At 32.0% G+C, this 144179-nt stretch overlaps 4 protein-coding genes across 4 annotated transcripts; all 4 read left to right on the forward strand.

Moving 5' to 3' along the window:
* The first annotated feature begins 4713 nt into the window (after window positions 1-4713).
* LOC127732853 (uncharacterized) lies at window positions 4714-13080 on the forward strand. The gene is made up of 7 exons (XM_052242037.1): window positions 4714-4766; window positions 5598-5683; window positions 6220-6360; window positions 7655-7765; window positions 8855-9056; window positions 10568-10685; window positions 11600-13080. The coding sequence occupies exons 2-7, from the start codon at window positions 5618-5620 to the stop codon at window positions 11748-11750; spliced, it is 789 nt and encodes a 262-aa protein (XP_052097997.1). The 5' UTR covers window positions 4714-4766; window positions 5598-5617; the 3' UTR covers window positions 11751-13080.
* A 9045-nt stretch (window positions 13081-22125) lies between these two features.
* On the forward strand, window positions 22126-52290 carry LOC127732854 (serine/threonine-protein phosphatase 6 regulatory ankyrin repeat subunit C-like). The gene is made up of 11 exons (XM_052242038.1): window positions 22126-22318; window positions 26938-26983; window positions 27534-27632; window positions 29557-29655; window positions 32221-32319; window positions 33345-33443; window positions 35971-36069; window positions 36651-36749; window positions 41329-41427; window positions 50212-50265; window positions 51737-52290. Exons 2-11 carry the CDS (start codon window positions 26969-26971, stop codon window positions 51776-51778), a joined length of 804 nt encoding a protein of 267 aa, XP_052097998.1. The 5' UTR covers window positions 22126-22318; window positions 26938-26968; the 3' UTR covers window positions 51779-52290.
* On the forward strand, window positions 42246-43840 carry LOC127732855 (uncharacterized). Its single transcript, XM_052242039.1, has one exon. The coding sequence runs from the start codon at window positions 42502-42504 to the stop codon at window positions 43264-43266; it is 765 nt and encodes a 254-aa protein (XP_052097999.1). The 5' UTR covers window positions 42246-42501; the 3' UTR covers window positions 43267-43840.
* Window positions 52291-53769: 1479 nt separating the features above from the next.
* Window positions 53770-63632, forward strand: LOC127732856 (uncharacterized). The gene is made up of 8 exons (XM_052242040.1): window positions 53770-55665; window positions 56099-56752; window positions 57593-57702; window positions 57921-59213; window positions 59477-59510; window positions 60896-61173; window positions 62185-62215; window positions 63235-63632. Exons 1-8 carry the CDS (start codon window positions 55626-55628, stop codon window positions 63525-63527), a joined length of 2733 nt encoding a protein of 910 aa, XP_052098000.1. The 5' UTR covers window positions 53770-55625; the 3' UTR covers window positions 63528-63632.
* Window positions 63633-144179: the final 80547 nt, after the last annotated feature.

Below are 144179 nucleotides of genomic sequence, written 5' to 3' on the forward strand. Positions count from 1 at the left end.
TTACATTGGTAAATATTGAAGGATTTAGTGGTGAAATTATATTGAAAAGAACGATAAACGTTTTATACTTTCAAGTGTATAACTTTATTTCTAAATGATTGATAATTGAATCCTTAGTTTCTGAAGGATTTGTCAGTGTATGAACGGAATTTATGACGTGTATGTCATAATCGGTTTCGATCTGATGCAAATAAATACAAAAATAATACAGATTTGCAATTATTTATTTTAAGCATTACAGCACAATGTATTTTGTATTGGTACAACCTTTATTTTCTAGACACTGACATAATATCATCAAGTACAAAGTATATGGGTTTTTCTCATTGTTGAAGGCCGTACGGTTGTCTATAATTGCTAACAAGCATATCATTTGAACTTTGGTGGATACATGTCTCATTGGAATTGAACCACATCATCTTCTTTTTATATTAATTATAAGGACCAATTATAGAAAAAACAAATGGGTTGAAAATTAAATCATATATATTTGTATCTCCTACTGTCAATCGCGCATTTTTTTGTCAATGAACTTTTACGTTGATCTGCTGAGCATATGTATTTTTTTTTTATTTTAAAAGAACAATTTTGATAATTATGATAATCTGCATGATCTACATGCTATTGTATTATATTCAAATCATATATATATATTTTAATTGTTCGAAATTGAAAATTGAAACATGAAAAAGGGAGGGGGTATGTGCTTAAAAATCTCTACTACAGTGTATCTTTAATTATAAATGGTAAAAACCAGGAAAAAAGATTAATGTTTAAGGTAAATAAGTAAAAGTAAAACAAAGTTTACAGCCATTATGATAATGTTGATAATGTTTTGAAACCAATTTTACGTTAATCTTTTTGATATTCAGCAACATTAAAACAAAATCAAATATTAACATCATTAGTTTTCTCGTTTGAATTGTTTTATATTTGTCATTTCGTTTTTTTTTATAGCTGACTATGCAGTATGGGCTTTGCTCATTGTTGAAGGCCGAACGGTGACCTAAAGTTGTTAATTTCTGTGTCATTTGGTTTCTTGTGAAGAGTTGTCACATTGGCAATCATACCATGTCTTCTTTTTTTATATGAAACTTTTTAAAATTTTATGAATACTTTACTTGCAAATGAAATGAGAAATAAACATTATTTAATTTTGTGTAACAATGCAACTCATCTACAAATGACAATAAATTATTGTGTATGTCTAGGTCGTTCGCCAGATTCACTTTCATCAGGAACGACAAGGATAAGACTAAACACTCGAAAAGCAACATGTACATGTATTTGACAAAAGAGACTTACAAAAACAGCCAATTGATATAGGGTCAACTTTGCCTGAAGATTGATTGATTGATTGTTGGTTGCTTAACGTCCAGTGGCAAATATTTCATGTATATTCAGGACGAGAACAAATTAACAATAAATACAATAGGTAGGTTCTGTAATAGGTGCGCCCGGGATTAAAGTCGGAGAAATTTAGACTGCCACGGAAAATGAGGGTATATTGGATAGGGACAGAAATTTAGCCTTGCAACAGGTCACCTACGGACCCCTCAAAGAGTTGTTGCGAGGGTTCTTAACGTGCAAAGAGCGTAGCACTCTCTATACACGAGGCATCGGATTTAACGTCCCCATGCTGACCGGACGTGGCTGCAAATTTGTACATCCCGCACAGCCAAACGGACGCCCCACTTTAGCAAGGGTCTTACTGCCGGTCGGAGGAAGACCAATTGTGACCATACTTCTATTCCCCAGTCACCCTTGGGGGGTCTTTGCCTGAAGAAGGTTGAACCTTAGTTTCTAAATATTTTTTGAATTTATCAACAGAAAATTCAAGACGAGTTTGTAAAATATCATGTCAGTAGCAACGCATGAACTACTAAGTTGATGATATCATAAGCAGTAATATCGACCCATTGTAAGTAAATGAAAATAAGATGGAAAGGAAAGTATGTAGGAGAAAACATTTCCGAAACTTGTAATATTGAGCCTTGTATAAAGAAGATTCACTTCAGATTTTTAATTCCTGGTATACACCGGGTTGTCATGTCGATAAAGATCGCACTTAATATAAAGGAAAGTAAGTAGGAGAATATATTTCCCAAATCTGTCATTTTAACCCTTGAATGAATTACGTACACATCCGAAATTCAATTCCTGGTATTTGCCGGGGTTTCATGTCGATCAAGATCGCACGTCATAGAAAAGAAATTCAGTAGGAGAAGACATTTACAAAACCTGTCGTACTGACCCGTGTATGAAATCATTTTTTGTATAAACTAGGCGTTCATGTCAATCAAGATGGCAAATCAAAAAAGAATAAAGTAATCCATTTTAAGATTAAACCGGAACAACTATGCAGTACGTGGCAAAGAAAGTCAGTAGGAGAAAACATCTCTAAAACCTGTCATATTGATCCGTATATGCAGCTATTCCTGGTAAAACTAGGCTGTCGTGTCGATCAAGATGATTAAACCAGAACACTAAAATACTCCATTTTCAAGATTGAACTGGAACAAATATGTAGTACTCAGAAAAGAAAGTCAGTACGAAAAAACATTTCCGAAACTTGGGATGTTGCCCCTATTTTGAAGTAGGAACACTTCAAAAATATAGTTCCTTGTATAAATCGGGATTTATTACATGAATGACCAAACTTTTAATACAAGAACGGAACAAATATGTAGTACGTAGAAAATAAAATAAACAGAAGAATCCAGTCGTATTGACCCTTGTATAAAGTGGGTACTCTTCAAAAGTCGAGTGTAAACTTTAAAGAATAATTAATTCAAACTATATAATATACACAACTTTACATAAATAAAATTGAGAATGGGAATGGGGAATGTGCCAAAGAGACAACAACCCGACCAAAAATTATAAATACATGTATAATTGAATAATTATAAGTATCAGGAAAACAATAACATTAACGGTTCCAAATTTGCTACAGCGGATGTGCATTTCGCCAAAATATTTAAAAATACAAACTTATACAAAATATGAAGAGCTTGTAAACCAAAAGGGACTTGTTGAATTGTTAATTGATAAAATGTATCTTATCTAATGTTTAAAAAATTTACAGTTATTTTATAGTCATATATCATTATTAACGTTTATCAAGGGATGTTTATCACTGTTGTAATAAACGCTTGAAACAATTTAAGTCTGAAGTGTAAAAAAGGGCAGAGCTTGTTTATATGTGCACTATATATCTTCATGTCGAACAAGATCGAAGACCGATAGACTAAAATTTATCATTTTACAACATAAGACAGGAACAAAAAGTGCACACCACAACAACGAGTACATCGCAGTAAAATCAAGTTCGTATGAAGAATTATAAACTTATCTTCAATATTATCGACGAAAAAGTAAGTCTCTTGATTAGAGGTTTGAAATTTACCCTTACCCAGATGCGGATATTGAAGAACTGTCTGTAAATTTCAAAACTTTTGAAGTTCAAAACTTGAATACCATTTGTTTTAGATAAGGCGGTATGTACAGAGGATTCTTTTATTGCATGACATTACTCAGACTGTAAACCTCAAACATACAAAAAAATTTTATTAAGACCGTTACGTAGAACATTTAAAAAGCTAGCAATTAACAATAATAAGGTGAAACAAACATTCCGAAATCACAAGAAATCTTTAAACCACACCAGCGTATTTCGATGATAAAAGAAAAGGGGTTTGTCATAATAATGGTAGACATACACAAAAATAAAAAGAATAAACTCAATTTAAAAATAAACATTGATTTAAGAAGAAAAAATTACCCTACAAGTAAACTTATAGCAATATCTCCTGAATATTTTACGGATAAAGAGACGGATTGTTTGTTAAGTTTGAGGTAAAGACTAGTATTTTTGTCAGCCTTGCTTTTAATTTATGAATGAATGGCAATTCAATTTCACTTTTCGATGACTGAAATTTCTATTGCGTCGAATCTCTGTTCGTAATTCTCAAAATCAGACGACTTTTCTCTGTAAGTGATATGGTGTACTCAATATGGGGGTCATTTGTTGATTGATATGTTTACTCTATAATAGTGACTTCAATAGAAACATTGGAAAGGTTAAACATGTTAAAGTGTGTATATTCATCCCATGATCAGGGAATATTCAAACTGGATTTTGCAAATGAGGGATAGTTTGAAACACATTAGGATTAATCTGGTTTCAAATCTTTTTCCTTTTTGGTTGAATGTACGAACTATTTCTATTGCAAAACCAAATATTATTATCAGAAAGTCCTTTGAACAAATATGGTGTTTGAAAGTTAATTGTAATGTGACAATTTTTTTCATTTTCTACTGTTTTAAACAAAAGAAACTGGCCTATCGGATGAGTTATATCATTTTTGCAAACCATAGTTGTAATAAGACAAGGATTATTACAGCGGTAATAGTTGAATGTTAATTGTGGATACAAAAGACAGGTGTTACAATTTAAGACTCGTGTTAAGCTTTATACTTTATTTTTAGCTTTTTATTTCAAGACTCGTGTTTAGCTTTATATTTCCACACTATTGTTTTTTCATTAAAGGTGAAAAATGTACAGCTTTATGATGCAGTTTGGTCGTATTTAAAAAAAAAAAAAGATATTGTATGTATCAATATGTCCTTGAGGCATCATCCAGTTGAGTACTTGTAACGTTTAAATTGGTTTATTCATATTTGTCACCCACACTTACACCTAAGTATAAATAAAGATTTCCAACGAGAGTTTGTATTGTAAAGAGGTCATCACATTTCCTAAGGTAAGTGATTTGACATAAAAAAATGTTCAGTTTATTTATAATTATTTACAAGCAATAGTAGTTTATCGCTGTATACATATTGTAAATCCATATTTTTATGATACTTCTGAAAGATTCAGAAGGCAAGTAATACATGGTTGACTGATATATTTCAATATTAAGATTGCTTTAGAAACAAAAAGGCATGTGCCAGTTATGATAGTTAAGACATGTTTAATCATAATACAGCGAAGTCTTTAACAAATTTTTGTCAAGCCTGATAAATTTATTTGGCGAAAGCAAGACATACCAATCCTAGATTCCGTCGTCGGCGTTCAATTTGGACAGAACCTTTTTTATGACCACAAGACAGTATCTATAGCGAAATTTTGGAAATATTTATTCAAATTTTTCCGTATTTTACTGATAAATGGACTTAGTGTTTTTACAGTTAATGAAAAACTTGTTCATGACCAACATACAGTATCCAGAGCAAACGTTTGAAAATGAAAGTATATATTCTTATTTTTCCGTATTTTACCAAGAAATAGCATCCAAGGAAAGGAAGTTTGATTTTTTCCTTTAAAATTATATATTTTACAGATAAATGGACTCCCTTTTTAAGTCAACATTACACTTTTACACTGACAACAGCAATCGCAGGAGAGACACAGGGTTCCACCGAATTCCTTACGACTTTTTTTTGTATGATGAGTAAGATATCAAGGACCAAATTTGACATACTGACATGAAATATTTTTATGCATTCAAACACCTATATTTATATTATTTTTGCGATCGATCTCATTCATCAAAATTAAAATTAAAGCATTGCTATTATATATGTTATAGATATCAACTCCAACGTTAAAATGAGATGGATAATTATGATTCTTACCAATATTCTCTGCTTGTTAGTTGTCACAGCTTATGAAATGGTATGTACATTCTTTGTCGAAGAAATGGTCACTAGCCAATTTGTTTAAAGCGTTGCGTAAAGTGCGTCCAATAAAGTTAGAAAATCACATGAAAGAAAAAAGATATATGACTATCTTAAATTTATATACAATATATTATTTTGACTTATGTAATCGAATGTATTGGTCATTCTATCTGGTTTTCTTTATAACACACGTGCGTTAATGTAAATTGTCATGTATAATATACCTTTTTTTTCTGACACCAAATACATTGATGGTGACTAATTTTCTCACTTTAAATATTTTCTAAGTTATTTGTTATTTGAATAGCTGTCTTGTCTTATTGAGTAAACATTTACCCCAATTTCCTTAAAGTTATATGCATGGGAAGTCGGGTATACATGTTTCTGCTGTACAAACAATCAGTGAAGCGGAAGTCCGCGATTAGAATTATAAAATGGCAGCCTTATACTTTTATTTGATTGTGTTCATAAACAAGCTAAATGGATACAATGTAATTAATTCTTATTTTGGAAAACTGATATTCGTTTCAGAAATTGGGTTATCAAATAAAAGACGGAAATGTCATTTATGAGAAAGAGTTGGAAACGAATCGAGAAATGAATGTGTTAAAGATTCATATTCTTGCACACAATGAAGTTATGGAATCGTATTCGATGCAAGATTTTCAAAAGGTTTGTAACATCAAAGTTTTTGACAGAGATATTTTTACTCAAAACTTTAATAACACACCAAACCAATTGATACAAAAGTTGTTTACAAATATTCTAGACGGGGAATACCCTGACATTCATCTTGAAATTATGTCGTTTTACAAAAGACTAAATAGAAAACTGTTTATTGTGTCACTATATTACTTTTTTTTAAAGAATTGTCTTGTATGATAAAAAAACAACAGAGATACCAGGCTAATAATTGGGTACTTCAAGATTGTTTTCCATCTACAAAAGACTCACCAATAACGTTTGAACAAAAAATTGTATAAAGCCAAAAAAAGTAAGACGTTGAAGAGCTTTAAGGGCTAACATTCCAAAAGGATTTACCAAATACATGTATGGTTATATATTCATCGAGTAAAAATGTTTGGTATTTCAAATAATTTCAAGTTTTACACACAGTTACAACTCTGGTGTTTAGCTTTTATACAACGAGATGAATCAAGGTGAAAATCCATAGGCAATCACTATCGAGATGAATTAAGGTGAAAATCTATGGGCAATCACTATCGAGATGAATCAAGTGAAAATCCATGGGCAATCACTATCGAGATGTATCAAGGTGAAAATCCATAAGCAATCACTATCGAGATGTATCAAGGTGAAAATCCATGGACAATCACTATAGAGATGAATCAAGGTGAAAATCCATGGGCAATCACTATCGAGATGAATCAAGGTGAAAATCCAAGGCAATCACAATCGATATGAAAATAATTACTAAATCTAAACAATTGTGTGTTGTTGTGTCATTGACTGATACCCCAAATTTCATTTTATTCAACAAACAAGAAGACGGTTACATATTATAATACTTTCTGTAACACATTTTCTTTGATAATTTTTATTTCACAATTTGAATTCTATATGTTGGCAGAGTTAGAATAAGCTTTTTTCGGGAATATCATTCGGTTGAATTGTACTCCCTACAGCTTAGTTAAAAGTAAATGATATGCTCATGTAGGAAGAGTAGCTATCAAAATTGTTGCCTGTATCACCAAAGTCCTTTATAAAAGGATGTATGTACTTGCAGACGAGTACAATCCACTGTATACATTTAACCGTTATCGTCTGTGTTTAAATAAATCTGTCGCCTGACGCCTCTAAGAACATTATTTGGTTTCAGTCCATCGCACAACTAGTGCATATATTTGGATTCTTTTCATATTAGTTTTGTTAAAAGAAAATGACAGAACACGGAAAAATGAAGAAAATATATTATTTCTACATGAATTTCACGTTTGTGTTACAGGGACAGCAGATCACATGCATTCCATCATTACATCAATGTAGGTTTCGGGAGATCAAAACAGAAAATAATGCAGGTGCTAGCCTGATTATGGAAACATTTATTCAAAGCTTGGTAAGAAATATGAAAATGTGAGCATGTAATCATGTTTATTCTATTCTTATCAATTTGAATATACTTTTGCAATAATCCGCTATTGTACGAAAAGTTCAGATCGACCAAGTATTTTTATCGAAAGGCTGAATATAAATATACCTGACCAATTGAAGTTATTCAATGAATAGATCCGATAGATGGTAGTAGTCAAGAAAACAGTGAGAAGCAGAGGGGTAATTAATATTTTTCAGTGCAGACACTTCCATAGCAAAAGATTTATTTTGTAATAACTCGTAACCAACTGTTTACTTTCCATCAGGTAGTTATAATGACAGATTCAATCAAAATTATTGATATTCGTCAATAGGAGCAATGATCACATATGCATAGGACATATTGGCAAGTTCATTGAAAGGGAAAGGTTTTGTTTAATTCTTGCATCTGTTTTCTTTCCTATGAATCCTATCAGGAATATGTAAACAGTTCCAGCGTATTCTAGTCAGCTAACTTCATATCAAACATGCTATAAACAATGTTATGGCTCAATGCATGAGTTGCGCTTAATATACTTGTTGTCTAATAGTTAACGTATTATGTATAACACAGTGCGGTGATTTTGTGGTAAATGCAACGAAAACCAGTAAGGAATTTAGATATATTGAACATTCGCACGGATTTTTCTGTCAAAAAAATCATATTGTATTCTTCTATATATATATCAATAAAACGTTGAATGATTTTACAAATTATCGATAAATATGTTGAATAATTTTGAACATGTTAGAAACGTAAATTATTTCTTGGTGAAAACTGATTAGTTTAATGTCCTGAACATCAATTTAGTTCATTTGACCCTACACTCTAAAAATGGTACTAATTGATATATTCGTTATTACTGAAAGTTTAATAAAAGTATTTATAGATTGAAGGCGAAACATTGAAAAAAAAATTAACTCAGGGTACACATTTAAGTATATCTGACGTTCCTGTAGATAGCATGAGATTTATTAAGTAGCTTATACTTCGAACTTCATATTGTAAAACGAGCATGTTTGGTAAATAAACATTAAGAACATGTGACAAGTATATTCAAATATCAATTTTTAGTTCAATAAAGGTTACAGTAAACCGGAAGCGCACACTACAATTGGGAGAGAGTTGTTTCATATGGATAAAAATGAAATGGTTGACCAATATATACTTGAAGAAGATTTGAGAGAGTTTTACCACGGCTTTGGATTCCCTCTGTATAAGGAAAAGAAAATACTCAATGACGCTAAGATATTTAATATCACCCGGTTTAAAGCAGGTACGTCTTTTTGACTTTAAAATGACATTCAGGCAGTGCATTTTGATCATACATAATCTATGAATCATAATGGAAAATTTGATTTTTTTTTTTTTTTCAATAAAATATATGTTAATCATTGAATTAACCGATGAGGCACTAGCAGGTACATATTTTTCAGGGATTTTACGTTTCCTCTTGTGTTTTCAGAGGTAAATAGCAAATATTTCGCACCATCTTTCTACAATAATGCTAATCATTCTGCCAAACAAATTTGGAAAATATTCATTTATTTTGTATGTTCGGTTTATTTGACTAAATAATCATTTACTTATTGTTCATCAACTTCAAGTTTTCCTATATAATTTTTTTTTCACATATTAACCTCTTGTTAAACTTTCGTCACATTTTCTCAATAGCAACTAAACAAAACAAATAACTAAAACTTGAATTCTTCAAGTATTCAAATATTTATGCATCCTTTGCTTTCACATTATTTGGGTTTGAACGTTCATGACGCAGATTAATCCAAATAACGCTTTGAAAACATCACTATTTAACAAATGGTTTGTTCATCATGAGTCGTCATTTGTAAACGGTTTAGTAATTTGAATTCATCAACGCAAAACATAATCAAAAATAAAACAATAGGGCATCGTGCGACCTTCTACAGTAAGCAAAAACAATACCACATAGTATTGCATAAATGGAACCGACATGACAAAATAGTAATACTTGAACAAATGTAAAGCAATGCAGAAGAGAAAATAGTAGCCAATGACAAATACTCCTTGCTTTGAAAGACATAAAGGGAATGTGTGAGCGCTTAACATTACCCTAAACCTGGAACATATCAACAAACAGTGAAATTGAGTTGAAAAGTATTTGATCACACTGGCAAGCAGCAACATAAGAAATATCAAGCACAAAGAGAAGGTTTGGGGGAATCAAAATCCTCTACAACTCAAAGTTCTGACTAATTAACAAACCGTTTTTTCCAGATTGAAATACCAATAGGTACAACACAAATGGGTTTACTTTCAAGACGTCATAACAGTTTTGAAGCAGCATGGTCTTGTGCAAACTTAAACTATAATATTCATTCTTAAAATGGGTGGTAAACAAGGTAATATTAAATGTCATGGTCAAACTTTTGAACATGCAAACTTAAAGTAAAACACATTTACCCATATATAAAAAGCTATACGGTAACCAAGGATTACTAATGATCCCACAACAAACATCCAGTTTTAAAACTAGACAATAAAGAGGAGCAACAACGTTACGCGACTACTAAGAATTGTAATATTTAGACGTTGACATGCTTTCACATACTTCAGTTGGTTAAATGCAAATTTCATTGAAAAAAATATGCAGTTAAAAGGTACAGGCTTTCTCATCTTTGCAAATGTTTTGAGACTGACTTCAATTGCTATCAACTTATAACAAAACGGTTGTGTTTTTCTCTGTTGAGCAATATGATGCAACTTATCCATTTTTAACAGCAGATTAAGTCAAACATTTTTTTCCAGGAAGGCGTGTAAAACGAAGTTTTACAAGACTTGAAGTTGATTGCTATGGACAGTACCCAACAGTGAAGTATGGTGTAATTTCAGGAACATCTTCCAATCGAATTAAAATATGCAACGGGTAAGATACATTTTACACAAACATAAAAAGAACATTGCTGTTTGCTGTTTTTTTTTCCAATTTTGCGATTTTTGTAGTTATATATATGCTGTTTGATACTATTCATTGAGAAAAAAGGGCAAACAGAGGAAAAAAGTCCATCGCAATTTGAAAATTTGCCCTTGTCCTTTTTCTACGACCGACTGTGATCACGTAATTGTATAAGAGGTGTCAAATAACATAGAGTCATAGTTATGCTTTTATTGGTATTTTTATATGAAACTAAATGATATCTTGAATATTTTAATAATCTTCTTGTCTACAATTTATTAAATTTACCTTATGTTTCTTTCGCTTTGAGTATGCCAAATAATGATATTTTTCTTTTTAGTTTAAAATAATGTTAAACATGTCATATATAAGATATGCTTTTTTTTTCAATTTCACGTCCCATTCTCAAGTCTGTTATCTTTCATATCTTAGAAAATATATATGTTTAAGGTGTTTGGTTAAAACACGATTTAAAACCGTGTCATTTAAACGATATTTGAAATGCCTGAATTTGTTTGGTTTTTTTTTTCTCTTTTTTGTTGAAGTGGTCTGTTGATCAAATAAAGGAGTATGATCTTTCATATTCAAGTTTTAAGCGGATAGCTGATAAAAGATACTAATGTTAATGCAATACAATGATGCATCCATCATCTGAATTTATATGTAAGTAATGTTTTTTTCCGTAATTTCTTCTGTAAGTTTTTTTCAGACAAGTGCTTAAGTCTCCACGTTTATTGGAGAAGCAAGGGTATGACGGAGTGAGGTAAAATGATATGTTTGTGTTCACAGTTTTGATCGTGTTGATGTCTAAAAAAGCACATTGAGATGCTTTTAATGCATTTTTGTTTAATTTTACATTCAAAAGTTATTTGTTTATTTTATAGAGCTGCACGAATTAATGGACAAATGGTGTTCCCAGATTGCGATAATGTTTCCATAACTTCATCTCTTGTTCGCATGTGTGTTTGCTGCCCTTATGTCACATACATCGATCTGACAAGAGATGATTGTGCATGCACAGAAATGGGGTTTTGACTTGGAAGGTACCATGAGATGGAACGAGCGAAAATTATATCATAATCAACAAATAAAAAATATTACTTGTTATTCATGTATTATTTGCATGTTGTTTTGTTGAACAAATGAGGTATTCAATTGGTATATCTGTAGAAAAAGTTAAACATAGATACTAGAACTTTGAATAATAAATTATCTGATGCTGTTAACGGATATTTTACCATTTGAAGATGAATCTAAATATATATAAAATTGTGATCTTTTTATAACTTGATAACAATCCGAGATCATACCCTTCAATGTAGCAAAAAGCTGCGTTTAATCTTTAAAATTGTTTCATATTTTCATATTTTGACTTCGTGTATGCCTTCTTTTATTTCAAGAAATCAGCCTCGATACCGTATCATCTTGGATTCTACTACATTGCATTTGAAAATGACAATTATACTTTTTTACAAAGCTGCCTTACTTTCAAATCTTTCAAGTAATTTGCATAAACAATGATACCATAAGATATACGGGACTAAGTTTGAACTACTAAGAGAAAACTATACAGCCAAATCAACCAGCGATCATATAAATACCAGTTATCTGTTATTTCCAGCGTAAAAAAATGTTCTCTCTTTGATAATTAACTGAAAAAACTATACAAAACAATAGCCGTATACATTGCATACAACACAATGGAAAGACATCAAAAAAGTTAGAATACCACTTGATTTGATCTTTACTTCAACAACCTCTGGCATGTCAAAGACTAAACCTTGTGCTGTCAAATTTTGGAGTGTTCTGCTCTCTCTACTTATTTAATATCCGACTTTGAGGAATGAATCAGTAAATCTTATCAAAGGAATAAATTACTTATAGAGAGGATCTAATCAATTTATCTAAACCAAAGATAAAATGCTCTTATTCATCTGTATGTATTTTCTTTACGTTTTGAAAAAAGTAAAAAATAGGTTGGTCAACAGAGCAATGCCTTTGAAAACTACAAAGTATCGTACTTTTTAACATTTTAAACAAACCAATCTAGTTGTATTCAAGAACGATGCTTGTCCTTGCTAAGGTTGTGTATAATTTGCCAACCGGGTTACATTTTCTTCATATGATATTGAAATATTAAGTGCATATAAGTGAATTGATTGTATTTCTTAATACTATCTATCACTCAATTTGAAAAAAAAGTTGATTAAAATTTTGTAGATTCATCATTGAGTTAATGTGACATGTTGGATATAAGTCACGTTTGTTAAAGAAAACATAGAATTACTAGCAGTGCTGAATTCAATTGTTTACTCTTATTGTCTGTTTCACATATTGGAATTAAATAAACTGGTAATAAACTGATTTTATCAACTTTTATTACAAAACATACTAGTCGAAACAAGATAATGGTCCTTTTACATCTAACTTTCTGAAGTTGTGAACCAGCTTAGTTGAGTATCTGCTAAATTAAATCAATTGTAGTAAATAAATCAAAATAAACAAACTGCAGGAAACTTAAAAAGTATTGACACCGTTTGCGTTTCTTGTAATACATGCATTACTTTTCATGCAAATCCAAATTCCGTTGTTGTTTTGTACAGGTAAATTGCATTAAATGAAAAAGGCGAATAAAGCATAACAAACAAACAAAAAAGAAGCTAAAGGTACCAAATAGAATATTGAAACTCATCATTCCTACCGAAATAGACTACAAGCAGTTTGTATGAACAGAACCAAATTTACAGCAGCGAAAAGGTCTTAAAATGAACTGAAAGACTGAACATGACTTAAAAATGTATTACTAAGGTTTTAAATTCATAAAATAATGAATTGTCTTTTTAATTATGTATCAACAACATTACATCATTATAACTTCAAAACCTAACGCTGACCTTTTGCAAATAACCTATTACATGAAGCGAGTTGTTGTAAAAAAGTTAAATTGAGGTTGAATTACTGCTGAAATAGCGCATGCATCATGTTTATTGCCAAATCGTACCAAATAAACAATTTCATGAACTGTTGTAACAGTACAATTACAACAAAGTACTGTGATAACATATAACAAACGGTCGCAGATACATTTGTATTTATCTATTTCCCATTTGTGTTGACATCCCGCAGAATAGGGATCTAAGTCGATAGATTATTTTTTAATCATTTGCCAAATGTGTCAAAATGTAGTTCATGTAATGTTTTTAACATAAAATATCACAAGTATTCAACACATAGCTTTTGTAAAAAAGTAGAATAAAAGAAATCCGAACTGCAAGGGAAATTCAAAACGGAAAGTCCTTTATAAAATGGCAAGATCAAAAGCTTAAAAACATCTACCGAATGGAAAACAACTGTCATATTCCTGACTTGGTACAGGCATTTCCTTATGTAGAAAATGGTGAATTAGACCTGGTTTTATAGCTAGCTAAACCTCTCACTTGTATGACAGTCGCATTGAACTCAATTATATTGACAACAATGTGTGAGCAAAACAAACAGATATAATAGGAAAAACGTCAAAAATTGGGGTACAACAGTCAAAATTGTAATATAATCCTAATCACTATAAAAACAAATAACAGTTCAAACAAAGAAACACAAAATGGCTTAAAGTACATATTAAGCAAAAATGAAAGACAAGAATTCAAAATAGGACAATTACACAATGACGGGATGTATAAGTACCGAGCCACGTCATATGTATATAATCAAAAATGGACTAAAAAGTGTAGGTTAAAAATATACAAGGGCAAACCAAGGAAACTTATACACGTAATTAAGATGATAAACAATGTCAGTACCAACAATCTATACTTCAAGACCATCATGTATACGGAATATTCATCAACAAGGTCTTGGTATCTTCCAATGAACTTTTTTAGAAAAAGGATGAGAGGTTCTTTGACATAACGCAGACTCTGGTGACATTTTATAAAGTCTTAGTAGCAGCTGCAAGCTCTTGCATACCGAATGAGTTGGGAAATGTATATCCCATATGCAGGTGAAGTTTGTATATTGCTGCTAAGGTTGGGAAAATTTATAATTTCAAAATTAAAATCGTCTTGCTTGTCATATATTCTGGTATTGAGATGACTGCTTATTTCAAATTCGAGGTATAAGTTTAAAAATGAGGAATGCCGACAACTTGTTGAAAAAGTCTACCTCCAAATTCAACAAATATGTTGTCAATGTGAAACTCCAGCATACTGATCACTTGTTCCTCTGTGTAGCATGTTTTACCTTTTTGTTCACTCTTAACAAAATATGCCGTATGGTATCCCAAAGCAATAAATTTATACCGTATGCTGCAATTTTTTTTATTGAAAAGCAGTGTGGATTATTTTTTTTAGACGATTTATCAATTTCACATGGGGAATGGTGGTATACAGGTTGAAAAATCAAACGTTTTGATAAAATTAATTTCAGAGAACGATCCAGATTTAAAATTATCAAGAGTTTTTTAGAGTTTTTTAGAATCTACATATGGTTAATACCACTACGCGAGTAAACAGTTTCAGTATTTCGGAAGACCCTCTTTCACAGCGAATAGAATTTCTGTCAATCTGATGAACAATGCCTTTGTAGAACATGCAGATGAGCCGGCAATGTACAAGTTACAGGCTTTGCAAAATTATCAGATTTTTTTTATCGATTATACATGGAAAAACCAATTAAGTTTGATAGAAAGACAACTTAACAATATGACTTTAAGATTAAATAATAAGAAAAAAATAATTCTTATTATATGCTTTCAGACAATAAAAATACGTTTCCATACAGCAGACAAAATAGGTTAATACCCTACATATTTCTTTATAACAGTAAGGTTATTTGAGTTAGATCCCTTTATATGGCAAGATTGACAAATATAAAATCATACAAGACATTATCTGTATTAAAAAAAAAATAGTATTAATAATAAGATAAACCACATAAAGTTCGTCATTTAGATGAAAAATCTTACAAATAAATTACACTCTTAAAATCTGTATTTTTTATCAAAGATCTAGATCGATCGAGTTCTGTTATTTAAATGTATTTTTCCAATTTTTGAAAGAATATTGTCTGTAATCTATCACTGTATGGTGTATTTCCATGCATACATTTGAGTCCAATTATAACTGGATAAATTGACCACAGAGTCAGGTTATTTAGAAAAAAAAATCTTAATATTACTACTTCTAGTAGTGCCCACATACATGTAATAACCTAATTTCAAACGCCAGTCAACGATGGAATTTCTATTGCACGCTTTTTCTGTGTGATAATGAGTCTGATTGAAAATATGGCGATATTTCAAACGTATTTTAAATTATATATTGATGTAATTAAAGTCAGCGCAACATCCAGAATCAATCTAATATTAAATCGAATATGAGTTTCATTGTTTAACTTCCTGCTATGTATTTGATTTAAAAAAAATCTACATTGAAGTTTTCGAGTTTTCAATTGTTGTTCATCTGTATTTCAATTACCTTTTTAAATAGTTGACTTCGAATAATTAAACACGGATTAGTAGTGGAGCAGATGTCCCTGTAACTTTATTGAATGACGATAATACAAAGTTATAGGTATTTATAAAATCAAAGCAAACATACATTGCTCCGTAAACACATTTTTCTTATGTTTTTTCAAAGACATAATTTAACTGTGTAAAATGGGAGATAACTGCAAATATATTTTCAGATATGACTTCAGAGACGACTTCTAATTAATACTGTTATTGAAATCAACAGATTGGTATAAAATCAGACAATATATTTGTAAACATTCCCCATTTCCATTCTCAATTTTATTGTAAATGTGTTATCTCTTTGTCGAATCATCCAGTTTTGATTATCTGCCATCTTGTTATGTGTTTGCCGATTTTGTTGTTCAGTGATAGTGTTGTACCTCCGTCGCACAATGTTTAAGACTTTGTACAACTGGGTCACCTATTCTTTACAAAAAAAATGAAAATTCTTGTGTTTGTTTATTGCCTTTATTTGTTGAATAAGACCGGCGTTATTATACATTGTATGATGTGTAGTGGCATGTTGATAAAATAATGTGTATTTGTCTGTCGTAAACACGGTGTAAAGGATGAAAATACTTATGTCTTTAATTATTTCCTTGATAGAGGGTTGGTGTTCGCCTACAAGAAATTTATTGAACATATGGTTTGTATTTGTAGCATTCGAAATGAAAAAGACTTCATCATGGTAGGCCTTTAATAAACATCTGGGTCATAATCAAACATGGATATGTTCAAATTGCTGGTACCACAATCCGGTCTTCTCTTCATTGATTATGACGTCACTGAATACGGCTATTATTATACACCGAGGTTTCAATTGTTATAACCAACAAGACTGGTGTCATAAGTGAGGAAAGATCTGTTTACCCTCCGGGAAAACAATTGCCGAAGAAATGAAAATTAAATAAACACGCAACGTCAACAAATGAGGAAGTAAGCGATATACTTTTATAATCACAAACAAACTTGAGGTGGATCATTGGTATATTTTACTTAAGATTGAATTTTCTTATACTTTGCCAATATGTAGATTTTTTCTTGCTTTTTTCAAAAATATAATAAAAAGTATGGGTCACTGTGCTATTTTTCAAGCTACAAGTCGTCGAAAATTGTCCAAATTTGCAGAGATTGTTCATGAAAAAAACACTTTTTTTTAATAAAAAGAAATCTATGAGATAACATTTTGAAATAAAATATGAGAAGATAGGTTTTAGAATATGCTTTAAGAAAGGAAAAAGTAAAAAATGGTGTCACCGACCTCGTTCTTGCTAAAAGTAAACATTGAAAATTTCTCTATTATTCCTTTATAAAGTATTTCACTTTTGATTTATCTCCCCTAAAATGTCTAAGCTGACAATTTGATTCGAACAAACACAAATATTTGGTATTTGATATATCAGTCTAAATAATGCAATAAATCAACTATGTTTTATACCAATAAACAGTATAACCCATTAATTGCCAATCTATCTCAAAATACAGTCAGTAGTTGTATATTTCAGGACAGTTTGTATATTATAACAAAACCTATTTGACTGCATCATCCAACACCGACCATATTTGTACTTTATATTGAAAAGAATGAGACGGTATGATCGGGGAATAGAACACTGACTGAATGTCAGTATATCATGTCGGTTGATTTATCGATTGTTGGTTACTAAACGTCCTGGGGCAAATATTTCACTCATTTTCAGGACGATGTTATTATGTCGGACGACCCACATATCCTTTATAATCGGTAAAAATGAATCTGCCGAAATTGACGAGACTATAACTATATTAAATACTAAACTATACGACACCTTATATATCCGGATACTATACAACTTTCGTTTGAACATTTTGTCTGAAATAAAATTTTAAATCAAAGGCAAACAAAGAGAATTACGATTAAAAATCCTTGTAATGCGTAGAATTATATTGAGGAGACTGAAAAAACTTGGAAACAAAGCAACATAAAAAATAATGTTTATAAACCATCATATAAAAAAAAACTTCCAATGTGTTGGGTAACTTTTTTATCCGCCTTCACATTAGAAAAAAACTTTCCCTTCTTTCATGATATCTGCATAGTTATAATTATTTCTATCAACAATTTTGAAAATACAAACCATTATTTTATGTATACGAGAATAAAGAATGAAAGGTTGTTAATGTGTATAGGAAATCTTTTCAAAAACGGACTGGTTTGAAAAGTCTGTGACTTGCAATATCCGAGATGATAACTGTTAGTATGTATTAGTTATGAAAAGGGATTTCTAAAGGTGATCTCCAAACATAAGTTGAACAGAGAATGAAGTTTGAAAGGGTGATGAATAAACCTTCGTACAAATGTGATGAATTTCTAACGGTTTTTGTTTCAATAGCAGGAGGTCATTAATAGAGACAACTTGTAGGTAGGGGATGTATAATGACCATGACTGCGTCTACGTCGAAAATTAGAGTGGAACATGTTCATCACATTCACCGAGATACAGGAAGAACTAGATAGAGTACCTATACCATCAATGTTGTCATTGTAACAATATGGTGTCGCAGTTCCCAATTTTGGAATCCAGATAGTCTTCATTTGTATATAGAGAGGTCATTTAAGATGATGGATTTTGTTTTCGATGATGCGAACTTTCATAGAAAGGTTTTAACGATCAGACTGATTAAAATGCTGGTAAACAATATCGCTTGCATTGTTGCTGATGTCTAATCTATGACCGAATAAACGTTTATTAAGCATACCCTTCATTCACTGACATATACCAATCCGCAAAGGTTACACTGTAAGATTTGTTGATTTACAATCATCGCTTCTGGAAAAGTATTTTTTTTTATTCAAGTTAATTGAAAATTAAGTATCTGTTATTAAAATTTTACTGGTTTCGCAGTTTTTTTGGTTTCACAATTAGAAATGAGAAAGTGCTCTGTAGAGTCATTTAAGTCCAAAATATCTTATAGAAGAGCTGAACACGGCTGTGTACGAATATTTTTACATAATTGTCATTAATGTGATGATCTTAATGTGTCATATTTGAGGTTTTTGTCATGTCTGTTGATAAGGGCACACCTGCTATTTCAGACGACACCGTGTGTAAATCTAAGAATGTAGTTTGTTATCCATATCAAATGCAATTTTCGTAACAATGCAAAAAATGTAGACGGTAACATTTATCTCACATATTTTTCAATTGGGTCAAGAATTAAAATAGTGTAAAAGTAGATAGTAATATAGATAAGAGCAATCGGTCAGTAATGTAATTGTGCTTTACCTGTATTTTATTATCGTCTCGTTTATCTTTCCCCGTGAATAAGTATTGAATTGTTGGTTCTGAATTTCAAGTTAGACATGAATAAATTATTCAGTGTTAATTGAGAAGTAACGAAATTACCTTATAGACAGCTAGTATTGGTCTATCATTAAAAAAATGCTCAACTTAAACATGATTTATGAATGTGCTTGAACATAAATAATTGAACTAATTTGTTTTATAATCTGTTCCATCATAGGGTAGAATATGGAAAAAAATATCAACCGTTAAAATTATAAAAGTCATTATATTTTAGATAATCAAAACTTTATACACAGTATTTCTGAATAGATGACAGTCACATTTTCATTGTTATCATATACTTTTGAAGAACGGATTCAAAATATTGCTTTGTTAGTTTAATATGACGAAAAATGTTGGAACTGATCAAAGCTCCCATTTCTTCCAACCGTATAGTTCAATCGTCACATTCTATTTGTCAAAACATATTGAAATTGTATTAACCTGATAACAATTACATATTCGAACATTAAACACACAATGACATGAGAAGAGTACTTAAATTCATTTGATAAACAAGCACATGCTTAGCTCTTCGTATGAGTCGTGGTTAATTACTAGGTAAATCATTCACACAATAATATATATACCGTAACTTCCAACATTGGCATGGCGAACGATTAGAATACACAAACACCGTAGGATAGGCACAATGTAACATTACCTACTATCCAAAACAGGAAAATTAACCATTAGGAACGAAAAATCGTATAAAGGCACTAGTGTACAAAATAAGTATCTGAAAACGACCGAAATTGTTTTTTTGTTTTTGTTTTTGGACAGGGTCAATTGGCTAGACCATCATAAAATTCATTTTACATGTATTATGTATGCGTTTCTCTAAACATTTCAACCTCATAGAAACACAATTCTTATAACTTGAACCAAACCGAAGTGTGGTACAAATAAGTATGACAAACGGAATAGCGATTTTTAAACACACTAATTTTGAAAGATGTAAAGATGTTTCTGTGGTTTTTTTCAATTACCATCTTGTATGTCCAACATTTTTGTACCACACTTTGGTTTGGTTCAAAATAGAAGATGTATCGGACTTTAAGCCTTTCAAGCTATATTACAGGACATTGAGAGCGAACAATGTGAGGTTTATATGAAACAGGTATTGTATTACGGGCATTGACCTTGAATATTTGTGGATATCAATGTGAATTCTTGTTGAAAACAAGTGTTGCTGAAAAAAAACTGCATTGCGCCTTATAGCACAATTGGGAAAAATACTGAATCAAGAAGACAAATGTCAATTAATGGCAGTTGAAATCTAGTTGGGAATGCGGCTTCTAAAGTGCTTATTATTCATGAACTTGTGGTACATTTCCACAAAAGAAAAGCATTAGATTAGAATCGCAATATCGGCATATTAAACCAATAGGTAGTGCAATCGATAAAATCTTAAATAAACTGCCCAACAGTGATAATGCACGTGATATACATACGAAGGTGATATCATGTATCGATTCAACCATTTTTAAACATTTGATTAAGTGGTTTTGCGCAATGAAAAAAAAATATATAAAAAGGTGTTTCATACAATTTCATTTACGAAATGAGTGGGGCGTTAGAAGATTTTATGAACGGGAAAATTCACAACCCGCAAAAAAAAAACCAAATGATAATTGATCCATAATGTATTACTAGTATAACTAAACAAAATAAAAACCTTAGGCTGTGTCAGATTTTTTCAGTTTGTGAAACTGTCAAAAAGCTGAGGTAAACTATGTACAGTAAAAGTGCTTATATATTTCGCAGTTCGTCTACCATTCATTGCAATTTGAGAATTCTTTTTAATTAGTGGGATACCAATATTCATAGATTTCTTGGGTAAAATGTTTATAATCGAAATACACATTTATTTAAGGCGTGTGTGCAAACATTTGTAAGACCAGATTGCATATACACTTTAACGCCAGGAATGTGAACTGCTGAATTTGAAAAAGAAATAATCCAGTCTAACCATTGAATAACAAATCCTTGTTTTGGATCCTTTTTTTATTGGAAATGTCGTCACTTGTTAATTGAAATCTGTTGGTCAACTAATTTGCTTTCCACTAGGTTTGCTAATGAAATGAATTTGTCCCGCGGATAGCTTGTTCAAAAACCGTCCTGTCAAAAATCTTGTTTTAAATTTCGATCAATGCACATTTCTCGAAAAGAAAACTGTCGGAATGGGTAACATGTAATGAACTTGTATCGCTAAACTGTGCAAATGCTGTAAAAATATTTCACAAATTAACTAATTAGAATATTTTGAATATTGAACATGCCTTGAAAAAGATGTGAATTTCAAAACCGTTGTCAGTTCGACCCATTGCGAATAAAAAACAAAGAATAAAAAAAATTCAGCATGTAAAATACAATTCAATATAAGAAATACTAATTCAATAAAAAAATTCAAAGTTTATCTACATTGGACATTGTTCAAATGCTACTGGGTAACCTTCATATCGATTTTTTAATATTAAGAAAATTAACGTGTCGTATTGATCTGTGTATTGCTTATACTCATTTCAAATATAATTAGATGTTACGATAAAACTTCGACGGATACATTTACATTAATATAGATGTAAGCTTGTTGATTCATGATATAAAACGATATACATTTAAATATAGATCATTCAAATGATGTTTAAGCTTTTCTACCGAACAAACATCAATTGTATTAGAAAAATCATCAAAATAATTTAGCAACCTGTCAATGGAAACACAATTTGGAAAAATGTAAACAAAGCTGTTTGTTACTGAAGGTAAGAATTTTGTTTTATTTTATCGAAAGCATGTTTTCAAATGTACGAAAGCAATTCGACTTGACACGGTTTAATGTAGTGCTCTTAATTCTGATTAATCAATGTTTTACATTGAAAAAATTATCAAAATAATAATATTTAGTGTATACTATTTCAGCGAAATTACACAATGTCTATTTCTTTAGATAAATGTTTATATTCTTTTAGCCTTTTTCATTTAAAGTTTTCATTATATTTTGTATACGGTCTTACTCCCCTCCCTTTTCCCCACTTTTCTGGATTTACTTTCACCAGGAACGCTCAAGGCCGAATATTTGAAAGCCAAGGATGTATATGAGCCAAAACATTTGAACAAATTATAATGTGGGAGTCGTGTATCCTAAATTTATCCTAATCGGCGTTCTTTTTTTTTGGTGGGGGATATTAGATGAAATGAAATAGTCTAGTTTGAATAGATAATTTACTTTGTTCATCAATTCCTGTTCGTAATCAAAACTGTCAGACAACTTTCTTAAAATGTTAAATTCTCTAAATAAGAATGACTAATAAATATCAACTTATAAGCCATAAGACGGATGTAACTAGTAGAGCAGAATCTATTTCCGAAGCACCTAAAATCTATCCATGTTTTTCTTAAGTTCGTGTTCCTTAGTCCTTAGTGTTGTATGTATTTTTTTTTGGAGGCGGGGGGAGGGGGAGGTTATCTCGTCTGTCTTTTAGTCATTTTATTAGTGTTTTTTGTCATTTGTTTCTAAATGGACTTATCCTATGAAATAATGCTTCAAATTTTGTTTCCAATTATAATTTAACACTATGATCATACCAAACAACAAATTAAAAAACCCAGCCTACAATATACACTTCAAAAGAATGAATATATAATCAATCAAGGGACTCACAAGTTTATTTATTTTTGCTATTGTTCATTGTCATACCAAATTGACATTTGAAATATTATCGTCCCGTTTTGATGTACTGTTTGCATACATTTAAACATGGCTTTTATAATTCTAACACACCATATCATTTTAAGGTAATGAATAAATGTTAATAAATAAATCTATATTGAGATTACCGACCGTGCAAGACCCTCATGGGTAGTCAAGGTCGATTAAAAACCACCCTCGTTGTAGATTGAGATAGATTTATGATCGTTAATTAATAATATAAAACGATATACAATCAAATACAAATTATCGAAATGAATATTACCTTAAATCAACTATCACAAAATCAAGAATTTGATGATCAAATTAAAGATACTTTGCAAACTTGTTAAAGGGGCATTAGCTACGAGATATGAACAATACATTCACAAAACGAATTTAGAGAAAATCTTGCATTTTGCATGTATTATAATCAACAAGTCTTACTTTTCGAGCAGATTTCTACCCCCATCCCCCCTCAACCCCCCAAAAAAAAATTGCACAAAATAGCACTAAATGGTAAAACATGGTCAAATGTATACATGATCTCAATGTTTAAGGTATATTCACTGTATATCCTCATTTGGAATTGTACAATAGCAGTACAAAATCGGCTGTTGTCTGTTGTCTGCTCTTTGGTCGGGTCGTTGTCTCTTTGACACATTCCCCATTTCCAATCTCAATTTTACTAGTTCTTTGCCTAATTTTGAAAATTTTGAAACAGATTTGCAATTTATGTGTAAGACCATTTATTTGTATAAAGAAACATAAGTGATTCATTGCATTATCCAACATGTTTAAACACATACTAAATATTTGTCTTTTTCAAATCTATTTTTCAACTTAGCCATTTAAGGGGAGATAACTCTAATAGTAAAAGATTTATACTGTAATGATAGTGAAATTTTTTTTTTTTACTTGTAGCAAGAAAACAAGTTCGGTGACATCCTTTATTCTTTTTATTTTCTGAAAGCATTTTATAAAACCTATCTTCTAATATTTTTTTTCAAAATTATATCTCATAGATTTCTTTTTATTCACAAACCTGTGTTTTTTAATGAAGACTCAATGCAAAATTGTACAATTTTAGACGACTTGTAGCTGGAAAAATAGCTTGGTGACCCATACTTTTTATCATATTTTTGGAAAAAGCATACTAGTAAAATCTTATTTTTAGAAAAGTACAAGAAAATTCTATGTGAGGAAATATATACCGAAGATCCACCTTAAATATAGTTTGATTTTAATAGATATATAATAAAGTTCATATTCTTTAAAAGAATTATGCGATAAATATCTTCAAATGTGTAATCAGAAGGTATAAGAAAGTAAAAACCTGGTCATGAATTTTCAAATATACAGTTACATGTACATTTAGAAAGCTTTATTCCGACTAGGCACAGCCTTTTGCACGTCTATTTGCAGTATTGTTTAACTTCATATTTGATTTTTCTCTGTTTGCTGTTCTGGATCATGTGTGAATGGTTTGTCTTAGGTAGACAAACGGCATATTTGTGCAATTCTAACCAATTATTGTTTGTGAGTTTAAGCAGAGATTGATCAATTTAAATGTTAATGAACGCGTCATACCCGAACAAAACCAACACCTTAACAGTCGCAAAAAGTTCGTGATAAAAAAAAACAATTTTGTCTTACATATCCACTATTCTTATATAAACAGTTATAAAGAAATAGTATTAATTAATGGCAATGATACATGTATCCCCATGAGACCGAATAGTATGACAGGATGCATCCTGTGTATCTGCTTCTTCTTTCAGAGCACCAAAGAATTGTTTTCACTATGACCAACACGACGGGTGTCACTAGTTCAGCAGGATCTGCGTACACTACCAGGTCACATGCAATAACTTTCGCTTTAGTTCATGTTGCTTAGTCCTTGGTTTTCTGTGTAGTGTTTTGGAAACTCTTATATCTTTTCTTACTCTTTTGTTGGTTTTTGCAATGCTATGTCATGTCCTATCGACCTACATGTATGTGTTTGAATGTCCCCTTATATTACTATCTCTTTTTCTGCCTTCTACCTCGGTAAGAAAATTTCATAGGCGGACGCGGGTCTCGTTCAATTTAAACTCCATATTACTGACATACATAATCTAAAAGTAGTTATTCAATACCTAATGATTGTTGGGACCCAGTGTCAAGGAGTCCATAACTTACCTCAGGATCCTTTTTTGAAAATCACGATGCAGATTTAATTTTTTTCGAAAGAAGTGCATATATCAAATGTAAGCATGGTAATTACGCTGTATTCTAATTTGACTAAATTTATGAAAACATAGATCAAGTTAAAAGTAGATAAAATTTATAAGAAGCAATCGTTTTCTAAATGCGCTAATTAACATCCACAGGACTATCACATATCAATTGAACATGTTGAATGTGGGGCAAATGCTTTTTGTTCGTTTTGATTCAAAAATGCCATTAACAAGATGATTAGTTTTGAAGAGACGAGGTTCTAACGTATAGAATTATTTGTACGGTATCTTTGATGATGTTTTTTGATGCCAAACCAGTTAATTTTAATAATCCTGTAGTTTTTTTTTTTTGATACGCATTTGCTTAATTTTGTCGACAGCATTTATCATGACATTTTATATTATGAGTTTTGATATTTCTTGCGTATTATTTTATAAAGAAATAATGTTGACAACCCTTCCGGTAGGAATTGCATCAGTATTCACACATTAATTTAAAATTACTCAGTTAATTTAAACCTTTTCATAACTAGTTATCTGAGACCTGTTAACTAAATAATATTGTAACATTTTTTTGCTTTTGAATTTTCTTAGCTGACAACTATGCCTGAGGCATGCATAAATGAAGATGTTTACAATTTTGACACACACGATATAAGAATAAGGAGATAAGTGGCTTGATTGCCTATTAGACAACTCATCATCGGAGTTTCATTGGCGTGGATATAAGCAATGATAGGTCGCCATACGTCCTTTAACAATTTGAAAGACCCACACGGTATAGTCAGATATAAAAAGTCCCGACATGAAAATTGTAAAAGAATTCAAACGAGAAAAATATACTCGGGACATGCACTTTAAGAATATGACGTGGTTAAACATGTTTGTGGGCGCTCAACCCTCCACGTAATCCGTGACTGTGGTGTAACAGGACAACACAAGAACGAACTCTAAGTATCATTTAAAAAGTATGATAAAGATAATCAGAATTAAGACAGTTCTGAATCTTTCTGAAAACTATACAAGTTTTGTGCAAAAGCCGTTTCTTGAATATTTATAGACATATATATTGGATTTGTAATGTTATTCCTAGATAAACGGCTTCTTCATTATCATGAATTGAATACTTGGTATGTCTCCTGTTTCTAACTTACTTAACAAAGGATAAAATCAACTTATATCCTCTTTTTCAGTTAATACATGAAAATCTTCAAAAGATTCAAATATAATCGAATATATTAGTCTTGTTGAACTTGGCAGCATACCATATCAGGGTATTTGAAGGTCATTGTTATGTCCATTTCCGAAGAATATCAGAATTTAAACATGCAACGTAACAAAGATACTCTAATACATTCGAATTATTTTACAAAAAATTATATATCAATATTTTAGAATTGCATTATATAATTATGTTATTAGGTAAAACTAGTTTTAATAGATGCATAATGTTGTTGTTAATTTTTTTCAACAGAGATCCATACAACTTCATTGCGCAGTTGAAAATGAACAAGAGCAAGGTAAATTTGTTATCTAGCGGAAGTTCAGCACGTCTACACATGAATGTGAGACTTTTAATTATATTAAAATAGTTGCCGAACAGATTATTCGTGTTATTGTTCGTACAATCAAATGAAATACAAACCAATGCCTATTAATGTATAAGTACTACGGACATTAAAAAGTTAGTATTTTTTTAATCATGAAAATAGAAATAGATTCACTACTGTTTGTTTGTTTTTTTGTTTGTTTTTTTTTTTTTGTTTTTTTTTTTTGGAGGATTGGGGTGTTAACAAAATGATACAAAAACGCATTTTTATAAGCCATATCCCAAATGAATGAAATCAAATTTGTCATACTTCTATATAGAGATCATGACAACAACCGTGTTTCGAATTGACTACAGAACCAACATAATATTAATTTCATTATCATTTAAGAGCAATGAATTAAAATACCATTTCAGAAGAAAAGGACATTACCTATACAAAATATTGATTTGCAATCGGATTATTTTACATAAATGCCACTGACTATATATCTGTAATGGTAACATACAAATCTTTACAGTCAGAACTTCAACTTCACCATGCAGTCAAGTTCGAATCGTTAGAAGCAGTTTCTGCATTTATTAACAGCGGATCAGAACTAAATAAAGCAGATATATATGTAAGTATTGCAGACGGATAAAAACATCAATATTATAGTCTTAACATTACTAAATAGAAGTGGTTTATCGAATGATTACTTCTTTCAATTTTTTAACGAAAATTTAACACAACAAAGAAACCTAAAGACTATGGAACACGAACCCACTCAAAAAGTTGGATGAATCTCTGGTGGGACACCCGTTTGTGAATATATGAGATGTATCTTCGTTAAAGTTCGACGGAATAGCTTATTTAGTTCATCATAGTCACAACATTTGAGTTATATAGTATGAGGACAACATCTATATTGCGGAACGTAAATTCAAATAACAATGGTAGTTTCTTTTAATTCGTCCTGTATAAAAGAGAGGCGAGAGATACCAAAGGGACATTCAAACTCATAAGTCGAAAATAAACTGACAACGTCATGGCTAAAAAAGAAAAAGACAAACAGACAAACAATAATACATAACACACAACAAGAACCCCACCAAAAACTGGGGTGATCTCAGGTGCTCCGGAAGGGTAAGTAGATCCTGCTCTGCATGTGGCACCATGCTAAAGTGTGCCAATACGAGTTTATACGTATCAAGTACATCCTTGGTCAAAGTTATATTACATGTATATGTGTATTTTTATGTTTTAAACACTTCATTTAGTACTCAGAAAAAAAGAACACATGTTAAAGCTAAATACAATTTTTATATGATGACTACACGACATTTAGTTCAATTGATGACCGACCTAATGGTTTTGAGATGATACACATTTTTTGTGAAGTTTGTGTTGCTAAGCATCTCGAGTAAAACTGTTAAACGTATGTAGTGTCGATTTTAGTCGTTCTTCCTTATAACTCTGTTCGAACAGTTTTTGTGGAGGATATATGAGATACAAACACAAATATTGAGTGGCAGGACATCAGTAATATATCTGAACGTGATATGAAAGAGCTTTTACGACGTATTTTTGTTTTGTCTATTATGATATTTTGTTTGAATTCTGAGTTATATCAAGTGTTCACAATTAGTTCCTATTGGAATAAATAACAATAAAAAAAACTCAAAGAATATGTTCTTGATAAAAAAAATGCCCGTCATTGACGCATGAAATTTATAAATAAAGGCAATAGTAGTACATGCATACCGCTGTTCAATAGTAGTATACCGCTGTTCAATAGTCATCAATCGATTTAACAGAAACAAATTCGAGTCACGAACCAAAACTGAGGGAAACACATCAACTATAGGAGGAAACAAAACAGAACAACAGAATCACCGAACTGCTACAAAAACAAACGCCAACATACATAGAAACGAACTATGTGATATAACGAGTTGTTTTCATTTTTTTAATATATTTTTATGTATACTATCAAATGAAGAACAGTTTAAATATTTACTATGTCAACATCCGAGAAAAACTGCTAAATACCTATTGCAAGCTTTCTGTAAGAGAAAAAACTTTTTATATGAAAATTTTCGATAAAATTTATGTATTTTGTTCGTCATACCATTGACATTAATGTTTAAAGTGACTTATAGACCCAAAGGGTCGGGTGTTCTAATTATTGTTTTTTTTTTTATTTCACTATATTATAGTTTGTGAAAAACACGTGTCACTATAATAAATAATTTACTTACTTACTTACTTATAGCATTATCTTCTTCTCAAAGTTAGATTGTTCTCATCCCTCAAAATGTTTACGAATCCACATCTATCACAAATATTTCTATCTATATTGTACTGTAAAAGTAAACCTTTAAAATAAAATCGGACACAAATGTTAACATGTCCCGTTTTCCTTCAGTTTCTATATATTCTACACATCAGAATCATCGCAGGTTCGCATTACAATAAATCCTATTTTAGTATTAAATGGAGCAGATCCATTGGCCTAATTTGAAATAAATTCATACAATGTCATATGATTTTTTTTCAAATAGGGATTAACACCGCTCCATTATGCAGTTATACATAAAAGAGGAAACATCACTTCTGAATTACTTATTAAAGGAGCAGATCCAAGTGTGGTTGATAAAAACGTGAGTAAAATGTTTTGCAAATATGTTAAAAAACTGTAAATACCAATAACGAAAATGATTAATGTAGTAGTACATGAAGGTACAATATTCTATTTAACATTGTCGTTTTTAACACAAAGAATGATATAATCGATATGTCTATTGATAGTCGATAAAATTCAGAATTTTAGTGTGTCTCAGTTATGTATTTAATGGTCCTTCCTTTCTTGGTGTCGTTTTGTTAATTTATAGTGTATTCCCCATTCATAACTTTGAGCATAATAGTTCCACTGAAATGCACAAAACAAGTATGACAATATCTTGTATGAGGGAAAACGGCAATCAATTATAATAACTAATTCATAGAAAAAAAATAAAAAAAGACAATTCCGTTAAAACTGATAAAACCAAACGCTCGACTATATCAACCAACTGAACAAAACGAAAATAACAGGCATATTTCTGACTCGAGACAGGTGCAAAATGGTAGGTTAAACCCGGTTAATAGCTAACTAAACCTCCAATTTTCATGACAGTTTATTATAGTTCCTTTTCATTGACAAAAAAATATGAACAACTTTTTATTGCGCCCCTATGATAGCAGACTTGTTCTTGTATTGTTAGATTCCATGTAAAATCCTTGATTCCTTGAATAAACTTACTTTTATTAACTAAAAGTACTCTCATAGCGATGTTTTCATGTTAGTTGGTTTTTTGTTTTGTGTCGTACCGATAGATGAAGTTTAGCCATTTGCAATTGATTTGGACCGTTTGTTGTTAAGCTGTGTTGTTACACCAGTGACCCGGATAAGGGGGAGAGGGTATGTTGAGCGCCCATGAACATGTTTAAACCCGCCACATTCTTTATGTGACTGTCCTAAGTCTGAAACATGTAATTCAGTGTAGTCCTTAGTTTATGTATGTCGTATTTGTTTTCAGTATATTGAATGTTACAAATAAAGTCGTTAGTTTTCTCTTTTGAATTGTTTCACATTTTTCATATCGAGGCCTTTTAATGGTAACTATATGGAATTGTTTATAACTTCTTATTGCTTACATTCACGTTGCTAGATGGATGATTGTCTCTTTTGCAATCAAATTACATTTCCTTATTTTTATATTAAACGACATAATTGTTTGACGTGCTAATAATTGAGAACAATCAGCCAAAATAGTGAAAGCATCCATTATAGTTGTTTTACATAACTGAATGAAATAATAAATAAAACAATCAAAAATCAATAGTCAATGACTGCATATCAACCAAGGTCAACGTTTTACGTATACAACAGTTACACTTTATTTTGTTTCTACTATTCCGGTTAAGCCTACCTTGCGTTAGTTTACCACTCGTTGCCTTTTCCTAATCGTGACATTTTGAAAAAAATTTGACTTTGATTGGATAATGGATAGCAGAGTGTAAGAGCTCACATTATCTACTTCATAGTTTTTCTGTGTTTGTATTCGGATTTTAACAACTTTGGATTTCATTTATACGTAGCCTTTGTAAACAGAAATGTGCGTACAGTACTACGTTATGTTTATAACTTGTCTTGTATTATGTATAGTCCTCAACATGATATCATGCTTGTACTGTTGTCTGATATCTCTCATGTTGTCAAATACAGAAAAGTGTCCATACGAACGAAATTTTCAGTGTGTTTTTTGTTCATTTCATCTACCCGTATCAAAATAACTCTAAATTAATTTTTGAATAAATTTTAAATTTTTTACTATTTTGGCCTGGAGCATCACTGAAGAAACAGTAAGTGTTCGAATGCGCATCTGGTGCATTACAATTGGTACTATTAATATTATTATACGTTTCACGAAATTAACTCTTATCTTTTGCAAAATCTATGTTTAACTTATTAAATCGACTTTTTAAAAAAAAAAGGTCTTTATATTGTATATAGTTAAAGTAAACGATCTTTTCTTGTTTGTTACTAGACATAGATATAAGAAGATGTGGTATGAAAGCCAATGAGACAACTCTCCATCCAAGTCACAATTTGTAAAAGTAAACCATTATGGATCAAAGTACGGCCTTCAACACGGAGCCTTAGTTCAAACCGAACAGCAAGCTATAAAGGGCCCCAAAAATGACTAGTGTACAACCATTCAAACAGGAAAACCAACATATATATATATGTACATGAGTAAATTTACTGTATCAGCATGATCAGGGGCAACACGATATTAAGTGATATTTTCACAATACCATCTTTGTTAATGTCGAAAATGAAACTAAAACATTTTGATATAATAAATGATATAATTAGACTGAACAAACATCAGTAACCACAAGAGCTACACACCTGATATTTAATAAATAAGTTCAATCCTTTTCCTGGTCATCTAACCGATTTAAACACGTACTATCATCTTGCAAATACGGCATAATAAATTAACTATATCATACGAGGGGCCTTCTCAAAATAATTGAAATTGCATGGACAATTTATGAAACAAGTTAACACAGTGACTGACCAACATCTTAAGTAAAAATGGAGTCGTATAGGCCTAGTATATACCCACAGTGTCACTATCCACCAGTTTATAATATTGATATCATATTCTTTACAGGGACTAACGCCACTCCACTATGCAGCTGAATATGGATCTCAACATATAGTGTCTGAATTAATTACCAAAGGATCAGGTTCAAACATAGCAGATAGCAAAGTTTGTATTTTTACAAGATATTAATGATAGTTTTATATTTATCTTTGTTATACAGGCTAACAATATATGCTAAATGTATAACTATTAGATGGAATTTTATTATTTTACCATACATTAGTGTCTTTGTAATAATATTCTTAGCAAACTTATTAATGGATGTATAATTATAACATGTATAACTTGACATGTTGTCAATTCTTTAGTTTATCTATAGTCATGACAGTGACATCAAACATACAAGCGCACCTTTTCATTTAGATTAACAAAATTTAGGTTGGTATAAAGAAATAAAATTTAGAAAACTTTTATGAAAATTTATATAATAATAAAATATCAAATTTACAAAAAATAGAAAACTCCAACTTAATAAAAAGTTCAAAAGTAGCTTTGAAACATACCTACCTTCAAAACACTTTGAATATGGACAAAAAATTTGTACATTTCGAAAAAGTGACCACAGTTTATTAATAGAAATCTAGTAGGTACAGGAAAATTCGTAGAGATTTAAGACTATGTACACATTGAGATGTATTAGATGAATATTAGATGTAAGATGTATACGTATGTTTATTTTCATTGTTTGATAAAGAATTATATCATGTATGCAAATTGTGCGATACATATTACATATGGAGCTCGTAAAGCAATAGCGATTTTAGATATAAAAGAAAAAACAGCTGGCTTTGACAGATATTTATTAAATATGTAAGATAGTGCCACTTAATACAAATGTTAAAATGCTGATTATGGTTCGTGTTGGTATGTTTCCCCGGGCAGTGTTATGAGAACAATAGGAAAGAACGAAGGGGTAATTATGCTGTTGTTTTCTAAGATTCATAATTTGAATTGCCAAATTCGGTATGCCTTTACACATGCATTTATAATTGTTATAGATAAGTTTTTACAAAAATCAATATATTTTTACTTGAATTATTTGAAATTGATGTACAGAAATATGAATAAATTCTAAAAATAAAACATATCAATATTCGACACGAAACAAACACATAGTCTTTTCGAAATAGGGCCAGACACCACTTCACCTCGCAGCTATAAACACGAATGAAGACGTTTTGTTGGAATTATTAAACAGAGGATCAGATCCAGATGTGGTAGATAAAAAAGTGAGTTTATTAGTTTGACAAATACCTTTGCATCGTTATATCAAATGTTATTCTAATCGTTTGCACTACAAGCATGAGTGCTCAATAGTACATAGTTCGATGGTATTAGATTATATGTAAGATAACTTAGTTCGATGTGCAATTTAAAAGTATCCCATAGGCCATAGCCCTTTCAGAATCTCACCGCTGATCATGTATTTTGCCGGATAAATGACAGTCACGAATCTTTTAACCAATCGATTAATAAACGTATGAATAAATACCTCAAAATTATTCATAAGGACAAGCACAATAATCCTCAACGATCTAAGTAAACGTACTTCTATAACAATATTGATCAACGAGAACTGTTGCCAAAAAAACCCCCAAAACAATGGACATTCTGACTAAGAGATTATATTCTAGGAATAAATGCGATATATCACATATGATATAATACAAGTACAAACGTATTACCTGAAAATATGTTACTTTTAAAGTGTGTTTAATAAATACTCATCAAGGATACCGGTTAAGAATTTTGTACACCAGACGGTCGTTTCGTAAACGACACATTAGAAAATGAAATCATTACACTGTAACTGACTATCAGTAATACAGAAAAAGGATGCCTAGAATTACCAAATGTAAACGGTAATAGAAACCATACCAACCAATCACATCCGAATAGTCCGAGAAAAATAGACATGAAAACAGACATAACCACTGAAAGATACATAGCCAGACTTTGTAAATTACAATATTTGGTAATATTTAGCTAGTTTTACGTGTGCAAAAATCTCCCCGCTAGCTTATCGAACGCATTGTTATCAATAAATAACCTGTACTATGCAGCTATTACCACGATGACCACCAATTTACAAATGAACATGACAGTAAATAATGTAGAAAGTATGATCAAATGATTGTGCTGCCTACAAAAACAAGCCTTGGTAGCAAATGCTTGTTGTTGAATACTGTCGCACACAGGACCACTTGAACAAAACTCATACACACATGTAATAAGTTTAATGAAGTATCATCATACAATTTTAAATATAACAAACAACATTTGTTATTAAATATCAATATTGATTATATCATTGGGGACTAAACGCTACTTAAAGTTAATATGTCACAACTGGGTCAATATCCATAATGCGCCTCTTATTGAGGAAAACAAAAGTTGTGAGAAAACAAAAAAATCTCTGTGTAGTGATATTGGACATGTTTCAAATGTTAACAAGTTACTCAGCTTAATTATTTATGCTGATTTGAAGAGTCGAGGACCAAAGAAAAAATGTGTACAAACTATGGAGTCATTAAATGTATGAAAAGAACTAAATTTTCAAAGAACTTATTGTGTGAATAAGGGGATTTTTTACCTCTAGGAGGCGTGTCACGAAAGGGTTATCGGGGTGTGCTAAATTATTGAAAAATTAATCTCATTTCGTACCCCGAAAATTTAACCACATATTTGAAAATGTCTCAACTTCGAAACGAGCCATCATACATATCCAAGTTTACGATATGAGCAGACGAATTGAGGAAAAGGCTACCATTACCGCCTACCTGAAATGTATTGCGCATCTGTGCCCAACTATTGCCATTGATATCATATAATTAAGATCATATCTGAGTTTTAAAATATAATAGTGTAATGTTCAGGTTCCGTTGAGTTAAATAGGTGGCCTGATTTAAATGAAAACGATGTAATTTTTAAATACTCTAATACTTTAAAAAAAAAAAAACAATTATATTATTTTGTGTCTATAAGCATCTTTATAACCTAAATGTTGTGCAAAATTATACGTTGAAAAAAAGGTTTTCCTGAATAGAGAATGATGATAACGCTTTTTTAAATGTGCAACGATATAATTTTCAAATAAAACATGAAAAGATGGCTCTTATATACATTCAAATCAAAGATAGAACATATTGGAAAATCGTGCTCGTTGTCTAATACATAACAAAATATGTATATTTACTATTCAAATCTATTTTGAAATACAATTATCTAAGAAATATACCTCTATATGATTAAGGTGCAAAAAGGACCAAAAAATATGCACTTATATAAAACAGTCAATATAATTTGATACTAAACATCGTCTCATCATTCAAATGAGAAGTCTTTCCGGAGCACCTGATATCAACCCTGATTTGTGGTGGGGTTCTTTTTTCGTTTTTTTTCCATGTATTATTGTTTTGACCTGCTTGTTTTTTTCTTTTTTTTTTTTGCATTATCAGTTTCTCTTCGACTAAGGATTTTGAATTTTCTTTTTGTATCTTCCGCCTTTTTGTAAAACTGAATTGCATTCCTGACTTTCAAATTTCATATTGCAATCTAGATATAGGTTGAGTGTGTTTTGTTCTTTGAGATTTCAAGATAGCAGATTACCCCAATAAACCAATACGACATACAAATAAAGTATAGAATGCGAATTACCGATTAGTATATATTGTATCTACATCAGTTGTTTATATTGACTTATATGTTCAGTGTAAATTTCTGTTTCTTTTTTATATTATGATTTTATTGTTACAGGGGAAAACACCATTGCATTACGCAGCTGAGTATGGACATACGCACATAGTTTCTGAATTACTCAACCGAGGATCTGACCCAAATACTGCAGATAATAATGTGAGTATTTTAGTCTAGTAAAGTCAGATATGATGTGTAAAGCTTAAGTTTATCGTAAAAGCAACCAATATACATTTTATTGAACTTTCTCATATATTCTTTATATTTTTCTAGACCGCCTATTTCAAGTTTTATTCACCAATTTCGTATGACCTGGCAAGTGTTTTCCATAGATGAACTATACACATTTAACTTAAAGGCTTACACGTAGATAAACAATTGTAAATTGGAATGATCACAATGGTGAGATAAACAGTTTGAAAATTTGACTTTTAAGATTCATAAATGTTGGTATAACCAAAAACATAATATATGTCTAAACGCAGTATTCTTTTTCTATCATTCATTAGGTTCGCTATTCAAGTTAATTGACAGCATATCATGAGGAAGAGCATAAAAATCGGAATAACCGAACAATAAGACAAGCATACTACTAATATGCGTGAATGTAAAAAAGTTATAATTTTTATCGAAAGATAAAGATGTGAATTGTTACTTATCAAAACCTAGCAGTTCGTTGTTTAAACATTTCTGCCACTTTGTCAAGGAATTCTATCTCAATAAATTATATATATTTTTAGGGATCGACACCACTGCATGATGCTCTTAGTACAAAATCTGAGACGACAATTGCTGAATTGATTAATAGAGGATCAGATCCAAATAAGGCGGATAAAAGTGTGGGTATTATAATCAAATCTTTATATAAAACAGTGACTGGTACCTGTATACATTATTCTCATAAACGTAAATATTATACGGTTAAGTTCTTAACTTTTTTTTTATTTTTATATTTTGACAATCAAAGTCTTATCATCACGAGTTTTATTTCGTCAAATACTCCCCCAATTCCATTTCAAAAGTAAATAGTTCACACAATTGTTTACACAGCTATATGTTTACACGATCTTCAATATTATCACGTTATGAGATACATTACGAAATACGTTAAAATTCATAAAACAAAGCCCTGGACACTTGATAAAATCAATCGTATCTTGACAAAAAGGGCCACCACAACATCTTATGCTTTATATATATTGATATGTTAAATTTCAGACTTCAAAGCAAAATAAAGCAGTAAATATAAGCTAAATAATCCAAACAAACCTTCTTCAAAAAATTTTAACACAAAACTCACGGCTTTGGAACAACTGAAGGGAAACCAAATTAAGATCGGATAAGTAAAACAGATAGTCCGACAATATATGTGACTGGGAAAATAGCAGCTATGTATGGCCTTCCAAAATTAGCACAACCAAACTGCATAGCAAGTCATAAAAGGCCCGACATGATAAATGTAATAACGATTCAAACGAGAAAACTTACGACCTGATTCTTGTACGAAACAATACACGAAAAAAAGTTTAATATACAGCAACAAACGACAATCACTGGATCCTAATTTGGAAAAGGCACATACATAACGTTACGACATTAAAACATGTGAAGTGGCGAAACAGCACAATATAAGAACAAATTATATAAATCAGTTGAAAAGGGTTTAATATGCTATATACACTTATTGATTAGATGTTCAGAGCTTTAAATTTTCTCATCGACAACATCTTTGTACGTAGCGGCGATACGGCTTTAATCGGTAGGTTAATTAAATAATCAATAATTTTCTAAATATACCGTCCACATTTACTCAAAGGAACTTACATTTTATTTTAAACAAATTGAATTAATCAAATATAAACAACTATAACAGTCATCCTTCATCAATTAAAATATTTCAGTTTTACACGAAAAACTATAAACAAGAATGTACGACAGAGGGAAAGTAGTTTTTTCTTTGGACGATAATGTTCCTCTGGTCCTAGCTTACGATGTACCAAATCGTTCGTGTATGAATTGACGTGTTGGATATCGTTTATCGTAATACATGTGTTACTGGTAAATTATCAAGTCAAGGACTTCGTTACGACAAATTACCTAAAACCTTTATCAAATTACTTCAAAGATACAAATATTTTGTTTGGAAATTTGACTGTAAAAACTTATTAAAAAAAAGATAGCACATCCTAATTGTTACGGTCACCGTGATGTTGTTTATTCATCCCGTAAATTCACATACCATCTTGGTTAAACTTATCGACCCTTTAAATAAACTAATATTGAAAGGCAAGAAATTAAATACTGTAATTAGTTCTTTGATAAATGTTGTTTTTTTTTTATCGCTTATCGATTTTAATATCAAAAAATAACAGTGATATACCTATGAACCTTCACGGTCCTACATTTGGTCGATACTTATATTTTGGCATTGTACAAGATCATGTTTTGGACGTCTTTTTACAAAATCCATTGTATGTTGGATGTTTACTGATGGATATTTTAGTCTTAGAAACATAACTTTTTATCAGTTGTTATTAGTTTTAAAAAAGATACGAAAGATACCAAAGGGATATTATAACTCATAAGTGGAAAACAAATTGCCAATGCTAAGGCAAAACACGAAAAACGACGAAAAGACAAACAACTATACACAAAACACAACAAAGCAAACTAAATACTGAGCACCTTCAACCCCACCAAAAAACCAAGGGTAATTACAGGGGCTTCAGATTGGTAGACAGATCTAGCACCACATGTTGCACCCGTCGTGTTGCTCATGAAGGTATTAACCCGATAAAAAGTCTTATTTATTGATTAACTTTCGAGGAAAGGAGGACTGGATTGTAATTACAACAATTTAAACTTTTTTTTTCAGTAATTGCGTGTACTATCATACATGTGCGTCTACTTTGTGTTTTAAGTGTTGTTGTTAGTTATTTCCGTGTCATAATAACATGGCCATAGGGATTATATCTTCCATTCGATGATTCTCAGTCTTACATTGAAAGAGAATTATTTTATACTGACGTCTGATGTTACTGTGGTATACTTAAAATAAGTTGTTACTGGATGTTTTGTTTGTAATCGAAATGATAGGAAGTTTAATGTTATCAGAATAAAGATAAACATAATCAATACTCTTGTTAATATATTTAAAATGCCGTTTATGATGTTCAAGTAGATCTATACATTGGAACAGACGATGGTGAAAAAAGCAGTAATTATACGCAAACATTCATTGCGTTGGCTGAAAACCGAAAATGTCGTGTATTTAACTAAGTGGTCATAAATCAAGTGCGCATAATAAATGATGCCTTCTACTGTTTTATCTTTAAATATAGATAAGCAATCGTCAAGTCCATAACTGAGTCGATTTTTAATTTGTAGATTTTTATTGATAAGTTTGCCATAAGACCTGTGCTTACGTTTTTTATCAACACTATTCATGATATCAAATGATAAAGTCCGATTATATAGTCGTTAAGACCGTAGTGATATGCTTTTTTCATTTCTTGATCGTTTCCATTGTTGGGAATTTTATATCTTTAATATTTTGTTTTTCCAATACGTTGGTAAATCAAACTTTTATATTTATTTTTAAGAAAGTTCCGTTCATATTACAAATTATAACCACAATTTCGCTTGATTCCAGTAATCATATCAATAAGGCTTTTAGTTTTTTTCAAGTAATGTCACAAGAAAAAGAGAGCGAAAAAGCTCTCCTGTTCATCATTGACCTAACAGTTCTATAAGAAGATAATTTAGAGCAGGTTTTTCATTTGCTGGCATTCTATGGGAATATTTGGGGATATCAATGCGCATTGTTGTTGTAACAGTCTTGAAGCACAGGCATTGCCACTTTTGAGACAATCGTAGAAGGTGTTGAATTAGGAACGGAAATTCGATGGATGACTGTTACATTTATGTTAGGAATGCTGGTTTATGAGCGCATGGAAATTTGGGAATTGTCAAATATTTAGTGTTCTTTCAATTCCTTACACTTATTGTCGTTAAATGGGTATAGAGAAAATTAAATTAGACCGAAAGTCAATACAGTGAATAAAAATAACCATTACGGTATATTAACAAAAGATAGAACAGTCGAAGAACTCTTATACAAACTTAAACAAGTCGACAGAAAGACATTAGTAAAACATAATGAATATATAACAATTATTGGGCAAATTCAGAATGATATAAGAAGTAAGTTAAGCCAAAGCAGGGGCAAGAATAATACACGATAATAAATATAAAGAAAACATGGACAATGAACATGCATATGATAGAAGATAAGAACAGCTCTCTCACAAGCATACACACCTTAACTGTAAAAAAAGAGCATACATCGCAGCCACTGGAACATTTCCTACTGCATTCATGCAGCACGAAAAGTAAATCCGGCAGTCAATTTTAAAAATAAGAAGATGTGGTATTATTACTAATGCACAACTCTCAACCAGCAACCACGTAGACGTTAGTTACTAAAGAGCACCATACGGCCTGCAACATTGAGAAAAACTTATACCACAGAGCAAGCTTTGAAAGTCCCCGAAATGAAAACTGTAAAACTAACAGCTTAAAACATGTTCGAAACAATAACGAGAACACATGTTATATAAAGCAAATTACATGTTTCCGACTTTACTTGTCATTACTGGATTTGGCCATTTCTTATTATTCATAACAAAACAGGAACAAGTCTGCTATTGAAGAAGCGCGTTTAGTGTCCAATAGGACTGCCTACAACTTGTCTCTACATGTTATTGCCGAAACGTACATAGATGCTGTCAAGGAGAATATTTTAATTGTAATAATATCATCAAACTTCCAGTAAGCAAATCCAAAAGAAAGCTGTATACAAGTTACAGCAAGTAAATTGGAATCAGCTTTTGTAAACGACTATTTTAGCAAAAAGGACAGCTTTGGTGTTGGAAGTGTAGTGTACAGAGTCGTAAAGACAAAATTGCCATCCGAATTAAGGATCATTAAATGTACTTGAACATTTAAAAGAAATAATTGCAATTCATGAATGAACGCAAGCACCACAAATCATTAAACAAAATATTACTAATAAAATGTATGCATGACAAACGATTGTAAAGACACTAAAGTTCTCATCAATACTCTTATCTATGGAAACTGACGACAAGGTTTGTTTCACAGGGACCTACCAAAATTCTAATAGAAAAACAAAGGATATGGTACGAAATCAGTACATGCACAGCAAAAAACACACACAAATCAAAGGAACAACGCTTTTTATTATTGTTCTTCGTCTCATTGTCTTAACGAGATCTTCAATTCCTTTTGTAGTCACGTTATAAAATAGAGTAAACGTTTATTTTTTAAATATCACCATACTCGTTAATGCAATTTTTCCAGGGAATGTGATTAAACTATTACCTTTGTTTACAACAGGGACAGACACCTCTTCATTATGCAGCTCGTAATGGATTAAAATACATGATATCAGTTTTGATGAACAAAGGATCAGACCCTAATAAGTCAGATATTAGTGTAAGTACTGTGATCGGCTAATAACATAATTATTATCCGTAAAGTGTTGTATAGACCATGTAGAATTTCTGCGATTTCCGTATCGACCAATGGTAGTAGATTGGAATTGATTCTTTTATCTGTTTTGCCATCTGCTTATATAGACGACATTCCATAAAGTGCATAAATCATTAATATAGTTGAGGTGTCTTGAAATTAATTGGGCGAAGGAGAAGAAAAAAAAAGAATTCCAAAACTCATAATATATAACCGTTTAATTATACATCCATTTTAAGTAAAAACCTCAAAAAGGTTGAATATTACATATTTAGTTTAACTTATTTCTCTTTAATTATATGTTCGATGATTTCATAGATAGACAAAACCATTATAAAGACACGTGTCATGTTCATATATAGGCTGTACAAAATTGTAATCCCTTAATGATGAATATAATATCAAAAGGATAGAATTAAAATAGTACGCAAAATTTAGGGGTAAATGACGGATTTTTTCTCATGTGAATCTTATATATGAATTTGCCCTTTTCGTATTCTAATTTTGATTGAAACAGGTTTGAAGAATTAAATAAATGTTGAACGAAATCACCCTGGATTAGTAGCCAGTATCATCCATGATCATCAGTCACCGAGGTCCCCATCTCTTATAGCGTACTGTATCTTGCAAATGTAAAGATATTTCCATGCACTCTTTGTTCTTTTTTACAATACTAAAACTGGTTTTAACTTGAAAGATAATATTTATTTTTAAGTTTTTCCTGTCGTACAATAATGTATAACATACAGAGGAGGGTCATATTTATATATTTATCAAAGGTATTGGTCACATGACGTAGTTACGGTCAAGTGATTGTTTACTATAAACACGTGTGTGTGTGTTTACATCAAGCACATGGTGTGTGTTTATGTTCTATTTGATTGGATGGCATATACCCGCAATGCGGTTTTTACGGGTATATGCGCTCATGAGATTCGTGAAAAGCATGATTAAGTATTACTTAAGGGGTTCGTTTGAGAAAATAAAGTTATTCGAAGTTTGCCTATAGTTAACGTAGCAGCAGTTCGTTATTGTGGTATGTCTGACTCCGAGAAACTTCTAGATTCTGACCATGAATCTTTGCCTGGTCCTAGTGTACATTCGTTGCCTGATGGTAGTTCTGCACATCATACTGGTAATAACGACTTGGTGGATACATTCTCGCTGTTTAAAACCTATCTTGACGGGAAGATCGCTACTCTTCACAAAGACTTGGCCGTTGGCAATGAGAACTTCGCTACCAAACTCAAGCAAGAAGTGTCAGTTAAACTTAAAGGTGAGGATAACCAGATACAGTTCAATTTCAATTGTGAAATTATGGCCGACCTTGTTAAGCTTCAGAAGCGTATTCCTGATGAAGATGCAGCATGTCTTAAATTGGTATCTGGTGCTATCCTCAAAGTTAAGAAGCGTAATAAACTCATCCGCATTGCAGACAAATCTCCCGCAGGCTGGAAAACCGTCCGCGAATATGAGAGTGACGACCTTGCCTCCGACTCAGAAGATAAGAAACGCATTCGTTCTGCAGAAAGCCGTGCCATTAGGAGTATCAAGGAAAAGAAAATACCTCATCCTTATAGAACCGTTACAGCTACTGTTTCTGCTCCTCCTGCTCCAATGCCCAATCAACACAATGTTCGACAAAACAATTATCAACAGCCGCCCTTTCGGACCAGCAGACGGAGGGAACCCTCATCTCATGACATCTGTTACAACTGCAACCAGCTTGGTCACTGGCGAACTCAGTGCCCCCTTTTCAGTACAAAACCAGCTGTCCCAGGGACATCAAGGCAACAGAGTTAATGATAAGTATTTTGATACTACTTTTTTAGATGAAAGCAATCTTTACGGACAGTTTGAACTGTTTCTGTCACATGCTAAATATTTTGATAATATTGATATTTCATCTGTTGCAAAAGGGGTAAAATATAGTTTACGCAAGCATATACAATTCTGGAAACATATAGGTGCAAATGAATTTGTTATCAATACTATCCAACATGGTTACGTTATTCCATTTTTGCAGACTCCTACATCTATGTCATTTAAGAATAACAAATCTGCAAATGTCCATTCTAAATTTGTAAATGAAGCAATTTCAGAATTACTGAATATCGGATGTGTTATTGAAACTCCATTTCAACCGTTTGTTGTAAATCCGCTAAGTGTTGCAGTTCAAAGTTCGGGCAAAAAACGTCTGATTTTAGATTTAAGTGAACTGAATGTTTTTATTAAAAAAGAAAGAATAAAATTTGAGGACTGGAAAGTGGCTTTAAATTATTTCACAAAAGATTGCTATCAATTTAAATTTGATCTTAAGTCTGGATATTTTCATTATGACGTATGTACTAAACAACAAACATATTTAGGATTTTGCTGGAACGAAAAATTATACTGTTTTACAGTGTTAGCCTTTTGGTCTATCATCTGCTCCATATCTATTCACAAAATGTCTACGACCAATCGTAAAATATTGGCGAGAAAATGGCGTAGATATTGTACTTTACTTAGATGATGGACTTGGAATGGGTAAAAATAAACAAGAAGCTTCCGAATGTTCATCTTTCGTGAAAACCTCCTTGTTAGAAGCAGGGTTTTTAATTAACATGGATAAATCTATTTTTGAGCCAGTACAATGTTTAGAGTGGTTAGGTTTAGTTTGGGATTCGTCTGATTTTTCAATTAGTATATCAGATAGACGGATTGATAATACACTTACATCATTGGTTGATATTTTGAATAACTTTCCTAATTTCACAGCACGTAAATTGGCTCAGGTAACGGGAAAGGTAATTTCTATGTGTCCAGTCATGGGTAACATAACAAGTTTAATGACCCGTTATTTACACTGGGCAATTGAATACAGAGTAAAGTGGGATTTAAAGTTAATATTGGAATGTCCTGATTGTGTATTTAATGAGCTCACATTTTGGCTGAATAACATTAAAAGATTGAACAGAAAACATTTAGCAGGTTATTCTTTTCCTCACGTGCTTGTATATTCTGATGCCAGTAACGTAGCTGCTGGTGCTTACTCGATAGATATTGACTCTAATATTTTTCATCAGATGTGGACTTTACAAGAGTCCCTAAAGAGTTCTACATGGAGAGAACTTCAAGCTATTTTGTTGGCTTTGATGTCGTTTAAGAACCGTTTAAGAAATAAATGTGTTAAATGGCATACAGATAATAATAACTGTGTTTCCATTGTTCAGAAAGGAAGTGCAAAAGTACATTTACAAGAGATAGCTATTAATATTTTTAAGTTGTGTTCTGAATTGAATATTACTTTAGATGTTGTTTGGATCCCGAGATCTAAGAATACAAAAGCTGATTATATTTCTAAAATGATTGATATAGAAGACTGGGGAACAAATAAAGAATTTTTTAAATTAGTAGATAATATGTGGGGTCCGCATACTGTGGACAGGTTTGCGAGTAATTTTAATAAAAAATTACCAAGATTTAATTCCAAATTCTGGAATCCAGGTGTTGAAGCAGTTGATGCGTTCACGCAAAATTGGAAAAATGAAGTAAATTGGATTGTTCCTCCTATTTCCGTTGTCTGTAGAGCAATCAAACATTTGATTTTATGTAAGGCTAGAGGCACTTTGATAGTTCCAAAGTGGCCTTCCTCGTCATATTGGACAATGATTTTTAAAAAAGGTTCGTATTTGCAACCCTATGTAACTGATGTTTTAGAATTTCAACCAAATCAGAACATTTTTATTCATGGTATGAATAATAAGTCCTTGTTGGGATCTTCTGAATTCGTTTCTAGTGTTTTAGCTATTAGATTGAACGCTCAGTTCATGTAAGAATTTACGACAAGGCTGTTGAGCAAGGTCGTATGGTAAAGACAAGGCCAATCTAATGGCAAGGTCGTATGCTGATGACAAGGCCAAATTAAATAGGCAAGGTCTCACCTGACATGGCCAGTGTGAAAAATAAATCTGGCAAGGTCATTTAAATATATTGTAAGCTAGTAGTAGTATAGTAGATTATATTTCTATTTGATATGCACGTTTTTCAGATATTTTTTCATGTGGAGTCTGGAAATCCTTGCCTAAGCCAGTTGACCAAGATTTATCATCTTTATCTAACTGCCTACCTGAGTTCTGTCTCCATTCGAAAGCCGAGAATACCAAAAGAAAATACTCTTATGCATTTAATAATTTCTGTAAGTGTTGTAATAACTATTCTTATGTTAAACCTTTACCAGCTTCAGATTTTTATGTTTCATTGTACTTAATACACATATCAAAGACATTTAACTCGTATGCTAAGGTTGAAGAAGCATACTATTCAATAAGCTGGGCTCACAAACTAGCTGGCTTTTCTAATCCGTGTAATTCACAGTTGTGTATATCGGTTAAAGAAGGAGCTCATAGAAAGATTGGACCTATTATTGTAAATAAAAAAGAACCAATTACGCCAGATATTTTAAAGAAAATTGTTAATAAATATGGTAAAGAATGTAACAATCTTATAGAAATTAGAATTTGTTGTATGTGTCTTATTAGTTACGCAGGGTTTTTAAGATTTTCTGAAATGGTAAATTTAAAAAGATCTGATTTAAAATTTGCTGATACACATGTCTCTTTGCTCATACAGAAAAGCAAAACTGATCGTTATAGAGAAGGCACACACGTTTTAATTGCTAGAACAGATACACAAACATGCCCTGTTAATATGTTGGAGAAATATTTGTTATTATCCAATATAGATGCATCATCTTCAGATTATATATTTAGATCCATGTATTTATGTAAAAAATCTAGATCTTATAGACTGAGAGGTTTTAAACCTTTGTCATATACTAGAGTTAGAGAAATTATATTATCAGCTCTGGAATCTATCGGTTTAGATAAGTCAAAATTTGGATTACATAGCTTGAGATCAGGTGGAGCTACTGCAGCTGCATCAGCTGGCATTCATGATAGATTATTTAAGAAGCATGGTAGATGGGCTTCAGATAAAGCAAAAGATGGCTATGTAAGAGAAAATGTTAAAGAAAAACTGACAGTGTCTAAAAGTTTGGGAATTTAATTTTTATAGATATACTATATATGTGTATTATTCTTTGCTCAGATCTGCTTGGCTTTCTTTGTCTTTCGAAAGGCTGCTACACCTGTAGGCACACTTATCCTATTTATGTGTTGTTTTATTTATTAAATAATTTATATTCGTTTGAGCTGGCGAATTAGAATATAAATATATTTATTAAAGGTATTGGTCACATGACGTAGTTACGGTCAAGTGATTGTTTACTATAAACACGTGTGTGTGTGTTTACATCAAGCACATGGTGTGTGTTTATGTTCTATTTGATTGGATGGCATATACCCGCAATGCGGTTTTTACGGGTATATGCGCTCATGAGATTCGTGAAAAGCATGATTAAGTATTACTTAAGGGGTTCGTTTGAGAAAATAAAGTTATTCGAAGTTTGCCTATAGTTAACGTAGCAGCAGTTCGTTATATGTTTACCCACCCACCCACCCCTTTTATGAGTTGGTTATTGTTAACGTGGGCATATACATATATTACACTATATTAATATGAATTTTTCCTCTTTTGTAGATAGTTTTTGATTGTGTTACTGTATATTCTATTATATGATTGGATTGGAAGTGTGCTTGTCTGAATTATAGTGAATGACTTTTGTTTGAAGAATTGTGAATGTAAATAATATTAAAGGCTGCTACACCTGTAGGCACACTTATCCTATTTATGTGTTGTTTTATTTATTAAATAATTTATATTCGTTTGAGCTGGCGAATTAGAATATAAGTTCAAATAAATGTCCGACCCGAGGAAGATTTTTCTTTTGGCAATCTTGACAACCCAGGGTGTGTTATATGACAAGAAAAGCTTTCGAAAGTGTATTTTGTATTTAGGTCAACAAGAATTAATATTATTTTCTGCAAAGATTCGATCATATCAAAGTTGGATTTTCTTGTTTGATGCTTATAGGAATAGAAACTCCCAACGGCTAAGTTTTAAGCTGAAATAAGTCTATGAATCTAGATATAAACGTTATTTATTTCTCACCAGTTAACTTAAGAAATTACTGCGATTACATAAAGCAATAAGCAAACCAATTGTATCGAAACATTTTTTTTTTTTTTTTTTGGGGGGGGGTATTTTTTATTTAGGGGGGGGGGGGTCAATACATTTTAACCGCGGAAAAGCAAATTATTTTTTTAACAATTTAAAAGGAATTTCTTCAGAATTATTGTTTTTTTTCTCTTTTGTCTGGAAATACATTTTTCCTGCAAAACTTGAAAATCAGATAATGCCCCTCTTTTAATGCAGATCTAAGAGAAGTTCACATTATTTGTGTTGATAATCAAACTGCGATTTAAAACGTTTTGTAAGCTTAAGTAAGTCAATCTAATAAATGAAATGAAATTGAGAATGGAAATGGGGAATGTGTCAAAGAGACAACAACCCGACCATAGAGCAGACAACTGTTTCTATCCAAAACGTTTAACGAATATTCAAGATGAAAAGGTGTACAGATAACCCCCAGTTAGTTTGCAATTTCACGATTTTCTCATCTTCAACATTAAATGTACCTGTACTATTGTTTCCAAAGGACCAATTGTAAAGTCCTTAAGTGTAAGGTACCTACTTGTGGTGAGATATAAATCAATTATGTTAATACTTCTGGAGTCATACCTTCTAATGATAAATACAAAATATAGAGGTAAAGCCCTGCAGTGATGTACTGTTTATGGAAAAATATAAATCAATTCTCTAAAATTATTGGGTGTCATACTTAGTTTTTTTTATAAGCACAATAAAACACAATTTGATTACAATACAGATAATGTGTCCAAACTTCGCTTACCATATTTTGACTATTTTATTTATAATGTCTGTTTTGTTCACGCATCGATGTAAATATAACGGCATTTGATAAGACTGTCGTACAAGTGAGAGGTTTAGCGCTATAAAACCAGGTTCAATCCACCATTTTCTACATTTGAAAATGCCTGTACCAAGTCAGGAATATGACAGTTGTTGTCCATTCGTTTGATGTGTTTTGTCATTTGATTTTGCCATGTGATTACGGACTTTCCTATTGAATTTTCCTCGGAGTTCAGTATTTTTGTGATTTTACTTTTTACAAGGATTTGACATCACTCCATTCTCCTTTCTGTTCTCGTAATCATTACATCAGCCACTCACATTTCAGCATTCAAATTTTTAAAGGTTAGTATCATTAGGACAAAACCAGAGGATTCCAAAAGATTTCTAAAACATAGAATAGGACGGAGCGTTGTCCGATCATTTTGAGCGAAGCTTGGACACATACTATGTATTGTAATTAGATTGGGTATAACATTTCATTAGAATGAGATAAATCCTGAGGTTATCCTGATAACATATAGAATGAAGTTCTATAATCTTCATTATGTTTATATTGTTAAACACTGATTTGTTTTACGTGTTGCTGTTATATGTCATAACAACGTATTTCCAAAAGTATTCATGTATCGTACATATATTAACGATATATAGTTATATGGCCAGTTAGTTAAATGTTCGACTACATGTTTATCTAAAGATCTTACTGCCATTATTTCAAAAGTAAAAGATGATCCTTCGACACATTAAAATGAGGTATATTAAACCAATGGTGTCAATCAATTGCGGTTTTCAAAATCATTAAATGATCAACTCCGATTTCTTGAACTAAAATTTTACAATTGTGAAGTAATAATACGCTATTTCCGATGCTTATTTGAAAGATCGACTACATCATCTCATAAAGCATAGTTTTTTTGTACTTATATGACGCAGGATTTATGCAGAGAATATGGAAGGACAAATACAAAGCATCCTGAAGTTATTTCATTTCAAGTCTAGATAGTTGTGACGATGATTTATAACTCAATAATTGTCAGTGACTGCATGTATCTCATATAACATAGTGGACTTTAGATTAAGTATACTACCGAAACTAAATGGTATATATCATCTCTTGATCTTTTCCTCGATATTGACACAGATGAACCACTTCAAAGAATCGAATTGTCAGCTTCCAATTTACCAGCAGTATAACACAAGTTGCTCTATTGTATGACGTTTATATATCTCAAATAATACGCTACACTCGTGTCATGTTCAAACTATACGCAGTACTTAAACAGGACTGAACTCCTGATAACAGATCTGCCGGAACATAGTTATAAGCCTTGTCACCTTCGTCAATATCGAGGAAAAAATCAAGACATGACGCAAACCGTCAGATTTGGTACAACAAAATATTCTAAGGTCATATTTAAGAGCATAGCAAGACACTTTTTCTTGTTTAATACGAAAATATTCTGCATAATCTCTTTAGAATCCTTAGATCATCAGAAAGTCTTATAAGCTTATATATGCCGTGTTCAAAATATATATACAGAAATGTTTTAGGACTTTGTTCCTGTCAGTTTTAGGACCTTGTCCCTATGAGTTTTTCTGACTCATTTTAAAAACTATGTATTAATTAAGCTTTCTTTTAGAATAAAATACTTATTACATTTATTTGTTTACTTCTGATCCACATATGTGTACGTAATGCAGTTCATAATGCTATACAATAACCTGAATTTAAACAAGTTATGACCTATCTTACGAGCAAATAAACTGAAGTATAACAAAAAACATCCGCTGAAATCTTTATGCCTTATAACATGCGAGGTTAAATCATTTGATTTTGTTGTTATAATGTTTTATTTATAATTATTTTAGGGCAAAACCGTCTTTGATTTAGCAAGAACACCAAGCGTTAGAAGAATAATACAGGTAATACAAAACATTTCTACTCAAAATTAGAACCTTATCAAAAACAAAAAGAGAAGATCTTTAATTTCATTTTCATATATATTGGTGATTTTCTGTCACGCATAAACCCGCTTTCAATGAGTGCTTACATCTTTTATATCCCATTGAACTTGAAATTAAGATAACAACCGAAAGTAGAAGGTCTGCTTTATACTAGTGTCTTGATTTATTTCCTCTGTAATGCCAGATTTGACTTCAAACTAGAATCTAAGACAAATGTGATGATTTCAAATTCTTCGGCGTCACTTTAAATCAGTTGTTTTCATATCTCAGGATCTCACAACTATTTGACCCCATCATCCAAAACTGCCCATATGTGTACTTTATTATGAAAATTATATGAGGGAATAAATTAAAATAAAGGATAGATTGTATAATACAAAGAACAACTATATTGGTACGCTATGACTACAAAATGTGTACGTATCAATTATACAGCAGACATGTGCACATATGTGGTCTGGAGCAGACCTGTCCTCGTGACTGCAGGTCTGCAGCAGTCTTAAAAAGCAGACCTAGGTCTGGTCTATCGCCAATGAAGTTTACTTGTTTTTCTGCTTCAAATTACGTAAGTTGACTTGGAAAGCAGTCAACAAGTCTGCTCCATGTTGACTGTACAAATTAGGACTGCACCCATTTGTATATAACATATGTTTTTAGGATGTTGAAATTTCAAAATGCACGTGCACAAATTTATTCTAAAATGACACAAACATGGTAACAACAACTTCTAGAGTGTTTAACGGCATCGTTGTAAGTTTCATGAAATGAATAGATAAGGCCAGTTTGCATGGACTGCTGTTATGCAATGAAAAAGTCGAATGAAAAACGGACGGATGATGCTCTACCAAAAAAAAAAAATAGATCCCATAGTAAAATTAAGTTTTGTTTAGCTTTCAAGTTCAGAGTGATTGCTAACATAGCCCCGTTGTAAGGATTAGCAAGTTTAGTAATTATGTAATCAAAACATGTTTTTAGTAATTCAGTTAATATGTTATAATTTTTCCTTTTGTGTGTGCATGGATTGTCTATCATATACCTTTATAAAAGGATAAATAAACTCATCATAAATACCAAGATTAAAATTGTGGACGCCCGACGCGCGTTTCGTCTATAAAAGAGTCATCAGTGACGCTCGAATAAAAAAAAGTAAAAAAGGCAAAAAAAGGACGAAGTTGAATGGCATTGGGGACCCAAAATTCCTAAAAGTTTGGCCAAATACAGCAAAGGTAATCTCAAAAGCGTGTTTTGAAACCGACTTTTATACTTTCTGCGATTCTTGTTATTCCCGCTGTTCTTAGATACGGGAATATGAAGTTTGAGATCTAAGAACAAATGTAGTCGACTTATAAGTAAATCTGTCAAATCGTCTATTTTGTAAATGTCATATATACAGTACTTGGATTCCAAGTTTTGTTTTATATTTCTTTAGGAACTGAACAACTCAGGTGAGCTTAGAATCGTTGATATATAACAAGTACATATGAAACTCTGTGATTGCTAATCATGCTAATGTTGTTCATGTAATTTGACGTAGATGGAACAGCTTGTTGAATTTTTAAAAAATTCAGCTATTCTACTTTGTCTTTTAAATGTAGCGAATAAAAAGAGTTTCAAGCTTAACAAAGAAAGGTGCAAAAACGGAACAACCAAAACTCATTTATTTTGGAATCGTAAAGATTCCAATAGAAAACTGAAATAGCATTCGTTAAATGCAATTGACAGCATCTTTGATACAAGAAACATAATAAGAAAAAATCCAACATCAATTATCAAAAAAATACCACACATAAAATGGGAACAGAACAATACGGTAAGCAGATCTTAGTCATCAAGTGACACCATAGTATTATGGCAAACAAAGATTATCTGGCATTATAATCGGGCAAAGATAGACGAAATTATTGCTGATACAAAAACAAAATTAAACTCATTTTGGAAATGATTATTTATTGACGGTCAAACGAATCATGCCATGAAAAACCGTATAAAGCATAAAAGAGTATAACAAAAATTTCGAACTCCAAGGCAAATTCAAAAAGGGGAACTCCATAAAAACGGACAAATTCAAACGCTATCGACCAACGGAATCTACGAAAAAGAACTGCCATATTTATGGCTTGGTAGAGACTTTTTTCGAAGAAAATGGTTGGTTAATATAGATAATAGGAAGATGTGGTATGAGTACCAATGAGACAACTCTCCATCCAAGTCACAATGTATAAAAAGTTAACAATTATAAATCAAAGTACGGCCTTCAACACGGAGCCTTGGCTCACACCGAACAGCAAGCTATAAAGGGTCCCAAAATTACTAGTGTAAAACAATTCAAACAGAAAAACCAACGATATAATCTATACAAAAAACAAGAAACGAGAAACACATATGAACCACACCAACAAACGACAACCACTGAACAACAGGCTCCTGACTTAGGACAGGTGCATACAAATGCAGCGGATTTTAACGTTTAAACAGGCGCCAACCTTCACCCTAATCTGAGACAGTAGTGTAACATTACAACATAAAAAGACACACCATAAAATATCAATTGAAATGGCTTAACTCGATCAAAAAGACATTTAAACAAAAACAAATAAACATACACTTAACGAAACTTGTTTAAATACCTAGCTTAACCTCCCTCTTGTATGACAGTTGTCAATAGTTCTGTTAAGTTGATACAATAAGGTAAGCAACTCAAACATACATAATAGGTTAGCATGACAATAATTGGGATCCATCAGCCTAAACTGTGTAAACATGCATCACAGACATACAACACAACTGACTAAAACATTCAAACAAACACACAAAAAACAAAGAGGCCGACAAAAAAGTGTAGTAAATTTGACAATGACGTCAATAAAAAAAGTTTGTGACATTGATAGTACATACCGTATATAGTTTACACTTTCTCGATAAAGTAAAAATGAACTTGCTGTAAATACAAGGGTTAACAAAACAAAAACAACACTGTAAACACCCTTTGTGTCCGAATCGCACCTCATGACCCACCTCCACCAGGAAGCCCGTATGTTAAGGTTTAACACTAATATCTTTATTGTTGAAAACACATTGCCTTTATTTTATTTTGTGTCAAGTTGAGAATCAATTAGTCAGTAGATGTATAAAGTTATTTGATCGTCTGCTGTGAATTTCTAATTAATTTAATTTCAGCAAGAAACGTGAAATGAAAAATCTTCCAACAAAGAATTAACATAAGTACCGAACTCAGTGGTTAATTCTTAAAGAGGAAAGATTATGAATCTTACAAATTATAACGCTCGACTATATCAACCAACGGTCTGATTGGAAAACAACTGTCATATTCCTGTCTTGGTATAGGCATTTTCCGGAAATACTGATTGGTTAAATCTGGTTTTATAGCTATCTCACTTCCAATTTGCATGACAGTTGTTTATAGTGGCATTACCATTTCAATAGCATCGTTCAAAGCCTTAAAACTAGAAGCAAAATGATATCTATGTCATGTTTTAAAGAGCTGATTAAACTATGTACGAACATCCAAGCCTAAATGGATATGCTTACCATATACACCCTAAATTCTTTTCATTCATGCATGTATTTAGTGTTATTATATCCCAGAGAACGTTAATTTGGCAAAAAATATAATTAATTGATACAGCAAGTACACAACTACTACATACCTTTTATGAATCATCAAACATTAAGAAGCAGGAAAACCATAAGTAGGAGGTATTATATACCTTTGTGTCGCTTGAATTGCACAATATTTAATAGTTGATGCTTTACAAAACATGTTAATCTTATTGATAAATGAACAAGCTGATAAACTATAACTTTTCTGTGAATTACGGTCACGCATGATGTCACAATGACGTCAGAAACGATTCGTTGTTGTAGTTTGTCATCTTAAAAGTCCATTTTCACATTTAGATATGCATGTAAAGCTTTGTTTATGTCTTAGTATAAATAACAAGACTTTGTTGAGCAGCTTTCCTGCTTTCCATGTAAGAAGTTATACGCTAAGATGGAAATATGCAATAGTAGGGTCAAATTTAAAGTTCATACCCGCTCTTGTTGATGTTCTTACTCATTAGTTTAATAAAACAGATACTTCCATTATCCCCAAAAAATGATAAAAGACAATTCTAAAATGACATTTTACACACAATTCATTGAGCAAACCGAACAAAACCGACCTTTAAAAACTCATGGTCTTTGAAAGGTTCAACATTTCCTTGAATCTTATCTTTCTTTATATCAAGGTTGTGTTTTGGTGACCAGTTTTCTTTGTTGAATATTGTAGTAAGTTTTGAATGAAGAAATCAGTAGTGTCTTTTTCATGGTGTTAGGGATTGTTTGCAATTGACTTATTACAGTTCGACATAAATGCAGTCCATTATGTGTTGTAATGTTTCAACGAGTAATTCGAATCATCCATAATTTTATATTTCTTGCGGCATTTACTTATTTGTAATGCATATTAACGTTTTATTTTTTGAAAAACAAATGATTGTAAATTTATTGCAGACTCTGTCATGCTGAAATGAACTCAGTGTTATCATTCAAAGTGTATTCTGGGATTAATATATTGAAAAATGGATGGATAGATAAATAAATATAGACTTTTTTCGTTTATAATTGTGTACACAAATCAGAACACTGGCTTCTCGTTTAAATTGTATTTCGTTATTTTTCATGTCGGGGCCTTTTATAACTTGTTTTGTCGTGTGGGTTTTGCTCAGTGTTGAAAGCCACTACGGTGACCAATTATCGCATACATTTTATAGACACTTGGCTTTCAAATATATGGCTTTGAGCGTTCCTGATGAAGGTAAACCCAGCAAATGCGTCTGACGCACAAAATCTATATAGAGTTGTTTTTATTTTTTATCGTCGTCAGTTGGTCTCTTGTGGACAGTTGTCTCATTGGCAACCATACCACATTTCATAATGTTGAAAATGAATATACCGTACCTTTTATATCATTTAATTCAACCATTACATAAATATGTATCGTCACTGGTTTTTCTCCAGTATGCACACTTCTTTGTAGTGTTGCCTAAGGTACCCACTAAATACTACTATTAATATTTGTATCAAATTTTCTGCCAGAACTAAAAAAAGAACTTAGAGGACTGGGTATTGAACATGTCAGTGAACTACAAGACCTATTGCACGAAAGTTTCCAGAAGTGTTTTTGGAACAGGGTATATTTGGTGGGTCCATATTCAGTCGGAAAAAGCTGCTTAGCGAAAATTCTTGTTGGAGAAAAGGTGCCAATAACAAGGCAATCTACTGATGGTATATGGATATACAAGGGAAGAGCTGGAATGGACGTTGACAAGAAAGAATGGGTATATTTTCCAAAAGGTTTGTGCTTTTGTATATTTCAACGATTGGTAATTAGCTTGTTCTTTATGTGGGGCTTATCTTCTCATTAACATGAATACAGTATGTGTTTGATGCAACGCTCTGGAACAGTTTAATTATGTGGTTGTTAGTGATAGTCTCTGTTAAATTGTGACCAAGTTTTGATGAACTGATAGTGTACATGTTTGTTTATTTTTGACGAGCGGCTACTGATCATGATTAATAATTTGTCGTTTAATACTATCTATCTGACAATAACAAACAAAATTTGTTCATGAAAAAATGTAAAACAAATGACAAAATGTTAGTTGGCGTAGGAAGAATTTTTAAACAGTGCGTCGTTACATTTTGAATTAAAATGATTTGTACAGACCACCGAATTAAGATAATTTTGGTGCGTTTCAAAAATAATTTAAATAATGTATGTTTGAAGGTAACGCAATCACAGAAGTACTGACAAACATGCTAATTTCGATTTCCACCGGTGAAGCAAAGAGTTCCGTAAGAGAGGAAATCGTGTACAATAGTCCTTTAGATGAAACTACTCTACGAGCCAGTCCCGTGTTAAGTACAGTACATGGGCATCGTCAAAGTTCGACATCTCCAGTCGAAAAATATGAGGGCAATCAAAATAAAAATGAAGGTGATACTTTTACTACCCGATTACATGAAAGGGAAAACCTAGATAATTATCCAAGTGATTGTATATCTCTTGGCACATATGAAGAAGAATATAATACAATCGAAGACAAAATGAAGGAAAAACAGCTTACAGGTGAACGACCATCAAACACCAACACAAACCTTGCAGAGAGTGAATGGGTAGAGAACATTACAAACAGTATGTCTCAAAGACAAATTCACCGGCTGATTGTTAAGGCAGTGGAGGAAGGTAAATATAAACAGAAGGTGGTACCTATAGACATCTGGGACTTTGGAGGTCAGAAGGACTACTACATGACTCATCAGCTATTCATCACAAGCAGAGGCATATTTGTATTGATGTTTAATGGCTCTATTGATCTACACAAGCATATGCCCGACCTTAACTTTCTTCCAGGGCACTTTGGGAAGCCAACAATTTCAGGTACATTAATTACATAAAGTTTTTTGTCCAGTGATTGGTTATTATTAATGACTTTGGTTGTCAATTCGTAAATTGTATTGATGTATCAAATTAAATGTAATTATTTTCGAACGAATATTTTTGAAATATTTTAACAGTTTTCACAGGGACAAATCGTAGCAACATTAATATTATCACGATTTTTATTCTATCTTTGATTAAAAAAAAATCAAATGATCACTCATGTGTTGGTTCGCATCCTCAAAACATAACATTTCAATTGCTTGTGGCATTTTGGCAAATTGAGCTTTAAGTGAACGTGTAACCAAGTAAATACAGGCAACAGTAATATACCGCTGTTCAATAGTCATAATTCGATTAAGCAAAAACAAATTCGGGTTTCAAACTAAAACCGAGGGAAACACATCAACTATAAGAGGAAAATAACGGAACAACAGAAACACTGAACAACAACAAAAGCAAACGCCAAAATATAGAAACGGACTGTAGACAACAACTGCTATATTCCTGACTTGGTACAGGACATTTTAAGAACAAATGGTGGGTTGAACCTGGTTTTATGTCTAGCCAAACCTCCCGCTTATATTGCAATTTCAAAAATACTGCTAAAATGACAACAAGTAAAATTGATATAAAAATTGACAGCGAATATATATTTTTTAATCGATTTGTTAACCTTTCTTTATTAGAAACGTGTTGTGAAATAGGTATTTTCAATGTTAGTGTTCTTTAAAAAAAATTTTCAGAGGGAAAAAATGGATGCGTGTGTGTTACTGTTTTTTTTTTCATATAGGTAGTGTTGTTGTAAAAGAAATAGTATGATGTGTTGTATAATTTTAGTTTATCTGATACACTGGGTCAACTCAATTTTGACGTATTGCAAAAGGACAGATAAAGGTTTCCCAAGGATTATCTTTGTTGCTACGCATAAAGATGAAAAATGGTTCGAGGTAATTCAAAAACTTATTTAAAATGTCTAGGGTCGTTTTGAGTTTCTTTTTTCTTAGAGAACAGGGAGTTCCTATTTTTTTCAACGTTTATTAACTGTATCATTACTAATGTCTGTAAACTGAAATATTGTATTCAAAGACATGTTTTTGATGAATGTATTTATTGTCGATGATTCGAAATAGATAAATAATGTTCATCAATTTATTTTGTATTCCAGTGGACGCGAGAAGCTCGAAGACATGATCTCGAACTAAAGTTGCAAAAGTTGTTTGAATCTCATGCTGGTTTAAAACATTTGGAAATTAAACCGTTGATATTCGTTGACGCAACAAATCCTGAAGACCCGGAAATTGCAGATCTAAGAGAAAGGCTGATGCAAAGAGCAACTGAACATCCCAGGTGGGGGGAAGCCATGCCAACAAGATGGATTCCATTGGAATTACAGTTGTCACAGAAAGCAGAGGAAGGAACTAATATAATTTCCCGTAATCAACTCAGAGTCCTTAATTCAAGAAATAAGTCAATGGTGTTATCAGAGAAACAGATTGAAACGTTTCTGAAGGTACAACATTCCCTTGAAAAACTGCTGTACTTCGATGTAGAAAACCTCCGTGATTTCATCATTATATCACCAGCATATTTAGTTGAAGTCCTACGATCCATAGTAACTGAAAAACAGTTCTGGCCAAAAGGGGAGAGATTTTCAACTATTTTGAAAAACCTCCAGGAATTTGGAATGATTGAACGAGAAGATATCTACTATCTTTGGGAACAAGAGTCTTTCAAGCATATACTTCCGTACAAAGAATATATTCTTCAGATGCTTGTTCATCTTGATGTTATACTTGCTCCAAGAGATACTTATAGAGACGTGAACAGTCCGTTTAAAGACGTTTCTCGCTTTCTGATCCCCTGTATGATCACCAAGGGAAACGACACAATGTTCCTAAAAACGCAATGGCTTTCTAAAAACTCTATCATACTGGCTTATACATTTATTGAGGAGGTTATACCACCAGCATTGTCATATCGCTTTCTTAGTTCTTTCATTACTTCGTGGGATATAAAGACTTATAAGGAAAGAAGAACAGAAAAAAAAATGTTGTTCAATGATCTGGCTGTCCTCGAAGTTGATAGTTGTCATGACATAGCAGTTCAGGTGAAAACCAATAGGGTAATTGTGTCACTTATCCATGCAAATACGAAGGAAGATATAATTTCAACTCTTGCGTCTTCAATCCAGGAGTGTCTGACTGCAGCTATAGTAAGAATATCCGAATTTTATTCAAGGTTGACCGACGACGTGGGAATTTCAGCGAGTGTCAATTCCGTTCTACCGTTCAATATCGAGTTTGGTGTATTCTGCAAATCAGGTATATGCTTTTTAAATCACAATGAGATGTCTTCATCAACTGGTGAACCAACTTGGATTTGCAAAAAACACAAACAGCGACATGAGACAAAAAGCCTCAATGCTTGGTTCTCAGAAAAGGAAAAACTTGAAATGAAGGTATAATAACTTTAAAGTTAGTGTTTTTACAGATTGATACACATATTTTAAAAAATATGTACTAGTACTACAAAATCCATTTTGTACTTCCAATGAAGGACAACTATTTGTCATTAAAAACTAAAATATATGTTTTTTTGTGAGCATGTTGTGTATATAAATACAAAAATTCGAGATTCTATGATTAATTTTTGAATTGATGTCTTCTTTTTACACATTAGTGTATGTTTGACAGTTATCAATACATATATTCTTCTTTCTAGGAACCATGTGATGTTTGTACAAGTTCTTGCAAGGGTATGTATGAAAAATCATTGGCATGTATTATACTTTTGGAATATGAAAATTGTTCTTTATATGATTTATATTTGCTTCTTTCAGATGCTTTGACGATGCTGACATTCGTTTGGACTTGCTTATTGATTTTTCTTTAGATTTAGCAGCAAAATTCATATATGTTCTTGTATTTCTAATACGAGAAAATATGTTTTATCAATGGGAAACCGATAATTGTCAGCTTAGATTAAAAGTATATTTCAAACATTAAATTAGGTGTATCATTTATAATTTCACTAAATCTTTAACGTTTTAAATGTTAATTCCGTTCTTAAACATACTTTGAATATAACAGCTGTTGAAATTTCAGTAATCAATTGTACTGTTTAATCCGAATCTCCAAGAAAGCTATATTGGTATCTATGATAAGTTTATTCATATGGTGACCATGAAAAGCATTCTGTCATTCTGAACTTAATCTAATAGTGGTCCGGACTTTTCTATCATGCCTGCAGATAATATTTCCATTTTCTATATTAGGGTGAAGTATAACACATTTGAAGTTCGCATTTTGTTCTAGATGACGGCCCTTGGATTTTAAAAAAATCAGGAACATTGATCTTATCCGAGGTCTTTTATACCGGCAGATATAAACCTGACATATATTTTTTTAAGTTTAATGCACATGATGACACGCAGAATGATATTTTAGTTCGTTCTATCTGACAAAATTTTCACGGAATTATAGCTCTTGGACTTCATAAAAATGTGCATGTCTCAACCTTTTTGTCGTGCATAACAATTGTCTAAAGATAGAAAGAGAATATCAAAACTCAAAAGTCAAAGAGAGGCAAAAACCACAAAAAAAACGCAAAAAAAAACCCAACAGATAACAAAACTCTACATGAATGCAAAAGATGAGGAAAACAACACAAACCACACCAGAAATAAAGATGAATACGGGTTCTCAGAAACGGTTCAAATATGCTGTCTTGATGTGATATCCATCGTGTTGTCACAATTAGGAAAAAAGATGGAAGTGAGGCTACGACAATTAAAAAAACATATCCATGATTATCTGTGACGTGGATAGTGCATAACGGTCAACCAACACATGATTGCATCCGTAAAACATTTCACGGGACGATTAAACTTTACTATTTATAGGCAAGCATTGGTTTAGAAACTTCTTTGTCAGCTGCACGTCTTTATCGTGGAAACCATGATAGAGATTGCAAGGTCTGGATATCGCATCAACGGAGACATATCGCGTATAATGATGGGACACAGATCCCGTTTGCGTTTCTGCATGCTTAAAATGTTTAGATCTTTTTTCTCTTTGATCAATAGGTATGTTTTTTAAACATTTTGAAATGATTGGAACACACTATTTTTCAATCCTATAGGACTTGGCAAATTAGAAAGGGAACAGTGTCCTTTACCTCAACATATAAGAAGGCTTGCAGCTTTACTCCCTCTCGTTGAGTGCCGTGAAATAGCAATTTTGCTAGGGTTCCAAGTTGAAGAATGGAATGATTTAGAGTACCGATTCCAACACCAGCCTCCAAATGATCTAAAATTCATGGCATTATGGTCGTGTACAATAAAGAACAAACATTTCAGTTTCGAAGGTTTGATTAATCTTTTGGAAAAGAAAGGACGGGGTGCACATATACTTTGCCAGGTAAACATAATCTTAGCTTTTCACAGTTATGGCGTTACATTGAAATGCATAGTGACAATTGATTACTGCATAAGATATGGGACTACACACTAATTAAACATCACATTACTCGATTACAGGAAACAACACACGTGTATCTGCATAATTTAAGGAACGGTCCGGAAACTAAAATACGGACTTTCATTCGACATATTCTGTTATACGGTCTAGGTACTAAGATACTATGAGAAAATCCTCATTACGGTAATTGGTCCGGTTTCTGAAACACGTTTTCCTGATAGAAGTGTTGTGCATTGTGTTGATGACAGCACTTTGCAAATCATTATTGCATCTAACAGTGTTCATATCGTTATTTAGACATATAGTCGATCGTGTCCTTGTGACGTTAAAAATTTGCATTTACGCCATTTATGCGCCACTCAGCCATTCCAAAATTACAAAATAATTTCAGGAACATCTTTAAAACAATATGGTAGGTAACAATTATTTACAAAGATTGCCTACAATCCATTCGAAAAGCATATGCAGGTAAACTTACGGTCTTGAACAACAGACACATGTCTCTAAACTATATTCATGAAGGTATTGTTTCCATTTAAGCTATTATTGGTACATTAGTAAATTCTTGAAAATAAGTAATGTGTTATCACAAAAGAAAGAAAATAAATCTGTGACCGATGTTGCACAGAGGATCGGATTGCGAACAGTCATAATTTTAAAACCAAATAAAAACAGATCAAACCATTATTCAACGTTAAATCAATTGAAATCAAACAACAACCTATTACAACGTTAATATTCCTTAATCTGTAATCTATAAAACACTTTTTCTGTCTGTGTTAGATAAGCTTCATAAGGTAATCTTTTGATTTGTCGATTGCATGTTTAATACATTAAAGTTTTAGTTGTTTCTACATATATTTTTGTATTGTATTTATATACAGCCTCTATCATTATTTGCTATAGAAATCTGACTAAATCACAGCGAATATTCATAACGATATATTTCAGGTGTTTAGAGATATTCAGATAGATGTATCTGGTAAGATGACTCTTTATTTCTACTTGGCTTTCTACTTTCTATGTATTTTTTTTTTCAAGTTAAGGCACTTTCTCTACATCTTCCTGAAATTAACGAACTGCACTGAAAAACAGATAAGATAATATGGGGCAAATGAATTCAACAAATATACATGTAGACAAAACTATGGCATTAAAGAAACAACAACTAATAAATGAACAATAACAAAAAATATAGCAACATAACCCAACCAAATACCGGAGGTGAATTGAGGTGTAATGGAAAGGTAAGAATTTCGTGCTCATTCAATGGCACTAATCCTGCTATCTTTATAAATTATTTAATATCGATATCTGATTCCAATTACCCTCGAATATGTAGTTGCACAGTGACTTTGACGCCAAATTTGATTTGAAAAACAAATATGTAAAATCTTTAAACTAGGTGAAAGTTATTATGACAAAAAGAAAACTATTGGTTTGGGGTTTACATAATATTGATTGATTGGTGTTCACTTTCAACACTATTTTGGTGTTTCGTTGCGGTCAGTTTTTTATGAGCGGAAGTTAACATAAGGAGTCACGTGAATACTAGAAAGCAAAACTAAGAATAAAATCATACATCGGGAAAAATAAAAAAGACAGTAATGATTTTAACTTTAATCAAATGTTCTTTATTCATAACTAAAAGCACTGTTGTTGCGGGTCATTTTGTCTTGGTTCAGCAATCATTAAAAACAAAAAATATAATATCAACGATAAAATATTTAAATAATGAAAATGACCAAAGTTATCAACACGAAATTAGTCTAAAAAATGAATCAAACCATGCCAACTTCTGACTATTTTCTTATTTGTGTCAATTCAAAAATCAATTTCCTGCCGGTTTTTAAAACCTAGCAGTATACGAGACATATTCTAAGTCGACTCAATCTTGGATATTCGATCTCTACACTCCAACTAAAGCGAACACACTTATAAAGTCGGTATTATGGGTAAGACGGAATTAATTTGTTATTTCACTTGTATTGATTGTTTTAGATATGTCAGAAGATACATTGAACATAATTCCATCAATCAATGCACTTAATGATTTGGCAAACCACATCGGAGACAGCATCATGCAACTTGCTATTGAGTTAGAGATTGATTTATCTCACCTGCAACAGGTTCAATGTGATTTTAAAAATAAACTGCTGGAACAGACAAGAAGAATCTTATTGAAATGGAGACAAAACAAATTCCCAAAGCCAACCGTTCTGCGACTTTTGAAAGCTCTTTGTAGGGTCGGAAAATTTGGACCAACGTTCAAAATATTACAGGGTCATTGTTGACATAAACAAGAAAGGATATGTTAGATTAGTTTTGATTGTGTTATATCTGTCTGAACTTTCATTTGTTTGTATTCAATATTACTTCATTAAATTTCGTTCATTCTGTGTGATTTTTTTCTTTAATCAAAACAAATATGCAAAGTTAAGGAATCTTAATAAAGTCAACAGTAGTATACCACTGTTCAAAAGTCATAACTCGATTGACAGAAAACAAATCCGGGTTACAAACCAAAACCAAGGGAGACACATCAACTCCAAGAGGAAAACAACGGAAGAACAGAAACACCGAAGTGCCAAAAAAAAATAAACAAACGCCAATGCAACATTGCATCAATTAGAGTAAGTGTTAACAATATTTTATTGTGAAAATATTAACATAAACATTACAATACGACAGTTTTATAAGAATTTGAAAACGAGTGAATTTTCATTTTTATAAATTCCTCTCCTATATAATACAATTATGACCGACAAAGCTTCACGCAACGAATGGAGTAGCTACAACATGCATTTTTTCTTAGAAAAACAGTACAACAACAGTAAAAAACTTGCTAGATACTACTTATAAATTTATACAGTAAAAGAACGATGTTTAAGTTAGGCGACAGTAGTAAACTAATGATCAAACATCCAAAAGGAGCGACGCCGGCTGTGTCAACAAATAAGCGTCTCCAGCATCTATCACTCGGTTCAAATAAAAAGGGACTTGGGTTTAAATCTGTTTGGGCGCCTGATCTAAAATGAAAGTTATTACTTATGGCGTGTTCAAAAACATTTTAAAGTCTATCAGCAAGTATCGTATACGCAGCTTGAAAACCTACGGAATGTCATCGAATGAGTTAAAGATGCAAAATGTTTCCGACGAGTAACCTGTTTGGTCTTTTTCTATTGTCGATTTTTTATAATATATAATGCTATGTGTATCAGCCCAACCGAGAAGGAATAAAAAGTAAACCTATCCAAGGCTTTCTTAATTATGTTGATTTTATTGATACCTTTAGCCAAACAGATCATATGAAAGTTAGAACAGAATAATCGCTTGTAATGTCACTATGACGTCATGAACATGTCGAAACTTACGTTTGTGACTCGAAATGCCATTTCATACATAGTATTTGATAAAAATAACTGTGAGGTACAACCTTATCCTTAAACGATATTTCAAGGTAGATTTGTCATGGTACAGGTTTTGCAAAATTGTCAGATTGTGTATGCATGTAGGTAATATCAGGAATTCCAAATTGTATGTGATGGAAAGAAAACTATACAATATAATCTAAGATACAACATTTGGTTCAGTCCTTATAATGTGATTTGGAAGAAACCAACAAAAAAATGCGCACATGGGACTTTTTCATTCTACAGAACAAATAAGGTGAATGTATAACACATTCATTAGTTATCTCCCTTTTCATTGGTAAAAATTATAACAAAGTAAAAAATTAAATCCCACAAAAATGTTCTTCATTTCTTATAATAGTCGTTAAATGTAATAAAACATCGTTGTCTTTCGAATTCATTAGAAAAAAAAGTCGTACGAATTTTAGGTACTTTATGGATTATAGCTCTGTAATGTTGTCGGTCCTTATACATCCTTGGCTTTCCAATATTCGGCTTTGAGCGTTCCTGATGATAACAAATCAAGAAAAACGCTTCGGACGGATGAAATTTATGACGAATTGTTTTCCTTTTTTCCATTCTTCTTATTTCCTCATCATTCTCTCATCTCACACATTTCATCAAAGATCCAGATCGATTGTGTCATGTTATTTTAAAATCAAAGATGACGGAATGCATTCGATCTAAATCTAGCATTAACATATTTGTGAAAAAAATATGTTAAGTAAATTATCGTTTTGGGTAACACTGTTGCTCATTTCTAAATAGTAATGACAAAATCTCCAAATAAGGCTATTTTAGCAGTTTTTGCTGTTTTGTCCTAAATATAACACATGTTAAGCCCTAATGCTATTTTTTACAGAATTATAAAAAAAACTAAAATAGATAAATGACAGACTGGTCACTTATTAACTTCTGAACGGTGTTAATTGATAGATGTAAAATACTTTTTATTTGTTCGAATTAAAGATACCAAAACAGAAGATTGTCTGATCATACCTGTTTCTGTATACAATATGTTGATAACTGTTACTTCGTTATTTAACTAAATAAGGCTTGGCCGTTATCCATATTAGAAAAAAGTTTCACTACACATATTTACAGAAAACACAGAATCACATTTAGACAGCTTGTCGCCCGAATATATATGCGTTAAGAGCAAAAATAAACTAGAAAAATAGAAAAAATATTATAAGTATAGTTTCTATATTTTGTACTTATTTGATATTTATGCTGCCAAATATGATTCAAGATTGTTGTTTTTGTGTATTGGTACACATTTACAATCTTCATTCGGCTGTAAAGTAACAGCGACCTTCACGCATGTCAATTTTATAATTTTATAATTTCTAAATTTTCGATATAACTCGATAAAAGTGAGCTGTATAGATGGTTTTAGATATTATCATTTATAAGGTGCTCTTCCGATCAACCTTTTTTCCAAGTCTTTAAACATAATGTTTGCGCCATTTTCTGGGTAAATATCTGATTTTCTTTTGATGAGTGTGAAAGGACTGTAAAGTACTCTGTTAAAAAATTCAAAAAGGACAAATTAAATTAGCAGTTCTGAGTGTATAAATTTGCTATTGAAAATGAAAAGTATATTGCAATTGATTAAAAAGGGAGGTTGTGACAAAAATACGAATACAAAATGTCAATTAGGAACAGGTGAATCAATAAACCCCACACATTTAATGAGTTATTGACAGAAATTGTCAATAAAGTTTACATGAAGTTATAGAATATCGATAGGCAGCGGGTTCTGTACAGCATCGGTATAATTTACAATATTTTGCAAGCAACATAGAAAAATTGTCGAAGCTAGTAATAGCTATTACGTTTCGTTGTCTTCTGTTACACAGATTGCAGGTTTTTTATATCTCCTACGACGAAAGTCGATAAATAGAGACATAATAAAATAGAAAAATGGTGGCGGCGGCAACGTCGACTATTGCTTGCATAGCTTATATAAATAATGTCTTTAAGGATAGATGATCTGGATGATTCATATCTTGTATATAGGTGTGTGTGTGTGTGTGTTACGAAGTATAGTGGGTCTGGTTTATGTCAGAATGAGTCTACATGTCTTTCAGACAGGGTTCATCTTACCTTGACCTCATTTACATTGATCATTGGTAATGTTAATTTTGTGTAATACTTGTTGCATAACCTTTGTTTTAAAGACTTTTAACATAATTGCCGTCATTTTTGATAATGGATGCTTGAAATTTCAGCGTGTGCACACGATTTTTGTTTTGTTTTTGTAAACCTAGATATATGACCACTAGACATTTGCAAAATATTACAAAGATATTGTTGGCAAAATGGAAAACACTATAGAATATTAATATGGACTGCGGCTAACTTTCCATTCAGCTGCTATTGATAATTGAAAAGCCAAATAAAATTGTATGTCGTAATCTTCTTTATCGTTAGTGTTTCTTACAGATCATTCAGATGATGATGACATTTGTCCCCATTTATTAATTGCCTAACATGAATATGATGGTTCTTTGATCCCTGTGCGTATATTTCCCAAAATTTTCTCTATATGCGTGTCTGTAGTGATGCTATAGATTATAGTGAACAAAATATAAAACTATTTAATCATTAATATATAGATTTCCTTTCGACAAATTACTGAAAACATTCTTTTCAATAGCTATCAGTAACCGCGAGTACTTTTATATCAGTTCTTTGTGTTATTGTCTTTATGCTAGTCGTTTTCGTGTTTCCGGCCGAATTGATAAATCCAGTCATTGGCAACTTCTATTTTAAAATTTGGTCTGTTGTTGTGTTGTCACATCATTGTCCAAGGTAATGAGAGAGTTAAATACTCACAAACATGTTTGACCCAGCCACATTCTGTAAGCGCCTGACCAAAACAAGGAGCCTGTAATTCAGGGGTTGTCGTTGGTTGCTCTCTGTTATATCTGATATTTGCTTTTTTTTTGCACGTTTTGTGAAAAATAAAGGCAACAGTAATATACCGCTGTTCAGTAGTAATAAATCAATTAAGCGAAAACAAATCGGGTCACAAATCAAAACCGAGGGAAACACATCATCTTTAAGAGGAAAACGACGGAACAAAAGAATTACTGAACTGATACAAAAAAACAAAACGCCAGCATACATACAAACGGACAATTTGCAAAATCAGACCTCAGTTCTTTTTTTCCTTTGAAATATTTTACTTAGTGTCTCGTCTTTTACTATGATGTGTCTGTGACTTAATGTGCGTATATAATGATCTTACAGAATCGTTTTGGTTTAAATAAATTCTGTTCCCATGAAAAATACCATACAATGTCAATTTGAAACATGGCAAATAGATTGAACATGCAACAATGTGCAAGTTTGGCACACATAGTTCTTTGGCTGCTTAGGTTTGTTCGGACAAACGGTTTGCAAATTCAGCCTTAAAATAATCTGCAGTTGTGCCTGCTAGTGTATAATATAACAAGAACGCTGGTACATCAATTGTGATTCATACAAATTACTTATATAGAATTGATCTTTTGGGGCTTCCTTAGCCTCTATAAGGCGATTATTCCTGATATCTCTCTTTTTTCTTATCATCGATGTGCATATTCCGGGTCTTTAACAAGACCGACCAATTTGAATGTTATACTACAATTATAACATATATAACCAACAAATCAATAAAAAAAAGTTACAAGTTTTGACGAATCGGCAAATTACATATTCCTCGAAACAAAACAACTATTTACAAACTTAACTGACCATATAAAACATATAAATCATTCATACAACAAACAAGAATGAGAAATGATTGGCTCCTGTCATAGTTAATACTTTAACAGTGTAAACAGCATAATAGGTAACGACATGACATAATCCGTTTTCAATTATAACAAAAATGTTGATCTAAATGTGCCTTTAATTGCTTATTTTTCACAGCGAAATAGTAAACACATACAATTAAGCACCAACGTGAACTGTGTATTATTGCCTCAATTAGAATAAATAAAATCTTGTGGTGGTACACGTAGTACTTTTGCTTTCGATAAGAATGTGGTTAATTACTTATACTTATACTTATACTTATTCTAAACTTACTCTAATGGACGTGTAATGAAATTGTATATTCTCGACGCTGGGGTTGACAAATTAGATTTAAAATATGGCGACTTTGTCAAGACCATTGATTGTGTAATTGTTATCTTATGAATGAAGTTAACCAGTTATTAGGTCTTTCCACTTTTCTGTGGAAAGACCTATTGTATTTGTTCTGATTATTATTATTATTATTTTTTTTTTTTTTTTCTTCCGCCAAATTTTGTTCTTGCGTTAAATGTTTGTTTCGCAATATGTCGCTTAGATATTTCTCATATTGTATCGTATAGTTTATGCGCTTTTAAATTTCACCCTGCTAAGCCGAACCATTTTCTTTGCAAGAGTTATCTCCCTATTCACTGTTTATCATCTGTGTGCATCTCCTTCGTAACAAAAAAAGATATCGACAAAATTCTTTTTCTAAATTGTTTGTTACATCCTCAGGAATTTTTGCCTAATTTGGATCGAAGCGATCCAGTGAGATCTTAAAGGAATTATCTGCCTTTACCAAATTGATTTGTCGTTATGTTTTTGTAACACGTAAACCGTAAGCCGTATAAAAAAAATTTGACCAAAATGTTAGTCGCGACATGATATAACTGGAAAGTTTTTGTCAAAATGGTACGCGTCATTGTTTTAGGTGTCCCATGCCACTGAAATAGTAAAATGAACAAAATGAACTAATTATAGCCTCAATCTTTGCAGCTATCATGATGTATACATGCATCTTATCTTAATTTATCAACCAAGGTCCACCATACTCCACCTCTCTCCCCCCCCCCCCCCCCCTTTTATTTTTTTTTTCTTCTACTTTGAGGAATCCCATTTCGCCTTGAAGTTCAGTCCTGTACATTTGACTGTAAAAATGCAATCCTTCTGATGTACAAACTTCTTAAATAGAAATTCATTCCTGCAAAAATCGGCTCCGATTCATGTTCCCGTTAGACGCGGTCCGCTTGATTGAGAAATAAAATTCATTGACGTAGAAAAATCGTAAATATTGCTGAAATCCTACAATCAATTTTTTTAATCATGCATTAAAATACAAATCTGTGCTCCCGTAAACATGTGTACGTAATATGTATGCATGATCCGACATCAATGACCTGTACAAAATAAAAACAATAGTTATCGTGTTTCTCTGATCAATACACATGTGCTTTGTTCAACGGTCTCCCCTGAAAAGAAAACTCCAGACATATATATTCGAGCATCACGTGACTCCAAAACATCATCACGCGCGCGGACCTAAATTTAGAATAAAACATTGCATATCCAAATAAGGAAAATAAAACTTCCAAGATAAAATTTACTCCGTTTTCCTACAAATTCAATCAAAATGCATACACAACAAATAGATGAACAATGGAAGTCCGAGGTAACATAGAAACTAGAAAAAATTTATAAACGAATGATGCTAGGATCATTTTTTATGAGGACATCTCAGGCGTCCGTTTGGCTGTGTGGGATGTATAAGGTACTCAGTCACATTCGGTTAGAATATAGGCGTTATTTAAGTTAGCTGCGTCGCACAGAAAAAGTGCCATGCATGCAATCAATCAATCAATCAATCAATTAATCAATCGATCGACCGACCGACCGACCGACCGACCGACCAACCGACCAACCAACCAACCAACCAACAAACCAACCAAAAAACCAATTAGTCATATTTCGGAGGGGAAAGACCGTTTAACAATTGTTTTTAAAACAATTGATTTATATTGTAAATGTGCACTTTTAACCATTCTAATTTACCATATATATCATAAAATGTCTCACTGTCACACACCCACCTCTTTTCTTTCCTCTTCTCTCCATTTATTAGGTCTTTCCACTTTTCTGTGGAAAGACCTATTGTATTTGTTCTGATTATTATTTTTATTATTTTTTTTTTTTTTTCTTCCGCCAAATTTTGTTCTTGCGATAAATATTTGTTTCGCAATATGTCGCTTAGATATTTCTCATATCGATCGTATAGTTTATGCGCTTTTAAATTTCACCCTGCTAAGCCGAACCATTTTCTTTGTAAGAGATATCTCCCTATTCACTGTTTATCATCTGTGTGCATCTCCTTCGTAACAAAAAAAGATATCGACAAAATTCTTTTTACAAATTGTTCGTTACATCCTCAGGAATTTTTGGCTAATTTGGATGGAAGCGATTCGATGAAATTTTATAGGAGTTATCTACCTTTATCAAATAAATTTGTCTTTATGTTTTTGTTACTCATAAACTGTAAGCCGTATAAACCTATAGTCTTTTTATTTAGGTCCTTATATCCTAACTTCGAAAATGAAGTCAAGGTCAAAGGTCAAGGTCATGTTCTGAATTTTGTCTTTTGCTGGTTTTTGCATTTTCTCCGATATTTTAAATGTTATATATTAAAGAAGAAGTGCAAAATGTTTGTTATATTGTGATGAAGATATGATACATTTGGTCTGAGACAATCCAGCGACATCTTATTGGAGTTATTGCCCCTGAAATGTTTTATTTTAAGGTAAATTGATTATTACTTCATATTGGTACATGATAAAGCCATAAGATCTTTTGCAAAATGTTGGGTGACATATGACCTTGAAAAATGTCAACCGGAAGTGACCTTGAGTGAACCGGAAGTAGTCATTTTTGCACTTATTTCATGTAGAAGTACATAGAAACCATATATTTTTTGAATGGTCATACATTAATCTATCATTTGAGACCGGAAGTGATATTTTATAAACCGGAAGTAGCATATTAACTATCTTTTTACAGGCAAAAGTATATATAAACCATATATTTTTGGAATCAGTGTAAATAAAGCTATCATATGAGACCGAAAGTGACATTTTCTAAACCGGAAGTAGCCAATTATCTCCCTTTTTACAGGCAAAAATATATATAAACCATATATTTTTGGAATCAGTGTAAATAAATCTATCATATGAGACCGGAAGTGACATTTTCTAAACCGGAAGTAGCCAATTATCTCCCTTTTTACAGGCAAAAGTATATATAAACCATATATTTTTGGAATCAGTGTAAATTAAGCTATCATATGAGACCGGAAGTGACATTTTCTAAACCGGATGTTGAAAATTATCTCCCTTATTTCAGGCAAAAGTCTATAGAAACCATGTTTATTGAATCAGTATGAAGAAACCTATGATTGGACGCCAATAGTAGCTTTGAGTAAACCAGAATTATCTTCTCATTAATTATTTAGAAAATTGATGTGGAAAGACCTTCAATTGTTCTTTGAACAATTGGTTTTTAATTGTCCTTGTCTTTCTTCTTTCAAATTATCGATTTTTGATCTATTGTCAGCGTGAGAGGATGACAGTCATTAAATTGTCTCCCGATGGACCATGGGATAGAGTTTAATGTCATGCAATGTTAGATTTTGTTTGTGTTTGTTCTTACGTTTTTTTTTCTGGAGCGATTGATGTGGTCTGTCATTTTGATTGATGTGTGTGTTACTGTTTTCCAATCATGGATTATTTAGGGTTTGAAAAAAAAATGTATACAAATTGGCTTTAACTTTTGTGTGTTGGGGATAGCTGCCAATTTGTTTGTGAATAATATGCAACAATGAAAAACGTTAAAAAGAAATATAACACGCTAATTATTCAATTTTCTCGATTGATAATGAAATAAATGACTTGATGCATTTGTAGTATATTTAATTGACATCTTTTAACCAGTTTGGTTATAGCTAAACCATTGATTTTGCCTATGCATTGCTTGAAGAGTAAATTTTGTATCTCCACACTTTTTTCCACTGAATAGTTTTTTTGTCTTATTAAATGTTTGTAATTATATCCTCGATACAATTAAAATATGTAAAATGATTCCAATGCTCTAAAATATTTAACGTTCTATCGTGCTAAGAGCAAAAAAAGAAAACTGCAATTTGCAAGCTTTTTGGATTTACCCGGCTACCTCACATATTCGAAGCTAAAACTACATTACAAAACCACTGAGGCGTCCAATCTCGAAATAACACCAACGTCAAGAAGAAAACACTTGACAATGCAAATTTATTAATTTATTAAAAACTACATTGTGTGATTGTGCTTCATTAGAAATATATTGAAAATAAGGAAGGTAGAGTTTACGCGTACATCAATAAAAAATGTACGACAGTAACTTATCAGTACAGTAACACAAGGATGTATTGATGTCATCAAACACAAACATTATGAATAAAATTTAACAAGTTATCATAATTATGCCATCATTGCCAAACCCGAAACATGACAAACACCGTTTAATATATAATAAACAAACGTCCAACAAAGAGCTTCAAGGTACATGAAATATTTCTAAGATATCTTTATCACTCCTGTTAATCTCGATAAATGGTATAAAAAAATAAACATGAAAAATACGTGTGGATATATATTGATGAAAAAAATAAAGATCGCAGTGTTCGATTTCAGAAACTGTTCAAGCAGCAACATTTTTGCAATATTTTTGTATTTTAAAAAACTGATACCCGGTTTAAATGTGTCGTTTTTCGTGATGGAAAGAGACAATCTACTCAAAAGAAGCGCTGACTTAACTGAAACCAAATAGTCTGTTTTACACTAGTCATTATGGGGTCCGTTATAGCTTGCTGTTCGGTGGAAGCCAAGGTTCCGTGTTGTAGGCCGTAAATTGACCTATAATTGCTAACTTTTTACATATTGTGACTTGGATGGAGAATTGTCTCATTGGCACTTATACCACATCTTCTTATTTCTATAAACAGTACTGAATTTTCTCCAGTCAATCAATCCGAAAACTGACTGAAAGACTGAACATGACTTACTAATTAAATGTTAAGACTTCTCATTTGAAATCAAGAACAAAATGACAGTTACAGACACTTATTCACTTCACGTTTAACCCATTCCATTCATCAATATAAAGTGGTGTATTCGCAGTTAGTAGCATGCTTCAAAAGGTGAGACAATGACTTCAAGTTTTTTTTAAGAAGCATCTAATTTGCAACGATATATATCATGTTACAGGGGGGTATTCACAGAAATATATCCAGTCAAGAAAATGTACTATTTTCATCAGTCGCTTGTTACAGGACATTTCTTCTAAGGACATAGAGTTTTGTAAATAACCCACTTGAGCATTACATATATATTTATCTTACCTCCTATACACTTTTAGGAATATCATGGGTTAAAAGGGAACACGTGGATACTATGTTTATCGAATGGTTTATCAGTTCGCGAGTTTTATTTTAGTAAACCGTTATTAATGAGTTGTTTTTTTTTTCCTTTTTAAAACAATGCTGTTAATAATAGATTTACGCTTCTTAAAACAACGGTGTTGTTCTCAAAGTAACATATAATTATTGTAAACAGACATTGTTTTAATATATTCATTCTTCGGGACAAACTATGTCTTTAAATCGCCGATCTTTATCTGTAAATAATTGAATTTTTTGTTTAATGTTATTTTAAAATTAAGATATCAAGGTTTATAACAACGTCTAAATTTTTAATATTAGATAGTCGGTAAGATGAACTCGTTGCATGATGATCTAGTGACTTATTACAAAATATACAGGGTCAGTAAATTCCATGTTGGGTTCGAGCTACGCTCGCTCTCGCTGTGTAACTAATAAAATAAAAAAAATTACATCGATTATCACTTGAAAACAATGTTAAATTAAAGATAAGAATCGTGATGACAAAAGTCTTTATCTACAGAGTAGAAAAAATCAGCGGCATTTGATAGAGCACACTTATGGAGAAGTGTCCAGATGAAGGGAATCAAGACATATACATACGATTGACAAAATACAACAGCAAGGAGGATCAAACAGAGATATCCTAGAACATGTACCACAGCAATAGTGAACTATGAACATTGATCAGATAAATGGAAATACATGACTTTTAAACTAGATTAAGTTGATACATAACACTACAGGGAGATAACTCTTTAAAAATCAGCTGAACTTTTTAATTACGTCGTTCTATTGTTAAGGAAATATAAAGCTTCTCAATAATCAAAGTTAGTGTTTGTCAAACTGCTATATATCCGATGAAATTTTTTCGATAAAGTGTGTGTTCAAGTTTTTTTATTTTTTTATATTTTTGACCAAAGTGTCAAAGTGAATATTTTGTCAAAAGTGTTATGAAAATTAAACAAGCCAAATTAATTTTAGTCAAGGTGTTTGGTAACAGCTTAACCGAAAATTAATAGAATACCGTCAAACAGCTAATGTTTTTTTAGAATTTAATGCCAAATATTGATGAATCGTTCATTAGTATTTTACATTCAATAGGCAGGTCATGTAAAATAAGTTGTTCAGGATGAAGGTCGACAAAATTTCCTCTGCCACTTAAAAAAAAGTGTATATTGGATAGGAACGTAAAAAAATCCTTGCAACATATCACCTGTTTGCTTCTCAAAGAGTTGTTGCACATTCAGATAGCATGATATTTACAGTAGATTAAAAGAAACGCAAAATAGACCATGTGTCTGTTCCCCAGTCATTCTAGATGACTTTAAGTAATTTAAAGGCTGTTTGAAATTATCGTAAAAAGAAGCGAATGTTTATAAGAAATAACTGGCATTTGACTATATATGTATGTTTGTTTCTTATCGATTACATATGTTATGCATATATTGTACATTTGATGGATCCTAATCAGTATCATGTTTATCTTTAATTAAAAAAAATACATCTATATTGGTCATTAGATGTCACCTTACAGCATACACTTCAACTTCAGCAAGATGAAATACCCCTGTTCGTTTATGTACACTCGTTAATTTTACAATGTGTCCTTCTGGTAATGTAATACAAGATGTGACTATGACCTGGTCGTTTACGGCTGGACCAAAAAACTGGCCACATAGTTCCATTCGACATGTATCTAAGCTTTTGTCGACATGAACAAGCATTTTCTTGAGTTTATTACCTTAAATAAAGAATAATTATTCTTAATGAATTAAAAAAACGTAATCTTTCTGTTCCCTTATATCTCACATATCTCTACAAAAATATTAGCATGGCAATTTAACCTTACAGACTCCGTGTCATTGTCAATGACTAAATGGATGACGAATAAATAACACATAAGGGAGGACTACACCATGTGACTTGCTTGATATGGTGTGTCTATCAATCAATAAAAGTAGGTCGTCTAACTATATATTAGTTTCAGATACAAGTTGTTATCAAACCGTTTCCAAATGAAGAATATTTTTTTGATAATCCAGACACAATCAATATTACAAAATTTTTATTGATCATTTTCTCCATCCCTAAAAAGAACTATTTCACAAAATGTTCCAATATGCATGGATAGAGATGATAAGAATACGTGTAACATATTTAATATGATATTCCGCAAATGAATAAAAGAAAATGTGAGATATGTCTAATAAACAGAAACAACAAATTCGGCAGATCATAAGCCGGGCTTTATGCAGCGAAGAGAGTAGACTATATACTCTTAATTGACGCGTCTCAGGCTGATATGTAAATATATAGAATATGAATTATAACTTATCAGAAGCATTCGGAACTACTTACCGGTTTTATTTTCACTTAAAAGAGGCACATAAACATTTAGCGTAGCTCTGATTGTGATTGACCACACTTTCGTCAAAACTGAGAATGTAATATATAAATCTAATAAGTTGGTATCGCATAGTGAGTTGACCGGATAACGAATGGGAAATTTATTAGGTAAGTTCTGCATATTGAGTTGACCAGTATGACAGATGGGAAATTAAATAGGTAGTTTCTGCATAGTCAGTTGACCGGGATGACGGACGGGAAATTTAATAGGTAAGTTCTTCACAGTGAGTCGACCGGTATTACGGGTGGGGAATTTTATATGTGGGTTCCTCATAGTCAGTTGGCCGGGATGACGGATGGAAAATTTGATAAGTTAGTTCTTCATAATGAGTTGACCGGGATGACGGATGGGAAATTTAATACTAGTAGGTAGGTTCTACATAATGAGTTGACCAGGATGACGGACGGGAGATTTAATAAGTAGGTTCTGCACAGTGAGTCGACCGTTATGACGGATGGGAAATTTGATAGTTAGATTCTGCATAATGAGTTGACCAGGATGACGGACGTGAAATTTATTAGGTAAGTTCTGCACAGTGAGTTGACCGAATGACGGACGGAAAATTTAATTGGTAGGTTATGCTTAATCAGTTGATCAGGATCACGGATGAAATATTTAATACGTAGGATGGCATAGTGAGTTGACCGGGATGACGGATGGGAAACTTATAAGGTAGGTTCTGAACAGTGAGTCGACTGGGATAAGGGATGGAAAATGTAATAGGTAGATTCTGCATAGTCAGTTGACCGGGAAGACGGATGGAAACTTTAATAGATAGGTTCTGCATAGTGAGTTGACCGGGATCACGGAAGGGAAATTTAATAGGTTAGTCCTGCACAGTGAGTCGACCGGGATGACGGATTGGCAATTAATCAGGTAGGTTTTGCATAACGAGTTGACCGGGATGACGGATGGAAATTTTATCAGCCAGTGGTACATTAGGATGTGTTATATAGGGGCAGACATTACAGTTTGGAACAAGTGCCTTTAAAAGAGTTGTTACCAAGGTTTTTTGCTATCGTGTAGATATGTTACGTTCCTATTCCGATTTTACTTGACTACGTAATTAAACATCCCGCGCTCATAAGTGAAAACCCTATGTTTTCATGGGTTTAAAAGTCGGATAGGAAAAGTTCACGTGACCTTTTTTTATATCACAGTCAACTTTGAATATAAAAATTAGGAGATGCGGTATCATTGCAAACGAGACAATTGTCCATCAAAGTTCATATAAAGTTGATGTTAGCAATATATGGCAACCGTACGGCCTTCTGCAACGAGAAAAACCCATACCGTATAGTCGGCTATAAAAGATCCAGACATGAAAAATATGAAATAGTCTAAATGAGAAAACTGACGGCCTAATTTATAACAAAACATTTTACGAAAAATTTAAATTACAGACGTCAACCAACGACAACCACTGAGATACAGGATCCTGACTTGAAATTAAAGACGTCATTAACCGTCAAAGCATGACCTTTTTAATTTGTCAAATGAACATAAGAATAAATGTAAAAACACGAGGATTGCCTCGTCGGCTCCTTCAAATCTTTTTGTGATTTTTGTATATGACTGTAAAAAATTAACAATAAATGAGTGCAATTTGTATTGGTAATCTTTTGCTACTTTTGTTTTCATACATATATTTGAACAGCGGTATACTACTATTGCCTTTATTTAGTTTTGGCTTTCACCAATCAAACAGTGAGAAACAGTAAATGTAGCTATATAATTAACTATTATTTTGCATTATGTATCTTAATTATGTCATTAAATATTTTACGGTGATATTCTTTTAAACTGTTATAAATATTAAGTTTAGAAATAGTTTGGTTTAATCTGATGTTGTATTGCCAGTTTCAGCTTTGTAATCAGTGATTCGGTGCTGACATTTTTAAAGCAAAACGTTTTACCTTTCTTGAATACTAAGTTCACCGTTGATAAATTTAGAAATTATTTAAATTTCTTAGATAACTACTCCCTCTGACAAATTTGACCCTATATGAAAGTAAGTCATGAAAAGTGCTCTGGACGCAAAAACTTTAGGACATATTTTTGTCATTTGAGAATATACGTATATTAATATTCATACACCTGTCTAAGGTAAACTTTTTATCTGACAAGTATTTGTCCATGTTATGAAGTTGATATACTTGCATATTTGCGTTCTCGAGCATAGTTGGGCACATAATGACCACATCGGCAAAGAAACCTCAAACATCACGTGGCAACAGTATATTTTGTCTTTTTGTTTTTTCGATAACAATGATTTCACATAATGTCCACACGAAAAGAAATACCATTGAAAAGGACAAACGAAGCATTGCGTTCCAATTCACACACATTTAAAGTAATGATGCTACTTCCTCTCTCGAAAAACTTTATGTGTGTTTAAGCTTGACACGTGTTCAACAATTCCGTTTGTTCACGTTTTGCGTGAATTCAAGCTTTGCGTTCATCAAAGTGGAACATTTCCTTACTGTAAAAAGCAATATAAAATCTGTTGGTTTATTTGGTTAAGAGACTATTTAATGATTTAGGTGTCATTGATTCTTTTACAATAGCGATCCTAAAAGGAAAAATGCTGATAAAAGGGAAAATGTTGAAGAATGTAAGTATTAATTAAACGTCGTTGATGTGATATTACTATTTTTTCGATATTTTCTTTTGCGTTTGTTACGATTTCCTTTTAAACATATTTATTTTAAAGTAACGATAAAAAATAAAACAGTCATACGTGTTGTGTTAATGTTGATTTTGAAAGAAAGAATATGCCTGGTATCTTAAGAATAAAAATAAACAAATAGTTTACAAAAGGAACACCTCGTCTATTTCCGATCTTCCTTTTAGCAATTGCTTTGGTCCATCGTGAGTAGATTATACGTTTTTTTCATTGCAAATGGACATGTATGCCCTTAAGTGTTGATTGCACGCAATAATTAACAAATAAATAATAGAGCCAAACGTACTCTTGTTTATCTTTATGAATCTGTTTGATTTAAAAAAGAAAGGATATAGCGTGATTGAACATATTCATTATGCATATGTCATACATAAATAATGTATAAGTAACAGTCTGGTTACTTCTGGTCATCATTTTGTTAATAACTTGCGTGTAGCATTAAACCGTAGACACCATTATTATTATCTCGTCAAAATGTATGTTCAAATTGCATGTACATAAACGTGTTATCAATTATACATGTTATACAAGTTATATAAAGATTTGTGCAGTCCTGACCCGTAAAGCAAGTTAACTTGCTAACTTGTCATTTTGACCGGTCAAACTTATCCTAAGACATGATTTAAGACTGCTTTGACCAGTCCTACATTTTGTAGGACCACAATTAAGTTAGATTGAAAAGCGGACTTGGTCCTATGAAAGTTTTTATGACTGTCGAACAAGTTAACTTGCATACAGGTCCGTTTTTATTATGAGTTTACTTCGAAACCAGTCCTGCCATTAAGTTTACTCCGATCGATTGTCAAGTTCACTTTTGACTGTTCTTCTCAACACGAAGTTAACTTGTAACCAGGACCGCTCTACATCAATTTTTTTTAAATCATACTTTTAAATGTGTTTGTTTCTTGATATAAACAATACAGATTTAATACACATTTTTGTAAATAAAGTACGCCTAAAACTTGCTATACATATTTCTCCGTGATATACTTTTTTATAGATTAAAAACTATATTGGTTAGGGAACAACCATTTAACTTCAAGAGGAGATTATGGTTATTTGTTTGAGGCATAGCAATTTTATTCAGTTTTTCATCGCTATCAATTAATTATTTTTTTTCAAAATTTAACACAATAATCAAAATGTTAATATAATATAATTCAAAATATTGGTTTTTATCCTCTGCTTGAACAAAATATTTTCTGGTCGGTTTTAAAATGTAGCATTGATCTTATAACCTTGGTTATCCAATCAAATCGATAAACAATGTCACTAAAGAATATTACTTAGATTGTTAAAAATAATTATGATAAATGAAGCAATTTTAGTGTACAGTTACTGATATTTATCATGTTTTGGTTGGCTTACTAATATTTCCTTTTCTGTACAAATTGACAGTCCAATCATGCCCTTTTGTTATTCAAAATATTAAATTATCAACAAAACTCAGCAGTTTTCACATCTCAGACAGACTCAAATAAAACAACATTAGTTGACTACATCAACCAAAACGGACAATATTTACACCTTATTCGGTAAATGTATATGGCCGGATAACAAATCAGTAAAATTTTGTAATGTCAGGATGGATTGTATAATACAAATGACAGCAATATTGTAACACAATGATTACAAAATTTTGTAAAAATCAATAAAGAGATATAGCATGTCCTCTTTTAATCAAAATATTGACTCGCAACAACATTTCAGTAGTTTTGATACCTCAGGCTGATTAGTGTTACAAAATTATTTGACCGCATCAACAGCAACTGACCATCTTTGCACTTAAAATTATGTACATGTATGTGGCCGCATATTTAATCAGTAACATGTTCATGTCAGGATTGATTGTATAATACAAATGACAACAATATTGAAACACAATAACTACAAAGAATTGGCCGCATAAATTAGGAGTGTTAGCATGTCCTTTTTAAGAATAAATTTAGATTTCCAGCATGTCCTCTTTTTATTCGAAATATAGAATCGCAATAAAATTTCAGTAGTTTCGATACCTCAGGCTGACTCGTGTAACAAAATCTTTTGACCAACAAAAAACTGACCATCTTTGCACTTAATTATGTGAATTCATGTCGCTGCATAATAAATCAGTTACATTTTCATGTCAGGATTGATTGTATATACAAATGACAACAATATTTGAACACACTGACTCAGAAATTTTGTAAGAATCAATGTAGATTGCAAGCATGTCCTCTTTTTAATTGAAATATTGACTAGCAACAAAATTTTAGTAGTTTTGATACATCAAGCTGGCTTGTATAAAAAAACAAATGTTGACTGCATCAACTGAAACTGACCATATTTGTTATTTTAATCTATACAGCTATATAGCTTATCGGTAAATAATAAATCAATAATATTTTGATGTCAGGATTGATTGTTTAATACAAATGACAGCAATATTAAAACACAATAACAACAAAATATAGTCCGCATCAATTAAGAGTGTTAGCATGTCCTTTTTTAATCAAAATATTGACTTGCAACAACATTTCAGTAGTTTTGATACCTCAGACTAACTAGTAATACAAAATCATTGAACGTATCACCTAAAACTGACCATATTTGCACTTTATTATGTAAATTTGTATGGCCGCATAATAAATCAGAATTATTTTTATGTCAGGATAGATTGTATAATACAGATGAAGGAATATTGGAAAACAATGACTACAAAATTTTGTAAGTCTCAATTAATAGAGCCAGAATGTCCTCTTTTTATTAAAAATGTTGACTCGCAATCACATTTCAGTAGTTTTGATACCTCGTGACCGCATCAACAAAAAACATATTTGTACGTTATTGTGTGAATTAATATGGCGTCATAATATACCAGTATTTTTTGTGTCAAGGTTGATTGAATAATACAAATAACAGCAATATTGGAATACAATTAATTCAATTTTTTGTCCACATCAATTAAAAGTGCCAGCATGTACTCTTTTTATTCAAAATATAAGAAGCTTTGATAAATCAAACTGACTCGTATAACAAAATTATTTGACCGCATCACCCAAAACTGTCTGACTATATGTGCCTTTTGTGTACTGTCCTTATTTGTATAAGGTATTCGTTGTTATTCTGTGGTTAACATGTATATGCTATCATATTAATTATTCATCTATTTCTCTGTCCTGCGTGTTCTTGCATTTATTTGTACTGTATTCTTGTCGTGAAATGTTTTCATTTGAGCGGTAAATTTATCATTGCCATAAAGCGCGAGATTGGCTAGACACAAAACCAGATTCAACCCAACATTTTTTCGTAAAATGTTCTGTACCTAGTCATGAATATGACAGCTGTTACATTATAGTTCGTGTCTATGTATGTTCTGTTGTCGTTTGTTTTTTGCTGCAATTCAGGGTTTCTGTTGTTTCGTTGTTTTTCTCTTATAGTGGTTGTGTTTCCCTCAGTTTTAGTTTGTAACCCGGATTTGTTTTCTATCAATCTATTTATAACTTTTGAGCAGCGGTATTCTACTGTTATTTATTTATCAATGTATATCATGTTAAATTTTTGTTTACCAATTTTGAATTTAACACCATTGCAACTAGCAATCTCTCTCTAATTGCACGACAATAAGAATCACGCGCCGGTTGTTTGTATCTTACAACGATATTCACGTTTTTCACAACTCTGCATAAAAAGTAAAATAACAAAAATACAAAATAAGAAAAAAATGTTTAACGGAATTATAGGTTTCACTCCGAGTGAGAATGGGATATTGATTGATATCACCTCGAGGTATATAATTTCAATATAATAATAAATGAGCCTTCGGCGAGTTTATTATTACTATCTATATTAAATAACGAGAGTTAATATCAAGCGATATCAAATATTCACAAGTTGTTAAACCTTATCCTTTTAGGATCAACACTCTCAATATGTTAAATTAAAAATTCCTACGAAAAGTTGTTCTTGTTTTCATCACATTCCAGTACGACGTCATAATGTCCTTTTCCGGTGTCAAACTTAAACATCAGAAGTTTTAAGACTTTTTGTACGCTACAGAATGTAATAAAATGTGACCAAAAAAAATGTCAGGTGAATATGTGAGTGCTTTGTAAATTATTGAAGAAATCACATATGTCCGTTGCCATGTACGAATAGTACTAAGCTTATAACTTGAATCGCCAGACGCGTCTTTTTGCAAGGGTTTTATTGTAGGTTGAAAGAACTAGATAACGTTAAGTAATAAAAAAAAATGTTATCGTAAAAAGAAGCGAACTTTAATCAGAAATAACTGGCATTCGACTGTATGTGTATGTTTGTTCCTTATCAATTACATATGTTATGCATCATAAACATATAAAACCAAACGTGTCTTAGCTATGTGCATCTTAATTTTATTTTTTTTTGTAGTTCAATGATCTGGCCTACGTTTGATTAAGTTCGCCCTTTAAATCTAATAAAACAGTATGCTTGAACAAAACAGAAATTTAATAATAATAACGAACTTGTTATTTATTTCGTGTTTTTTGTTATATATAGCTGTAATAATTCTCAAGGCAAGTTGTCCAATACTGGTGTAATTGTTTGTTCTTTTATGTACTTTTTGTTTTTCTAATGAACATGCTGAACGAGATCTACAATAATGAACGGGTGGAATCTACCAATAAAAAAAATGTTTACCCCTCCACATTTCTATATCCTTGTCTAAATCAGGAACATGATGTATAGTCGTCGTATGTGAACTTATGTACAAATCACCCAATAATAGATATCAGGCTTAATAACGTTCGTCTGCAAAAGACTCATCAAAGACGCTCGAATCAAAAATTCAAATAATGTACAAAGTTGAATCACTGAGAACACAAAATACAGAAAAGATTCTCTAAATATAGCTCAGCTAATCAATTCCTTGGGTAGAACATCTCATTGTAATTTATAAGTTGTAGTTGACTTCAGATTTTTTATTGTTGTTCCAGTCTTTATTTACAAGATTTATAGTTGACCTACGATTTAAAGCTTTACATGTACATGATAAGTCATTGTTGATCTCCAGTTGTTTTATGATCATTTTGTCGATCGATTGATGTCTGACTGACATATTTCAAACATGTGTTCCTATATATTATGTAGGTTATTAGGTAAGGGTGAAGATTGATACCTATTAAAACATTTAAACCCGCTGCATTTATTTTCACCTGTCCTAAGTCAGGAACCTGATGTTCAGTGGTTGTTTTTATATAGATTAGACCGTTGATTTTCCCGTTTGAATGGTTTTACACTAGTAATTTTGTGGGGCCCTTTATAGTTTGCTGTTCTTTTTGAGCCAAGGCTCCTTGTTGAAGACCGTACTTTGACCTATAATTGTTTACTTTTACAAAATATGACTTGGATGGAGAGTTGTGTCATTGACACTCATACCACATCTTCTTATATCTATTAGTCCGAAAAAGTTTTTTTTTTTTTTTTTAATTATGATGTTTTTGAATGTACACATGATAATTTTTGTATGTAGATGGAAAATGACATAGAATATTTTTAAGGAAACAAATCCATCTTTCATGTCACTAACGGTGATCCTTCCAACTTTATAATAATTATATAATCACGTTTTAATTTTAACAATTATAAATGAGATTGAATGCAGAAAATGTGTAAACAGACTTTATTGAACAAGAAATTAATATAATAGCGAATCAGAAATCAAGTTTACCGTATAAAAAAAAAGATGTGGTTTGATTGGAAATGAGACAACTCTCCAGAAGAGACCAGATACAGAAATTAACAACTATAGACCATAGTACTGACTTCAACAATGAGCAAAGCCCATACCGCATAGTCAGCTATTAAAGGCCCTGAAATGGCAAATGTAACACAATTCAAACGAGAAAACTAACGGCCTGATTTATGTACAAAAAATATACAAAAAACAAATAAGTAACACATCAACAAACGAAAACCACTGAATTACAGGCTCCTGACTTTGGACAGGCACATACATACAGCATGTGGCGAGGTTAAACATGTTAGCGGGATCACTACCCTCCCCCAAACTTGGGACAGTGGTGTTACAGTACAACAGAAGAACGAATTATGAAAATCAGGTGAAAAAGGTTTAACTCATCAGATGAATACAAATAGAAATACATCTAATAAAAACACAGAGTGGACGTTGCATGGGACTTGTACATCCTTACAACAAAAAGACATTTTACTGATCTGAGAGTACTCGCAGTAACGTACAGCTAATAAAAAAGTCATGCATTTAAGACTAAATTATCAGTCAGTACACATCCAAAATCAAATGGATTTAGTGTAAAGACGTCATAAACAGTCAAATAAAAACACAACCTTGTGCAATGCCAAGATACATGTATCGACAGATTGTAGATCCATGAATGTGTATATGTATATAACAATAATATTTAGTTTGCTTTTAATTTTCTGATAACCGAATCAATTGTTATCACTAAATGTATTCCTGAGAACTTGGCTTAGTATTTCATGATTTTTAAACGATATTACACTTTTTGATTTCATTGATATTCTGTAGTATATACATGCTATACATTCTAGTTTAGTGGCATAATAAATTTATTTGACAAAAATATTATTTAACAAATAAAATTTACAGTTAAACCCCACATTTCAGCATCGAAGTACTCCGGTTGGTTATGATAAATTTTACTGTTTGTGCTTCCTGTAATGTTTTACACTGTGAAACGATTACCTGTCGAATAACGTATGATCTTACAACATAGCTCCATGTGCAATATATCAAAGCTTCTGCTGACATGACAAATCATTCCTCTGGATCGATGACTTAACATTAAGGACCTAATTGATACTGCTTTTAAATCTAATATCTGTTCCCATATATCTCACATCTCTTTATCAAATTTGTTAACCTGAAACTGGTATTTCAACCTCACACACTCCGTGTCATTTTCAATGATTTAATGCAGAAAGAAAAAAAACACATTTAAGAGAACAACAGCTAGTGACTTGGTATATCATGTCTGTCTGTCTTTCACTAAAAGCGGATTCTGTAATTGCCTACTTGTTTCCGATATAATTTGTTGATTGAACTTTGTAGAAGTATTTACTTGATCCTGAAAATCAACATAACATCACGTTTTTTCAATCATTGTCTTCATGCCTAAGACAAACTGTTTAATACCAAAGTTTTTTGGAAACCTAACATGCATCGAGATGATTAGAATAAGTTTCACATTTTAGATATAATATTCCTAAAATGAACAGAAGAAATTGTGGGATAGGTTAAACTATTGAAGCAAAATACAAATTGAGTTAAAAGTTGGTATCGCAACATATATTCAAAAGAGCATGTCTTGGTGTTTTAATATTTTTCAACAATATAACCTTAAATAATGTCAACTACACCATACACTTCAACTTCAACAAGATGTAAAGGCTTTGGTACGGTATTGACACTCGTTAATTTGACCATGTATCCTCTTGGGAATGTGATACAAGGTGTTACCATGACCTGACCTGTCACGCCTGATCCTATAAACTGGCCACATAGTTCCATTTGGGATGTGTCTAAGCTCTCGCCAACATGAACAAGCATTTTGCTGATTTGGTCACCTAAAATAAAGAATCATTATTCTTATGAATTTTAAAACATAATCTTTCTATTCCCTTATATCTCTCATATCTCTACAAAACTATTAACATGACAGTTCAACCTTTCACACTCCGTGTTATTGTCAATGACTAAATGGAAATAGATCAATTAGCACATTAGAGAGGACTACAGCATGTAACTTGGTTGATGGGGTGTGTTTATCATTTAATAAACTGAGAAAACTAAAGACATAATTAGTAAAATTTGTGACAAAACAATTTACAAAACACAATATGACAGACGTCAACCAACGACAACCATTGAAGTACATGCCCCTGCATGGGACAGACACATACAGCATGTGGCTTGGTCAACATGTTTTTGAGCACTCAACCCTCCCCTTACCTTGGACGGTATTATAACAGCACAACAACAGTATACAAATCAGTTGAAAAAAGGCTTCACTTATCCGGTCGATACAAAGACAAAAAAATACATACAAGACGTGGCAGGGTATATATTCATCTCTCATCCCTAAAAACAAAATATACAGATCTGATCTGAGTTCAAAGCCAGTAACAACCAACTAAACAAATCACGTATCTGAGACTAAAATATCAATCAGTGCACATCCAACATTAGATGGATTTGTTGTAAAGACATCATTAAGAGTCAGAAAAAAACTTGACCTTGTATGATTGTTAAATGTACATAAATTCAAAGTAAAAACCCGAGGATTGCCACATTGACTTGTACAAATCTATATGATATTTGTGTATGTGTCGGTGATAAATAAACAATAAATTAGTGCCAACCTTATTTGCAACCTTTTGTTATTTTTGTATTCATACTTATTCATACTTATTTATTTTGTATTTACATTGTGTCATAGGTCAAATTTATTTGTTCAGCGTATGTTCAATGGTGTTTATATGTCCTTTGATTGAGTTAAGCTATTTCAGCTGATATTTTATAGTGTGTCTTTCTATGTTGTGATGTTACACTATTGTTTCAGAAAAAGGGTGAAGGTTTGGTACCATTAAAACGATTAAACCCGCTGCATTCCTTAGCACCTGTCCTAAGTCAGGAATCTGATGTTCAGTAGTTGTCGTTTGTTGATGTGGTTCATAAGTGTTTCTCGTTTCTCGTATAGATTAGACCGTTGGTTTTCCCGTTTGAATGGTTTTACACTAGTAATTTTTGGGGCCCTTTATAGCTTACTGTTCGGTGTGAGCCAAGGCTCCGTGTTGAAGACCGTACTGTGACCTATATAGTTTACTTTTATAAATTTTGACTTGGATGGAGAGTTGTCTCATTGGCACTCATACCACATCTTCTTATATCTATATATCATTATTCGATTTAGGTTTTTACCTTTCAAACATTGAGTAACAGTAAATGTAGCTATCAAAGTTATTAATAGTTGGCATTATATTTTCTTGTATGTCATTAAACTTTGTACGGTATAGATGACAATAACTATAATTAAAGTTAAATTTAGAAAAAAAATCGATTAATATATGGGATGTTGTATTGCTAGTTCTGTGTATTTTATCAGCTTATCTAACAGGAATTCGGTTCTGACATTTTTAAAGCAAAACATTTACCTTCTCAAAACGTTAATACATTTTGAATTATAAAATATCGAAGGTTACAACTTCCGCTGGCAAATTTTACCGACTGAAAATGTGTCTTTTCTTAACAAAGTTCATTTTCAACTTGGTAGTTAGCTCGTTAATATTGAAGAAGATTGAATCCTCTGGTTTTTTTTCTGATTTATCAGTTTGATTGTTCTTACTGAAGGTAGGTCACGAAAAGTGCTCCGAATGCGCAGAATGTATGACACATTTATTTGATTTGCGATATATATGATGAAAAAATACTTATATTAATATTCATACATATATCGTATGTCATAATATTTTTACTTACCACAGCAATCTATCCGATTCGTACTGACCACCTTCTGTACCTCAAACACCTCTCCGAGATTGACCCACCAGAAAGGTTCGAGTTCGTCATTCGTATGAAACATGTTGTTAGGGGCTTTAATTCCATCAACCCCTGCTCCTGATCCACATAGCAATGCGCTTGGGCAGGAATAGTTAGTACTCTGGCCAGTTTGCTTGAACTGAGACACAAGACACCCTACTCCTACATCAATATTCAATACATAAAATTACACTGCGTTTACGAATACTGAAAATCAATTAACTAATTATATTTCGACAGAGATACTTTGTATATTTGACTACTTTCTATCTGAGTACATGTTGATAAGCTTGCAAGTTTGATGTATATATGTTATATCGATTTCCCAGGACAAAATGCTAGATTGAAAACACTTCAATCAAATTTACTTTCCGTCTAACAATAGAAAAGAGCGCAAAATTGTAAACCATATATACGCCTATTGAATTAGATAATGGACTTTCATTGGTATTTATAAATGTATGCAATTATTTAAACATTGAAAAAGTCGTATATTACTAAATATGTGACATCACCCTTGGCAATGCATGAGTGATGACAACGGAACTGTAGGTGGCACTGTAGATTTTAAATCTTGAATTAGGTTGCTGTTTTGTCTATCCTTCTAAAGTCAATGTATCTGAACTGTGTGATTGGACGATAATACCTACAGAACATACTTTCCCAAGCTCAGAGATGAATTAGGTGTAGTCAATTATGAAATAATTTTACAAGCAGATGAAAAATGAATTTTGAGAATTTTTGGGAATTTGGTATTTACTGCATGATAAAACACATAAATGCACTAGTGACTTTAAGTTTATAAAGGTATAAAAAAGGTAAACGATCATGAAACATATTCAAACTCATCATCTGAATATCAAAATGAAAGTACTTCAGATAACTATGTATGTAGAATTTTAGGCAGTGTTGGATAGTGGCGAAAATTCTTAAAGGTTATCATTATCTGCTATCATATTATCTTTTATATTGTAGTAACGCCTTCTTTTGGGAGAAGTATATTCCAAAGATTACCAGATATAACAAGTTTGCGAAAATCTCCTTTAGTCTTAATGTGTGAGCTAATAGGAAACGTAATGATTTATTCGGACTGTTTTATCTTACGTCATATGCTTTTTATAAATGATTTACCTCACGCCAGATAATTGTCGAATGTGTAAATGGAGTCATTGAACAATGACATAAGAAAGTAAGGATTTTACAGGAAAATGCACGCACATGAAAGTCGTCAAATCATGAAAATGTAAACAAACAATGTTAAGAATTTGTTTAATGTCCATATCTTCTTGAATGAAAAAAAGATCGTCGACTAAATTCATCCAAATCTGTCCTAACATTATTATAGTATATAGTTTAAGAATGTCATTTAATCAATGTTCTTCGTTTACGTCAATAACAATAGTGCGTTTAATTAAAGGAACAGCACAAGTCCCCTTCGATCTAAAAGCATTGTTTTTTTTTTGTCCTATAAGAAAATATATAATTTTGGGGTCTTGAACTTAAATTGATGTTACCACGGGTTTGTCCTGTATGATGTCGGTCGAGGTAAATGATTTAGCATAAAGGGCCAACACGTTACTAAATGACGATAAATTCTATTCCCATGATTTATTTTTTAAATATACTAATAATTAAGTCCTATATTGTATATAGTCTGACAATAATTCATTCAAATTAACAAATCACATTTAATCATAGTGGGGCTAACATTGCCGCTTTCTGTATGTTGAACATATATTAATGGAAGTAGTGCATTTTTCATATTTTTATATTGTTGATCTTTTTCCGAACTCATATTGTAGAAAATTAAAATAAAAAAATAGCGAAAAACCGCAATATTAGCAGTTAAGTGTGTATTTTTCCTCTTGATTAGATCCACACTTCTTTTGAAACTGCCGTTTAAGTCAGGAACCTCTATCCTATGTTAGTCTCGTATTAATTTTAATTTTAGTTTATGTAAATGTTTTGGAGATTAGTATGACGTTCATTTTTACTGACCTAGTACACGTTTAAGTTAAAGAGCAAGCTGAAGTCTGTCTCCGGATGCGGATTTTCTTGCCATTTTGAAGACGCCTTGGTGGCCTTCAGGTGTTTTCTGCTCCTTGGTCGGGTTGTTGTCTCTTTGACACACTCCCCGTTTCTATTCTCAATATTATAGTATAATAATGATGAAAAATTTGTAAAAAAAACTCTCTTATGCCTCAAATTTACTGTGGTTTCGCGTTCTATATATATGTATATTATCTTGAACATCAGAACAATCTCTAGGATTAAAGTCAGAGATCACAATTTAGAAAAAAAAACAGTATAATGATGTCTCTCACACTTTTTTTTGTCTTAAATCATGCATGATGAATATTTGTTTATTTAATAGAAACATTGATTAAAGTCCCTGTGTTTCATTAGTTTGCCCATTACTTATTTGTTTATAAAAAATTGGTAGTGTAAGAAACCTTATCTGACTAGCAGCAATTAAATGAAAACAAAATTACATTATATAGATCAACAATTAACACAAAAATGTTTTAATTCGAGGCTGAACTACCAGATCTTAATCAGGGCAAATACGGTGAATGTTTATCCCATAATCTGATATATTTGTCTCAGGACGTCGGTGATGTTATAGTTAACTTACGTGTTCCCCTTCCAGCAAAGGCTTCTAGCAATGGAACGCATATGTAATTCGGACTTTGTGGAATACATACTTCATTGACCGTGCAGTCATGACCTTTACATGGACCAGCTAGCTCCTGACCAACAAAAAAAAGATAACATGAACGTTTTTTTTTCATTTTTTGTATTTTCATATTTCCACGAAATCATATAGTTTGCAATGCTAGTGCACTTTATTCTATGAGTTTGATTGTCCATCTGGTATATTTCGCCCCTCATTTAATGCCTCGGTAATATTATGGTTTTTCGCAGAAATGGTTTGTATGAAGACACACTGCCTATGTTTTTCAGGATACACAGTAAAGTGTAATTGGTCAAAAAATAAACGGTATTGTTTTTAAGAGATTTCTTAAAACACATGAACGACAATATGACTTTATTCACATGTATCGTAAAAATGTCCTTTTCTGGTAAAGTTACACTGATAATATTTATCGTTTCCTTTAAATTTGTTGATTCGACCTTTAAACGATGTAAATAAAACAATATAAACATATAAAAAATTGCTTCTCATGGAACTAGAAAGTGGCTACATTTTACTTTTTTCAAGTAGCCTGACATAAACCGAATGCATTAATATTGAAACTTGTCTAAGGTGTTAGGACATGACCTAAGTTGTAAAAAATCAGTCACACAATAAAGTCAACTAATATCAACATGATCAACAGCGTCCAACCTAATTCAAAATAATCTGGAGTTGTGATGTGTATATTATAATTATAATTAATCAATGTTGATAGTGAGTGAATAGTTGAACGTTGTAGTGTTAAACAACTATTTACCTCTGGAAGAGTCGAGACCGCAACAAAGCTGTTTCCAACACTTTTGATGAGTCCATCCATATTTCCTTCGGGTTCAGCATAATTTATCTGACAAGTATTTGTCCATTTTTTGAAGTTGATCGATTTGCATATTTTAATTCTCGAGCACAGTTGGGCACACAATGACCACATCGGCAAAGATACATCCATTATCACGTGGCAATTATATATTTTGTCTTTTTGGTTTTCGATAACAATGATTTCACATAATGTCCACACGAAAAGAAATACTATTATAAACGACAAACGAAGCATTGCGTTCCAGGTAATGATGTTACCTTTTTCCCGAAAAACTGTGTGTTTAAGCTTGGCATGTGTTCTAGAATTCCGCGTGTTCACGTTTTGCTTGTATTCAAGCTTTGTGCTTGTCTAAGAGGGACGTTTCTTTTTCTGTAAAATAACACTATAAAATAAATATGTTGCTTTATTTGGTTATGACACTACTTAATGTTTTAGGTGTCATTGACTCTTATATAGTTGCGGTCAATTTTATTTGATAAAATGCTGATTAAAGAGTAAATGCTGATAAAACAGAAAAAGCTGATTAAATTTGAATATAAGATGAGGTAAACTTTCAGTATTGTTTAAAGTCGTTGATGTGGCTTATTATTTTTTTCCATATTTTCAATTGATTTTGATATCTCATTTAGATTAGCATTTAGAGGAAAGTTTCTTTACTGTAAAATAGCACGATGAAATAAGTTGCTTTATTTGATCATGACACTAATAAATGTTTTAGGTGTGATTGATTCTTCTTTGATTGCGATCAACTTTATAAGATAAAATGCTGTATAGAGCAAATGCTGATTAAATCTGAATATAAAATGAAGTAAAATTTCAGTATTGTTTAATATGGAACGCCATGACTGTCGTATACATATACAATATACAATATACATTATGTTCAGTAGTTTTCATATTATGTTCTGTAGTTTTGACATTATGTTCAGTAGTTGTTACATTATATCCGTTGCTTTAATTATTATTTTCAGTAGTTTCATTATTATATGTAGTGGTGTTTAAATTATGTTCGGTACTTCTGACATTATATTCAGTGCATTTTTCATTATGTTCAGTACTTTCGACATTATGTTTAGAAGATTCAATATTATTTGCAGTACATAATGTATTACCTTAAGTGGTGCCGGTTTCTTTTTATTCGGTGGATTGTTCAGTAAAAGCATCAGTATTATATTCCGTTCAATGAACTATATGTTCAGTGGTTGTATCACGTTTATTTAAGGTACCTTATTTGTGAAATCTGAAACTCCATAATTTCACATCTCTGAAGTTTTGCACACCTCTTCCAAATTGAATTTCTACTCAAATATAGTCAATGTTCTAAACATGATTTTACAGGAGTACCTGCAAGTCGAAGAAGTTAGGCATGGAGTTCCCGAAATTTTGCACATTGGTCCTGAAGACATTGTAAATGTGCACCTCTTGTCCAGGGCAAATTTAAAAATATTCAATACGGATTTTTTTATATAAACATATTAATGTTTTCAATAAATAGGTAGCTGTAGATCTTGAAGACCCAGAAAGAAATTCCTCGGACTAATTATGCAAACAGTAAAGGACAATATACTCAAAGAGTTATTGGCAGAATAATACCTATTTGTTGGGAAAATATTTGGTAAGCGTAATCCGTTAAATCGTTTGTAAAATAAGAAATTATTTGATTTGATTAGTCCATATATGAATAAATACTACATTTATGCTTTCACCACAAATAGAGCCATTCTAAACAGGATCATATCTTTATAAGATTTTAACTTTAGTAATTATTTGAAATACATATCGCTGCCATGGACAACCCTTGTTTCTGATTGCAATGGGATAATTTGAATAAAAAATATGTTCTTGAATATTTAGCAACATTCAATAGATCTATTAGACAATCAGACACATATTTTACCTAGAACAACCAATTGTATGTATAAGTATGCTGAACTTTTGGTTGGAAAAACATATGAAAACCATGGAAACATTTCTCTGATTGGTTGTTTGACTAAACCACTTACACTTACATGTAAGCAAAGAATTGAAAAGGAATACTGCCACTTTTCCCTGGTTAGATCACCAAAGTTGGAATTTTAAAAGATTTTAATGAATATATTCGTCAAAATGATGCATTAACAAGTAAATTTAGCACTTTTTATCTAGAATTTCTGAAAATAGAAGTTTTAACCCATCAAAGTGGATAATTTGAAGCATTAAAACACTATTCAAATACCAATTAAGTTCATGTTGGTACATTGCGTTTCATTATTAATATTTAATCTTCAAAAAAGATATTTTAGACAAACTGTTCTGCAATATTTAGAAACATTTGACTTTTCGAAATGTGTCTAATTATGTAATTGATACTAAGTCTGGATAAATGGACCACATCCTTCATAGGAATGAATGCGGATTGGTACATGTATTTTTTAATATTTCAGTTTGAATGTAATGACAACAAACTCAGTCATGCATAACATTTTTATTCCTTTCAAACTTGTGTTGGTGTTAATCTGTAATTTACCTTTACATGAACAACCCTGGTAAGCACAATCCACTGAAAACCAGACTTTCCTACTCTGTACTTTTTTGCAAAGTTATAATGTTCTTTTCACTTCAGAATGGAAAACTGCCAACTTTTCTTGAATCTGCTATTGTTGTTGAATTGTTCAACAATACTGACAGTAACTCAATATGTACTACAAATCTACGACAAGGAAAGGTTGATTTAGGATTTTATACTGTTAGTTGTTATTTGCACTTATAGGTTTGCAATTTTGAAAATATAGACAATGCAATTTCCCATAGGAACTCCCTTTGCGACTAAAACTGTGACACTTTTACAATAAAGTTTCGTGAAAAATAGTATCCCAGAACGGGAAGTTTATATGCACTACTGTTTTATTCAAAGGTCAAAATATAAGGCTGTGCGGCATATTTTCAACATTTATAACTTCTAAGAGTTTAAAAAGTAAAATCACAAAAAATACTGAACTCCGAGGAAAATTCAAAAAGAAAGTCCTTAATCAAATAGCAAAATCAAAAGCTCAAACACATCAAACGAATGGATAACAACTGTCATATTCTTGACTTGGTACAGGCATTTTCTTATGTAGAAAATGGTGGATTGAACCTGGTTTTAAAGCTAGCTAAACCTCTCACTTGTATGACAGTCGCATCAAATTCCATTATATTGACAACGATGCGTGAACAAAACAAACAGACACAATAGGTAAAAATGTCAAAAATAGGGGTACAGCAGTCAACATTGTGTTATCATCTTAATCACTATAAAATCAAATAAATATAACGTAGAAGCACAAAAAGGCATACACCAAATTAAACATCCGCATTTTGCTTTTTTATTATACGGTTTTATTTATCTATGTAAAATCCACCCATAAAGGATGGAAGGTTTTAAGTACTGGCGTAAAATCGCGCGTTTGAAATTCGCACAGGTATAAAATAATTTTGTCGTTTAAATTTAAATTTTAAATTTATACTTAAATTCTACACTACCCTTACCTCAACTTTTGGACCTCCTAAGAATTAAGATTTAGGCGCTACCATGTTTTGTTACAATGGTTACATTCCCAAGTGATGTCTCTATGAGATGAAACACATAGATCATATCTGGGAACCAGTATGTTAACACATTAAAATATATATATGAATATTATATATCTCCCCAAAAGATGCGTGGTTTGAGAAACAGCTGTACTTACAAAGTACAACCTATTCAAACATTTATTCAAATAGAAAACTTTCTAAAAACACTTTTTCTCACAACAATACTTATTTATCAGAATTATAGCTTGAAAGAAATAACTGCATATACTCTAAGTTTCCTTTTATAGTACATTTTATATCCATACCCCTGTTTCAATTTTTTAAAGAATTGAAAGCAAGACTTTAATCATTGCCAGCTTACTTTATGTTCATGTTTTCTGACATGTCTAAAACCTGTTTGAAACTATTCTGATAGCAAATTGAAAGCATGTTAGAATACTATAAATGTAATGTTTAGTAGTTAATCATTCCAACCTTCAAGATTATAAAAAGTATCAAATACTGCCTGTGTCTCCAGTCCACATCTTACTGTATGCCTATTTGTCAATGAAAATTCACAACTTCTGCTTCAAATGGTCAGTTTAGAATTTGTGTCACAACAGTATCATCCCTAAGCATATATATAACATAAGTTAGTAAATATATGAACTAGAAGTGTTTTAACAAAGCCATATTAGTAAAAGTTGTAAGTATGAAGATATCAGTCTGGTGCATAAATTCACTAAAAGTTTGATATAAATGACTGCTTACATCTGATTTTTGCATAACTTCCTAGCATAGTTATTATTTTCTTTACAAAAGACCTTTAAGATAATAAAATCATCGCATTTACAAGTTAAATTATCTGTTTTTTGCCCCTGGGGCCTCAAATTTTTCTCTGTTTCTGGCAATGTGGAATATTTAGTACATATCTAGAATAGCACACACTATTGTAAGTTTTATTGAGGTTTTTTTTTTAATTCTAGTTTGTACTTTTTTATGCCGCAGTCACAAAAAAGCACATTAAGGTGTTACGGCTTACTTTTGGGTTATCGACATGACAAAAACACCCCACCAAAAACATTTAGGAAGGATCAATGAGTTGCAATGACTGCGAAGAGTAAATATAAGCACTTCTAAACAATTTAAATTACAAGTATGCATATATTATGAATTCATTTTGAATCAGGGAGTGTCATAATAGTTTAGGCTCAGGATTTTCTCCATCTTCATGAAATATTTATAAACTTCATATTTGAGTTAAATTCTTCAAAATATCTGAGATAAACAAGATTTTTTGAAATTTTGTATGTTCTATTTTTTAACCCTATATAGGTTGCAATTCTGTTAATATAGTCAATGCAATTTCCCATATTAACTCCCTTTGCGGCTAAAACTGTGACACTTTAACTATGAAGTTTCGTGAAAAATAATATCCCAAAACGGAAAGTTTATATGCACTACTATTTTATTTAAAGGTCAAAATATAGGACTGTGCGGCATATTTTCAACATTTATATGCCCTGAACTTGCGTTTAAATTTATACTAAAATTCTATACTACCCTTACCTCCCTTTTTGGACCTCCAAAGAAATAAAATTTAGGCGCTACCATGTTTTTCTACAATGGTTACATTCCCTAGTTGTGTCTCTATGAGATGAAACACAGAGATCATATCTGGGAACCAGTATGTTAACAAATTAACATATCTATGAATATTATATATCTCCCCAAAAGAGGCGCGGTTTGAGAAACAGCTGTATTTACAAAGTACAACCTATAGGTGTACTGTCATATTTCAGAAAATTAATGCAAGTGTTTTCGGATTATGAAAGAATTATGATGTATTAAATATGCATTTCATTGATTGAAAACTAACTCCTTTGTTCAGACATTTAGATGCATTTTAAAGATATGAAACATATTTCAGGTTTTTTTTTAGATTGTCATGCTAACAACATCCCTAATGTGTTTAACTGTTTACTCCAAGGCAGCATAAAAGATGGGAGGTGTCATTTATTTTTTTTTTTTCATTGCTTTGAATTTGTATACCTCCTTTGAGATAAATAATGAACAATTCTCTTATTTGCATTTAACGTGGACCAGGTCGTATTCGGCAAATTAGAATACTAACTAATTATCATGGACGTTTTGGTTAGGGTACGATTGTTAATTTCATAAGGGGAACTTTGGTATAAAGGGTTGAAAAGTCAAAGGTTTTGATTAAATTAATTTCTGAATGAGATGGAGTTTTAAAATTATTCACCTCAAATAGAAATTCAACAAATAATGTTGAATTTCATCGAAAGCATCGAAAGAAATTATTTTAAAAATAAGAAAAATATTAAAACTGACAAAACTATATTATGATGTACGTTTTTCACACATTATCTCAAACAGTTGATCGTATTTTACAGGAGTACCTGTTCACTGTCGCAACAGTGTCATATTTGAGAAATAGATTTTAGTTAACTGAACTGTTCAATATCCTTTGCTTTCATGGCATGTACTAGTGGTCATCGAGATGTTGACATGCATGGATAAAAAAATAAGGAACAGAAAGATAAGAAGAGTTCTTGTTGTTAGCACATCCCATGTTTCTCGATAGAGATACCAGACTAACTGTCATATATAAAACAAATCTCCAAACACGTGCTTGTTGTTGTTAGCACACCCCATGTTTGTCGATAGAGATACCAGACTAACTGTCATATATAAAACAAATCTCCAAACAAGTTCTTGTTGTTGTTAGCACACCCCATGTTTCTCGATAGAGATACCAGACTAACTGTCATATATAAAACAAATCTCCAAACACGTTCTTGTTGTTGTTAGCACACCCCATGTTTCTCGAAAGAGATACCAGACTAACTGTCATATATAAAACAAATCTCCAAACACGTTCTTGTTGTTGTTAGCACACCCCATGTTTCTCGATAGAGATACCAGACTAACTGTCATATAAAAAACAAATCTCCAAACACGTTCTTGTTGTTGTTAGCACACCCCATGTTTCTCGATAGAGATACCAGACTAACTGTCATATATAAAACAAATCTCCAAACACGTTCTTGTTGTTGTTAGCACACCCTATGTTTGTCGAAAGAGATACCAGACTAACTGTCATATATAAAACAAATCTCCAAACACGTTCTTGTTGTTGTTAGCACACCCCATGTTTCTCGATAGAGATACCAGACTAACTGTCATATATAAAACAAATCTCCAAACACGTTCTTGTTGTTGTTAGCACACCCCATGTTTCTCGAAAGAGATACCAGACTAACTGTCATATATAAAACAAATCTCCAAACACGTTCTTGTTGTTGTTAGCACACCCCATGTTTCTCGATAGAGATACCAGACTAACTGTCATATATAAAACAAATCTCCAAACACGTTCTTGTTGTTGTTAGCACACCCCATGTTTCTCGATAGAGATACCAGACTAACTGTCATATATAAAACAAATCTCCAAACACGTTCTTGTTGTTGTTAGCACACCCCATGTTTCTCGATAGAGACACCAGACTAACTGTCATATACAAAACAAATCTCCAAACACGTTCTTGTTGTTGTTAGCACACCCCATGTCTCTCGATAGAGATACCAGACTAACTGTCATATATAAAACAAATCTCCAAACACGTTCTTGTTGTTGTTAGCACACCCCATGTTTCTCGATAGAGATACCAGACTAACTGTCATATATAAAACAAATCCCCAAACACGTTCTTGTTGTTGTTAGTACACCCCATGTTTCTCGATAGAGATACCAGACTAACTGTCATATATAAAACAAATCTCCAAACACGTTCTCGTTGTTGTTAGCACACCCCATGTTTCTCGAAAGAGATCCCAGACTAACTGTCATATATAAAAAAAAACTCCTAACACGTTCTTGTTGTTGTTAGCACACCCCATGTTTCTCGATAGAGATACCAGACTAGCTGTCATATATAAAACAAATCTCCAAACACGTTCTTGTTGTTGTTAGCACACCCCATGTTTCTCGATAGAGATACCAGACTAACTGTCATATATAAAACAAATCTCCAAACACGTTCTTGTTGTTGTTAGCACACCCCATGTTTCTCGATAGAGATACCAGATTAACTGTCATATATAAAACAAATCTCCAAACACGTTCTTGTTGTTGTTAGCACACCCCATGTTTCTCGATAGAGAAACCAGACTAACTGTCATATATAAAACAAATCTCCAAACACGTTCTTGTTGTTGTTAGCACACCCCATGTTTCTCGATAGAAATACCAGACTAACTGTCATATATAAAACAAATCTCCAAACACGTTCTTGTTGTTGTTAGCACACCCCATGTTTCTCGATAGAGATACTAGACTAACTGTCATATATAAAACAAATCTCCAAACACGTTCTTGTTGTTGTTAGCACACCCCATGTTTCTCGATAGAGATACCAGACTAGCTGTCATATATAAAACAAATCTCCAAATACGTTCTTGTTGTTGTTAGCACACCCCATGTTTCTCGATAGAGATACCAGACTAACTGTCATATATAAAACAAATCCCCAAACATGTTCTTGTTGTTGTTAGTACACCCCATGTTTCTCGATAGAGATACCAGACTAACTGTCATATATAAAACAAATCTCCAAACACGTTCTTGTTGTTGTTAGCACACCCCATGTTTCTCGATAGAGATACCAGACTAACTGTCATATATAAAACAAATCTCCAAACACGTTCTTGTTGTTGTTAGCACACCCCATGTTTCTCGATAGAGATACCAGACTAACTGTCATATATAAAACAAATCTCCAAACACGTTCTTGTTGTTGTTAGCACACCCCATGTTTCTCGATAGAGATACCAGACTAACTGACATATATAAAACAAGTCTTGGTTTATAAACACTGAAAATAACACGTAATTAAAATGAACCTTCGTCAAAAGGCAATATTTACTTTGAAAGTGTTTTTGTAGAAGTTCAAGCTTCGTTTAGATATTACGTCAAACAAATACATAATAGCAAATAAGAGATAATTTTCCGTTTTATATTTTTTTTTATCACAAAAATTGATAAATGAAACAAAACAAAGGCTTAATGAATAAAAAGCAATAGACTTGTTCCCTGTCCTTTATCTGTTTGACTCTGACAACAAGGACTCTTAGATACCCGTATATTGCAAGGAAACTAGCATAAACAAACAATGGATAAACTTTAGAATAATGCTAATTAGCTGTTTCTGTTTTTTTTTATAAGTTGTTTGAGGTTTAAGTGTTAACAATTAAGTCCACAAGACGTAGTCAATTTGTTATGATTGATTACAAAAATATCTTGGGTTGATTCGGTACCTCCTTCCATAATTTATTTATACTGTCTACATTCGAAACCTTTCTGTACAGCTACAGTATATTTTCATGCAAGTAATTCTGAATTATTTAACATGTGATTGGAACAATCATTTTTGTGTCATAAGTAAAACAAAATATATAATACAAAAAATCCAAGGCAAATTCAAAAAGGAGATGTCCATAATTAACACTGACAATTTAACGCTATCAAACTACGGAACGAATATTCCTGACTTGGTACTGCGTCACTGATGAGTCTATTGAAGATGAAACGCGCGTCTGGCGCAAATACAAAATTTCAATCCTGGTATCTATGATGAGTTTATTTACAAACACTGGGTCGATGCAACTGCTGGTGAAGTTGTTTTTCCCGAGGGTATCACCAGTCCAGTAGTCAGCACTTCTGTGTTGACATGAATTATCGTTGATATATGATCATAATTAAAAATTGACTGTTAACAAAACTTTTTTTACATACTTAGGCTTTTCTACCTCAGGAATAAATTACTAAGCTGCTTTTGGCAAAACTCTTAGGAATTTTTGGTCCTCAATACACTTTAACTTCGTACATTATTTTGCCTTTTGAACTTTTTTTATTCCAGTGTCACTGATGAGTGATGAAACGCGCGTCTGTCGCAAATACAAAATTTCCATCTTGTTATCTATGATGAGTTTATTTTCTGACATTTATAAATATGGTGGTGTGACCAGGATATGAATTCTAAAATAAACTGCGTGTTCGACACAAAGCAGCAGCAACGAAGTTTTTTTGCCTGTACGAAGTTAGGAAGATGACAGTTTTTTTTTTGTTTTTTTTTTTTTTTTTGCATATTATTTTTTTATTTAGCAGTATACATAAACCACTGGTGGTAGGTGGATGGTCGTAACGTAAAGTAACGGTTAGCAAAAAATGGGAGACAACTCTAGAGATAAGTTTTTCTTTTCCGATTTTCGTGCAGTATAAGGTTCACTTCAACCAAACCGCTTATCGAAAACACACAAATTATAAGTACGTTGATTTTGAGGTAAGATTTGATATATAAAATCATTAGAATTGTCGTTAGATAGTCATTCAAAAATGCGAGCATGATGATCGTAACTAAAACAACAAAAAATGTCGAAGATGGGCGTAACGTAAATGTGGAATGGTTGTAACTCGATCTGTATTAAATAGGTCAGAATAAGGTAGGTAAAGAGTTTCAAAGTGTCTTTAATGAATATATATTATATGATATTTTTGTGAATTTTTATATATACGACGGATAATAAAGCAATTTCGTTTACAGGGCAAGAAAAAGCAACACATGACGGCATTAGTCGTTTAAATGCAAATGAACGGGAATCGAGACTTGTCAAGTTAATATCACTGCGCCACCACTTACACTTGAATATCTTAACAGATACATACGATAAAAGGGAAGCTAATTCAGACACGGACCAGGACGCATTAGTAGTCGGTAGTATTAGTTCGTAAAATAATGCAGGGTTATATTTGTAGATTTAGGGTGATTAAATCACATGCAAGGTTGTTATATTTGTACTGAAATTTTAAAGCCTGGTTCAAATATGTCAAAATATGTAGTTAACATAAATTTAGTAAAGTGTGAATGGGGTTTTAAAGAATAGAGAATAGAGAAAAATATTCCTGAAAATAGGCAACAAAAAAATTGTAATACAGAAATTAAGCACCCCATCCATACCCTCATTTATTAGATTTAGGTAAACAGTTGTGAATTCTTGTGGTGGAATTGCATGGAACAAAAAATGTCAAAGTGTTCCTTTGCGTTAATTTGTTTCGTACTTCTATATTATATGCTGTAGTTATAATGTATATAAATCAGAATAGCTCAACCTTATCTCTACGGAGATGTTGTTTACCGGGCCTTTTGTAACTGACAATGCGGTATAGGTTTTACTTTATGATGAAGGTCGTACGGTAACCTATAATTGTTAATTTCTATGTCATTTGGTCTCTAATGTAGAGTTGTCTCATTGGCAATCAAACCACATCTTCTTATTTTTATATGTATGTCAATATATGGTTATTTTAAAGATGTTGCATTGTACATCATAATGGTAAAAATTGTATTATTTTTTTTTTCTTAATTTAAGAATTACATTGTCATAGTTAATTGAAATTTTTTTTTTTTTTTTTTTTTTTTTTTTTTTTTTAAAGTCTAAGGTTTGCATCCCCCTTTCTGTTTAATTTAGCAAAATTCTTTCAATATTCTGGGGGAAATCGATGGTATTTGTTTTCATTGTTGAGTTGTATTCACATGTAATATTAACCAAATGAGGCCATTATTCTTTGTAACCGAATGTTGCCGACTTCTTCTTTTTTTCATATAAGTCGGAGTTCGTTCGGATAGTTCTCAAAACATAAGCAGATCACAGAAGCCAGATCATTTAATTTTACATTCAGTTACACTGAAGATGTTCTTTCCATTAACAATCCAAAATCCTCTGATTGAATTTCAATAAAATATGCCCCGGAATTAGTAATTAAAGAAACAACAGACACGACTTCCTCATCTCATTTAACACATATACCTCGAATTTGTCATCTCCTTACCAGAATCTATGACAAACGAGACTGTTTAAATTTGGAAATTATCAATTTATTCCCCGCCTTAGTAGCAATATTCCAACTTCGCCTGCATATTGGATATACATTTTCCAACCCATTTGGTATTCAGGAGCTTGCAGCTGCTACTCATACTTTATAAAACGTCACAATTATCTGAGCAGAAAGTTGATGAATCAGAGTTAGATGAAAGAACGTCTCGTCTTTTTTTCTAAAAGAAGTTCACGTCAATCGGCATACCACTCCCCCATCCATAATGGGTTTTGGAGTGTATGTTGACGTGGGAATAAACCCTACGCGGATTATAGCCTGACGTAGTCTGTACAGCGTTGGATTGGTTTCTGTCATCGAAATTAGTAAGTTGTTGATCCATCTAACAGTAAACCCTCATCGAAGATAGCTGGTAAAGGAGAGCTGACCCAGCACGTCCGTTCAGTTGTAATGACTGAGACGTGACCGGATGAATTGAAGTGTACCTCTATTTTTGACATTCGTACCTTTTATGTCTGTTTGTTTTGAAAACTCAAAGGAAGATTAGACTTCATTTGAAATTGACTTCAATTTACCACTGTATGAGTACAAAATAACGCGACAGTTGATGATTCCTTGATGATTATACAACAAGAAAGAGCATCATTAGTATCATTTGGTTACTAAATTATCTTCCCTGCAGTTTGTTTTACTAAACCAGAATACATCAAAACTGTTGTTTGCAGTAAACCATATATGACATCAGAGTTTATTAACATGGTTATGTGCACAGTAATTTGAAAATACGTTGATAAAAGTTCGTCTCAATACTTAAGCTACTATCATCTTTGATGACCGCCTCATGTCGGTTACGAATTTTTTAATGACTATTTAACGAAAATTCAAGTGATTTTATGTATCAATTTTTACATCAATATCAACGTACTAATGATTAGTGTGTTTGAGATAAGATTGGTTGAAATGAAGTTTACCAAGGAGGTACTCAACGTTGATTCAACGTTGAAACACTGTTGTTTCTCAACGTTGAAACAATGTCAAATTTATGTTTGATTTTGAAAATTAGAATCAACAGTTTCAACGTTTAAGTTTCAACATCCATTCAACTTTGATTCAAGGTTGAATAGTAGTTGAAAGTACATTTATAAAAAATATTATAAAGCTGCATTCACATTTTGACCTGCTTTCCAAACTTGTGCTGTTGTTATTGATGGTTGACCTTGCATATTGTTTTTTTATGTCTTGGTTTGTCCCCAAGACACAAATGAACCAGATAGATATACTAAATGGCAGACGTCTGAAACATACACAAACTGTTAGAACATTCCTTGCTTGTACAAAGTCAATAAACTAGACCATGAATGTCATATATTTACATCTTTGTTGGCTTCTGTGTTTATTTTCTTATTAAAGTTAATGGTTGGTGTGATCTACTGTACTGTCCAATATATTTGGTGTTCCTGTACAATTAATTGAATCATTTGTATTAAGCTATTGAGACCACGAAAAACTACAAGTAGAAATAGCTGAAATGATTGTGTGTGTCCAGTTGTATAAAGATAACTACAATAATTATCGTTATAGATATACAAGTGGACACACACCATCAGTTCATCTATTACTACTTGCAGTTTTTCTTGTTCTGATAAACTATAAAATACAAATGATTCAATGAATGTTCTTACTCAGTTTGCATAGATTATGACACTCACTTTATTCCAACGACAAAAAGCATCACTAAAACCGCAAACTAAAAATCATTTCCCATGTACTGTCGACGAGTTGTTGTAAGAACATGGTACCTTGTTTACATTTCTACAAATAACCTGGTTTGGAATGTATTTATTTCAATTACCTAAAATCTTTAATTTTGCATACTGTACAGAAAATAATTTAGATCCGCAGATAATCATGTAACAATCTCAAACCCATATCATATAATGGACCCGCTTGTAGAATTCTAAACAATTCTCATACGTTACAAGATGTCTTTGTTAAGCGACTGATCAAATGTAAAGAGGTATAGCGAAGACATTATTAGATCCACCAAGTGTACAGAATTATTACAATACATATGAAAATAAGATGATGCTGATAACCATACAACCTACAAAAGGAACTAAATGTGCTTGATGATAGAAATATTACCCTCACACCTATAATTGGTATAATCCATTACACAAATACAAATTTACTGAACAACAATATTAACTATAGTAATAAAATGATATTTCTTTTGATACAAGATTTATTTTATAAATTCATTCGATATCATTGTCTCTTTAGTCCTTTTTGCATGTCAACTTTCTTTAACAACCCCAATTTCTTTCTGCGGCAGACTTCAAGCAGGAGGAGTTTTGATCAGATATTTCTTTTTCAGTGCACGTGCCATCTTTATACTTTTGCGGTATATTTAATCTCTGGAAAAAATAAGATGATAATGAATATAAATTGTATGTGCTGAAAAGATATCTTAAACTTGAGCCATCTTAATTTTGTTTCTAGATATCTTCAAATTGCAATGAAAAATAAAACCATAATGGCAAGCATATAAAGAAATAAGCTTATCAATAGTAAAAAAAAAATCATGAAGGTTTTACTGGATATAGTTTATTGATGTCTATAAAAAGGTTACCTAATATTTGATGGTGCTGATGAGATTGTAGGAAAATATTGAAGTGTGAGCGAAGTAACTGTTTTTAATAAAACAAACTTACACTGAACGAATAAATGCCTAAACAAATATCATATTTTAGAGAACTTTAATTTAACTCTTTAGATTAGACAAAAATAATATGGTATAAAAAGTCCCAAAAATAGAATAAACAATAAATTTAACTTGCAACACAAAGGATATATACAAGCAAATTACCTACCTTAGTTGATTCTATAGATTTGAATTCTCAAACAGAATTTTCATTTTGCTTCACTTAAAACTCCTTTCAGCCATTAATTTGTTTGACAAACTTCTGTAAAATAGATAATACATGTTCACGAAAATGAATAGCTATTGTAAGTTACTGTTCAGCGACAGGTTTAATGCACATTACGGACAGGTACATGATAATGTTTTATGAATACGAAGTCTATGAATATTGTCAAGATAGTACTCACTGTGTAAGTCCTAAATTATGCTAAACACAATCTTGGCTACCTCCTTCATTATGAATTCAGCTTATTCTTTTTATTGTATTGTTTGTCTTAACCCTCCTTTGATGTGAATACATATTGTTAGATCTGTGTCTGCCTAGCATTTGATAATGTTATTTTCATAAGTAAACAAATTGATGAAAGTTTCTTATGTATGTAATATGTTACGTATGTCTTTTTGTTGTAATTATTTACTTTAAGTTGTGTCGTCTTTTTGTTTTTTTATTTAATGTATGGTCATGTTGATTTTTAAGTGGCTACAATTGATTTGGCGCACATGCTATGTTAACATCATTTCTTGAATTACACAACCAGCGTCTGAGGATCAGATAAGGCCCGCCAATAACTTAATTAAGGTCAGACTGACATGTTTTAAAGATGTTATAAAAATAGAATGACTTGTGTAGCATGTGTAGAAAGGTCAATTAGGTGAAAGAGTAATGTATAATTATTCTAGTTGCCTTCCCATAGCGTGAAGTAATTGTTTTTTGTGGTGTTATTTAATGTAATTGAGAAAATAATACCAATATGATATCACATTCTAAAATTCCTGCACACGATCGTTCAATATTTAGTTTTCCAGTCCGAATCTATTGTTAACAATCGTCAAAATTGTGCAGTTTACCGAGCCTTAAACTGAAAGAAGACACATATCTACAGTATACGTGTTGGGAACACCCGATCCCAATTAGAATTACTAGTGTAAATCGCTTGCGTACCCACTTTTTTTTATTGCGAGACACTTCAAGCATACTAATGCCACGAATTTTACCTCAAGAGATAACAAATATGCATTCAACCTTAAATGCCATCAAAATTGGTTGAAATTATATATTATATTGACTATGGCCCTTCCATGTGTTCTTCGATAGGACACATTTGTTGACGTTATATTTTTCTCTGATTGAGCAATACTGACACTAGTTCAGCATTTCTAAATACAATTCAAACATTGAAAAACAGTTATAGTCACAAAGAAACATCTACTTACCATAATGATACTTGATAACGGCAAGTTTTTCTTCGACTTCGTCCTTTGTTTTTCTATCTTTTAAACAGGAAAAGAGCGGGCTTAAATAATCCTAACTTCCTGTCTGTTAAAATCCCGCGAAAATATGAATATGAAAAACATCGAGATTTTTGTAAATAATCAATTATTTCAAATTTCTGTACATATTATCATTATGTTGAAACTATTCATATTATCATGTGAGATATGATTGCTGTGGTTTATTATTTTTTTTCAGAGAAATTATGTATGTAATATTTTAACCCATTTTAGCCTTTATAGGTCTACAATAAATACTTATTAAACTTCAACGTTTATTCAATATTAAATCAACGTTCCAATTTCAACGTTGAATGATCAACATTAATTCAACGTTGAATAAATATTTATTACTCAACGTTGAAAATGTAACGTTGTTTCAACGTTGAATACACGTTGAACACCATTTCAACCCCATTTCAACGTTGAATCAACGTTGAGTGCCTGCTGGGTACACTGCACAAAAATCGGAAAAGAAAATAATATCTCTAGAGTGGTCGCCCATTTTTGGCTAACCGTAACTTTATGTTACGACCATCCGCTTACCACCAGTGATAAATAAATGTAACGTGGTGTCGAGTATTTCCGGTTAATGTCAATTCAGAAATTATTGCGATGTTTTTATTATTGCGAATATTGCGACAGGGTTATAATCGCAATGACTTAAACTCGCCTTTTGAAATTTTTAATTTGAATTACTCGTAAACAGGATTTTTTTCTCAATATCGCAAAAATTAAAATTGCATTATCGTCTTAAATGACAATATTGCAATAATAAATGCATGCAATAATTTCTGTATTACAGGTAAATAGCAGAATATACCAATGCATTAAAACAATTCCGAGCTTGTAGTATAATCAAATACAACCTCTGAAAGAACTATAGATTAATCATTGTATTTTCTACTGCAAAAAGACTAATCATATTACGAATACAATTCCATGTCTGAATCCCATTTTAATGATTTTATTAAACAGGTCATATTCCTGACTTGGTACATACATTTTTTTCTGTAGAAAATGGTGGATTAAACCTGTTTTTATAGCCAGCTTAACCTCACAAATGTATGACAGTCGCATAAAATTCCTTTATATTGACGACGATGTGTGAACAAAACAAACAGACATAATAGGTAAAAATGTCTAAAAAGAAGGGTACAGCAGGCAAAATTGTGCTATAATCTTAGTCACTATACAAACAAAACAAATATTACAACAAAGAAAAACAAAAAGGCATATAGACAAAGCACATAAGCAAAAACGAAAGACAAGAATACAAAAATTTACCATAGCACAATAACACAATGACGGGATGTATAAGTACGAGCCACGTCAAATGGATTGGGCCAAAAATAGACTAAACAGTTAAAGTAATACTTTACAAAGACAAATAAAAGAGTATCATATCATGTCATTCAGGTGACAAACAACGTCAGTACTTAGAATGTTTACTTAAAGACCATCGTTTATTATTTGTGAAGTTGAAAAGGAATATTTACTCACAAGGTCTTCCGATGAACTTTTTTGAAAAAAGGACGTCGAGACGTTCTTTGACATACTACTGGTTCATCAACTTTCTGCTCAGACACTGGTGACGGTTTACAAAGTCTGAGTAGCATCTGCAAGCTCTTGAATATCGTATGAGTTGGGAAATGTATATCCCATATGCAGGAGAAGTTGGTATATTGCTACTTAGGTTGGAAAAACTGATAATTTCAAAATTAAAATCGTCTCGTTTGTCATAGATTCTGGTACTAAGATGACCGCTCATGTCAAATTCGAGGTATAAGTCTAAAAATGAGGCAGAGGAAGCCGTGTCTGTTGTTCCTTTAATTTCTAGTTCTTGGGGATATATTAATGGAATTCAATCAGAAAAGTCTGGATTGTTAATGGAAAGGACAATATATATGAATGTGCAATTAAATAATCTGGCTTCTTTGATCTTCTTGTTTTTTATAAATGTCTGAAGGAACTCCGACTAATATGAAGATAAGAAGAGGTCGCTGCCGCACAGTTTGCTCCCATAGAAATACCTACAATTTGGTGACAAAGTCTACCTCCAAATTCAACAAATATTTTGTCAATAAGAAACTCCAGCATACTGGTCACTTGTTCCTCTGTGTAGCATGTTTTATTTTCACTTTTAACAAAATATGCCGTATGGTATCCAAAAGTAGTAAATGTATAGCGTGCGCTACCATTTTTATGTTGAAAAGCATTGTAGATTTAAATTATTTCTTTTAGACGATTTTTCAATTACACATAGGGAATGGTGTTACACAGGGTTGAAAAATCAAAAGTTTTGATAGAACTAATTTTAGAGAAATATCGAGATTTACATTTATTCAGGAGTTCTTTAAGAGTTTGTTTTTATTCCATATATGGTTAATACCACTACGCGAGTAAACAGTTTCACGGTATTTCTGAAAACCCTCTTTCATTGCGGAAAGAATCTTTGTCAATCTAATGGACAATTCTTTCGTCGAACATGCAGATGAGCTGGCAATGTATGGCCAATTGTATGGAATTTTGTAAAGCTTAGGTATCCAATACAAACAAGGTAAGTCCTCTGATTTGCTGCTCACATAATGTTCATTGAAGTTATTAAGGACTTATGAATAACCAAAATCTCATCCTTGTCAAATGATGTTTTTGCATGTGGGATAACATGAGTGCTCATTTATTCCTAATTCTTTTACTAGACACTCGTAGTAGTACGATTTGCATACAAAGACAAGTCACGAACAGTTAAATTGTCTAATGTACGCTTTGCCAATTACAGCAACTAATTTTGGTTTTAAAGGCTTTTTTTCTTCTTAGTCAGTTGGTAAATTGTGTAACTTCGTTTAAGTACAAGCGTTTTAAACAAACTATCAATATTGAGCTGAAGCACATACATATTAATTTGGATCTAAACCATGACAAACTTGATCAAAACCATGATGAATTTCTAGACACTTAATCGAACCATGTCATAACTTAACCAAACCATAGCAATTTCGATAGTTTGCTTATTCTGTGTTAGTTTCTTGAAAACAACAATACCAATGTAGATTGTTTGACTAACAATGCAAATTAAAACATCTTATTTGCTTTTTATTTGCTCGTTTGAACAGAACTGAGGCAATCACTCGGGGAAGTAACTTAACACAACCATGTTCATCTTAACCAAACTATGACAGAATCACTGTACTAAACGCTTCTCGATATGACGAGGTTACTACCCGTGATAAAGAAATGCGCTACATAGTTATAAAAGTGTTTATTCGTGCCTATATTCTGAATGTATAGTAATTGTCATGCTTATAAACTTTCAAAAAATAAAAAAGCTATTTTAGGGTTCAATTTAAAAAAAACTATAATGTAAGTTAAAATAAAGGTCATGAATAAATGGTCTTTTTAATACGCTACATGTTTTTCTTTTATCGTAACGTCTTGTAACACATTCATTTCTTGTGATACCGATGTGGTCAAACCGGTCATATAGCTTTCGCATGCTTCGTCAGATTAGACCATTCTAGATAAGCACAAAACTTCCAGCAGATCAACATGGAAGAAATAACCCTTGCCTACTAACAGCAACCACGCAATTATAAAACAAGTATTCTATGCAGCAACAACAAAGTTACTGTCCATATCAATGGTATGAAAGTATCAGCCTTACTGGATACTGGTTCAACAGTCAACACAGCGAAGCCGTCTACAGTAAGTATCTTGCTGAACAACCAATAGAGACATCGAACATCGAGTGTGCTGATGGTCAGAGTATGCCGTATCTTGGATATATTACAGCAGACTTAGAACTACCAAGTACATTGACAGAAGGACCTAAACCATGCTTACTCTTAGTAGTACCAGACAACACTTACAACAACACCGTACCACTGCTTCTTGGAACGAACGTCCTCAGTGCAGCTATGGATGATGTTAAAAGTCGGTTTGGTCCCAGAGCTAGATTTCTCCAAGATGCAGACTTGTTTACACCATGGTACATCAGTTTCCGCTGCTTATCATTACGAGAGAAAGAATTGCAGAAGAGAAGTAACAGACTGGCAATCAGCAAATGTGCTAAAGGCAAGACAGTACACTTTCAACCCAACAAAGATGTAGTACTTCAAGGTTACATGTACCATGAGATAGCATACCATTGTGTTCGTTGTTTGTTACAACCAATTGAAAAAGCTGTCATACCAAACCGACATTTTAGTCATTATTCGCTCATTAGTCTCCTACAAGTACAAAGATAATCGATTAGTACCAGTACACATCAACAACGTTACTACTAGAGCTATCACCGTTTCACCAAACGCCATCTTGTGTGAAGTAAAGCCAGTAGTCAGCACTTCTGTGTTGACTTAAGTTATCATTATTATGTTCATAATTATAAATTAACTGTTTACAAAACTTAGAATTTTTGAAATACTAAGGCTTTTCTACCTCAGGAATAGATTACCTTAGCTGTATTTGGTTAGGAATTTTTGGTCCCCAATGCCCTTAAATTTCGTACTTTATTTTGCCTTTATAACATTTTTTGATTCAAGCGTCACTGATGAGTCTTTTGTAGACGAAACGGGCGTCTGGCGCAAATATTAAATTTCAATCCCAGTATCTATGATGAGTTTATTTACAACCACTTGGTCGATTCCACTGCTGGTGGAGTTTTAATTCCCCGAGGGTATCACCATCCCAGTAGTCAGCACTTCTGTATTGACTTGAGTTATCATTGATGTGTTCATAATTATCAATTAACTGTTATCATCCGTCGATCATATGGTCCATGGTCATCGAATGTTGTCCTGTGTAGAAAGAAAGATGCTAAGCTAAGAATGTGCATTGACTATAGGCAATTAAACAACCAGACTGTTCGAGAATCATTGGAGCGAAGAGAACTGAGACGCACTTAGTGGAAACAGCCTTTATACCGTACTTGATATGAAGTCTTGTTGGACCGCTAGGATTCAATTAGTTCAATCGCCTTCCATTTAGACTTGTCTACAGCCCAGTAACATACCAGAGGCTAATGGAAGATATCCTAGGTGACCTTCTTCTCAACATCTGTTTTATATACTAGTACTTAGACGACCTCATTATATTTTCTGATAGCTATGAGGAACACATAGAACGTGTCGAGAAAGTTCTACAGAGATTACGAAAAAGTTGACTGAAGTCGTAACCCAAAAAAAGTGCCTTTTTCCAAGAGAAAGTAAAATATATGGGCCACATAGTCTCCAAGAATGGTATTGAGCCTGATCCAGCAAATTTAGATAAAGTAAAGAATTGGCCATGACCAACATCACCAGAAGAGGTCAGACAGTTTCTTGGCATTGTTGGTTACTGTTAACCAACTAATTTTCGTGAGCAATTTATTTTCGCGACTTTCGCGAGTAGAAAAATAACGCGATAATAAATCGTTGCAAAACTTCAATACTTGGACCTTTCCTTATCTTAACTACATCCCGTAAATTTACAATCGCAAAATTAAATCGCCGCGAAATGGTCTAGAAGAGCAAAGTATCCGCGAAAATAAGTTGGTCTCTAGTATTGTAGAAAGTTTGTAAAAGTCTTCAGCAAGATCGCAAGGCCGTTAAAAGATTCATTGCCAGCGCCAAACAAGTCTGAGAGATGCAAGTCCAACTACAAGCAACCATCAAACTGGATATGGGACGAGCAATAATATAAAGAGACTTTAACAACTTGAAGTCACAACTACAGAAGCCACTTATTTGTTTTTTCCACGATATAACCAACCTTTTGAGATGCATTTAGACGCTTATATGCTAAGAACAAGACAACAAGAAAAGAGTCAAAGCGTATTCCAGTGGTGGACCTAGTAAAGTAAGACGGAACTACCTAGTACAAAAACACTTGAGTTCCTTGCATTGAAATGGGCTGTCACCGAGAAGTTCAATGTTCTACTCTATATGAACAAGTTCACGGTGCTAACAGAAAGTATCCTTTGTTATTTATACCTGATGAAACACCTTTCACAATAATACAATGAATCACTTGGTTTTATTTTCTTCAGATTATTTGCACTTCTGTCTAAAACTTTACTGATTTAAGCAAAACATAAGACCGATTCTATACTCAGGGTAGATACAGTGCGAATCCGGAAATGCTATTTTTAGTGTATCCGTTATGAATTTCTATTGTTAAATGACAAATCAACAGACGACAAATTCATGATGTTTGAATAAAATAAGAAATAATATATAATGTGTATTGTTTTTATTAATTCATGATATAGGTATGAGATGTGGGTGTGTTTTAATCGCGCCTACAGCTATCCAGGTGTAAAATTGATACACAATTAGATAAATCTTAAGAACAGAGCGTGCACTAGATTAAAAAGTTACAGTTATGGTTAATCTGCAGAAAAATGTACCTTTTAACATACTTATTAATGTTTTATTCTTAAAACAGGTTTTGCATTTCAGCTTGTTCATATTGATTGAAATTCCACTATGCTTTTGTCGTTATGCGATTCATGTTTACTGTCAAATAGTGATACTAGACTTTCCTTTTCGCCGTAGGGTGATTAATTTCTATTGTACATGCGATGCATTTTCACAGAAGGATTTAATTAATTTTTATCATTTAAACTCATAATTCAACAGACTCTCTAACAAAATTTATGAAGTCAGAAAGATTAATTATATATGCTAATTAGTGAGTGAAAGTCTGAGGTAATAAATCAATAAATACCGTAAAAATAATATTATTATCTAATGTAGTCAACTTTATTTTCTCTAATAATTTGTCCAGATCCAAATCTATATCTAGGTTAAAATTTATCCTTTCCTATGACACGCCATCATTTAATACAAATATTTTGGACAGATAGGCCAATTTACGTCACCGATAAAGCTATGTTTTCGGTTTCAGTCTAAATCTACATCACATACTAATAAAATGTCATTAGAGACATTTCCGTTTGCTTGTAGTTTAAAGATGTGGTTAGCTTGCTTGCTTTGTTTGTATGAATGTTTTCTTAATCATGGTAATTAAGATTGAGCAAAAATTTATAAAAACAAAGCAAGCAAGCCAACAAAACCTTTAAAGTACAAGCATTAAGAGGATGGCTCTAATGGATGCATCAGAGATACCTAAGAGCGGTCACAAAAGGATTTTCATTTCACGATTGAGTGAATGATAACGTTTTCAGCTCGCAAAAACAATTGCCTTATATTTGATGCTTAGATGACTGGATCATTGATATTAATTATGCCATTGTGTATACATCTTATACACTAAATAAAGTTCGAGCAACAATCGAGTCACCTTCATTTATGTTCGAAATTTTTATAAATCGTTGTTACAAATAAGCAAATACGTGTAAGAATACAAAGATATATTGAATACAATTTATTGTTACTTGTTTAATTGGTTCTATACCACAGGGTATAACCGCCGTACAGTTGATTCTAGACGTTAACCGCTGTTGATAGATAGACCGTCCTAATATTTTCACCAAAAACTAATTGACATACTGTTCAGTTAAGTATTCAATATTTATGAAAACAAAGTTTACTTCTCCTGACAGTATTGTATACTACTTATATTACATGCACACCATGTGACTATTTTAAATAGACAGTTCTGTGAATTACGTGTAAACATCGCGAAACAAATACTCTGTGTAACTCAAGCGTGATTGAACTACAAATAGAGCATAGTTGGTTGACTCTAACATTAAAAGCGACCATGTATTTTTGATTTGTTGTTGTTTAAAAAATTAATGCGAAAGAGAAAACTGTTTTTTTTTTTTTTATTTATTTGCAGACATTTACTTGAAAAACTGACCTCAGAATTTTGGCACTGTACGATTCATTATCTATGTAGTTTGTTTGCTTTCATTAGTACCGTTCGTTGTACATTCTTGTACTGTTCGTTGTGCAAAAGCCTACCAATATGATAGAAATATGTATAAAATGGAATGACAAATTTTCAAAGATTTTTTAAGCGAGTACTAACATTTTTATAGGACAATTCGCCATAAAAATACGTTATATTCATGAATGTTCTGCTTCAGTAAATTTTCGGATTCATGACACACTTATAGCAAACTCACATAATTTTTTGAAAATGCGTGATATGACCGTGCATTGGAGGAAAAACAACTGCTCATACCAGTAACAGTCGTTGTACGACTGTCTTGGTCTGTGAAAGACCGAAAATGACTGTCAAATCAACTGATAATGACGGTAAGGGTTGTGACAGTTGCCTTATTCCGTTATGACAGCTAATCTTTGTCTATCCCAACACTTTTTGGGGTTGTAAAAGACAAAAATTACTATTCACAGTCATTTGAGGACTGTTGCAGTGGTTTAAGGCCTTGTCACAGTCAAATACTATTTGTTACAGTCTATCCAAAAGTTTTGGCAGTTGCATGATGTTTGTCTCAACCATTTAATAGCTAGGACAGTTGAAATTTGTTTGTGTCAACTTTTCAGACGTTGATGCGGTCAAAAAATGTTTCCTACAATGTTTTTAGAGTTGGGACACTTGTAAAATGTTTGTTACAACTTTTAAAATGTTGTCACAGTCGTTGAATGTTTAAAACAAACATTTTATAGGTTTTTACAGTTGGTAAATTTTTAATACAAATATTTTAGCGTTAATATGTTGCAGACGTTAAAAAAATGTTTTCACGTCTCACCCTTTTAAGGTTTGGTATAGTTGTGATTGACCATTGCCACTGAATAATATTATTATCATATAATGTGTTTTTTTATTATTATTTATTTATTTTTCGATCGTTGAAAATTGTTTTGTCGTTACTCTGCAATGGCATTATCCGTTTATTTTCGACTTGTGCGTTTGACTATCCTTCAGGTATCCTTCTTTTTATTCTGTCTTTTCAGAGTTTTTCATAACTTGCTTCATCATATGGGAAGCCTCCGTTTAAAGAAGAGGTTTAAAAGTATAACAAAAGATGCTAATGACGCTAATGAATTTATTTTAATTCATATTTGAAATAGTTTTGATAAATTATGCAGAAGTGTAACGTTACGACTGTGTACCTGAATTAAATTTGAAGAATACGACTACCTATTCTATTTAACATATTGGTGGGTTTTATTTGAAATGCTATCCATGAGGGACATTTCTCGATGATAATTAATCAAATCTGTCAAGTTTTCAAAAACGGAAAAAAACTTCACCGTAAACGATTAACTTTCTTCATTTTTTTTTTGTTGCATTACTGTCCTGCACGTGTTTTAATATCTATTACACATCTATAACGTATTATTGACATATAATGTTTCATTCAATGGTTTTTGATTGCAAGCTAATTAACTTCAAAATGTGTTGACGAAGTTTAACGTCTCGTGCCATTGATAAACAATAAAAACAAGACACGTGGTAAACGTGACAGATAAGTGAATTGAGAGAGCCATGACATTTGGATTTATATTTTCCATTCTTCACATTTGTTACATGTAATGAAACTATTCCTTAAGAGTTGGTAAATGATTTGCTGTATTAAATTTGTTCTTTAAAAATCTGTTATTTCTATTTACCTTCAGGAGTGTTGAAATTTTTTCATCCCGGTATTCCCCTCGCACTTGCGCTGTGCGTTGGGCGAAGTCATAACGAGTAGTCTCGTAGTTAGGGTCATTGCATACGGACAAAATATCTGCGAATTATTGTTTGGGAAGTTAATAATGCAATATCGGTACATTTATGAAGATGTTAATGATATAAAGGATTTTCTTTGAAAAGAGTTTGCCTTCACTTCTTTCAGAGTAAAACTTAGCCATGGAAGTATGTATTACTTTTTTTTTAAATTTGAAGTTTCATATGACTTTAACTTGCATTTACTCTGATTATGCAACTCGATCTTACAACATCAGTAGTTATTCATATTTGACCTGCACTGGCTTTTAAACTTGTCCGAGATACATTTACATAAAAAATAACATCATCTAAAATAAAAGGTCCTAAATTTGTAAGACAGTACGCTACTTAATTGCCGATAGCGCATTTTGATTAAAATCAAATCCTTGAATTGCTACCATTATTATATGTCGCGCATCAAGATTTAATTTTAATTAGATTGCCATTAGCGTTATTAAGCAACTACAACGAGGTCCATATACGATTCTGTATATATTTGATGTCACTATGTTCTTAACACGTATCAACTGTACAAAAAGAACGCATTAAATGATTGTAAAAAATGCAAAAAAGTAAGACTAAGGCCCAATTTCCCCCTGAATTTATTTCACACAATGGTTATTTTTAAAAAGTATACCAATGTTTAACTAAACTTTTTGTATATATTTCGCTACCAAATGTATGTTCTCAAAGATTTAAATAATATAATGGATAATTCCTAAACAGATTACAAAATTATAAACGCTTAAAGAGTCTGCAGATAGTCGAAACAGGAAAAAATTGAAATATTAAATTGACCCCGCGTAATGCGTTAAATGGGACATGGAAATACCGGGTGTGCGTCCGTCCATCCGGTCTTGTTAACGCTCTCACGTGTACAATTCTTGCCAGGGACAAGTTCTATAATGGTGGACGATCGACTTTGTTGTCTTGATGTCTTGTTGTCCGACGTACTGTATCGTCTGTTGGTAAGTTTATATATCTAGGACATTTCTGGTCTCATGCTGTAAAAAAAAGGAAAATTTAGCCACTCATCTAAGGGAATACGGTGTAATAGTTCTGTCTTACATTTGAAGTTGGTGTTCTTTTATAGTATTTATTTATTTCGTCTTCAAGCTACAACTACTAAACTGTCTATTCTACTTACAAGTACACTTGGTACAATAAAAAACCTGATAATATATTGTTCAAATAAGGTCTTTAAAAATAGTGAAATTATTTGGAGTGTCAAAAATTTGTTGAAAGTACTTGATAAATTGCATGCTTATATTGGTGATTTTGAATCTGTTAAAGTTTTGATTTTTCTACCTTATATACCACTTTACCTCATAGTCTTATTAAGAAAAAAATCACACACCTAATAAGATGGGCATTTAAAAAGTCCGAATGCAAATATATATGTTCAAACTCTTTTAGGTCATTTTTTATGGTGTTATATATCTCAACTTGTACAATTTGCTCGTGTATGCAACAACGTATTTGATTTTAGCGAAAGAAATCTATGTATTAATGAGATATTATTGCCTTTTCAATATAACAAACTAGTCAAAACATTTTCTAAATTTTATCATCGGTACAAAGGCATCGTTCGTAAATATAAATCAACATGCAGACATATTATACGTTCAGGTATTTCATATCCAATCTTTTATGGTAATATTTTTTATAAAGCACTAACATTTCGGCATTCACCTCAAAAGTTAACAAAACTTTTAAACAGACTTATTAAGAAGGGATATAGTTACGATACTGTTGTCAGGTCATTAAAGTATATATTTTGGCTGTAATATTTATTCACTTATAGGGTCTTTGCCCCGGAAATAAACACATTTATTCTAGAACCAGTTGTTGACATGATACGGGTTATGTTCTTCACATATATTTTCTCGCTGTATTGAAGACCCATCGGCGACCTTCGGCTGTTTTCTGCTCTTTGGTAGGGTTGTTGTCTCTTTGACACATTCCCCATTTTCATTCTCAATTTTATTTATTTATCTTATCATTTTAATATTTGATTGCTTTAAAATCTATACTGGGAGGGAGCACTTCTTATATACAAGTCTAATGATAATAGGACATGCCACAGGAATAGGTCACCTTTTCAAGCTTGTAAATATGTGAATAGGTCTGGAAAACTATCAGAAATTAAGGTCAATAAAGTTCCCGTAACACTTCTTCGTCTATCATCTTTCTTGGTGTTTCCGGCAGTGTTTTTATCCTACAATTTTCTCTCATTTGACACTTTGGTATCCCACTCTAACATTTCACACCACGAAACCAAAACATTATGGGAAAAGGTAATATATTTACTTACACAATAATTGAAAAGGTATACATTTTAAAGATCTAAATTATATGAAAATGGTGGGGTAACATAACCCCAGCCGCACCCCCTAATAAAAATTAAGTATTGAAGTGCCCCAAACCCCCGAGAACATTTATCAATTTAAAACTAATATCTTCAATGTTTATAATAAAACCTTACCAAGAAACCATTGCAATAAAGTATGCTTGATTGTGTTTAGAATCTAAGCACATTCTTGAAAGATGCTTACAAATCTTGAAATTAAGAATTTTTCTCAAATGAATTCTTTCATATTTTGTTTGTCGGTACCTATAATAGCCGACTATACGGTATAGTTAAAGGCAATAGTTGTATACTGCTTTTCAATAATCATAAATCGATTTAACCTTAACAAATCTAAAGAAGAAAATGTGTTATCAGTGCCAATGAGACAACTCTCCATCCAAGTCACAATTTGTTAAAGTAAACCATTATAGGACAAAGTACGTTCTTCAACACGGAGCCTTGGATCACACCGAACAGCAAGCTATAAAGGGCCCAAAAAATGACTAGTGTAAAACCATTCAAACAAGAAAACCAACAGTCTAATCTATATTAAAAAAAAAACGAGAAACGAGAAACACATATAAACCACATCAACAAACGACAACCACTGAACATCAGGTTCACTGACTAAGGACAGGTGCAAACAAATGTAGCGCGTTTAAACCTTTTTTATAGTTACCAACCTTCACCCTAACCTGAAACAATAGTGTAACATCATAACATAGAAAGACACACTATAAAATATCAATTGGAATGGATTAACTCAATCAAAAGACATATTAACACAAACAAGTGAACATACACTGAACGCATAAATTTGATATGTTACACAATATCAGAAAGACAACCATTACCTTGGAAAAAATGCCGCAAAATAAAAGAATGTACACAGGTAAATGAAAAAAAATTTTGTTATAAGGTATACAGTAATGGAGAACGGAAATATTTTTTGTTCATAGTACGAGAACAGAAGTTAATATTTATAGTCATACCAAACGCTTATCAAAGCTGGTATATATTAAAAGTAGAGAGACGAGATATAACACTAAATACGTAAACATTATCGGTATGTTTTTGCCAATATTGGAGGCCGCTCGATTGCCTATAATCGCTTACATCAATTCTATTTGTGGTTTGGTGTATACTTGTCGTCTCATTGGCAATTATCCCACATCTCCCTCTTTTTATATTAAAGAGATTGGAGGAATAACTGCTATTTGTAGATCGAAGCTAAGACAAATTAAATACACTAGCAATATGATTCAAGTTTATTATTTTGTTTTTGCGCCAAGGATGACATATATTCTTTCATTGGAATATAACAACGGCTACATACACTTCTACGGACAGGTTTGCTGAAAGAAAAATAAACATATAGTTTAATTTAAATATAAAAACATATGTAACATAAGCTCATTTGAATAAACTGAAATCAATTGTTCAGAAATGCTTAACCAATATAATCAAACATAAACTTAGTGGTACACAATACTTATTCCAGTCAAAGAATATAAAACGTTTTGTCTGAATCATTCAGGCCACCTTCGATCATTCCTTACCAGAATCAGATTGACAGGTGTTATATGTTGAACAAGAACTGCTTACTCTTCAGTTGCAATTTCTATCATCCCTGCTTTTTATGTTTATTATTCAATTAGGATTGAGAAGTTCTTTGTAGGTTTTGGAAGACTGTTGTTTGTCTTTTGTTGTTATTGTTTTTGTTTTTTTTTGCCATGACTTTGTTAGTTTCTTTTTGACTTATTTAACACTAAATCGCGTTAGGAATAAGCGAATTTTCATTTGACCTATTATATTATTCACTGATTCAAAATGCAAAAGCTCGTAAAAGTAAAAAATTAGTATATTTAATATAAACTGATGAATAGATGTAATATTAATGTTTAGCCTTCTTCAATTGAAGATAGATACTATCGTAGTTTTATATTAGCTTATTATATCCAATTGATCTAAGACTTTCAGTAAAAAAATAAGTAAGGTATTGCAACCCATTTTTACATTCTTTACAATTTTTCTTGCTTTGTTTAAAAAAAAAGGCAAACAATATTACGATGAGATTGATTTTTGATTATGCACGTACTTGTGTCTAAATGTACACGAGTGATCTTTCTTCACAATGTAAAATATGATACAAAAGATATATTCACTATTTTCAGAAACTGCAAAAAAAGAATGTTCATACTAACCCTTGGAAATTCGCAAATGAATCGCATGGTGTCATCACACTCTTCATTTTCCCATTCCCAACTACCTAAAGTAGTCGAAAAATTTACCTTAAGACAGTCTTGCCCGAAATCTTCGATATCTACTGTAAAAATTAAAAAAAAATATATTTAACTTAACATTAGTTAGTGTTTACGGTAGTATGGGTGTCGTTCGACATCTTGGATTGTAAATAACAGAGAATCTAGCATAATTTGATGAGGAATGCAGCTAACTAATTTGAATTGGCATTTAAAAGAACAAATTTATTAGATTTTAACTTATAAATATTAATATATTTACAAGCGTACAATGCAGATTATTTTTGCTTGACTGTTATTGATGTTTTTAAATTAGAATTTTACCATGTCACAACAACAATCGACAACAATTTGCTTAATAGTGATCAGTGTGCACATTATCAATTCGTCGAAAGTCAATGAGCCTTTTTTTTACACCTGACATTTATGCATGCAATTGATTCAATGTCATACGAATATATCAAATAGCTTCTAGCGAAAGGCAAGGAATCTATCAAAATGTATAGATTTCAGATTTCCAATCGTGACAACTTCCCATTTCTCAACAGCAACATACCATCTGCTTCATCTTATGGGTTTTACATAATTATATATTTTACATAATTGATTTGTTATGCTCGAGCATGTTCAAATTTTTCAACCCTTGCAGTGTTGTGCTCCTTTTAGCTCACTTTGGCCCGAAGGGCACCATGTGAGCTTCTGCCATCACTTGGCGTCCGTCGTCGTCCGTCGTCTGTTGTCGTCGGCGTCGTCTGTCGTCGTCTGTCGTTGTAAACTATTTCAAAAATTTTCTCCTCTGCTCTGGAACTACTCGGCCAAATACCCTCAAACTTTACCTGAATGTTCCTTAGGGTATCTAGTTTATAAATTGTATCCGAAGTTTTGATCCATTGACAAACATGGCCGCCATGGCTATAAATAGAACATAGAGGTCAAATGCAGTTTTTGGCTTTTATCTCAAAAACTAAAGCTTTTAGAGCAAATCTGACATGAGGTAAAAATGTTCAATTGCTCAAGATCTATCAGCCCTGAAATTTTCAGACGAACCAAACAACCCATTATTGGGTTGCTGCCACAAAATTGGTTATGTCAAGGCCATTTTGCAGATTTTGGTTATTTCCTTGAATATTATTGAAGATAAAGATAAACTGAAAACAGCAAAAATGTTCAGTGAAGTAAGGTCTACAAAAAAGTGTTATGACCAAAATTGTCAATTGACCTCTTAAGGAGTTATTGCCCTTTAAGGACAATTTTTCACAAGTTGTTTGTGTTTCCTAACTTTAAAAAATCTTCTCAAATGAATCTAGTAAAAATTTTATTTCCTTTCACGTAAAGAAACATAGACAATATGGCTAAAATGGAACATATGGGTAAAATGCATTTAATTGCATTTGAAGAAAATATGACATATACAATGAACATTTAAATGGCATTTTTAATCCACTCATTAATATATATTGAAAAGCAAAAATAATCATTGATGAAAGATTTAAGCAAAAAATAACAGGTGAGCGATTCAGGCTCTTGAGAGCCTCTTGTTTAAAAACTGACCGAATAAAGGTTTGAGGAAGAACGACAGAAATCGACACTTCATACATCATCATCATCATCACAAATTGTTTAACCGATACGACATCTTTGTAAATCAACTCACTATCAGCGACATGTTTGCATTCTTAGATCTTAAGATAACAGAATAATCTTCTTAAATGTTATTTTAATGATTGTTTCCTATTTCTGGTTGTGACATTTGACTAATCTTGCACCTTTTGTTAATCATTTGATTGCGCTGATTGTTACCTTGGTTTTTCTTCTGAATCGTATGTGTCATAATTTTTACCCAAAATACTGATGACTCTTAACAGCCTACAAACTGTTTGATCCAAGTGCCAGTAATGAGTCTTTTGTAGACGGAAAGCGCATCGGGCCTACGGCAGTATCTTGATGAAGATTTTCCCTTGATACACGTGCATTTGTAAGTTCAAAGTCAGTTAACTTGTTTGTTTTGTTTTTTTTGTAATCCATTATATCTTTTTGCTATTTTGGGGTATCTGCTGGATTTTACAAATCTTGGATTATCTCAGGTAAAACTAATGATTTGCTTATCTAGGCTCAGGACGGTTTAATAAAATTGAGAATGGAAATAGGGACTATATCAAAGAGTCAACAACCCGACCTAAGAGCAGAAAACAACCGAAAGACTGTATACTTTGAAGACATAATGTTGAATTCGTTGTGTCTATTGTTTTATGTAAGTGGGTCATTGTTTCTTTGACATTTATCTTTTGATTTTTTCTTCATAAATATTGAAGTATTTCTTGATTACATATCCAATAACATCAGAATATTAGTCGTATAAACAGAACATTTTAACTTCACATTTTTTTACTCAATTATCTTAGATAGTAAAACTTACGTTCACCAAATGGAACATTAAACAATGAAAAAGCAGTATTGTCAACGGCAAATACATAATTCTCGTCATGGGTGGGACTATTTCCGCCAGTCCATATAAAAGCATCTCCTTAAAAAGAATAGAATTGTAATTAGAATCATAGGAAGATTCATTATTCAAGTGAGTTACACAATACTGAGTTGTTAGGAATACGACTTAACTCGACACTACATAAGTGTTCATCATCACAAATCTGTTAATCAGTACGATCGGTAGTTTGTGTTTGTACCAAATAGCGACATGATTTGGCAGTCTTAGATATTTTGATAACAGGAAAGTTATTTATCTGTAAAAAATTGAAAACAACACGTTTAATAATTTCATTCGTCCGAATGTAATGTGCTTGGCTTTGTTCTATTGCCGATTGTAAAATTCTGATTGAATGTTGGTTTTCGTAGCGGATGCAGTATGCAGAGCAGTAGACGCTTGTCCTGACGACGCTATCAGACAGGATTCCGTTCGGAGTTCATGTGATTTTCCAATTTTTTTTTTTTTATGCGCTGATTTGTCCTTTTAATTGATTTATTTTGTTTGACATCGGTAAACCACTTCAGCTTTAATTTAATGCATAGCAACATGAGTTGTATGAAAAGTTTGGAATCACAAGGATTAAATTATAGTGTGCCTTAACAGTGCGGGCACTATAAAATATAAAATCAACCATGATCTTTTCCTGCATTAACGTATATTTTGTAATTTTTTTTTGTATACCTCGTATCGGGAACTCTTATATGTTAACATTCTAGAAGGGCTACTGTCCTAGGGTGTAAATTGTTAAAATCTTAGATATGCACCAGTTATTTGGATAGGCAGGTTATTTTTACATAATTGAATTGGGTCTTACATCTTTGTATAAATAATGAAAAATTTAATGAGAATTAGAATCGAAGAAAATACCGTTAAATGTTCTGCAGATACGCCTTTTTTTCAGGGATAAACAGAAATCAATGTAAGCAATATAAAACAAATTTACTACATTTTCAGGCATTTTCATGGTAAGCATAATGTGTGTGTGTACATTGTGATCCGTATTTTCAGGTCCAACTATTAAACTAATTATAAGTAAGTGTGTCTAATATAGTAGAAATATCCAAATTCACAACAAGCAAAATATGCTTAACGTGATATTCAAATATAAACATTGTTGATAACTATATTGCTTAACTGGCGAATAGGTAATAGAAATCAATCGTTTCAAGATGACGAAATGTCAAATTCGTATATTGACTCAGGTTGTGAACAGAACTGTACGGGTTTTGAATGTTTTGGTCTATCGGGAGACTGTCGTGCGGGGTCCGACATGCAAAACAATTTACAGAGAGAAGGTTACAATTTGTCATTACTATAAGATAAATTGATTGCTTGTAATGCAAAGGTTAATGTCATTATTCTAGCAGTAATACGTTAACATTCAAGGGTGCAGACACCCTTCCAAGGGCAATAAAAGGGGGGAAATTTTGAGATAAAACTAATGCAAATTGTCCTTTTCCTTCAGCTTATATTTTGACTTCAAAAGGTTTGTTTACAAATCATTTTAGCTCTATATATGTTATAAGAATTAAAAAAAAATAGTTATTCGTTAAATTCAACAACATCAATTTGTAAATCCTCAATATTCTTGTAACATTCGATAAAAATTTACAACCTTTAATTTTAAATTAAGCTATCCTATTCTTCGCTATCTTACACACTGCACACGCATCACAGTATTTTCAGCAAACAAAACTAAAAATTATCTTGCCCTTTTTCTGATGTCATTCTGTTAAATATAGACCGATTTTTTAATTTTTTTTCAGCTTTGCCTTCATTCATTGAACGGAAACAGGTGCCGTTATTCGTGAGGCAATTCACAAAAAACAACTGGAGTGTCCGTGTGTATTTCCCATGTTTCAATTAGTAGGTAGCTAGGACACTCGATACCAAAATCACGTGATTAGACCACCTACAGTAAACAGAACAGGCCAGAGCAGTATCGAAGATAATCCACATACTTGATAAACTGAGTCGGAATCTTTTATATTCTTAAAGAAATCAGTGGGATGGGAATGCGCTAAACTTTTTAATTCATGTACAAACTTTCCAGTGACCACTTCCTATGTTGTTTCTGAACGTATTGCATAATGGACTAAGCCTTTTTTTTATAATCAATTAGTTTGAAAAGGAGTATGCAACTCCTTTCAAACAAATTAATAAAATTCAATAAAATTGTCAGGGATTAGCTATTTATAGTCGCATTGATCTTTTTGATCCGAAAGGTTGTATGGGTTTCGAACAGCAAACAGGGTTTTGGCTTTTGTTATGTATATATTTGATTGATTTAAAATCTACGCATTTTTTTCGAAAATCGTCCGTAAATAGAAAGTGGAATTAAAATTTATGTTTAAGCTGTATGATGTGGTTGATGTTGGCGGGAAGTATTTTATTTTCTCAATCAGAGGTCAAAGACTGTTTTTCTTAAATGAAGTAGCTTTTAAAATTTTTTTATAACTTTTACTTGGCCAGAATTAAATGCAAAAAAAAAGGGCTCAATGTGAGTTCCATTTTTTGCAATCAACTCCTTTTTTCAGTCGAGATCCTTGAAACATCACCAAATGATTACACATGTATTAATATGTTGCAATTCCTATTAATTTTGCAGATTCAACATTATTCCGGTTTTAGGAATTTAGTCATTTTACCGCAAATCTAACAAAAGTCGGTACTTAATTTTAGCTATCAACTATTCCTAGTATTCAATAACGTTTCTTGACACTTCAAAGATAGTTTGCACCTTGTCGCCCTTGACTAGTGACAAGATACCATTGGTTCGAGGATAAAAACACAAAACCCTAAGCTTAGAAGAATTGGATCTTGAATGGATAATCTAAGCTTGAGAAATGCAATCTAAATCTGAAGTTTTGACACTTTTTCCACTCTTTAAAAAACATCACAATGAGTAACCTAAATCAGGAGTATATGTCGATCTCTCCATCTTTTACGTTAAACCATGGCAGTCAAATCGACGACAAAAAACTATGTGTCGCGATACCTATATTTAATAGATATATGTTTAAAACTGATACAGAATTTGTTTTTCTTTTTAACTAAGAATAAGTAAATGAGAGTGCTTTGGCAATGAATACATGGCATAGTCGATATTGGTTTTCCTACATAAATGAACAAAATAATCAATAACTTTACTTATAACTTACCGAAACCAAACGTATTTCTGACAGCATTAGCCTCTGCTAGTGTGTTTGGTCTCCATAAGTTTGATCCTGGTGTCGTGGTACAAAACTTCTAGAATTTAAAAAAAAAAACACGACACATAAATTATGCAGTTTTTAAGTTTGTTACTTGATATTTATAGATAAAACAAGAAATGATACATTGATGTTATGCCTTCAAATTGGAAAAGAATGCTCAAGTATCGATGTTGCGATAATTGCTAATTACATTTTACAGTTATTGTTTTTTGTTTAACATCATTTTTAATTTGTTAGTTTAAACATATTTTATTTTTCATAAATGACAAATGGAATAGACACAAGTTTTTCAACTTAATAACGTCTTCTCCAAAAATTATAATTTGTTGTCTTACTGACGTAACTTCCTATGTATTTTCATTCACTTTGCAATAACCCGCAATTACCCGCTTGTGTGAAGCAATCAATATCTAAATGAATGACATAAAAGCTGTGTATTTGAGCAAATGACAAATGTTGATATATTTTTTACTTTAAAAATACCTACATCAATTCTCTATATAAAAACATGAGGAGGGTTAAGTTTTTGATATTTTTTTTTTAATTGATCGAGGCCAATAATATCTTAGATTAATTCATTTTTTTCACTATCGATAAACATCGTTGTTAACATTTAAATAGTAATGCATGAAGGATAGTTAATCTTGAGTTCTTACAAATATGAAAGTTTTTTTAAATGGAACCAAATATGCATGGATAAGTTTTTTAATATATTTTCATTTACATCAAATAATCCTCAAATCACGCTTCATAACTCTAAAATTGCTAATTTGTCATGGAGCAAGAGCTTGTAGAGAAACATTGTGTTTATGATAGATGTTTGCAACAAAAATATCTAGAAAAGTAATACTAAGCGTATTCAAGTGTTTTTTTGTGAATACTCCTCCTGGACCAGTTACAACTGATAAATTACATCAAATATCAATAAGATAATTATATTAAACACTCGAAATACACTGTCATTATCATTTTGCCTTCTATCCGTAGAAAAAGAATTACATTTGATAAATGACAAATATCAAGCGTTTCCGATGACGAATACTAGATATGCTTCAGAAAAGTACAATGGTTGACATGATCAAGGTATATCCTGTTGCATATTCTCCAAGAGATGGTTGAATCTGACCGAATTTCATTTTTATTATATTCGTTATCAGCCAATTAAAACAAATACTGCTATAAAAAGGAGTAATTAAATCTGATACAACATAAAAAAAAATACTCACCAGAGCATCCGACCATAGTTGGTCATTAAAACTTCCACTATCTAAATAACAATTTGGACTAGCAGTTTGGTCATTTAGCAACCTATATCTCCCAGGGCAATTTGTTGGAACACATGGTGCTAATCATATGATACAAAATGAGTTAATTATTCAAATAAACATCAACAACATAATGTTAAACTGGTACATACACAAACATATTACAATGTAGAATATACGAAATTCACATGATGCAAATTAAATTTAATTAAATATCTCTGACATGGAAAAGCACAGTTTCGGCAAATGAATCCCTTATTTCATTTGAAGACTAACACACGGAAATTAATCTATATAAAATGTTTGTATCATAAAGCACAGTTGTTAACAACTAGATAGTGCAATAAATAACTTATCTATGTTCGTCATAATTTATAAATACTGATTTGCAATGCTTTAATTTGGTATCTTTTGGCTTCAACTGTGACCATCAATGTTTCTTATCAGGCAACTGTGTTGAAATGTTTGAGCAAACTAGCATATTTTAGATTTAAATACATGTTATGTAAGATACAAACTAGCATGTAGACAAGTACTTTGCACAACACTCTATCATATAACAACTACGTGTCCATGAGAAAAAATCAGACAACATACCGTGGCACTTGTGTTTTTGGTCGCCATCTTTATGCATACGAAACCTTTCACGTCACCTACGTTACCGATTCTATATCAGATTAGTATAATGACTGGATGATATGTACGACTTACGATGGAGCAAAGCTTATTTTAGGCTTTAGACTTTAATATGAGACAATACCCTGGAAAGATGTTGCCTACGACAACTGAAAAGAATAACTTGATGTTTTACCCCCCCCCCCCCCACCCAAAAAAAAAAAACACAAAAACAAAGTGAAATACTAACATAATGATGATGGTTGGGTAGGTACGGCTAATGTGCCATGAAGGGTGTCATAATTTGGATAAACATTTTGTTTGAAATGTATTTATATGTTTTAATCTATAAAAGTCGAAGCTTTCATAATTAACGTAATTAAGGATTTAACGGTTTTAGTATCGGAAAACTGTAAATCTGTTATTATTCTTGGTATCTTTGAAGTTAAAGCCGACAAAGAACGTAATATTTCATCTGCGCAAAATATAATGAGGTAAAGGTCCAATATCCATAAAAATACTTACTTGTTTGTACAGCTGCTTGTGTTGTTGGAACAGTAACCGACACAGTTGTTGGTACAACAGGTCCGGGTGCAACACTTGTTTCAGTATTCATCATTGTCATCATTACCATTGGTATCACGAGTAACGCTAAAGCCAAAAATGGAATAGGTGGGAGTACAAACTCTGACCTGGTGCCAATTACAGAACCACCCAGAAATGAGGTTTCTGAAAACAAGAAACGCATGATTATTTTATGTAATGCCAAGATGAATTGACGATTTTTGAAAGTATTCTTCAGAATTTTATCTGCTTACCCTTTATGGAGTACTTAGAATCACCCCATTTTTTTCAGTTTGATGCATGTTTCTTAGTTATTCCTTTTTAATTTTGAAAGCTTGTCTTTTGCGTATTACAGTCCTTGGATGGTGTAAACTTTCCACTAACACCATACACCATTACACCATTCACCATACATCATTACACAATATACCCTGTGACATTACACCATACACGTTACACCTTTGCACCATACACCTTATACATTACACCATAATGCAATTTATTTTCAAAGAAAGCAAAATTATTTATTACACCATTACCGATCGCACGTTACACCATTACACCATTCCCCTTACACCATACACCATAGCACCATACAGCTTCTACCATTGCACCATATGCAATACACCATTACACCATACACGTTTTTGGGGAAGTTTACACCATCCAAGGGCTATAGTGTGTCTTTTGGTATCTTCCGCGTCTCTTGTACGTCATCACGAGTTGGTTGACCGTTGTGGAATATCCGTTTCACAGATGATATCGAATATGTCCTTATGTCGTAACTACAATCCCGTTCCCTTTTCACGAATGTGACCTACCGAATTAGACTATTTACCGGGTTTGTAATAACATGAGCAACACGACGGGGGCCACATGTGGAGCAGGATCTGCTTACCCTTCCGGAGAACCTGAGATCACCCCAGTTGTTGGTGGGGTTCGTGTTTAGTTTTCTATGTTGTTTTATGTACTTATATTTGTCTGTTTGTCTTTTTCTTTTTTTAGCCATGGCGTGGTCAATATATTTTCGATCTATGAGTTTGACCGTCCCTCTGGTATCTTTCGCCCCTCTTTTGAATCTTTGAGCGTTCCAAGTTTATCGAATTACTTCGTATGTGTCCATTGTTTACGTCGACTTGATTCACAACCATTTTTTATTGTTGTGTTAAAATATTTTATATTCAGGTTACTAAACAGGAAATATTTTAACTAATGCACACAAAAAGCATACGAAAATTTGCAATAGACTCAATATACTGGAATATGGAATTGTAACATAATTTTCTTTATCACAAATATGACGATTATTTACAAAACATGAGAGAACACACTTCTAATTTGAAAACTAAAATAACTAAAAGATTAAAATATTTACACAGAAAGAAAAACGAAATATAGAGATAGGTTTCGAAAGATTTTAAGAATATCAACGGTTGAACTCCATTAAAAGGGAGAAAGGCGGAAGGTTTTTGTGTGTGGAGATGTCGTTCAATAATCTTGAAATAAAGCCTTTTAGACCAAAAAGAAACAAACAGATTTGAGCACTTAAAGATCGTTATGTTGTGTATTTTGTCTTTTCGTCGTTCCATTACTTTGATTTGTTGTGTTTTAAGTCGGTATGGTATTATTACACATATGTAACGGTCCAAAGTTACAGAAGGGCTGAGCACTTTTAACATAATGCATTACATATGTGCGTGTCCAATATCACGTCACTTAATTAAACACACTAAAAGAGAGAAAGGCCAAATATATAAAATTGATAATGAAGCTCATCAATAGAAAATAGAACTGAAAATGCCATGGCAAAATACAAAAAATTACCAAATGATATGATAAACAACAGTCAACAAAGCACAACACAGAAACCTTAAGACTCAGCAACGCGAGACCCATCAAAATCTGGAGGAAAACCTTGAGTGTCATGATATCACGGGACATACATCTGAGGAAAAAACGCATATTTGAAGATGAATATAGATTTGCATATGAATTGTACATTTGTTTTTAATGGAATATTATAAATTGTCTCATTTGATGGAACAGCTAAGAAAACTTCAGATATGCATTATCAGATTTTTTCAAGTCCCTTAAAATCTGACAATTCTAAATGAGATAAATTTTGTATTTCACATCTTTATATATCAATTCAAACGCGTTTAAGATATTGAAACGTCAAGTAGTATCTGAAGACTCTATCTATATAGATTTAATGTGTTCTAAATGGGTTTTTTCTGACCCTATGAATAGACCTATGGTTTAACAGAATGTTTTATGATGCAACAGGTATTCAAAGCGATTTATGCTAAGCGTAAGTTGTAACTTAGATTTGTGTGAAATAACCCGTTACCTAAATATGAATCGATTATGAATAATTTTACCTCTAGTTCCACTGTCATCGATAAGAAAAATATCTGTCTGCTGGTCAATTGGATTCTGTCCCGGTATGATCTGTCCTTTGTATTGACTAATAGACAGAAATGCCACAATTATTAGCAGGTTTAGCTGTAATTAAAACTTATATTATATATTTTTTTCATAACTTTACATCAATAATAAACAAAAAACGATAATTAATTTAAAAAGATATTTCAATCTTGTCGATATAGCACATTATGACCACGACACGATAAAGCATTTTCACAATTCAACGTTCTGGGTGCTTATGCATCCCGTCATTGTGTTGTTTGTATTATCTTTCCTGTTTGCTTGTGTGCTTTGTCCGTGTGACTTTTTCTGTTTCATGGATACATATGACGTGGCTCTGTACTTAAACATCCCGCCATAGTGTTATTGTTCTATTATAATTTTTGTGTTCTTGTCTCTCATATTTGCTAATTGTATGCTTTGTCGATATGCCCGTTTGTATTTCTTTGAAATATAATGACGTGTCTCTTTTTCAGAAGGAGGACAAAGTAACCTTCTAATTTACATTCTGCAGAGGATATACATTGTACCTAAAATAACTATAGACTATATTCGTTTCATACTTTGAACGACAACATTATTTTGTATCTCTACCTGTGTGACGTCTACATTCAAAAGTCAAACGCTAGATTCTACGTCAGAGTTTTTGTTAAAGCGATGAATGAGGTTGTTAAATTTGATATGTGCCTTTTGTGCTTCTATGCTAAATATTTGTTTGTATTTATTGTGATTAAGATTATAACACAATGTTGACTGCTGTACCCCTAATTTTGACTTTTTAACCGATTATGTCTGTTTGTTTTTTTTTCACGCATCGTTGTCAATATAATGGAATTTGATGCAACTGTCGTACAATAGAGAGGTTTAGCGCTATAAAACCAGATTCAATCCACCATTTTCTACAAAAGAAAATGCCTGTACCAGGTCAGGAATATGACAGTTGTTATCCATTAGTTTGATGTGTTTTTGATCTTGATTTTGCCATTTGGTTAGGGACTTGCCGTTTTGAGTTTTCCTCGGGGTTCAGTATTTTTCTGATTTTACTTTTTAGTAACGGAGCATGCACAATGTCGCATTATCACGATGATATATATATACAAATTACAAAATATGTTTTAAAAAGTTAAGTTCCTTTATATTATCAATTCTAGAGTTTGAAATTATGACAGCAATAAATACGAACGACAGTTTATACCCACAGCATTGAAAACTATCTAGAAATTCAGTAAATCACACAATACAGTTATACATGTAAGACATAGAAACACGCCATAAAAGTCTCATGCTAAGAAAAACAAAGTTCGCACAAAATAAATAGAACTATTTGAAAATATAATCTGCTTCATAATTAAAATTTACATGACAGCTTTTTATGATACACAAATAACAGTGAAACAGATAATGTTGAACGAATACGGAACAGCCAAAACTATTGTAACGAGTAAAGATTCGTCAATTAAACAATAAAAAGGAAAGTTCATGTATTTGATGCATATCTAAAAGCTCAGGTGAGTTTCTAGTGAAATGGTTTTCGTGAATTCTTTTAATGTGATTTCAAAAAAAGCTAAACATTTAAGATTTTGTTAAAAAAAGCGATTTTAGCTTTTTATTCAAAACACCTTAAAGATTTAGCTATACTTATATAAAGAACATACGCTGGCAGGTGACTGTCAATAGTTATTATAAAAAAGAAGATGTTGTATGATTGCCAATGAGACAACTCTCCACAAAAGACCAAATGACACAGAAATTAACAACTATAGTTCACCGTACGGCCTTCAACAATGAGCAAAGCCCATACCATATAGTCAGTTATAAAAGGCCCCGAAATGACAAATGTAAAACAATTCAAACGAGAAAACTAACTGCCTTTTTTATGTACAAAAACAATTATGTAACACATCAACAAATGACAACCACTGAATTACAGGCTCCTGACTTGGGACAGGCACATACATAAAGAATGTGGCGGGGTTAAACATGTTAGCGGGATCCCAACCATCCCCCTAACCAGGGACAGTGGAGTAACAGTACAACATAAGAACGAACTATTAAAATCAATTGAAAAAGGCTTAACTCATCAGATGGTGCCTTTTTAATGAAATATAACATATTATATAAATGTCTAACTGCCGTTGAAGTAAACGAAAGTCTGCAAAGAAAATTGTTTTCAACTTTTGATAACAATTTATGAATTTGGAACTATCAACAGATTTAGGCAACTAGAAATTTGGGTAAAAAATCACGACTTTAAACATAGACGCCCATTTTTAATTTTTGATTCCCAAACAATTTAAAACGATGAATTTAAAAAAAATGTATTTTTGATTTAAATAAGTGATATAAAGTACTGTACTTACCTTGTTATATTTCACCATAATTCTCTCGGGCTTGCGTTTTGAAGAAAACATATAGACAACCTAAATGTTTATAATTATATAGTATGTATAAGCTATGAAACACCTTCCGCAATACATTTTTTAATTACCCAATCGCTTTGCTTTTCTGATCATGAGTAGGCAGTCCTATTTTGATTGATGATATTATTTTGTTTGTCAATATGTTTTTTTTCAGCTATGATGTCTGAGTTTTCTATCAACAACTGCCTTGGCTACGGGCTATACATGCATGATATGTATTAAAACTTTTTAAAAATTATTTACACCAAATGTCTAGGATATAAATGCATAAAATTTCTCAGTACTCTATGATGGTAATAGATATGTATATCAAATAAAACCCTTATGTAGACGTTATACAACATATCATGAGTTTGCAACTAGGACAAACTTAATGTATTTCAAACATTGTTAAGGACAGGGTTAAATTAAAACTTCTTGAATAGTTTTACAATTTTGGAAATCTGTATCATCAAAAGAAAAACTACTCAAATAAAAACCAATGTGTTAATAATATTGTTGAGGGGTTAATATTCCCATAAAAGTTATGTGCACCGTTCGATCGTACAGTGGAAAAGTGTAAAGCAACCATTTAGTATATTTGAAAAGTGCCTTGAAACTATAAATTTTCATGTTTATAAGGACAAAAATCCGAAAAAAAAGATTGATATCAAACATGTAGACTTTCTTTAAATCAGTAATCCCTTTCAAAACACACATTTTATGTTCCGAATTGTCGAATATCATTGACTGATTGTAGACATTTATAATCCAGAAGAGTTAATTATATGGCACCTATTCCTAATGAATCATTTTTGGACTGTTGCCAAATTTGGCCATGTGATATTTGACATTGAACGTGTATATGAGCTCTATTTAAAAATGAAAATTTTAAACCCATTTTTGTATTCAAAAGAGAACGATTTGGTCATTAAGTGCAAAACTAAAACTTCCAAGAGGTAAAGTTGCATATCAAATAATAAACTGTTAACACAGAGATATGTCTCGCCTATTTGTTATTTTGATAATGCAAATGTTGAAATTAAAATTACAATACTTTAACATGTAAGTTATGCAAATTTTCAAAGTCAATGAACCATGACTGAATGTACAGGGCTAAACAGTCTCCACGGAAATAAAATGTCAATGCTAATACAACTGCAAACCAAATACCATTGACTTTTCATAAGTCGTTCCCTTTAAACAAACCTAAACACAAACATTGTCTTGAAAACTATGTAAAAGTTTCAAAGTCAATGAGCCATAATTAGGGGGTGGGGTTATATAATCTCCATGGAAATGAAACTTGCAAATGCCAATACATTTGCATACCTAATATCATTGACTTAACATAAGTGGTTCGTCTTAAACTGACCTAATCACAAACTAATACATGTAAACTAATCAAAAGTTTCAAATTCAATAGACCATGACTGAGAAGTAAGGACCAAATATTGTCCATGGAAATAAGATGTGCTAATGCTTCTACAACTGCATACCAATTATCATTGACCTACCACTAACGGTTCTCCTTAAACTGATCTAATCACAAACTAATACATGCAAACAAAGCACAGTTTTAATGTCAATAGACCATGAATAGGGGGCGGGGCCAAATATTTTCCATGGAAATGAGATATGCCAATGCTTATACAACTGCATACCAAATATCATTGACCTACCACTAGTGGTTCACCATAAACTGACCTAATCACAAACTACTACATGTAAACTAAGCAAAGTTGCAAAGTCAATAGACATTGACTGAGGGAGTGGGGCCAAATAATCTCCATGGTAATGAGATGTGCCAATGCTAATACAACTGCATACCAAATATCATTGACCTACCACTAGTGGTTCCCCATAAACTGACCTAATCATAAACTAATACATGTAAACTAAGCAAAGTTTCAAAGTCAATAGACCTTGACTGAGGGGGTGAGGCCAAATAATCCCCAGGGTAATGAGATGTGTTAATGCTAATACAACTGCATACCAAATATCATTGACCTACCACAAGTGGTTCACCATGAACTAGACCTAATTACAAACTTATACATTGTTGATGCATACCTATGACTTGTTTTTTGACGCGAAAAATTCAAATATCAAATTTCATTTTACAAAATTGGTTGGGTCGGATCATTGAGTGCAAACAAAAATTGCCTTAGACGATATGGTTGTTGAATAACTAATTGAAAGGTTGTTAGGTGTATATTTTAAATACCAAAATACAAACAATTGAGATACAACTGGTTTTTTTTCTTTTAATTTTTCAATGTTATTTTGACATGGCCACCATCGTTTCTATTGAAGTTATCATGACCAAATTTGGACCATCGATAGACCTCATCATGAAGTATTACCAAATGGCCCTGTTTAGGAAATCATCATCCGCTTTAAAAGTTATTTCCCTTTCTTTTTTTTCGACATGACCTCTATAGTTGTTTTTGAAGATATCATAACCTAATTTAGACAATAGGTAGATCTCATCATGAAGTTTTATCAGATGAGGCTGCGTAGGATTTCATCATCCCCTTATAGGACATCATGTATTATTTTTTTCATATTTGTGTAACGAGATATGCAAACTTCCTTAATCTGATCACGACATTTCATGTTATACATACATCATAAAAATAAAAACTGAATGTTCAAACACTTGACTTAGTTCTTCCTGGTGCATATCTCAAAAAGCTTACCGTTACTATGATAGACCACTACGAGGGTTGGTCAAGGTCCGACAGACTTGCTCGAGAAAGGTTTTGGATAAGAAAGCTCAGAACAGTCTCCCCAGAGGGCATCAATTTAAAAAACATAGAATGAGTCACTCATGTTACCTACCATCACTCATTTTCCTACCATCGCTTGTTTCCTGTAACTCAGACTCTGTACTGGACTCTTACAGTTTTAAGAAATTCATTCATTCTCCCAAACACCAGCATTGAAAAAAATTACCAGCGTATTGAATATTGATAATTTGTATAAAAATCAAGATTATTATTTCAGTTTGACTACAATATGTCAAGATAGGATCTATTTTGCATCTCACTGATGAAGGACATGATATTAATTATCCGAAACATCAAACATTTGTTCATGATTTTATTATTTTTTGGTGATGTTGTACCTTTGTTGACTTGTTATATATAATATTTTGTAGTGTAATGTATTATAATTATATGATCCATCGCCACGTAATATTTATCATTGGCTATTATTCAGTCATTACATATATATATATATATATATATATATATATATATATATATGTTTTCAATTTAGACTAATATATATATATTGACTTACAAATTCATGTGAAATGGCTAGTTTGGTGTTTTTATCGATGCATGTTATATCTTAGCAAGCGTTGGCAAGGTTCTTAAAGATATCAAACAAATATTCCCTATGATATAAATAAGAATATGTGGTATGAATGCCATTGAGACAACTCTCCATCCAAGTCACAATAAAAAGACATTAACAATAATTTGTCAACGTACACCCTTCAATATGGAGCGACCGATTAAGTGGTGTTCGGGAGACTATCTGGATTCCCAATATTAAACATTTTATTGTTGATTTTGATATTTAAACGAAGTCTACATTGTTACACTATTAACAATTTGGACGAAAAAAATCTCTTTATCTACTAAGGTTCGATTTCATTTGTTTTTGTCTGTGATGTTTCCGTATTAACCATGTCTTCATTTGTGACAAATTTTCTTATATCTTTTTCAAGAAACACAAGGACATACAACTGACCTCTGATCTTTTCTCTTCCTGTTTATAATCCAGATGTGTATGTCAACATCCTTAATCTAGTCACGATATTAAGAAAGACGTGCTGCGGGGACATACAACTGACATGTTACATTTTCTCTTCCTATTTTTTAAACTAGATATGTATGTCAACATCCTTAATCTATATATAAATATTTCATACCTTGTACTCAGGAGATATTGAACACTTCATGCTTATACAATATATTCATTTAACGTAACATGATTGACAGTGAACATTTACCTTTGCTGAAAAGAATATCCGAAAATGTATATCATAATACGCCTAGATATAATACTTTTTTTCTGTTCAACCAAATTGTGTTTGTGATTTTAACCAATATTTGTAGAATTTCCAATTATTTAATATTCACATTTTAAGTAATATTTGTCTCAGTTTGGCAATGTTTTCGATAATTTTGTTTAGCTTATATATATTAAATGACAAAAAGGTTTGGTAAACAGAATAAGAGTTCTAATTATCAAAAAAAGAAGAAGAAAAGAATATATCATAGGTCACGTCGTATAATGCATACCATCGACCAGTTACTACATTTTTATTAGTATTTAAAAACGCCGATTTAGTAGTGGTCGGGAGACTATCTAGATTCACCATATTCATTGTTCATTGTTGATTTAAATATTTAAACGAAGTCTACATTGTTAATGTTGTTACACACTTGACAATTTTTCTACGAAGGTTCGATTACATTTGTTTTTGCCTGTGGTGTTTCCGTATTAACCATGTTTTCATTTGTGACAAATTTTCTGATATCTTTTTCAAGAAACACGTGCTGCGGGGACATACAACCGACCTCTGATCTTTCCTCTTCCTGTGTTTAACCCAGATATGTATGTCAACATCCTTAATCTAGTCACGATATTACATATCTTGATGACTGACGGGATATTTATATGATTTGAATTTATATTCAATTTTTGGCTTTTGTGCAATACACTGTGCCTGTGCGAATTGACCATCACCCCCAAAAAAACAAATAAAGTTAACCCATTTTATTTTTGCTTTTGTGCAATATACTATGCTGTTGCGTATTGAACCCCCCACCACCCAAAAAAAATCCCCCCAACCCTTTTTTTGCAAAATATAAATATGTGAAGAAATTTTGTTTTTCTGCAATCTGAAAAAAATGCCCCCCCCCTCCCCCCCCCCCCCCCCCTTTTTCCAGAAAAAAAATCTTTTTCTCAAGATATGGTCATAATCTCAATTCAAATTACCAAAGGGGTTTGCAACCATAATTTCCCATTTAAATACATCATAAAAGTCTTAATTAGAAAATTTAAAAGCAGTGTAAGGGAGGTAATCCAACATTGTAAAACATTGTACAATTTTGTTTTTGGATTACCTCCCTTACACTGCTTTTAAATTGTCCATTAACCAGGAAACCCTAATTTCAGAGAGATCTATACACTTCACACAAGTTATTGTCTGGAAACTAGAAAAAAGCTTTTTTGGCCCCTAATTCCTAAACTGTTAGAACCATAACCCCCAAAATCAATCCCAACCTTCCTTTTGTGGTATTGAACCTTATGGTAAAATTTCATAGAGATCCATTTACCTAAACTAAAGTTATTGTGTGAAAACCAATGTGTCTGCGAACAACGACGAAGACGCCAACGTCATACCAATATACGACCGCAAAACATTTTTTGCGGTCGTATAAAAAACAGGTCATCAAACTAGACTCTGAAAGAGTTTGTGGCTCACCTGCCAATTTGGTGACCTTTGGAATCTTGAGATATACATTTTTTATTAGTGATAACTTATTCTTAAATTATCTTAAATTAATTGCTCATTCTTGAAGGTGGTACGGTGACCTATAGTTGTTAAATTCTGAGTCATTTGGTATCTTGTGGAGAGACTTGTCTCAATGGCAATCATACCACATCTTCTTTTTTATATTGGTACAAAATGTAAAAGTTAGCAATGGTACTCAGGAGATAACTATAATATGAAAAAAAAAAAAATGTAGCCTACCCCCTTTTGAAAAATGCTGGATCCACCACTGCCATAAATATTCTTATTCTTTTACATGTATTGAAATTGTGAAGTCTAAAAAACTGCAAAACATGTATAATTCACAAATTTTGAAGATAAAATTAAAAATAATTCTGCTTTAAACAGTGATCAACAGTGAAAATCATTTAAAGATTAATATGGAAATTTATGACTCTGTTGACTCTGTTATATTTGTTCTATTATAATGTAAACAATGTACACGCATCCTTGGGACAAGGGCACATATATACCCATATATCCATGTTTTTTTGCTGTAAAGTTTAAGAGGTTTTTTTAAATGATATACCTAAACCATTTATAAAGAAAATCTAAGCTGATTTCAATGCGGTTGCAGTTTTGGTTATTTTCCAATCTGTATATGGAAATGTCTTTATCGTAGCCAATCAGCATATTGGCATGCCAGGGTTACACTAATGACTGGACTGAATGACAGGACCAAAATGAAAATGCTAATAACTTTTTTATTTTTCAAAGGATTTATCTAAAATTTGAAATTTAATAATATTTCATCATTTAATACATAAATTTAAAAACAAATTCAATGTTTTTTCTCAAAAGCTTGCGAAAACGTGACCTGACCTGCGCTGACAGTGACAGGACCAAATGAAAATGCTAATTACTTTTTTATTTCTCGAAGGATTTGTTTCAAATTTGAAATTTAATTAGATTTTAACATTTAATACATAAATTTTAAAAAAAAGATATTTTTTTCAAAAGCTTGCGAAAACGTGACCTGACCTAAGCTGACAATGACAGGACCAACCTCGACAATTACAGGACCGAATAAAAATGCTAATATCTTTTTTATTTCTCAAAGGATTTATCTCAAATTTCAAATATAATAAGATTTACCCATGTAATACATAAATACAAGAAAAAAATGAGAAAAAAATATTAAAAGCTTGCGAAAATGTGACCTGACCAACGTTGACGATGACCTGACCAACATCGGCGATGACAGAACCAAATGAAAATGCTAATAACTTTTTTGTTTCTCAAAGGATTTATCTCAAATTTAAAATATAATAAGATGTCACCATTTAAAACATAAATATACGAGAATAAAAAAAAAATTGGATAAAAAAAAACTTGACCTGACCAACGTTGACTAGCAACGGTAACCTGATCGTTGTACGTGGAAACGACTTTATACTTATTGATTTGTTAAGGATTTGCTTCAAAATCATAAATCAGTACAGTTTATTATCAAATCAAAAAAAAACTGTGAAAAAAAAAGGTTAGGGCTAAAAAAACGTCACCTGACCAATGCACACGTTGTCCAAACTAATCTAATTATCAGCTTAATAAGATTAGATCTGATTTGATTACTGGCTTGTTAATCCAATTAATATCAATAAACATTCAATGTTATCTCTCACCGCTCATCTGTTTCCACTGCTAACCGCTCACCTATGTCCACTTCTAACCGCTTACCTTTTTATATATCTCCAATATCCGTGGAATCAATATGGGTTAAAAAAAGTGACAATTGGTAGTGCTGTGCTAGAAAAGAAATATTTAAGATAAAACAACCAGGTTCTATAAGTCAACAATCATGTAAGAGGAGTAGACCAGTTGGTTCATTAGAATTCGGAAGAACAGCGTTTAACTTCGAAGACAAGAAGAATTTAGTGCTAGTGAATTATGAAGGTGAAGAGAAAGTGTATACTCCTTTAACTCATGGAAACCGAAAAGAAAGAGATAATGCACCGGAATATATTAGTACAGCTCCTTCAATGTTGAAAGCAATAGAAAAAGTTGTGCAAACAGGTGACAAAACAGCCATGGATGTGTATAGAGACAGTATTCAAGTTCAAATAGTGATATTCCTGGTGTACAACAAGGTGTAATGAACGCGAGACACGTTAAGCAAGTTGAAAATATCGTGCTAAAAGTGAACGAACAGAAGAGAAATAGTAAAGATGACATTTATAATCTGATGTTGTTAGCTTACCACATGGAGGGTTCGCACTATCATGCCAGTAGCATTTCTCATACATTGAAGGAAAAAAGAAAAGGTTCATTTGAAGTTTTTCGATTTTGTGTCATCTGTGTTTCCAAAGTTAAACAGAAAGTGTGTACCGTTTGTGACTGACCGTGAACCAGGATTATCAAATGCAATAGAAAAGAATTTCCCGAACTGCGATGGAAATTCAGTTGACAGCAATTTATGGTCATGGAAAAAGGAAGTTATTTAATACTTGTAAAACTACCTGACGTACAACAGCAAACAAACGGATATGACTGTGGTGTCTATGCTATTACCAATATGATGGAATATTGTGATAAAGGAAAATTCAACACACAGAGACGTACCAACTTTATTGAGAAATATATGAGACCGCATTTAATTTCTTGTTTAGAAAAAACGTCACTTTACACCATTTCCTCAAGGAATAACATCAAGTTCAGATTTTGTGAGAATATATACAAGAAGGATTGAAAGTAACTGTCAATGTGGCAAACCAGATGTTTTTGAGAACATGATAGGATGTGAGGCAAAACGTGGAAGAATCAATTGTGCTAAGTGGGTTCATCAGACATGTTCAGGAGTTTTAGAAGATTGGTTTTGTGACGAGCACCGTGTTACTTGAACTTTTATTTTATTGTAATTATAGTAGTATATTGTATTAACTCTAATTTTGATTTTAATTTTTCAAACATAGACGTAGTTTTTTTATAGTGATCTATAATTTAAAGTTTTCAGTTTTTATTTCTTCTTTTCACAAGTACATTTTTTAGTAATTTCTTATTTATTAATGATCAAAATTTAACAATTTACTAATTTTTTAATTTAAATAACAAGAACATTAGGACTTTTCATCAGTCAGGTCAGGTCATGTCGATATTGGTCAGGTCATCGTCAACGTTGGTCAGGTCACATTTTCCCAAGCTTTTAATAATTTTTTTCTCATTTTTTTTTCTTATATATATGTATTACATGGTTAAATCTTATCATATTTGAAATTTGAGATAAATCCTTTGAGAAATTAAAAAGTTATTAGCATTTTTATTCGGTCCTGTCATTGTCGAGGTTGGTCCTGTCATTGTCAGCGTAGGTCAGGTCACGTTTTCGCAAGCCTTTGAAAAAAAATATTTTTTTTTTTTAAATTTATGTATTAAATGATAAAATGTTATTAAATTTAAAATTTTAGATAAATCCTTTGAAAATAAAAAAGTTATTTGCATTTTTATTTTGGTCCTGTCATTTGGTCCAGTCATTCGTGTAACCCGGCATGCCATCCTTATCACTTTTACACAGCCGCAGACACGGGTCTTGCGATTTCGGCGCCTATTCAAACACGAATGTTGTCATCACTGTAAGTCTAGTATCAAACATGTCTTTCAAGGATATTTTTGATGATGAAATTTTGGACGAAACACCTCTTGCTGATATTCAAAGGAGTCGTGTTCGAAAGAGACCAGCACGTAATTTAAGAGATGTGATACAA

Source organism: Mytilus californianus, unplaced genomic scaffold (genome assembly GCF_021869535.1).
Source record: "Mytilus californianus isolate M0D057914Y unplaced genomic scaffold, xbMytCali1.0.p SCAF_29, whole genome shotgun sequence".
In the NCBI taxonomy this organism is placed as follows: Eukaryota; Metazoa; Mollusca; class Bivalvia; order Mytilida; family Mytilidae; genus Mytilus; species Mytilus californianus.

Excerpts from the sequence above, each read along its gene's own strand:
- LOC127732853 (XM_052242037.1), top strand. The coding sequence starts at position 5,618 with ATGAGATGGATAATTATGATTCTTACCAATATTCTCTGCTTGTTAGTT. Across the intron at positions 7,766-8,854 it reads AAACATTTATTCAAAGCTTG|TTCAATAAAGGTTACAGTAA; the intron begins GTAAGAAATATG and ends ATCAATTTTTAG. Across the intron at positions 9,057-10,567 it reads TATCACCCGGTTTAAAGCAG|GAAGGCGTGTAAAACGAAGT; the intron begins GTACGTCTTTTT and ends ATTTTTTTCCAG.
- LOC127732854 (XM_052242038.1), top strand. Across the intron at positions 41,428-50,211 it reads CTAATAAGTCAGATATTAGT|GGCAAAACCGTCTTTGATTT; the intron begins GTAAGTACTGTG and ends TAATTATTTTAG. Across the intron at positions 50,266-51,736 it reads GCGTTAGAAGAATAATACAG|GAACTGAACAACTCAGGTGA; the intron begins GTAATACAAAAC and ends ATATTTCTTTAG.
- LOC127732855 (XM_052242039.1), top strand. The coding sequence starts at position 42,502 with ATGTCTGACTCCGAGAAACTTCTAGATTCTGACCATGAATCTTTGCCT.
- LOC127732856 (XM_052242040.1), top strand. The coding sequence starts at position 55,626 with ATGGACGTTGACAAGAAAGAATGGGTATATTTTCCAAAAG. Across the intron at positions 56,753-57,592 it reads TGGGAAGCCAACAATTTCAG|TTTATCTGATACACTGGGTC; the intron begins GTACATTAATTA and ends GTATAATTTTAG. Across the intron at positions 62,216-63,234 it reads TATTCAGATAGATGTATCTG|ATATGTCAGAAGATACATTG; the intron begins GTAAGATGACTC and ends TGATTGTTTTAG.